The sequence below is a fragment of the Eschrichtius robustus genome, chromosome 11 (genome assembly GCF_028021215.1).
Source record: "Eschrichtius robustus isolate mEscRob2 chromosome 11, mEscRob2.pri, whole genome shotgun sequence".
NCBI classification, from domain to species: Eukaryota; Metazoa; Chordata; class Mammalia; order Artiodactyla; family Eschrichtiidae; genus Eschrichtius; species Eschrichtius robustus.
In genome coordinates, this window is record NC_090834.1 from 60,006,530 (window position 1) to 60,128,437 (window position 121,908).

A 121,908-nucleotide genomic window follows, 5' to 3' on the forward strand; every position below is an offset into this window, starting at 1 on the left:
GAATCCTAGGTCAGAGTAGAAAGGACCAATGCCCACCATATACTGATAGGGAAGCTGAGGCCTAGGGAGGGGGCTGGGTCTGGAGACCCTCTACCAGCCTCACTAGACCGATACTGTAGCTCAGACTGGGTCAGAAGCCTCCTCTATGGCATTGTGCTGTGTTATCTCTGTGTCATCACCCTGTATGGTCACTGAATGTCATTGGAGATTTTGGATGGGCAGAGATTTCTTCTCACTCTGAGTACCCAGTACCCAGCACATGATGAGCGTGGCCAGTGAGTGAGTGATGGGAAGTGTCTGCCTGAGTCTACTGGACTCCAAGCACAGCCTCCCTGCAACCTCCCTGAAGAAAGAAAGGTAACGGCTCCTTTAAATTTCCAAGATCAGCAAAAAAAAGTTTGGAGAGCCTTTGCCACATTATTCTTAGCTCTGAGCCCAGCCCAGGCCCTGCTGACTGCAGCCCTTCCCCCACACTCCCAGGCTGCACTTTCTGGAAAAAGCACTCTTTTTGGAGGGAGGAAAGAGTCTGAAATGCAGAGAAACTCTCCAGCATTTCAGGTCTGGCTTCTCCAGTGCCTCTGCTCCCAGCAGGAGCGGTTCCTGCCCACCCCCACCCCCAACAGGGGCTCAGCTGGAAATCCCAGGTCCCAAGAGGTGTGGGCAGCAGGAAATAGAAAACCGTGGAATCCAACTGCATCACACCATACAGAGAGGAAAACTGAGGCCCAGAGAGGGGCAGGAACTTGCCCAAGGTCACACAGCAAGTCAGAGGTGGAGCTGGGCCAGAGCCCATGCCCTGGGCCCCAGCCCTCTTTCTCCCACACCATCTTCTAACTGGGCCTTCCAGGTAGGCAGGCCCAGTTCTGCCAGATATTGCAGAAACGGCTCTCTAGCCCCAGTGGCTAGATTCAGGCAGTCCTCACCCTACAGAATCCTAGGACAAAAACTAACATGTTAAGTGCCCAGCACGTTCATATTATTATATTTAATACTCTCAGGTTAAGTAAGAATGTCTCCATTTTAAACACAAGGAAACTGAGGTTCAGGGAGGCTAAGTTCAAGACCTTACAGCAAATTGCAGTCAGAACTGGGATTTGAACTGTTTGCCTGTGGAAGATGGGGAGTTGGGACAGGGACAGGACAAGGAAGTGACATTCATGGGGCCCTTTGCTGTGGCCAGGCACCCTAAACAATATCTCACTTTTAATTATTGGACGTTAATTGGAAGGAAGTGTCATCCCTTTCTTCTTTTAACAGAGGATAAAACTGTGGCCAAGAAAGGCTTGGATAGCCAGCCCATGGTGGGCCCTCTCCCTGGGAAACCAGGGCTGCCACTGGCAGTTCTTCTTTGAGATGCTGTCCAGGAGCCAAGAATGTGCTCGCAGCCCCAAGCATGAGTCAGGGAAACGCAGCTTCTGCAATCTCTGATTCTCTCTCGTGGAGTTTGGGGCCTTCTGACCCAAAGGGCTGTCCTGTGAGCTGCCACGTTGGAGGGTGGGAGGCTGGGAGGCTGGTGAGGGGTGGGCAGACGCATGACTCCTCCCTCCTCCTCCCAGAGCAAGCCCCACCCTCCTACCATCCTCCTGGTGCTGAGGCAACTCCAGGGCCTTCACCCACACGCCTGACACCCTGACAGGACACCCCAGAGACACACGTCCACTGACACATAACACTGCAGACACACGTGTCCACCCACCCACTGCGGCCCCTTCATGCAATCCACATATACACATGTCTGCATAACTCTCTAGCGATACAAATGCACCACATGTGGCACACATGCCTAATAGGTACCTGTACACAGGCTCAGGCTCAAGGGGAGGCGGGGAGGACAGCCCGCAGTCGGGATTCCACTCTCTTCACCCCTTATTAGCTGTGAAGCCTTGGGGAAGTCACTTCTCCTCTCTGGCCTTCGGTTTCCAGTTGTAAAATGAGAGGGTGAGACTTCTCCTTGCCACCCCGCTCCCTGCCGGTTGACGTTCTCCCCTGCCTTCACCCCCAAAACCTGCAGACATTTCTTGAGCATCTACCATGTGTGGGGAGTGAGCCAGGTGCAGAACACAGGGACAGGGCTCCTGACCCCAGCCCAGGGCTCAGTCCATTGCACCAGCTCAAAACCCTTCTGTGGCTCCCAACAGCCCCTCGAGAAAGTCCAAGCCCCTTGGTGGCCCTTTGCAGAAAGCCAGTTTGCAAGTGCAGGTCCTCGGTGCTCCTGGGCAGAGACTCTCTGCCTTCTTAGGGCCACAGCAAGGGAGGATGCTCTTAAGAAAGCTCAGCTCTGGGACTGGAGCTCCCTTCCTTCTGCCAGTCTCCCTGTCCCAGGCCTCCTTCGGCAACTCATGGAAATAGCTCCAGCTGCCTGGAGAGCCCTTGGGGTGGTCAGACGGCTTTTAAGTACCACCTTGCCTTTTCCCTTCCCCTGTTGCCTCTCTACCCACCCCCTTACCCAGCACCCAGCTCTTTTCTCCCCCAGGTGACGCTGACAGCTGTAATAATACTGATGCCCAGATCAGCCGCAGGGCTGCCCTCCCTATCTTAGGGTCTCTGACACTCAGAAAAGGGCCCCTGAGCTCTGACCACCCCACTCCCAGCCCTAATCCGCTTCAGCCCAGTGCAGCCACCCCAGTGTTATGGGATTCAAGAAGCCCTGGCATGGGGGTCAGGAGACCTGGGATCCTGGCCCAGCTCCGCTGTGTTTTAGCTGGTATAGCTCCCCACCTCTGTCAAATAGGAATGATGATCTGGAGGATGATGAGAAGCACAGATGAAACAATGGGTTGGAGAGCACTTTGCGAACTCTGCATGGCATTAGGATCTCTGCTGCACGCTGCCCGCCTCTTCATCACCTGGTCACATCCTTCCTAACCTTAAGAAGCCACTTCTGACCATTCCTGCTCTGATCACCATCCTGTCAGTTCCACTCACACCTGGCCTTGCACATACACAGGAGGGAAGCAAAGGGCTGGAGTGGGGCCTTTCAGAAGAGGCACAGGCCAAGGGTGGCATCCTGGCAAAGCGAAGAGAATCCAGCCCGGGAGTCAGGGAGGCTGGGTGCCACCATTCAGCGAATGACCTTGGAAAGTCACTGCACCTCTCTGGGCCTCTGTTTCCTCATCTGTGACGTGGAGAAATGAGGAGGATCTGGAAGGATCTGAGGGATTTCATTTTAAACGGGAAAGTTTAGTTTCGTCCCCACTGTTGGCAAGAGAAGAGATGGACACACCCTTTCTAGAAGGCAGTTTGCACTGGGAGCTTTAAAGATTGTACTGAGTATTTCCCGGCAACATTATTTGTAATTGCAAAACTTGGAAACAACCTAACTGTCCATCAGTAGGGGGGTGGGAATACCAGGAAGTTGGGAAAAACAAAAAACAAGGAAGTTCTTTATGTCTTGATATTGATTCCATCTCAGAGCTGAAGTGAAGGAGGGTGTTGCTTAGATCTGCACAGATTGTCCCAGCAGGTGGGTAGAAACTGGTAACATTCCTTGCTGGCAGGGGAAGGACTGGATGTGAGAGGGAGAGGGGGAGGAGTGAGACTTATCTTTCATCCCGTATGAATTTGGAGGCTATATGAATGCATTACCTATTCACACATTTTTAAATTTTTAAATTATTTGTTCTTTAAAAAAAATTTTTTTTAATGGTTCTGAAGAAACTAGGGACAGGACAGGAATAAAGACGCAGACGTAGAGAATGGACTTGAGGACATGGGGAGGGAGAAGGGTAAGCAGGGACAAAGTGAAAGAGTGACATGGACTTATATATACTACCAAATGTAAAATAGCTAGCTAGTGGGAAGCAGCCGCATAGCACAGGGAGATCAGCTCTGTGCTTTGTGACCACCTAGAGGGGTGGGATAGGGAGGGTGGGAGGGAGACGCAAGAGGGAGGAGATATGGGGATATATGTATATATATAGCTGATTCACTTTGTTATAAAGCAGAAACTGACACACCATTGTAAAGCAATTATACTCCAATAAGGATGTTAAAAAAATTAAAAAATAAAAATATGAGCATAGATACACGTACAAGGATGTTCATTATAGCCTCATTTGTAAGAGCCAAAAATTAGAGACAATGTCAGTAAGGCAAGGACAATTGGCAGCCACCATAAAGGTGGAAGCCATTTTAATCCTCGGAGAGCTTAATGGATTGGTGGATAAAAAATGCAGCAGCTTATAAAACAGCATGTTTACGAAAATTCCATGTGCAGAGGCACAGATGTGTGGAAGGATGTTTACATCTCACCAAAAAAGTCAATTCTTGTTACTAGGTGATTTCCACCTAATTTTTTTTTTAATAAATTTATTTATTTATGGCTGCATTGGGTCTTCATTGCTGCATGCAGGCTTTCTTTAGTTGCAGCGAGCGGGATCTACTCTTCGTTGCAGTGCGCGGGCTTCTCATTGTGGTGGCTTCTCTTGTTGCGGAGCACGGGCTCTAGGCGCGTGGGCTTCCGTAGTTGTGGTGCACGGGCTTAGTTGCTCCGCGGCATGTGGGATCTTCCCGGACCAGGGATCGAACCCGTGTTCCCTGCATTGGCACGCAGATTCTCAACCACTGCACCACCAGGGAAGTCCCTCCACCTAATTTTTAAACTATTTCGAGCTTTTTTTTCTCAATGAATGTGTATTCAAAAATATAGAGAGATATGCATAATATTCATAGAAAAAGGCCAGAAGTAAGTACTCTTAAATGGTTTAATACTGTCTTTGGAGATGGACATACACATTATCTCTTTTTTCAACTCTCTGCTTCTCTGAATTTTTTCAATAGCATATATTACTTTTATAATCAGTTTTTGACAATCAAAAAAGTAAATAGAAAAGCAATATCCAGTGAGGGATCAAGCCAGGCCTGAAGGCCATGTCTGAGTAGGTGCTGGGGAAGCACGGGCCGTGATGGGGCCTGGGGCTCAGGGCCCCTCACTGCAGCTCTGGGGAGCCTGGGAGGCTGGAGCTGGAGCCCGTCTGGCCAGGCCCGGCATTTTCCACCCCCATGGCCTCAGGCTAAAATGAGCTTGATTGTGGCAGGATTTCATGGGCAGCAGCCAGCGGGGACAAAAGAGTCCTGCCAAAGGTCACCATGTGAGGGGACAGGAGCATGTGTGGGCAGAGCTGCAGAAGATGGCCAGGCCAGTCTTGGTCTAGCAGGAACTTGGGAGCCCCTCCTGAAGGCAGTTTAGCAGGGAAATGACAAGGTCTCGTTGGAGTTTTTAAAGGAGTTCTGTGTCTGCTGAGTGGAGAGTGACAGAGGGAAGCCAGAGAGGAGAATGTCACAAGAACCCAGAGCAGGATGCTGGTGCCTGGACCCGGGCAGGGGCCATGGGGCTAAGAGGGTCCAGCAGTGGACTGGGGCTTGGAGGGCCAGGGAGAAGGAGGAAGGAGGACTCTCGGGGGTCTGGCCTGGGTAAACAGGTGGCAAACGGTCCCCTCTCTGAGATGGAGACTCTAGGGGGAAGGTAGTGAGCTCCGTTTTCTGTAGATAGGAGGCATCCAAGAGGCTGTAGCATCCGTGAGTCTGGCACTCAGGAGAGGCCAGGCTGGGATTTGGGACTGTGGCACAGGAGAGTAATGGATGCCATGGGATGGTCGGTGTGGGTCAGAGCAGGCACAGAGGCTGAGAAGAACAGAGGCTGGGGAGAAACAGGCCCATGCCAGGCGGAGGGGGGAATATCGTCTGCCACCTCCAGGAGGAAGAATCAAGGAGGAGCTGGCTGGGCCGCTAGTGGGGTGGGCGGGCAGAGGGAGGAAGGCCATGCTGGATGCGATGGAGCCACGATGCCCTCTGTCCCCTCCTCCCTCGCTGAGAATGCCGAGGGAGGACCAGGCTGCCGCGTGGTGATTCCGTGGCTGGTGGGGTGGGTCAGAGCCAGGATCCGTACACTCGGCCGGGCCCCATTGGCTGGCGGGCAGGAGCCAGCGCAGGGACAGGCCGAGCTGATGCAACGTGGGCCTATCGTTGCAGGCCCTGCTGAGGGGATGCAGCTGTGCTGGCCGCTGCCCAGAGGTTCCAGTGGGGAGGGGGGACCGGCTCTTAGGGCAGGCTGGAGCTGTCTGCTCTGGGTGTGCTCTGACTCAGGAGGGAAACACGCCTTTCATGGATGCACCCAGAGCCCTCGGCTCTGTGCATGTGTGTGAGGCGGGGGAGGGGCCGCAGTGGATGCTGAGGCCCAGCCGTCCTCCTCAGGCTCAGCATTCTCAAGGCCAGATGGGGAGACGGCAGCGGAGCAGCCTGGTGCCTGCAGAGCCCAGGGCGAGCGTCGGGTCCTGGGTACCAGCCTGTGCTCAGCCTCTGACTCTGTATGTGACTTCGGGCAAGTCCCTGATCCCTCTGAGCCTCAGTTTCCCCATCTCTTTCGCTAGGACAGAGAGTTGTGAAAAAGAACTCAAGGCTTGGGAGCTGGAGGGGGAAGGGGATTACCAGGGGCACAGCTGACCAGTCTGGGCACCCAAAGTAGACACAGGGGAAAGGGAACGAGCATTTATTGATGCCCGCTTTGTACAGGGAGCGCTTTCATTCTCTGTTAACTCCCATATCCCTGCTGTGAGGCAGGCATTTTAATTCCCAATTTGCAGATCAAGAAACTGAGCCTCAAAAAGCCCAGGAATGATAGAGCCTGGATTTGAAGCCAGGTTTCCCTGCTTGGGGTCCGGGGTTCTGTCCGCTGCAGCCAACTGGGGAGTCTCACACTAGCATCACTGATGCCCAGGACCCAGAGTTGTCCAAATCTTGGGCACTGCCTACAAGTCTCTTCTTCGTTAACCCTACCCAGGCCCCAGTGTCAGGGCCACAAAGAAGGGGGATCTGGACAAGTGGTGGCCAGGTCTGACAGAGTCCCAGGATCTAAAGGGGGCGATCTCAAGGGATCAGTGTAGGCTGAAGCTCAGAGACCTGCGGGCACTCCCTCAAGCTCCTGACACAGAGACCCAGCCCTGGAAGACCGGCAGGAGTGGGGCTGAGTGTGAGAAAGGGTCTCAGCTGCAGATCTAGACAAGCCTGGTCCCGGGAACAAGACAGGAAGCCCCGTCATGGGAGCAAGACTGAGTCCCTGAGGCTAGGAGCCACCCAGCAGCTCAGTGCAGCGTGTACAGTGAGCGATGGGTCAGTGACAGGCCACAGGCAGGGGCAGCACAGCGCAGAGATGAGGCTGCCTTGATACCAAAGTCCTGACAGGGGGCCCTCTCTGCCTTCATCCACACCCACAGCACTGGCCCGTCCCCGCATCCTGCTGGAGGTCTGTCCTGCCACCTGGAGTGGGACTGGGTCTCCCACAGTGTCCTGGGGGAGGGGTGCGGGGGACAAGCAGGCCCAGTGCCCACAGAGCTGGCTCTGCCACCACTGGGCATTTCCAGGGGGTTTTACCAAGGTCCTTCTCGAGACAGAAGGACTTGACAAAGGCATCATGTTGACATAGAATTCCAGACGCTGGCAGGCCACTCATTTTCACTCGAAACCAACTTTTCCTGAGCAACTGTTTTGAGCCAGGCCCTGTCCTGGGAACACAGAAACAAACCAGATCCACTCCCTGTCCTTAAGCAACGGAGCTCACACAGGGTGCTCAAGGCTGTGACAGAGGGGAGAAGGCAGAGGGCTGCCAGAGCCCATGCAGGGATGGGAGCAGGGAAGACTTCCTGGAGGAGGCTGCCTGGGGTGGAGAAGGAGCTCACCTCAAGCAGAGAAGGCTTGGGGAGCGTGAGAAAAGGGAGGTGGCCTCCTCGGGTGCACAATCAATGGGAACACCAAAACCCACAGTAATAAAGATAAGTAATATTTTCATGCTATATTTTAAAAAATGAAAATCAATGCTAAAAAAATAGATGATGAACAAAATATCAACGTTTTAAGTAAAGACAGGATCAGGGCCAACTTCCTGGGCATGCAACCTGTGCAGTCTGACAGGGTGCCACACTTGGTTGCATGTTCTGCTGTTGCCATCTTGAAATTTGGAGTAATTTTTGAAGGAGGGGCCTCACACATCACGTAGCCAGTCCTGGACAAGAACATTAAAATAGTACTGTGTCAAGCCATGTTGGAGCCTGAGCCAAAAGAGAAAAAAAAGTGTTTATTTAAAACTGATATTTTGTTCATCATGGATTTTTTTGGCATTAACTTTGATTTTTAAAAAATACTGCATGGAAAGGTTATTTCTTTTGATTACTGAGGTTTGGGGTGCCCCTTGTAATTTGCACCCAGGGTGAATGTCTCACTCTCCTCACCCTAGTCCCAGCCCTGAGAGAAGGCGAGGTGTGGAAGGGCATCCCAGGCAGACGGACAGAAGGGCTGTCCAGCAGCTGGAAGCCTGCGGGGCCTGGGGAAGTCTCGGGGGACAGGGCAGCCTCAGGCACTTCCCAGATCCCATGAGCCCTTGCCGGAGATGCACCTGGATATCTTCCCACTCTCAGGTCACTGAGTGCCTCAGTGCCCCATCTGCAAAGTGAGAACAATGGTTCCTTTCAACAGCCTGTCTTCCAGGTTGAGAGACAAAAGAAAAATAAAAGGTGCTGAGTTTGAAACCGGAGAGGCCTGTACGCTAGGAAGTCTGTGCACCAGTTCTGTGTTAGGTGCCGCTGTAGCTCCCACAGGCATGCAGAGGTCGGCTCCTCCAGCCTCCATGTCTCTCTCCTTCCGACCTCCAAGCTCCGAAGACCCCTTCTGCCCTCTCATAGCCTGGGAGGCTCCCCCAGCCAGCCACAGCTTCTCCCTTCCCTTGCCTTCAGTGCGCACAGGAGGGAGAGATCATACTAAGCCCTTTATTTATTCTATTTATTCCTTCTTTTATGCAACCAACATTCATCAAGGACTCACTATGTACCAGGCGCTATTCTGGGTGCAAAGAACACAGGAGGGAACAAACAGGGCCTTCGCTCTCAAGGAGCCTCACATGCGTCTGGAGGAGACAGGCTATACACTAAGAAACAGATCTGATAATTCCAGGTAATGGTAAGCGCTACGAAGAAACAAAAGCCGGTGGTTGGAGGTGGGGGGATGAGTACCTTACAGGGGGTATAACCTGAGAACTGAATGATGAGAGGCTGTACTGTTTTCCTATTGCTGCTGCAACAAATTACCATAAACTTAGTGGCTTAAAACAATAAAAGTTTATCCTCCTATAGTTCTGGATGTCAGAAGACTAGAATGGGTCAGCAGGGCTGCGTTCCTTCTGGAAGCTCTGGGGCAAGTCTGTTTCCTTGCCCTTTCCGGGTTCTAGGGGGCTGCCTGCACTCCTTGACTCATGACCCATTCCTCCATCCTCAATGCCAGCAGTGTAGCATCTTCATAGCTGCCCCTCTCTCTGACCTCTGCTTCTGTCATCACATCTCTTTCTCTGACCCCCCTCCCCTCCTCCCTCATATAAGGAACCTTGTTGTTACATAGGGCCACCAGGTAATCTCTCTATCTCAAGATCCATAATGTAAGCACATCTGTAGGAGACTTCCCTGGTGGTCCAGTGGCTAAGACTCCTCACTCCCAATGCACGGGGCCCAGGTTCGATCCCTGGTCAGGGAACTAGATCCCACGTGCCATGACTAAGAGTTCACATGCCGCAACTAAAGATCCCTCACCCTCATGCCGCAACTAAAAAAAAAAAAAAAAAAAAAAATCCCACACACCACAGCTAAAGATCCTGCACACGGCAATGAAAATCCCATGTGCTGTGACTAAGACCCGGCACAGCCAAATAAATAAATAAATATTTAATCACATCTGCAAAGTCCCCTTTACCATGTAAGCTAACATATGCAGGGATTAGGACCTGGATGTCTTTGGGAGCCACTCTTCTGCCTACCAATGAAGCCAACCCCCTGAAAACTTTAAAGTGGAGGAGAGCAACCCAAACAGAGGGAACTATATATGCAAGGGTCCCAAGGCTGGAAAAAACTAAGCATGTTCTCAGAATAGCAAAAGGCCACCCTTCTAGAGAGTAGTGCTCTAGTTAATTTGATTTTAATTCACTTCATCCATGGGGCCAATCTCACCCCTGTAGATGAATGTAGTGTGTTCCAGGAACCCTGAGCAGCCAGGACAGCCTTTAGAGAGCATTCTCTTGGCACGTAAGGTCATCTCCTCTCTCCCCCTGCTTCTAGCTGGCCAACCCTTCACATGCTTAGAACGAGAGCCCTGCGTGTTTGAGGAAGGTGCCAGCCCGGGTGCCCACCTGGATCTGGGGGCCAGATTGACTGTGGTCGAGGAGTGGCCCCAGCCCCTGGTACCTGCATATAATTCTGCTCTTTCTTCCCTGCTGAAGGCCAGGATTGTGTGGCTGAGGGAGGATGGGAGCAGGAAAGGCTGGACCTCGAGCAGTGGCAGCAAACTTCAATGGCCATATTGTTAGCTCTGGGCTGCAGTGGGGAGGGCGCCAAGGTCTGGCTGAATGAGGCATCTGTGCTTGCTAGGTCAGGATGCCCAGGTCAGGGGTTCTCCTGGGAGATGCCTCCCACCCCCACCTCTGCCCAGACCCTGCCATTTGGCTTCCTTAGCATCCCTTGTATTGATCCCTCAGGGACCACAGATATCACTGGCTGGCTAACTGTGCCATGGGCTGTTGGTTGGTGGCCTTTCCTGTTAGATTGTGAGCTCTCTGAGAAGGCCACCAAATCCCAGCATCCAGCCCAGGGCTTAGATCAGAGAAGTTGTTCCATAAATGTGTGTAATGAGTGGATGGATGAATGAATGAGACTGTTGCCATTCTTGCTTTGTCTGGTCACCCCTTCCCTGGACCACTGTGCCAGCCTCCTCACTAGCTTCCCTGCCTCTGGTCTTTCCTCCTCCACACCGTTGCCTGGGGATCATTCTAACACACCATCAGTTAAAACCCTCCTGGGGCTCCCTGAGACCTTTAGGATCCAATCAAGCCCCCACCAGCCTTGCCAGGTATTCACCCACCAATTCTCTCCCCTGCCTCTGTGCTAGTCCTTGGTAACACCTGACATTTCCCAGCCTGCATGCCCTTGTACTTGTGCAGAATGCCCTTCCTCCTCTTCTCCCCACCTGGGTGACTCCTACTCATGGTTCAGGCCACAAGCTCCTCCAGGAAGCCTGCCTGACTACCCCCAGCCTTCTCTGGGTTCCCACGGAATCCCCACCCACTCTACTCTGTGCTTCCCAGCACCTCAGCACCAATTATAATTGTCAGTTAACACCTGTGTCTCCCTAACCAGACCATGAACTCCTCAAGAGAAGGCACTGAGTCTGACCCATGTTTTCATCACAGCCGGGGCCCTGGACTTGGTCAGGCACTGAGCAATTGCTCAGCAGAGGTGTAAGCCCCGCCCCAAGACAGTGCGCTCCCCGTGAGGCCTGACTAGTGGGCGCCTCTGCCCTCTGGTGGTCATTTTGGGTCACTGCACTTTTCTGGGTCCTAGTCATGGGCTTCACTATGGTAATGGACCCTTGAACCTTGGTTCTCAGAATGTGGCCCCAGGACCAAAAGCATCAGCATCACCTTGGAACTTGTTAGAAATGAAATTCTTGGGCTCCACCCAGACCTATGAGTCAGAAACTCTGGGGATGGAGCCCAGCAATCTGTTTTAACAAGCCCTCCAGGTGATTCTGATGCAGGCTGAAGTTTGAGTGTCCTTCTCCTAGAAGCCCCAGGTAATGGAGGAGACACCAGGATGCACCTAGTAGAGTTGCCAGCTAACGTACAGGACTCCCAGTTAAAGCTGAATTTCGGATGAACAACGAATAATTTTTTAGTATAAATATATTTGGTGCAATATTTGCAATTTTTATCTTGAAATTCTTAATAATTTTTGGACATGGAACACGGTAGTTTTCACTTTGCACAGGTAGTTAGTCCTAGGAAGGACTCAGAGCTTAAAGGTGGGAGGGGTCAGGGCACAGCAGCTGAGCTGTGCCTCTAAGTTTTCCAGCTCCCCCATCTTTCACACCCCCCATTGCTTCCTTCCCAGAAGGAGTCAAACCTTCATCCCTTCTCCCCAGATTCCGTTACCTGTCTCCTCACTGTCTTGCTGCTTCGTTCTCACCCCTTCTGTACCCGCTTCCGCAGAGTGAAATGAAGTCCCCAAAATGTCTGCCCTTGTCACCCTCCACTCAAAGCTTTCTTCTGGGTGTCTCCTTACCACTGCTTTTACGATAACAGCCACCTGCCATCCGGAGCACTGAGTTAGGCTCTTGATTTCATCAGCTCCTGTGTTCTGCGCAGTAATCCTGCCTCTGGCATATGCCCCAGGGTGGGGTGCTATGAGCAGGACCTGACCGCAGCCTTGGATGGAGGGCTGAGTATCAGCTCCAGCTGATGCCCAAAGAAGAGATGCTGTCTGGGATGCAACAGAGGAGCAGGAGGAGGAGAGGCTCCAGAATGATTTATTAAGCACCTACTATGTGCCCGGCACTGTTCTGAGTGGTGGGAACACATGATGCAAGAAGCAGGTGTAAACCCTGCCTTCAGTGGAATGACTTAGTGGGTCCTGCCCACGTTGATCTCAGGTTTATGCCCTAGACTAGTGCCCTAATCAAACAGGGGAGGATGCTGACTTTTTTTATTTTTAATTTTTCAAAGGCAAGCAGGAGGATGTTTTATTCTTTCTTGCAGATTTGATTCAAAATTACATTAGAGGGAGTGGGCCGAGGACACAGATTGAACAAGATTGACCTGACCTGACTAATGTTGAAGCTGAAGGATGGGTACATAGGAGGTTCATTATACTAATCTCTCTAATTTCATATATGTTTGAAATCATCCACATATTTCTTTTTTAAAAATACAGTTCAAAGTAATATCAAACTTCCAAAATCTTTCTAGTCTAGAATGAGACCCTTCTTTCAGGCTGGGCTTACCTCAGAAACCAGAAACCTGGAGAGCGTGCCAACAAGTTCCTTCTCTCCCTCTATGACCATCTCTGGCTGCTACTTGCGGCCGCTTCAGGGTGGAGTGCAGAGTGGGAGAGAGGGCAGAAAAAGCCCTCCTTGCCTGACACAGTTGTAATCTGGCTGGGGACCCTCTGGACATGGTTGATGTCTAAAGTTGATCTTTAACTCATGAGATCTCCTCACCTCCCCCAAAGGGGTCCTCAGGCAGCTGGCCACGGCCTTAGACAGGCAGGCCCTCATCTGGCCAACAGGCAAGTCAGGCATCCTTTGTGTAGTCTAGCCGGCAGCGAGCCCTTCCCAGGGTAGCCCTGGCCTCCCGCACCCCATTCCGCCTCCCCACACAAACCGTGCTGTTAGACTCTGCAATGTGTGAGAGGAGTTCCGGTCCCTGTGTCCCCCAGATTCTAGGTGCACATATCATGCTCTCCCAACAGTTCTCTGGCAGTCCTTCTCACTTACAGGAGGGAGGGGTAGCAGAGCAGACTGACAATTCTCCCTTAAAAAAACTGATTTAACACGGATGGGTGATGGGTGGAGGCCGGTAGGACAGGTCTGGGAACACACCTCCTGCTTGGTCCTACAGGATGGTCTGGTCCTACAGGATGGTCTGACCCTCCATTTAGGACGGGGTGGGGGAGGGGTGCTGGGGCCCTCTTGTCTGAAGCTTCTGGAGCCTCTGCAGAGACGCCAGCCAGCAGCACGAGCCTGGTTCCCACCCCACCCTTATTACAGGACAGGAGAACCCTAGACACAGTGAGTCGCAAGAGGCTCCTTCATCGCCTGGATCTGCCTGGCAAAAATCTGCTCCTCTGCAAGGCTCCACTCATGCTCTGCCCCCTCCAGGACGGACTTCCTCCGTGCCCCATGGGCCCCGTTGAGACTCTCCTCCTCCCTGGTGCTCCCACCACGCCTTGTTCACTCCTCCATTAGAACAGTTATTTTATTTTTGATAACTGTCTTGTGTCCTGTGTCCCTATCAGATTGTGATTTCCCTGGGGAGTCCCTGGATGTCTTCTGGTTTATCACTGGGGCTCTGGCATCCAGCACAAAGGCTCCCTGGCACAGAGGAGTGGTAACGCAACAACAGCTTTATGGGTGTTACCCATGTGTCAAGCTTCGCGGGGCATTATCTCATTAACCCCTGCCCCAGCCTAATGTGGTAGGTACTATTATCCCTGTTTTACAGATGAGAAAACCGAGGCTCAACAGGTGAAATCACTGGCCAAGTTCACTTGGGGAGAATGTAGGAGAGCCAGAATTTTACTGAATTTCACTCAGTCCTTCTGAGTGCAGAGCCCCTTGTGCTATTCTAAGTCAGGGCCCAGCCACGCTTGATGGGTGCCTGGGGGGCGACAGGAGTGGGTGGGCACCCTCGGGTCAGCCTGATTGCCTCAGACCACAGCAGGCTGGGACTCTGTGCTTTCTTGGTGGGAGGTGGGCGGGAGGGGGGGTGGTTTACAGGATATACAGAGAGTCAGGGGATTAAATAAAAGGTCAAGACAGGTATGGAGGCTGCTGACTTCTGAGGCCAGTGCAAGGTCAAGTCAGGATGGAATTTGGACTGTTACTTCCTGCCAGTATGGGCAAGCCCCATCTCCTTAATCCCTTAACCAAGGGGTCCCCAATCCCCGGGCCGTGGACCGGTACCGGTTCGTGAGCAGAAGGTGAGTGGCAGGCAAGGGAGCGAAGCTTCATCTGTATTTACAGCCACTCCCCATAGCTCGCATTACTGCCTGAGCCCCGCCTCCTGTCAGATCAGCCGCAGCATTAGATTCTCATAGCAGCACAAACCCGACTGTGAACTGCGCATGCGAGGGATCTAGGTTGCATGCTCCTTATGAGAATCTAATGCCTGATCATCCTGAAACCTTCCCCTCTTCCTTGGAAAGAATTGTCTTCCGTGAAACCGGTCCCTGGTACCAAAAAGGTTGAGGACTGCTGCCTTAACCCCTGCCCCAGCCCCTCACCAGACCTCAGGGCCTCCCACCTAAGGCCCCAGCTCAGGAAGCTCCCAGGGCTCAGGGATGGGGAGGGAACAAATGCCTGGAAGTGGGTAGGTTGTAATGGTTCAGGGTCTGGGTATCCACAGGGCCAGCAATGGGTCCTGGCTGGACCAGAGCTCTAGGGTCACCACCTGTCCGGGTTTGCCCATGACCGAGGGATGTAGGACTCCTAGTGCTAAAAGAGGGACAGTCCAGGGCAAACCGGGGCAGTTGTCCCCCTGCAACATCTCTGACCCCAAGATAGCTCCTCCTGCTCATTAGATGATTCTGGGCCCTGGATAAAGGACGCTGGGAAACCCAGAAGGCGTTAGTGCACACAGGGAGGTCAGCCTGGGTGTGGCCCCAGGGGCTGGTGGAGAGAGCAGGGCCAGGAGTCGGAGTGCCCAGGGCTTGAGCCCACTTCAGCCTTGCACTGGCCACTTGCCGAAAATCCTTGAGCCCCCCTTCCTCTTCTCTAAAATGAGGCGGGTAACGTCCACTCGACAGGGCCATTGTCAGGATGAACACGAGATAACGCAGCCAACAGGAGGTATCATTGCAGGATTAAGCTCAACTGCAAATAACAGAACCATTCTGGCTTCAACAAGAGAGTTTGTTTCTCTCTCACATAAAAGTCTGGAAATAGATGGTTCAAGGGTGGTATGGAGGCTCTGCTTTGTTAAGTCCTCGGGTGTTCAGGCTCCTTCCAGCTCATGGCTCCTCCAACCCTAGGGCGTGACCTATGTCTTCAAAGACCAAGATGGTGGCTAGAGCCCCAACCATCACATCTATGGGAGCTGTAGGCACAGAGAAGGCATTTAAAGCCTTGCAATTGGATGAGCCTGACAAGCAAATGGTTCTGCTGGAGAAGAGAAGCCCAAAGACTGAGCTCCAGGGCTCTCACAACAGGAGAAGAGAAGGAACAAGCAACAGCTCCTGAGTTTCTGGACTTCTCCCAGCCTCCAGACTTCTAAACCCAACTGTATGCCTGACATCTCCACTTGGATGTCTAAGAGACACCTGAGAATTAGCATGTCCAAACTCAAATTCTGTTCCGTTTCCCAAATCTGCTCCTGCTGTCACCTTCCTCAATGGCAGATCATGGCAGCACCATCCTTCTAGGTGTTCAGGCCAAAAACTTGGGGCCATACTTGACTCCTTTCTTTCTCTCACAACCTATGTTCAGTTCATCAGAAAATCCTGTGGTTCTACCTCCCAAGGACACTCCAGCATCTGATTACTTCACCATGCCTGCTGTTGCCCTGGTCTGAGACACCATCACCTCTCATCTGATGCCTCATTCTGCTCTCCCTGCTTCTACCTTCTCCCCCTTGGTCTGACTCATAAGGCAAATGACTTAGAAGTCTGCAGTGACTTTCCATTTCAATTGGAGTAAAAGTCAAATTCCTCACCATGGGCTCTAGGCCCTTCATGACCTGATCTCAGTGACCTTGTACACCATCCTTTACGTCCTTCCGCCCTGTCACTCCCTCCACTCCAGCCATGTTGGCCTCCTGGCATGAACAGACCAGGCACATCCCACCTCAGGGCCTTTGCACCTGTCATCTGCTTCAGGTTTTTACTTAAATGTCACCTTCCCTGACTACTCTGTTTAAAATGGTAACCCCCTCACCGATACTCCCTACTTTCCTCTGTCTATGCTGTTCTTTCTTTTGTCCAAAGTGCGTGTCCTATCTAATATATACCATTCTCTCTTTTTTTTCTTATTGTCTACCTTCCTCTACCGGAAAGTAAATTTCATGAAGGCAGAGATTTTTGCTGCTGTGTTAGAATGTTACAACCATGCTGAGCACAAAGTAAACACTCAATACAAATGTATTTAAAGAGTGAAGAAAGGGATGGAGCAATGAATAAGTGAAGGAATTGCTCTCCCTGCCCAGGAGGGTTGGGCTGCCCAGAGAGGGCAGTAAAACAGGGGCAATGATGACCACCATTGTGTCGCGATGTACCCGGCCCTGTGCCAGCTGCCAGGTGTGGCCTGGTGGAAGCAGACACCTAAGCTGACATTCACAGAAGCGGCTGGTAAATGAGAGGATGGAGGGAAGCCCTGGGGCCTGTGGGAGCCCAGAGGCGCTTCCATGAGGTGGTGACACCTGAGCCCTGTCTGAAGCCACACCTTGCCAATCTCCGCCCCTCTACAGGCTAAGTCCAACTTGACTTTGAGGCAGCAGTGAGATTGAAGAGCACAGATGTGGAGGGAGAACTACCTGGGTCTGCATATTGGTTTACCAGCTGGATGACTTTGAGCAAATCACATCCTCTCTCCACGTCTCAGTTTCCTCATATGTAAAACGTGGCAGCTGCTGGCCTAGAGCTTGTTCTAAACTCCTTCCAACTTTAGGCATCAGTCAAGCCTTGGAGGTGTATCGCTCAGCCCCCCCTTCAAGAGAGAGCTTGCAGGGCGGGGTGTTCTTAGCAACAGCCTCCCGCTGCAGCCCGTTTGGGATCTACGGCAGTGGTCGGGATGAGGTCACGTCCTTCCTGGGCTGCTCCAGCCAATGACTCGGAGCAGCGGGAGAACGAGGGCCTGGCCATTTCTGCCCAATGGGCGTTTCCTCTAATAGGCAGTTTGTACTCTGGGCTCCCCACCGGGCTTGTGGGATTCTCTCAGAGCTGCCCTGTATTCGCTGAGGCTTTTCCTACTTAATTCTTCCTTCCCTCTCTCCATTCACAGACGGCAGACCTACCTCACAGTCTGAGGGAGGCTCCCTAGAGGAGGAGACACTGGAGCTGGGTCTTCCAGTTTGGCCAAGGAAAAAGGCATTCCATGTAGAGGGTCTAGCAGGGGCCAGGAATGGGGAGCCATGGAAGAGTTTTGTTGTTTTTTTTTTTAATCTTCATTTTTGTGTGTGTGTGATTTTTTTTTAACATCTTTATTGGAGTATAATTGCTTTACAAGGGTGTGTTAGTTTCTGCTGTATAACAAAGTGAATCAGCTATACATATACATATATCCCCATACCTCCTCCCTCTTGCGTCTCCCTCCCACCCTCCCTATCCCACCCCTCTAGGTGGTTACAAAGCACCGAGCTGATCTCCCTGTGCTATGCAGCTGCTTCCCTCCAGCCAACTACATTACATTCGGTAGTGTATATATGTCGATGCTATTCTCACTTCGCCCTCCCACCCCATGTCCTCAAGTCCATTTTCTATGTCTCCCTCTTTATTCCTGCCCTGCAACTAGGTTCATCAGTACCATTTTTTTTTTTCTTTCATACAGAGTGAAGTAAGTCAGGAAGAGAAAAAAACAATAGTTTTTTAAAGAGTAAATGCTTGGACCAATACCTAGTACACAATACACACTCCAGAGCAGAACCTTTTGGAGGAGGTGACGGTCTTCGAGGTCCAAACTCTCTTCATAATGACACTAAGGTGTCCTTTGTCTTTTTCACTGGGGTGACATTTCACAGATGATGCAAATACAATGGTGGTAAAACTGCTGGCACCTCAGGACAAATCTGAGCAGCGGCTCCAAACTGTACTAGAAGTCATCGTATCCTCTGCCACCATGCCCTCACAGTAAATCACTGCCAGTATCACTCGAGAAAGTCATTGATGGGAATTCCCTGGCCGTCCAGTGGTTAAGACTCTGTGCTTTCACAGCCAAGGGCCTGGGTTCGATCCCTGGCCGGGGAACTAAGATCCTGCATGCCGTGCAGTGCGGCCAAAAAAAAAAAAGAAAAAAGAAAAAAGGAAAGTCATTGATGAAGCAATGAAACATTTAATTCACTCTATATTGATATTTAAATGCACATCTTTTTAATATTCTGTGTGACAAAATGGTAAGTACCATAAAGCACTTCTGCTGCAGACTCAAGCACAGTGGTTGTCTCCAGGAAAAGCATTTGTGCAATTATTTGAATTGTGAGCTAAACTAGCCACTTTTTTTATGGAACACCACTTTTACTTGAAAGAAATATTGACAGATATTATGGTTATGCAGACTTGAGTATCTGGCAGACATTTTTCTCAAAAATGAATAAAATCAGTCTGCCATTTCAAGGTAAACTGACAGTATTTGTTGCTAATGATAAAACTCAAGCTTTCTGGGACTTCCCTGGTGGTGCAGTGGTTAAAAATCTGCCTGCCAATGCAGGGGACACGCATTTGAGCCCTGGTCCGGGAAGATCACACATGCTGCGGAGCAACTAATCCCGTGCACCACAACTACTGAGCCTGTGCTCTAGAGCTCGTGAGTCACAACTACTGAGCCTGCATGCCACTACTACTGAAGCCTGCATGCCTAGAGCCCGTGCTCCACAGCAAGAGAAGCCACCACAATAAGAAGCCCGCGCACCGCAACGAAGAATAGGCCCCGCTCGATGCAAATAGAGAAAGCCCGCGTGCAGCAGTGAAGACCCAATGTAGCCAAAAAATTAATTAACTAAGTAATTAATTTAAAAAAAACTCAAGCTTTCAAATGAAAATTAGAATTTTGGAAAACTTGTGTTCACCACTGTGAGCTTTACAGCTTCCAAAAACTTAAAAGACTTTTCTGATGAGATTGGTGGTTATATTAACAAATTTGATTTTTAATATTATATACTGAAATTTATCAATATTTGAAAGATCTGCATGACTCGGTGAACCACTTTTTCTCCCAAATGGCCAGTGCATGCTTTTACAAAATCATCCATGGTAAAAGATACAAAGTGCAAAAGAGACCAATGGATTTTAATGTAACTAAGTAAGAAAATCTCATTGATATGGTTTCAGATTTTTTTATTTTATTTGGTTGCACTGGGTCTTATTTGTGGCAGGTGGACTCCTTAGTTGCAGCACGTGGGCTCCTTAGTTGTGGCAGGCAGGCTCCTTAATTGTGGCTCCAGGGCTCCTTAGTTGTGGCAATGCAAACTCTTAGTTGCGGCATGCCTGTGGGATCTAGTTTCCTGACCAGGGATCGAACCCGGGCCCCCTGCATTGGGAGCACAGTGTCTTATCCACTGCGCCACCAGGGAAGTCCCATGGTTTCAGATTCTAATAGTAACTAAACTTCAAGAAATATTTCAAGATTAAGTTAGTATAAAATAATAGCCACAATTATTTGAAAAGGCCCATAAAATACTCCTCCCTTTTCTAACTCATATCAGTATAAGCCTGTATTTTCTTTGTAAACTTTAACCAAAACAATATATTGCATCTGACTGAATTCAGAAGCAGGTATGAGAATCCAACTGTCATTTATTAGGCCAGCCATTAACATTTTTTGTAAACATATAAAAAAAAGCCTGTAATTTTTTTTTTAAAGAATGCTTTATTTTTTTCTTAATTAATTAATTAATTAATTTTGGCTGCTTGGGACTTCGTTGCTGCGCACGGGCTTTCTCTACTTGCAGTTAGTGGGGGCTACTCTTCGTTGTGGTGCGCGGGCTTCTCATTGCAGTGGCTTCTCTTGTTGCAGAGCACAGGCTCTAGGCTCACAGGCTTCAGAAGTTATGGCACATAGGCTCAGTAGTTGTGGCTTGCAGGCTCTAGAGCGCAGGATCAGTAGTTGCAGTGCACGGACTTAGTTGCTCTGCAGCATGTGGGATCTTCCCGGACCAGGGCTCAAACCCATGTTCCCTGCATTGGTAGGCGGATTCTTAACCACTGCGCCACCAGGGAAGCCCACCTGTAATTTGTTGTTTTGGAAAATGTAGGTGTTTTTCATTAAGATACATTAACATTTACTAAGATTGTTATAACTATTTTAAATTAATTACTTAAATATTTTAAATGTCTCAGTTTAAATTTATAATACTGTAAATACCGATACAAGCCATATAAATAGGAGTTCTTTGGGGTCCTCAATAATTTTTAGGGGGTGAAAAACAGTCCTGAGACCAAAAAGTTTGAGAACCAGTGCTCTAGTGTTAGCAATTAGGATTATTATTCTGCACCAATCAGGATCATACAGCAGGGGGCAGCAGAGGCACCCAGATGAAGGCATCCCCTTTGCCTTTCTTTAGTGAAAGGTACTGGGCGCCTGCCTGTTGGGTATCCCTCATACCCTGTACTGGAGACACAAAAGTAAATCTGACAAGGAGTTCATGGTCCAGCAGGTAGCAGACCCTGGCAATTGATGGTGGTGGAGCCAGCCCAGACACCCCCTCTCGTGAGCATCAGGAGGTGCTGGTAAAGGTAAGCTTGGCGTTACTGGGATCACGAAAATTCCCATCTGCTGGTGGCAAGGCCTGGTGGGAGCGAGGAAGCCCACAGACATTGGGGTCCAAGAAGCCCTGAAGCTCCCTGCCCTTTCAAGACTGGAGCCTGAGCAGGGATCCAGGAGAATGGGAAGGGGGGCCCGGTATCATTGACACAGGCATTCCCCGAAGCCGCCCCCAACCCCTCCACCAGGGGAAAGGAGCTGCCACAGATTTCCATCTCAGTCGGACTTTTTCCCTCCCCTTTCACTTTCCACAGCAAGGCTCCCAGCTTCAGGCCTCTGCCTCGGCTGCTCCACCTGGCCCTCCCCTGGCCTCCTGCTTCGCTGAGACCCCAGGCCTGATCTTCCTCACCTGCCCCACCCCCACTAGGGTCCCCCCCAGCCCCTGAAGTGGAGGTGCTGCCTCTCTAGCCTTACCTGTTATCTCGTCCGTGCTCACGGTTTTAAGTGCTCTCTAAAAGCCTCTACCTCCGCCTCCTCCTCCAGCTGCCACCCAAGCATGCACCCTTTGCAGCTACCCTGGGGAGGACACCCACACCAGCTCCAAGTGCACCCCTCCTCCTGCCTCCACCTCCCCCGGGCCACCCTCAGTCCCAGCCACTGACCCCAGGATGCTTCTGTCCTGGCCGTGCTCACCTCTCCTTGCTGCTCACTCTTCGCTCAGTGTCTGATTCCCCCCTCTCTCCGCCTTCTCTGACCAGTCCTTCTCTGGCTCTTTCTGGGCCCCATCCCCTGCCCACCCCTCTCCCTGTGGATTTCCCACTCCCTCCCTGGGGCCGCTGACCCTCTCATCCCAAAGCCTGTCTCAGGCCGTGGCCTCGGGCCTGGTCCCTCTCCTGAGCTCCGCACCCAACTCACTCTCTCTCCCCCTTACCCCACAGAGACACCATCAGCGGCCTGCCTCTCCCCCCACTCCAAAATGTTCCTGACCTCCCACCCCTGCCCCACGGCCAGGGCCCAGTTCAGACCCTCATCTCTCCTTGTCACCTGGACTCTTAAAACAGGTGCCAGCCGGCCTCCGTGCCTCAGTCTCTTCTCCGGACGGTGATCAGGCTGAGCTCTGAAGAGCAAACCTGGCCTTGTTACCGCCGCTTAGACCCTCCCAGGGGTCCCCTCTGCCCTCAGCAAAGAAGCCAAACTCAATGACAAAGACATGTGACACGTCCCCCTGCCACCTCTCCAGCCACGGATGCTCCTGGCCCTTCTGCCTCGGTGCCGCGGAATTGAGTTTGGTGTCGGCACACGCACCATGCTACCTTAGGCCTGGTGACGGAGCACTGCCTCTCCTTCCGTCCCCGCCACCGTCAAGGGGCCACGCTTCTCATCTCCATTTTACTCACGGAGAAGCCGAGGCATAGAGGGGAGGTGCCTGGGCCAGGATGCTCGTCTGGCTCCCAAGCCCTCTGCATCAGGCCCCAAGTGTCCGATATCCAACTTCACCTTCAGTGCTGGCAGTTGACTTTCTCCCCCCACCCCCCATACATTCCCCACTGAACACACACTTGGATCCAATCCCACCATCCTTTCAGCCCAGCCAGGGCCTGGATGCTAGGCCCTGCCCATGTGCTTTGGTCCTCTTTGGGGCCCCTCCTTGACCTCCTTTGGCAATTAATCGGGCCATAAAGTTTCCCCGGGTGTTCCGGGGTAGGGGTGGCCCCAGCCCCTACAGTCCCACTATACATCAATTGATGCCACAGGGCTACTGGGGGCACCGGAAGGCCAGGGAAGGGGAGAGGTGGGCAGGGCTGGGGGCCAGCAGGAGGCCCTCTGGGTGTTCATGGGCTGGGAGGAGCAAGGCTGGATCTAAGCCAAGCTGCCTCCTCCCCTTCACCCCTCCCCCTTTGTTAACGCTCTGGTACCCTCTGGATATAAAGGCCAAACTCAAAGCCCCACCTAACATGGCCTGTGCAGTTCCCTCCAGCTCCATCCTGTTTATCAGACACTCACAGTGGGGCTTATCATGTACCAACACTGCCCTAAGCTTTTATAGAAATTAACTCATTTTATCCTTATAAATAGACTACAAAGTAGGTACTAGTATTATTCTCACTTTACAGATGGGGAGACCGAGGCACAGAGCAATGACAGAGTTAGTGATGGCAGAGCCAGGATTCAAGCCCAGGCCATGTGGGTCCAGAGTCTGTGCTCTAACTGCTCCCAGTGCGACCTCCATTTCTTCCTTCCTGTGTCATTCCCATTCCCCCAAACACACCGAACTTCTCACCCATCACCTGCCAGTTCCCACTTTCATGCCTTTGTGCTCAGCGTTCCCTCTGCCTCAAGTGCCACCTTCCCAGTGAAGCCGGCTCGACCCTGCCCCACCCTCCCCCTGCGGAATCAGGCAGCCTCCTCTGTGTTCGCGGCGCATTCTGTGTACACCGCCACTGCAGAGAGCCCTGGGACTGGGCTCCTTGATGTCAAGGGCGGCTCCTCCCTGATTGTCCCATCCCTGGATGCCCAATATTTGGTCTGGGACTTCATCCAGCCTAAGAATTCTTGATAAATGTGGGATGAGCGGGGCGGGGTGGTGGGATGGGGACAGAGAGAAACAAGACTGCATTCCTTTCTCTCTAGAAGCTCACACTCCAGTGGGAACACCAACCCAGAAAGAGCCCAACATCTAAGCAGATCAGAGCCCTAAGAGAGGCACAAAGAGCCGCGTCACCAGCTCCGTGGGACGATGCCGTGCTCCCCACTGGGGGAGTCAGGCAGGCTTCTCAGAGAGGTCAATTTGTGTACTGGGCCTTGAGGATGGAGAGAAGTCCAGTGGCCGAGTGGGGCGCATGCAGGCAGGAGAGCTGGGGAAAGGAATCCGGGCTGGCAGAGGCAGAGGCAGGAAAGCAGGATGTATTGTGAGGGCCAACAAGTTCAGCTGAGCCTATCAACCCCACACCAGACAGTGAGCTGCAGGAGGGCCGCATCTGCCTGCACCAAGCACAGTGCCTACACGTGGTGGGTGCATTGTAAGGATTTGTTGGAAGCAGATCTCACAGGGTGTGAAGCCTTACGCAATTCGGTGGCCCTATTTAAGAAAAAAAAATGTGAAATTGTTAACGTAAATGTAGGCATGAAAGTGAATGTTCATTTGTACTGAGATTGGGAAGGAGCTTGCAACAGAGCTGAAGCTGCAGAAGAAAGTAAGGTCAGAAGAATGTCAGGAGGGCGAAGGTTCTTGGAGCCCAGCACCAGGCTGACAAGGCTAGCATTTCCTGTCAGCCCCGAGGCCCAGGTTCAGAGCCGGCCTCTGAGCCCTCAATCACCCTCAGACAAGCTACCGTGACCATGCCTCTGTCACACTTTGTGAGCCTCTCTGGCCACAAAAAGGCCTGATTCTCCAGCGTCAGGAGACTTTCTCCCCCGGAAGGGTAGTCAGAGGGCAAATGTGGGCGTCTGAGAACTGTGTGCTGGTCACCTCCTGGTAACCTTGGGCACCTCTCTCCAGGGCCTCATGGGTCATGGAGGGTCTGTTCTGAAAGCTTCCTTTTCATGCAGGCATTCTGCTCATCTGACCCGCTTTGGGGGCTCTGTGAGAGCCTCATTCATCTCCCAGTGCTGAGGTCTCACAAGGGCACCAGGCTCTCTGCTGGTGATGGGTGCGGGATGCATAGCCACAGAGGTGCTCCTGGCCCAGTGAGTCCAACAAAACACGAAATGCCTGATTACAGAGCCTTCAAGACGAGAGATGCCAGACCAAAGACAGACTTTCTGGGGGAGTCCGGGAAGGCTTCTCAGAGAAGGAGACACTTGATTTGAGAGATGGAACATTCATTCAACAATTATTTACTGAGCACCTACTACGTGCCAGACTGTGCTAGGCTCTGAGGATACAGCAAAGAGGAGGACAGACGGGCATTTGCCCCAAAGTTTCTTCCCTTCAGGCCAGCAGGGAAATAGGAATTAACTCAGGAGAAAAGGGGAACATGGTCCCCCAGACAAGCTAGAGCAACCACATGGAGGGGAGAGACTGTATCCTGCTTATGGGTGGAGTTGAGAGAAGTTTGATGTGAGGGGAAAGGGAAGCAATTGGGAGACGAAGCGCGTGGGGTTGGCAGAGAGCAGCAATGGAGGGGCTGGAATACCAGGCTAGGAACCTAGGACTTGATCACGCTGGCAACTGGGAGCCACAGAAGGTTCTGAGCAGAGGAAGAAGTCACAAGGCTTCTTAGCAAAATAGCTTGCAAGCCCTCCAGCTTGCACAGCCACCAGTGCAAGCTTCCTGGGCCAATCTCCCCACCCCCACCCCTGGGCTTGGCCAGGAGAGGGCATCCCTCCCCTCCCCCCACCCAGCTTGGACTTCAGCCTCCAGCTCACCCTCTTCCTTGTTCTCCCAACCAGACTCTAAGGCTGGTGCACTCTAAAGAGGGGATGGGGGGAATTCCCTGGTGGCGCAGTGGTTAAGAATCCGCCTGCCAATGCAGGGGACACGGGTTCGAGCCCTGGTCCGGGAAGATCCCACATGCCGCAGAGCAACTAAGCCCGTGCGCCACAACTGCTGAGCCCTCGTGCCACAACTACTGAAGCCCATGCGCCTAGAGCCCTGCTCCACAGCAAGAGAAGCCACCACAATGAGAAGCCTGCACACCGCAACGAAGAGTAGCCCCCGCTCGCCACAACTAGAGAAAGTCCGCGCGCAGCAACGAAGACCCAATGCAGCCAAAAATAAATAAAAAAATTTATTTAAAAAATAAAAATAAAAAATAAAGAGGGGATGGGCAGAGCTCTGGGTCCAGGCCTCATGGAGGACTCCAACCCTTCACACCATTTGCCCCACACTATTTGCCTCTTGTGGGCTTTAAATGTTTTCATGCTACCTGGTTTCCCTACAAAGTGCTATCCTTCCCATAACAACGCCTAGCTTAAAAACTTCCCAGGGCGCCTCTCTGATAACCAGTGAGTCAAGACTCAGGGGCTTCCAGGCTGTGGCCTCAGCAAAACCCTACTGGGTTCAGGGTCATGAGCAAGACCCCAACAGAGTTCTTGGCCTTTAGAAAAAAGTCTGAACTCTCTCCTGTTTGGCTCCGCCTGCCTCTTCCCATCTGTTCTGCTGTCCCTTCTCTGGGAGCTCCAGCTACCCTGAACTTGTTGGGGATTCTTCAACAGGGCAGTGCTCTCCCCCACCTCCAGGGTTTTGCCCAGGCTGGCCTTTGCCCAGACAGAGCACTGTCCATTCCCTGAGGTTCCCTCCTAAGCTAACTAACCCCTACTTCTGGCCTGAGTCCGCCCTGAGGGAAGACTCTCCTAATCCCCCCCAGAATAGGCCAGGGGTCCCCAGAGGTGTTCTTTCAGACTCCATGCTTTTGCACATGCTATTTCCTCTGCCAGGAAGACCCTTCCCTCCACCCTCTGAAGCCTGGTGCCTGCCCAGTTCCTGCCAAGTAGCAACATCTTTATTTCCCTTTTACAGACGAGGAAACAGAGGCTCAGAGGGGTTGAGTAACCTGTTCAAAGCCACATAGCTTTGCCCTAGAATGTTAGTGGTTGTTTTCTTGGCCACGCTGCATGGCATGTGGGATCTTAGTTCCCCGACCAGGGATGGAACCTGCACCCCCCTGCACTGGAAGCACGGAGTCTTTTTTAATTAATTAATTAATTTGTTTTTGGCTGTGTTGGGTCTTCGTTGCTGCGTGCGGGCTTTCTCTAGCTGCGGCGAGCGGGGGCTACTCCTCGTTGCGGTGCACGGGTTTCTCATGGCAGTGGCTTCTCTTGTTGTGGAGCACGGGCTCTAGGCGTGTGGGCTTCAGTAGTTGTGGCTCGCGGGCTCTAGAGTGCAGGCTCAGTTGTGGCACACGGGCTTAGTTGCTCTGTGGCATGTAAGGTCTTCCCGGACTAGGGCTCGAACCTGTGTCCCCTGCATTGGCAGGCGGATTCTTAACCACTGTGCCACCAAGGAAGCCCCCGGAAGCATGGAGTCTTAACCACTGGACCGCCAGGGAAGTCCCCTGACCTATAGATAGTGATAGTGATGAGTAGATGGAATCCTGTGCCAGCTATATGGTCTTGGGAACATCATTTGGCCTCTCTCTGCTTTGGTGGCCTCATCAGTGAAATGGAGTACCTACTGCATAAGGTTCGTGGTGAGGCTTACAGATAACCTGTCCTCTGCGGCCTCCATTCTTTCGCTCCCCAGACCAATTAGTGGCTTTCACATGGCCCCTGCAGGACATTCAACACTCATTCATTCATACATCAAAACCCTCCAAGACCAGCTCTGTGCCCCGCCCTGTGCTGGGTGCTTGGGACTCAGAGATAAATCAGACACAGCTCCAACCCCAAGGCTCGGGAGGGGCGGGGGGGGGAGGGGAGGGGCAGGAGCTCGGAGCAGAACTCAGTACTCTTGGTGTGTGTGTGTGTGTGTGTGTGTGTGTGTGTGTGTGGTCCTCACACACCTCTGCTCTTAACTTCTTATTTTTAAAACTGACAACGACGCACCTCCCCGCGGATGGGCGCTGGGAAAGGCGAAATGTTGAAGGAAGATCCGCTCTTTATCTTCAGAAACTTGTTTTTCACTGCTTCCTGAAACCCGAATATTTCACTGCATCCAAGCTCGCCTCCTCGCGCTGAGCCCTATTAGCTGGGAAGGAGAAGGGTACTGTGAGGGTGTGTCCCACCAGTCCTGAGGGCTCCACTATCCCTGGGGACTCCACTACCCCCGGATAACTCACCTAGCCTACCTCCTAATCCTTTTCCCACCCCGACCCCTGTTCCTACCCCATGACTCCCCCACCCCAGGTCCCAGACAAACCAGCCCTCCCCACCTCTCCCTCCATCCGGGTCCCCAGGTTACCCTCTCCTCTCGCTCAGCTCTTTAAACTATCCTCCCCCTCCATTGTCCTCTCTCGGGCGGCACTTCTCCACTTCTGCCCCGCCCTCTCCGAGGTAGAGTCCACGTTCCGCAGACCTCCGCTCTTTTCCCACTCTCCGATTGGCTCCCGCTGCCCGACGGCGCGGGACCGGGGGGAGGGGATCTGGAGCTCGCCCCGCCCCTTGCCGGTGGCCGGGGTGGGGCGGGGCCTCAGGCTGACCCCGCCCCCACTCGGGCGGGGCCGCGCTGGCAGGCGCTCCGGCGCTGAGTGACGCTACCTAGGCTCTGCTCGGCTCCGGCTCGACTGCAGCTCCTGTGGGGGTGGGCGGCGGGGGTGGCAGCGGCTGCGGCGCGGGACTGAGCGAGCGGCTAGCGAGCCGGGGGAAGAGGAGGAAGTATAGCCGCGGCCCGGAGCTCTGGAGTCAGCTGCCGCGCCGGGGACCGCCCCATTTTGCAGAGCGAGCCGAATCCGAACCTAAGAAGACTTCCCCGCCGGGCTCCGCGCCTCCTCGCCGGCGCCCTGCCCTGCCCCGCCTGTCCCAGCCCCGGGTTCCGCCGGGACGCTCCCTGCCCCGCGGCCCGGGGCGTGTGGCCGGGACGCCCCGAGCCCCCGACCCTGATCCAGTGCACCGGAGAGGGACGCTCCTGGCCCACCATACGGCTCTAGGGTTAAGGGCTCATTCCCAGCCTTTCTATAGTGTGTGTTGGAGCCCCCAGCCCTCCGACCGCGGTTAAGGCGGGGTGCCCCCAGCCCCCTGACTGAGTGCAAAGCAGCCCGGACGCCTCCAGACTCTGGTTCCCCGAAACCCGAACCTTCAGCTGCCTCCGATCCGGTGCTTCGGACTTGGGACCGTGCGAACATTAAGGAAACCCCGGCCCGAGTTCAGCGCCCCGTGAGGGGTCCAAGGCGGGCTGGATACTCGGACTGAACCAGACCGGGCTGGTGCTTCGAGTCGAAGCTGCCACCTTCCTGCCGCCCCAGGAGAGGGGCTGAGCGCTTGCCCCCAAGAGAGCACAAGAGAGAGCCGAGAAGTGCAGGTGAGAGAGCCCCGGATGCCGGGCGGCCTCCGACCCCATCCCGGCAGCGCTGGGGCCACCTGCGGGTGTGCACTGGGTACTAGCTGAGGCTGGAACTGGCTAGGAGGGGGCGCGGGAAAGGGAGGAGGAAAAGGGAGAAAACGGGCACTTATTGAGCGCCCATTGTGTGCCGTTCCGCGCCCCACCCTTGCGCAAATGGCTCACTACTCCGTGTGATAGAAGGTGTTGTGTGCTGTTAAGAGCGCTTACAGATGGGGAAACTGAGGTTCAACGGGGTTGATTGACCCTGCTCCTTTTACTCTGGTGCTGAGACTGGGGAGGAGTGTTATGCTGGAGGGAAAGGAGCAGAGAATGGAGAGAAAAAGAAAGGAAGTGCAGAGCCGCATGGCAGGAGGTGGGGCGGGGGGGTCGAGGTGGGGGCCACTGGGGCATCGGAGAGCTGATCCTGAGGCTGGGACGTGGCTTCTCCTAGCCTCTTTCCCTCCCACTCCATTGCCATGTCACCTCCCAGGAAAGGTGACCCAGAGTTGAGGGAAGAAGTGGGAAGCTTCCCAGTTCCACATCTTCCCTCCCTGACAGAGCAGCTGCCCCTGTACCCTGTGTGCCAGACTCCAGTGTCTCTAAGACGCTCCGGAGGTCCTGACACGCTGCTTATCTGATGGGAGAACACACTGTAGAGGTCTCTAAGTCACAGCCCATCAGAACTGCAGGAGATGCGGCCCCTCAGCACTCACCCAGCTCACATCCTTCACATTAGTAAGGGGGACTCTGAGGCCTGGGGACAGGGGGTGCCAATTGCTGAGGTCCTAAAGCAAGTGAGTAGTTGAGCCAGAAGTACACTTGAGAAAACCTTCCCAAACATCCTTCAAGGTGTCCACTCCCCTTCCCAAGTTAGCATCTTCTGGGTGACTGGCTGGGGTTTTCCCACCCCTGATGTGAGGTCTGGGTGACCCCGTATCAGGCTGTTGTGAGAATCTGTGTGCAAGGTGCTGGGACCTGAGGCAGATCAGCAGCTCCATAGCCTTTGGCCCCAACCTCAGGTCTGACCTCAGCCTCTCCTGGGCAAGGGAACCTGCAAGACACCTCTGGTCCAGGAGGGGCGCAGGTTGCACAAGGTCTCAGGGCTGGGGGCACAGTCTGAGGGTCTGGATTCCCAGGCAGGGTCTCCTTCTGCTGCCCCCCTGGGGCTGTGCAGGGAGAGGCGTGTTGTGAAAGAGTGCTTGGCATGGACTCTGTGGGCTCTTGTTCTGGGTGGGGAGGGGGAGGGGATGTGGCCTAGGTAGGAACCCCGGTGGCCTTGGCCGGGACTGGTTAACCCCTGCTGTGCCCAGCTTCCTGGAGTCAAGGGGAAACCACCTTGGAAAGCCCCTGGGAGGTGGGGGAGGGTGGAGAGGTCGGCTGGAGGCTGGAAGCTCAGTCCTGGGGGTGGAGTGTTTGGGGGAACTGGAAGAGAAAGTGACTGAGGGGCTTGGGATTCTCCAGCCTCACCTCCACCATCGTGGGGATTCAGATTCTCATAATAATCCCTGCATCTAAACAAAGCTGCTCTTTGATGAGATAATTTCACACCTGTGATCTCATTTCACGGTGGGGTGGAAAGGACCTGGGACTTGGAGTGAGGCAGAACGGGGCTGGGGAGCCACCTGGGACCTCTTGGATGCATCCAGGGCTCCAAGCCTCACCTGTAAAATGGGGTCAAGGCAGGCTGTTTGTTACCTGCTCAGATAATGGAGCCATCACATCCGGCACACTGTCAAGTGCTAGAGAATTTTTGGTGTTTGCCAAGACTGGGCTTGTTCCTAATGGCTACCTTGTGCAGGAAGCTGAGGGGCAGAGAGGTGAAACCTCCTGCACAGGGCCTTGGAGTTTGCTTCAGGAACTGAGTGCTGACTGCGTACCAGGTGCCCTGGAAGCTACCCAGATGGAAAAGGCGTTGTGGTGACTAGCTCCCAATGGGGAGGGCTAAGCGGCACGGGCAGACGGCAGTGAGTCAGACAGACCAGGCGGCGTGAATCTGCTCTGATTCCTCCCACCAGCCGTGTGGTGTTGGGCAAGTCACTTCACTCCTTTGAGCCCCAGCTGCTTCTCTATAAATTAGAATTCCTCCTTTACAAGGTTGCTGTGAGCTTTAAATGAGATATAAATATACAGCACGTGGCCAGATAATTTATTTCCTTCCCTATAAGAAAAGGAAGCTTGGATTTTGACCAGGAAATCTAGAGAAATTCTCAGACTTGCCTTGGATTGGAATGGAGGCTACTGTTGCAGATTCACAGACCTGAGTTTGCTCAGCTGTATGGGTCAGGCTCCCCTATGCTACCTCCCTGGGCCCACAGCCCTCTGGAATCTGCGTGGGGACCCTGGCAAGGGGCTCTGGGTTCTGACCCCTCATCCCAGGGCTGCTGGCTTTCTTTGGGATTGTGGGGAGAGGGTGTTCATTCCCTCTGGCCTCCCTAGGCACAAGGGTGCGGTGAATAATTTATGGCTCCCCTCGCTGCGAGGTGGGCTCAGGGAAATTGATTGCTGTGTGCTCAGCTGAGCTTCTGAACCCCACCAGAGGAGGCAGGTGGTTCCCGTCAGTGCTAGACAAAGTCTCAGATACGGGGGAAAGGGGCGACAGGAAGAAAGTGACCTAATATCAAGCCCAGCTCTCTTACTGGGGTGCAAGGTGGACCCGCAGGAAACAGTGGAAACCAAGCTATAGATGAACCAGGCTCAAGCTGTGGGCCTCCGATTCCAAATGGGTCAGGAGGGGTGGCAGGGAGAGGCTCTTGGGGACTGGAGTAACCCAGAAGGCTTTATCAAGGAGAAGGGGGTCTGGGCTAAGGCTAGAGGCAACTTGCCTTAGAGAGTAGGGGTCCCGACATCAGTTCAAGGTTGAATTCTGGCTGTGCCACTCACTCACTGTGAGACTGTGAGCAAGATACCTGACCCAGCCAAGCCTCTGCTCCCTCCTCTGTAAAATGAGGGTAGTTACGGGTGACTGTGAGGTCATATATGTAAAGCAGATGGCACGAAAGGTACTTAATGAAAGGGTGCTTCACTGTGAACGAGAACCGTGAGGTGGGCTAATGGTGGGGAAGATGGGATGGTGTAATAAGCAGGGAGGTGGGGAGAACTCTGGGGTGATGACGGTGGATCTGTGGGGTCAGAGAGGGGTGTGGAGAAGAGGGGTGGGTGAGTGACCAGACGGTGGAGGGCCTTGAATGCCAGACAGAATTCATATTGCAGAAAGCATCATGGGGCCCCAATTGAGAACCCTCTGTGACTCCTTCTTACCAGTAAGATGGAGACCAGGCCTCTTTGTTGTGCATTTAAGGCCTTGCCCACTGCAGCCACTGCATGGACCCCTGGTCATTGCTCACCACTGTCTCCTAAACACATCATGTGTGGCCCCTTTGTTTATGGGGTTCCTCCGGTCATCCATACCATCCTCGGCTCTGCTCACTTCCACACTTCCACATCAGTCAAGGCCCAATTCAGGTCATAAATCCCCCCAGAAACATTCCTGGATTACCCAACCCTCTGGTCACACCCCCTCTGAATCTTTAACACTTCACAGTACTAGTAATAAACAATACCTACCATTGCATCACATTTTACAGTTTGTAAAATGCATCTACATGCTCATTTATTTTTTTATTTTTTTATTTTTTATAAATTTATTTATTCATTTTGGCTGCGTTGGGTCTTCGTTGCCGCACGCGGGCTTTCTCTAGTTGCAGCGAGCAGGGGCTACTCTTTGTTGCGGGGCTTCTCACTGCGGTGGCTTCTCTTGTTGCGGAGCACAGGCTCTAGGTGCACAGGCTTCAGTAGTTGTGGCACGCAGGCTCAGTAGTTGTGGCTCACAGGCTCTAGAGCGCAGGCCCAGTAGTTGAGGCGCACGGGCTTAGTTGCTCCGTGGCATGTGGGATCTTCCCGGACGAGGGCTTGAACCTGTTTCCCCGGCATCGGCAGGCGGATTCTTAATCACTACGCCACCAGGGAAGCCCCTACATGCTCATTTAATAATATTGTGACGGTGATATGAGCAATCGCTAATGCTCTTGAGAACTTATCTGAGCCAGACACTGTGTTAAGTGTTTTACAGATCCTCTCATTCACAACTCTGGGTGGTAGCTACTGTTATGCCCTGGAAGACGGGGCTCAGAAAGGTACATTGTCTTGCCCAAGGTCACACAGCTAGACAGTGGGGAGTGAGGAGTCAAGAGTGTGCTCTCCTCTGTGACTGAACAGACAGCTCAATAGCTCTTAGATGTCCCACCTCTTCAACTCTACCCAGGTACCTCGAGAGCATGCTGCGCAGGTAAAAAGCCTGGAAATGAGCCTTCTTCTCAGGGCTAGGGAAGGGCAGTGCTGGGTTGAGAAGGGGGCCTTGGGCTCTGCACTGGCTGGCTGTGACTTGGGGTGAATCAGACCCATGCGGTGGTCCTGTTTCCCCAGGTCTGTGGTGAGGGGGATGGTGTCTGAGCTTCCAGAGCTCCAGCCTTCTGCAGTGTCCTTCGTGACCCTGGAAGGTAGGGGAGGAGACCACAGCCTCAGGGCCAGAGGATGTGGTGTGACGGGCAGCTGTGATTTTTGGCCCGGCCACTGTCTGGGCCAGCAGGCTCTGTAGTTAGCTGCTGCCTCCCCCGAAGGAGGGTGGCGGCCAGGGCTGCTGGCAGCATGGTCATTAGCTGGGCAGAGAAGACCCTGTGATTGGGAGCCGGCTGGGCCAGGCCAGGTTGGCAGGGCTGGAGGCAGGCTGGACCTGGCCACAGTGGGGTCATTGGCAGGGCAGCTGGCTGGGCAGCTGCTTCTCCTCCCTTTGCAGCCTCCAGGGCAGTACCCGCAGGGCACCAGAGCTTTGTAGGCCAAGGCTTGCCCTTCTTCCTGTGGCGGTCATGGGAGTGCAGCAGTGAGGAATCTAGCCAGGCCTGAAGATGCCTCCTTCCAGAAGCTTCCAGGACTCCTCCCCTACAGATCCACAGCCCTCACTCGCCTACTGTGGTCTGTGGGTTGGACTTGTGTAGATGTGCTTCCTTTGCCAGCCAGTCAGAAATAGATTCTCTGCCACCCCAATTCTCCCCTCCGCCCCACAGAGTGCCTAGCAGGGTGCCTGGCACAAAGTGGCTGCCCCCACCCCTACCCAGGAGAGGCAATGCGAGCTGCCCCTTGGGCAAGTCGCTCAACCTTTGTACCTCTGTCTCCTTCTCTATAAAGTGGCACTGGCAACCACAGCGTTGTGAGGGTTAAATGAGACAACGGGCGGCAGGTGCCAGGCCTGACACATAGGCAGGTACTCTGTCAGCGTGAGTCCCCTTGCCGGTCCCTTCAGTAGCTTCGTGATCAAGTGACTCAGTAAGAAGCTGATGGAGGAGCCCATCCAGTGAGGCCGGGAGGGAGGATGTGCCAGGCAGCAAGGAGGGCTTCCCAGAGGAGGACACTTCGCCGCCTGGGGAGGATTCTGTCAGACGGGATTGGGAGAGCTGCCATTCCCACCACCTTCCCAGTGAGCAGGCCCCAAGCTAAGTTCAAGGCAGGGAGCAGGACCGGGATGTCCAGGGACCTGGTTCTTCTCAGGCCTTAGCGGCAGGAATGACCCAGTTGGGAGGAGCCGTCTGGGGTCCAGGTAGCAGATGCTGTGATTTGCTTGAAGATTACTTCAAGGGAAGCAGTGTTCATTTGGTCTCCCTCTCCCCCTGCATACACACATGATTACGTATTACAAAACGTAACATGATGGGAGATTTTGGTCTGCAGGGGAAATAGACATTCAACAAGTAAACACAGATACAAAACTTCCAAATTGTGAAGAGAGCTCCCAAGGCGGGGGCCGGTCCCATCGACGTCTGTAGATGGTGGTAGAGGGCAATGCTCAGATCACAGCCCGAGTGCACACTTACTAGCCATGTGACTTGGGCAAGTGATTTAACCTCTCTGGGCCTCAGTTTCCCCATCTGTAAAATGGGGACAGTTATAGTTGTGGTGAGGATTAAATTCATTATACATGTAAAACACTCAGAAAAATACCCAGCGCATAATAAGCACTCAATGCATATTAGCTGTTGTTGCCTGTATCTCCTAGCAGAGTCTGAAAGAACAGGTGCTCGGGAAGGGCATATGGAATGAATCCCAGGCACAGGGCAGCTGCTCTGTGTAATGAATGAATGAGCGACCTCATCAGGAGGGGAGAACGCAGAAGTAGTGACGACACTGAATGTGACAGAATGTGGCAGAGAAGGCCAGGGGCTGGGTTTGTCCAGTGCTGGGCGGGGAGGGAGTCAGGAAAGGCTTCCTGGAGGTGGTGCTCCTGGAGCTAAGTTGGAAAGTATCATTTAACACGCATCTGCGCACACGCACCCGGGCACCGCTGTGAGGTCAGCACGAGGCATGAGGTCAGAGAGGAGTGGCTCCTGTCCAGGGTGGCCAGCTAAGAGGAGCGTCTGGGCAGACCCCAGGTCTGCTGGACTCCACAGGCCTCCCTCTTCCCACCACCCCACGCTGTCTTGCCATCTGTGATATTCTGCTGGAGGGCACAAGGAAGGCAGGTGGGAGGAAGTGTGGGCCGAGGTCTGAGAGTCCCAGCTCTTCCCAGGCCTAGAACCAAATCTCCTACAGAAAAGAATAAACAGGCCTCACTCAGAGTTCTTTTATCTTCTTGCTCCCAAACACGCCCGGCGGAGGTGGTCTTCCAGCATTAATCCTACAGCTGTTTAGCTTTTGAATGAGTGAACTCTACTAAAGAAAAAATAAAAAGGCCGTGAAGAATTCGCCTCACCCTCCCACCCAGGAGGCTCAAAGGGAAAGTTTTCTTCCACTGACAAGGGAGCCAGGACCCCCCAAGTATCTTAAAGGAGTTCACCTCTGAAGTCAGGGTCCCCTCATGTTGCCTACACTCGTGGCTGGTGGTGGGGCCCCGAGAACACGACCTCGGCCCTTACGTTTTGCCTGTTTTTTGCCCCTCTCGTAAATGGGTCAGAGTAACAAAGCCCTTCTTTCCTTCAAGAGGTGTAGGGTGGGAGAGGTTGTAGTGGGCATCTGGGCCCACGGCTCTCAAATTTGCTGCACACATTAGAATCATCTAGGGAACTTTTAAAAGTTCGGGCAAGACCCAGGCATCAATAGTTTTTAAAGCTTTGCAGGTGATGTCAAAGCACAGCCAAGACTGAGAACCACCTGGCCACCTCCTGCAGCATGCCTCCTACAGCATCCCCAGACTATACCTGCACATCCCCAGGACAGGGAGCTCATTGCTTCCAGGCTGCTCCCTCCTCTGCGGTATTGCTCTCCCTGGAGAAACAGTGAAGTGGAAAGACTTTGCAATCCGATAAACCTGGGTTCCAACACCCCTCTGCTCCCTGCTTGGGTGTCTTCTCTGAGCCTCGGTGTCCTTGTCTGAAAACAGGAATAACAGTAATCTCTCTCTGAAATAACAATAATCTCTCATAGAGACCAAATGGGGCCGTGCGCAGAAAGCACCGGTGCAGTGCCGGACACGTCGGCAGTGTGCAGTAGAAGGTCACAGACAGTGGCAGAGCCTGCTGGACTCAGACCCTGGACCCCCCTGCAGTGCTCTCTCTAGTGCCCCAACCACCTGAGGCTGGTGGGGGAAGGATCAACACCCAGTCTTGGGGCCCTTCCCATCCCCCTTCTCTCTAAGAGATAAGGCAGCAAGCATTTTGTCTTGCTTGGTTTTGTTTAAATGGCCAAAGAGTCAGGCTCTCCTTAACAATGAAGCCTTGTCTGGATCTGCTTGTTTTTCCAGCCCAGACACCCAATTGCGCCACCCACTTGGGGCCCCCATCCCACCTGGGAGAACTGAAGAACGCCAGAGGTTTTTTTTCATCTTGGGGGAGGGTACTGGGGAGACACTGGAGACCTCTGTGTGGCCCTCACCAATAATTGACCCCATTTAAGTCAGCTGCCTCTGTTGAAAGCCAATCCAATAAAATTATTTCAAGGTAGCTACCAGGATGGGTTTTGGAGGCAGAGAAAGTTGAATTTGAGTCCTGGCTTTGTCACTTACTGGAAATATGACCCTGGGAGAGTCATTTCAGCTTTTGGAGCGCCCGTTTCCTTTTCTGTAAAATGCACAAATAGGGCATACCTCCTTGGCCTCCTTGGGTTTTTTTTTTTTTTTTTAATTTATTTTATTTAATTTTTTTCTTTGGCTGCGTTGGGTCTTCGTTGCTGCACAGGGGCTTTCTCTAGTTGCGGTGAGCAGGGGCTACTCTTCGTTGCGCTGCATGGGCTTCTCATTGCGGTGGCTTCCCTTGTTGCGGAGCGCGGGCTCTAGGCACGCGGGCTTTAGTAGTTGTGGCGCACGGGCTCAGTAGTTGTGGCTCACGGGATCTAGAGCGCAGGCTCAGTAGTTGTGGCGCACGGGCTTAGTTGCTCCGCGGCATGTGGGATCCTCCCGGACCAGGGCTCGAACCCGTGTCCCCTGCATTGGCAGGCGGATTTTTAACCACTGCACCACCAGGAAAGTCCCCCTTGGGGGGGTTTTAAGAAGTGAATGAAGTGCTTGGTGTGTAGTGCACAGTGCCTACCATACAGTGAGTGCGCACACTGGCCGTGGCTGTCCTCACTGAACTCTGCCTCCTGCCCCTCCCTTCATGGCCTGCTGGGCCAGGCCAGGCCAGGCTGAGACAGTGGAGGCCTGCACGCTTAGTAACGGGCACCCCTGCAAACCGCGATTCTGTAATCATTTGTTCCATGCACATTTAGAGGAGGCTCTGAGGGTGAGAAGGAGACTGTAGAAAGGGGCCACTGGCGATAGTACCTGGTCTCCTCTGCTCTGGCCCCACCAGAGAGGGTATATCGGCCCAGCGTGAGCTGCTCCGACAGCGGGGTGGAGCAAACCAACAAAGGGAGTGCAGCACCTGGGGGCAGTTACCGCCCAGGGCTGCAGTTGCCCTGGAGGAAGGTGTCAGCTGTGTGGACAGAGGCTGCGGCCAAGGGACCCTGTTAACCCAGGAGACCTGGCAGGGGAATAAAACCTCCACTCTCTTTCTTCCTTCCTCCAGTCTCCCGCTGGGGCTTCCCTCTGGGTGAACCTTCTGGAAGCCAACGACACATTAACCCAAGGCAGTCCGTTGAGATCAGCCTCTGGGGCCCCACGTAGAGAGGACTGGGCCCAGAGAGGCAAACGGAAGGCTTTCCTGTCAGTCAAAAGCCATGCGGTCCACTGGACTCACCCTCCTTGGGATGCAGTTTAAGGCTCATCTGTTGGTACTTGAGCTTATCCCTTGTAAAAGAGGTCTCAGCCCTCACCCCAGAGATGAACCAAAGCATCCCAACTGCCACATCCTCTCAGGGAGAGGAGTTCTGGGGGCACCCATCTTTCCGTTTCTGCCTCACCAGAGGTGCCTTAGCACCCCTTTGAGATTGGTGCCCAGGCCCCTGGCCACCACGCCCACCACTTGGCCCAGCTCTGCCGTCGCTGGTCCTCAGAGGACCTGGCTGTGAGTTTTTTCCAGCCTGTGTCTCTGTCCCTCTTTGCCTGGAAGCATGGAGTAGCAGTTAGAACACAGGCTCTGAAACCAGACTTTTTTCCTGAAATCCTGATTCTGCCTAATATGGCTGGGGAACTAAACAATGTGGCCCTTAATCTCTCTGTGCCTGGGTTTCCTCATCTTTGGAATGGGAATAACAGAGAGTACCTCATAGGGGTGTTGTGAAGACTGATGAATGAATGAACGGAAAGTGCTTAGGACGGTGCCTGGCGAGCAGGAAGTGCCTGGTAAATGACAGCCTTTACCATGATCGCAAATAATACAGTGGGAGCCCAGAACCCACGGTGTGGCCAGACCTTTGATGAGAGGATGGGGACCGTCACCGCCTTCAGTCTAGACTCTGCCCCAGTGATGAGGCTGTGACAGTCCCCCACCGCCTGGCCCCATTATGGACACTCAGCTGTCAGCCATCCACCCCCTCCCCCCAGTCCTCTCCCGCAAACCATGTCCTGTGAGAAGTGGCCTCGCATTCTGTCAAGCTTCAGTGTCCCCATCTGTGAAAGAAAGCAGTTGGACAAGATGTCCCCAAGTTCTGCTGCCCAGTCTGTGCCGGGAGCTGGGGGGAAGAGGACTCGGGTGTCGCTGCCCTGGAGGAGCCCTGAGGCCAGGGGGGCGGGCAGGGAGTGGCTGGGGCACAGGCCAGGTCTCTTCCTCACAGGGCAGGCCAGGCAGCTCCGAGCAGGAGACAAACGAAAACAGAGGAGGTCAGATGAGAATGAGAGAAATCAGGGGGGACTACATGGAGAAGGGGGCATTTGAAATGAGTCTTGAAGGTAGGCTGGGAACTCTACTGGCTCAGATTGGATGGGAAAGGCATCCTAGGATGGGGAAAGGGTGAGTATAAAGCATGGAGGTGTGGCCCTAGGGGGCGCAGCAAGCCGAGCAGCAGCTGCACTCAAAGGTAGAGTGATGTGCTGGCGAAACACTTGGACTCTGGAATCAGGCAGATGTGGGTTTGAATCCTGGCTCGGTTTCTTATTGAATTATTTCTTATTCTTTGACTGTGGGCAAGTGGCTTGGCTGCTCTGACCCTCCGTTTCCCCAGGAGTGGAACAGGACTAAGCCCTCCAGGGCCGGGACGGTGACTCACAAAGCGCTGAGCGTGGCTGGAGGAGCCAGGCCTCCCCTCCACCCTGTTGCTGCAAGGCAGGCAGGGACCCCAGGGGCCCTCCTTGGCCCATGCCTCCTCCCGCAAATCAGGTGCAGGTAGCTTCCAGGGTGGCCTTGCTGGGGATAGCCTTATCTCCGGAGTGGGGCAAAGGCTACGGGGAGGCTGGTGTCGGGTGAGCTCAGGTGCACAGTCAGACAGAAGATGTCAGGCCACATCGCATGGAAAGCATCGGTGAGGCCCCTGGGGCGTGGCCTCTTGGGGGCAGCAGGCCTGGGACGCAGAGCCCTTTCCTTATAGCTGGCCACCACTGAGCACTCCCTCTTCTCCCTGGCGGGAATGCTCGTGGCATCTCCGACAGCTCAGCCCTGGGTGTCTGAGGAGGAGCGGTGAGATGCCCATAGTGGGTGTGGTAGCGCTTTGATCTCAGAGGCCTTCCTGAGAAGGGAGGTGTGTGGGCTTCCGAGTCAGTCCTGGCTTTAAAGCCCAGCTCTACCTCTTTAGAGCAGAGCTTTGAAGACACTGCGCAAGTCACTTAAACTTTCTGAGCCTCAGTTGCCCACCTAGAAAATAAGGACAGCCACACTTACCTTCCAGGTCTGTTTTGAAGCTAAAAGGACATAATGGATGAGATAGCATCTTGTATTTTACAAGCGACTCCATAACCACCTTCATCCTGCTCCCTTTCTCTGTGCACTGTTCATTTCTAATGCTGCCTAAGGAAGTTCTTTCTTGTGTCTAATTTAAATCCACTATGCTGCAATTGGGACCTTCTTCCTCTTGTTGAGGACTCTGCAGAAGCAGACTGAGCCCTTTCTCTATACAAATGTGCCCCATCAGTACCTGCAGTGAGTGAGGCAGGCAACAACAGAGCAACTGAGTGTTGGTTTTCCACTTGTGTCTTGGGGGCCCCGCTGTCAATGGCCAAGGCCTCCTGACCAGCATGACGTGGGAGTGGGTGCCTCATCTTGACTCTTTTCACTGTTCTTCCTCTCTGAGTCTTATCCATGCCCTAAAACTGGGACCCTGGGGCAGTGGAGAGAGCCCTGCGCTCGGCCTGGAAGGCCTGGGTCCCAGCACCCACTTGACTCCTGACTTGCTGTGTGGCCTGAAGCCAGTTAGCAACCTCTCTGGGCCACAGTAGGCCTGTGAGGATGTCTGTCCCCTGGGGCCCAGGTGTCTCCAGTAAAGATGAGTGCAGTTCATCTGAAGCCCCTTTTCCTCCATCTCACTTACCTGGGCCCCAGCCACCCTGGGAAGCCAGCAGATTAGGGTCCTGCTGGTGCCGGCGGTGGTAGGAGCTGAGTCCACCTCTCAGGCCGGGGCTCCCAAGGGCAGGTGGCGAGTTTAAGGTTAGATAGATGGGGGATTCCTGGTGGGTGGGGTAGCACCTGCCTCCTCAGCCAGGGATTTTTTTTTTTAATTTTTAATTAATTAATTAATTAATTAATTTTTGGCTGTGTTGGGTCTTCGTTTCTGTGCGAGGGCTTTCTCTAGTTGTGGCAAGCGGGGGCCACTCTTCATCGCGGTGTGCAGGCCTCTCACTATCGCGGCCTCTCTTGTTGCAGAGCACAGGCTCCAGACGCGCAGGCTCAGTAGTTGTGGCTCACGGGCCCAGTTGCTCCACGGCATGTGGGCTCTGCCCAGACCAGGGCTCGAACCCGTGTCCCCTGCATTGGTAGGCAGACTCTCAACCACTGCGCCACCAGGGAAGCCCCAGCCAGGGATTTTGAGAGCCTGGATTTCCTCCGGCTCACCCAGTTAAACTCGTCCAACCAAACGTCAGTCATGTTTGTTGAGTCCCTCCTTGGAGTAGATACTTTCCCATGTGAAGTCTCCTTTAATGCCCCACTTTGTGGGTGGGAATCCCAAGGCTCAGAGAGATGAGGCGACCAGCATGTAAGTAGGGCGAAGGAGCCTGGGCTCTTGATTCTCCACAGCCCCCAGGGCCCCCGGGCCCAGCCATGCCCTCCGGGTCCTCAGCAGGGTGGAACACAAGGTGGTCAGGAGTGAGGCCGTTTCTGGTCTAGGAGGGGGCCCCATGGGCTGCGGGGGGTTAGCTGGGGCTCCTGGGACTGCCCTTTCCCTGGAAGAAGTTGGCCAAGGAGGTGCAGGGATCAGGAACCCAGGAGTTCTGGGCTGCGGCCAGTTCTGAATGCCCCTGTGAACTTTAGTGTTTGCTTTTGTGGAGGATCAAGACTGATTTCTTGTTGGCTCTGGACACATGATAGTTTACCTTTTATAAAGCACTTTGATATTCATGATGTCACCGAATCCTCCCGGCAATCTGTGAGAGGCGGTGTGGGACTTGTTTGGGAGGACCGGAGAGGGTGAGCTTTGGAGTCAGACAAACCTAGGTTTAAATTCCAGCTCCCATCAACTCTCTGCCTTCAGGCAGGTGAGTAACCAGCTGAGCCTCAGTTTGCTTATCTGTGAAAGGGACAATCGTTCCCTGCAACAAATAGTTAGCTGTCTTGCTGGTTGTGCACATTAGATAAGGTCTGTAACCAGTGGTCCAGTGCCTGGTGCAATGTAGTAGTTTTTGTGATTTTTTATTTTTATTTTTTATCATCCACCCCACTTTATGGATGGGAATGTAGAAGCTCAGAGGGGGGAGGTGACTTGCCTGAGGTCACGTGGTGATTTAGCTTCATCCTCCAGACTTCCTGTCTGTGGCCTTTTTTCTCCAACACCTCCTTCTCTGTCCTCAAGTGACCCAACACCTCATTGATCTATCCAGGTCTTTAATGTGTGACACTGAGGAGGCCTTGTGTCCCCTCCCCCCAGTGCCTAACAGCACTTGCCTGGCACACAGTAGGTACTTTAAAAATGTTTGTCCTGTGCCTGAATATGTTGATGAGTTGGTATAAAAATGTAAGAAGTATTTTTTCAGGCAGCTAAGGCTTGTGTCCCTGAGGCTTCCTCTTGCTCCCTGTTCCCTTTAAAAACAACCCTTTACTAGTTTTGGTTGGAAACCTTTGTGAAAAGGAGTGATCGCTTCCTTTCCCTGCACGAGGCCCACATGGTTAAAGTCCCGGGATGGGCCCTGTGAACACTGACTGAGCTGCTGGGAGAGCCGAGACCAGCTGGTCCCTGCACCCCGTGGCCCTGGGCTGCTCGCCTGTTCAGCAGCAGCTTCTGCCTTTGTAGGTTCCTGACTCTTCTCCCCCTGCACCTTCATTCTGCTGCCCACAGACCTGCCTCCAGCAGCCCGGCACCTCTTTTTCCTCCCCTCTTGCTCTTGTGTGTGTTTCCTAATTTGCTGCTTCTACCAGCTGGGGACTGAGAAATGGGACAATGGAGCTTATTAGAATTGGTTCATTGATTCATTCATTCATAACTATTCAACCAGCCATTGTTGACCCTGCATCTTGCTAGGGATTCCATCTATCCATCCATCCATCCATCCATCCATCCATCCATCCATCCATCCTGATTGAGGACCTCTGCAGTGGCTTGTGATCAATCAAGACGTGACCACACCCTCCTGGCAGCACACACGGGGAAATCATGATGTACATAGCAAAGGCCAGTACAGGACTTTACAGTTTATAATCTGCCTCTGCCTGCAGTACCACACTGCATTTTCACAACAGCCCTGAGAACAGCATTATCCCTGTTTTGCAGACAATGAAAGCAGAGCTCAACAGGAGAAGGTCCCTTGCCTAATCGCCAGCAGTGAACACAGAATTGCAATGGGAACTCAGGTCTCCAGGCTGGCCTGTTACCTCTTCCCTCCTCTGGGCTCCGTTTGCAAGCCATGTGATGCCCCGTTCATTTACTGCTTCTGTCACAAAGGAGTGTTGTTGGTGGCTTGGGTGGGATCTTCTGCCTCTGGAATGGTCAGCGCGGGGGAGTATGGGCTTGCCTCAAACACCCTTTAGTGCGCATACTTGTCCTGCGGCGGACGTGGGCACACCATCTAGTCCCCACTGCCTGGACTAGGGCTCTGGGGAGCCCTAGTTCCCTGGGATGGTTAGGGGTCCCAGGACGCATACAGATTTGGGAAATGCGAGGTCACATAAGTCAGAATGGGTCTTCTCCCTTTAACGTGTTGATATGAATGAGGGATCCCTGACAGGTGGCACGGGTGCCACCAGCCTTTCCCAAGCTTGTCTGAACATGCAGCTCCTTTGTCACAGAGCAGGGTCTGGGGCGGATAGCCTAGAGAAGACACTGGGCAGAGCTGATCAGCGAACCCTCACTTTCCCATTTTGCACAGAAGCCTCCAGCTAGAGCTTGTTTCTTGCCCAGGGCAGCTTGCCTTTTGAGAGAGGATCCCAGGGAGCACCATTTTGCCCCAGGAAAGAATTGGTAATAATGGTGGAGTTTCAGGCAGCAAGGGGAAGTGGAAAGTGGAGATATTTTGATTCTTTCACCCCCCAAACGCACATATCTCAGACATCTACTGTGTGCCAGGCACAGAGCCAGCGTTTGGAAATGCCAAGACGCGTCTGACTAAGAACCTTCCATTTCATTTCCCCGTGCACACTAAGGGTTTTTAAAGAAAGACAAATGCTAGCCTTAAAAGGAAGAAGTGATTTTTTTTCATTGTTCTGGGTCTTCATGGCAGGTGGGTGGGTGACGCAGTTACTTGATTCAGTGGCTCTTTAGTCCCGGGTCCTGAGGGGTGTAAGGGAGATTGTTCCAGGAACAGTTACCCTGGGCAGGGAGTGCAGATATTGTCAGGAGTGTGGGGAAGCTCAGAAGAGGGAGGAAGGGAAAGAGGGAGGAGGGAGGGAGGGAAGCGGGGGGAGGGAGCACTTCCGGCTCCATCAGCCTGAGCTGGGGGGTGAGGGAGCTGGGGTGAGGCTCTACACAGAAGAACAGAGGTTACCTGGGGGTTGGAGGGGTGGGCAGGCTCTGGCCAGCCGGGGAGGACACTCTTGGAAAAGCAGCAGCCTGGAGCAAAGGTACAAAGGTGTCAACAGGTGGGTTGCACCTTCAGGGCACTGTGAGGAACCTGGGGTGATGGGGGCAAGAGGGAGGAAAGGGGGGACATTTGAGATGGGGCTGGAGAAGCTGGCTGGGGCAGCTCACGAGGGTCCGAACACCAGCTGAGTGGATGCCTGCATGACTGGGAACACCTTGAGGGCCAGGCCATTCAGCCTAGTGTGCCCAGCACCTGGCTGCTGCCTGGTAGGTTTATGGACTGACTGGACTCTTCCGCTCTGGGATCTTGAACAAGTCCTTCCCTGCTCTGGACCTTGAGTTCCTCATGCTCATTGTCAGGCAAGGTCACCTAGCGTGTCCCTTCCAGCTCTGAAGGGCTCTCAGGAATTCTTGGCATGTATGCAGGGGAGGACCAGACTGTTTCTTCCCCAGCCTCGAGGTCTCCTGGGCTGCCCTAGCTGGGCAGGGGCCAGAGGCTCCCTGGTTGGGGGTCAGACGTTTGCTGGGGCGGAGGTCAGGCTGGCTCTGCTGGAGGAATTCGCTCCTCATTCTCTCTTTCTTTCAGCAGTTAGCCTGCTGAGCTCAGGATGAAGTGCCCTGATGTGCTCACTGATGGCTCTTCTAAGGCCCCAGACTGGGTTGGGGGTGGGGGGGAGTTGAGCCAGGCTGGGGCTGAGGGTTGTGTGCATGAAGCAGCTTGGTGTAGGGTAGGAAGTTCTGCTTCTTCCTTCTGTGTGAAAATGGGTAAGTTACTTGAACTCTGAGCCTCAGTTTCCTCATCTGTAAAATGGGAACAATATTAACTCCCACACTGGGCTTTTGTGCCAATTCAATGAGATAAAATTTGTGAAAGCATATAGTAAGCCAACCCCCGCCCTAGTCCTCTAGCCCTCTGGCCCACTCACCCCTTTCCCGGAAGTGCTCCCTGGTGGCCACTCACTAATCTCCACGCGGACTTCTGTTGGGTACATTTTATCCAGGCCAAAGCGATAGGAGCCCATGAATTATGTACATGTTGCACATGCAGGCCAGGCCTGCGTGTTTGCATTCCTGTGTCTGTGTGCCTTCCAACTGGAGGAGAAATGGCGCTGCCCCTCTGGTCTCCTGAGCCCTGGGACCAGACACCACCCCTCCCCAGCTGTACCCCGGAGGCCTGCAGAGAGTTGGGTCTGGCTTCTGGGGAAGGGTGAGGGGCATATGTCAGGAACTCCCCCTCCCCAACTTGTCTGTTCTGCTCACAGGCTGGGTCCAACAGGGCTTGTCTTATACAGGGGACTCTGACCTGTATCCCTGGGGGCAGAACAAGACTGTCACCCTCCATCCCTCCACTTCCCAGGAGGCATCAGTGGGAGCGACTCAGATCTCTGGTGTGGATGCTGCTTTATTTCAGCAGGGCCTGGGGTACCCCCTCTGGGAGGCCCGCAGCCTGTCACACAGAGTGTTTGGTCAAAGCCACCCTGCCCAGGATGGGGTGCAGGGCTGGGCTGTACCCAGCCTCCTTTCCCCAAGAGTTCTGAGGGTCCCTCTCAATGCCCTTGTTCCTGAGTGTCTCCCAGATGGTCTGGCCCCACCAGGACTGGGGGTTGGAGGCAGACTGAGATCGGCTGGCCCCGGAGGTACCACGGATGCTCCCTTGGCTTCCGCTGGCATGGAGTTGGGGGCGAGGGAGGGGGCAGGCAAGGAGCAGGATACTAGTAGAGTAGCAGCGCAAACTTAAACAGTTTATTGAAGAGCCCAGTGAACATAAACATCTATCCCCCTCTCCGACCTTAAAAAACCCTGACACACCTGGATTCCTGTCCCAGCTCCACCCCGTGCCTGTGCAACCTTGGATTTGTGACATGACCAGTCTGAGACTCAGCCTAGGCTGAAGTTCACAAGGTTGGTGCGAGGTCAAATCAAACCACCCAGTGGGTAGGACACCTACTAGGGTGCCGGGCATGTAATAGGCCACCTATTTGCAGAAAGGATTTAATTCCAGCCCAGAGCAAAGCAGTCGGGTTTTTAGATTACTTGACCTGTGATTTCTGTAAGCAGGAAAGAGGAAATTTCACTTAAGGCTCCATGAAGTGGTCAGTGCAGCTTAGATACATTCTCACACTCATGAGCCCAGCACAGGAGGCTCTAGTTCGCCGGGGCATTCGGGAACTCGTCTCTGGGACCAGGCAGCCCAGCAGCCCTGGGTGTGAGTCCTGATACTGCGTGCTCGCCAGTGGCCTAGGGCGAGTCCCTGGTCTCCTTGTTCCTATAAAAGGACACCGAACTCTCAGGGTTGTGAGATTCGGATGAGAAATTACCTGTAAACTCTATTGGAAAACAAAAAGCACTACTGATACATAGTGGGTGCTTGGGGGAGGGTGGCCTGGGGTGCAGGCCAGTGGCTCAGGAAGCCGAGACTTTGTTTGTTCCCCGTTCTGGTGACTAGCAGGCTCTGTGACAGCCAGCTCAGTGGAGCCTCATTTGCTTTGCTTAATGGGACAGCTGGTTAATTAACCTCTGAATATTCCTGACAAGTGCCCCTGTGAACTTCCCGACACGTGTCAGGGTCAGCCCTCTCCAGACCTTGTCACCCTTGTGCTCAGCTGGCCAGCCTTGGGCATGAGGCTGTGACCCACCGCCCCATCCCCTGATTCTCAGCTCATCCCTCAGATGACCCCGTGGAGCAGTTGCTGTGCTGGGGACCGAAGGAGCAGGAGACAGCTCTGCCCCAGGAGCCCGGTTCTGGGTGGGCAGAAAGGATCCAGAGAAGGATCAGTGACAGGCATCTGTGACAGGCATCAGGGGATGGGGGACAGTCAGTGGGAACAATTCTTCCTGGCTGTGCTACCAATTCCCTGTGACCTTGAGCACCTGACCTTTCTCTCTCTGGGCCTCAGTTTTGCATCTAAAAGAGGATGTTGGGAGAGGTGATCCCAGGAAGCTGTGGGCTAACATGAAGCAGTGTGAGGCGAGGAATGATCTCTGAAGCCAGCCAGGCCTGGAGTTCTCACTCTGGCTCCTCCATGTCCCAGCCTTGACCTTGGACAGGTCACCCAGCCTCTCCAAGCCTGTCTGACAGGGGTATGCTGGCCCTGCTAGCACAGGGCAGACACTGATAGTGGATGCCCTGCCCAGCACTGTCTGGTGATGGTGGGCCTCAGGGCAGCTTCAGCCTGTCCCCTCCTCCTTTCCCAGTTTCTCCTGCAGTACCCAGAAGTTCCCCAAGAACTCTTGCCCCCAGCAGATCTGGGCGGCCGGGGAGCATTGTTGACCTCAGTGCTGAGTCCACCAGGGCTGTATGTGTCACTCGTGCCAGGCGCCCCAGGGTGAGGATGGAGCTGAGGATCCTCTGCCTCTTAAACGGAAGGGGAGGTGCACACACTAGAGCCAGCCTCCAATCTTCTTCGGCATCTTGGAAACTTGATCCTTTAGAACCACAGAATCTTTCCCAAATCTTGGAAGCATTGGATTATGGAACCTCGGAATCTTGGCTCTTTGAAATCAAGACTTTGAGAATCAGAAGTGACCTTCGGAGTCATCTGATCCAGATCTCCAACCAGCCTTATGTAGCTCCTCTGCAGACCCCTTGGACACCCCAGGGTCGGGGGCTTACTCTGCAGCCCCGTCGTGCTGGCCTCAGGCTTCAGTCAGGTCACAAGGCCGCCCTCCGCCTCCTTGTGGTCATGATTGACCCCCAGGCCCGTGCCTCCGGGGCTGGTAGCTCGGACAGGCAGCTGGGAGGGAGCTAGGGCTCTGCTCAGCTAAGAATAGAAGGCTTTGTGCCATTTAAGTAGCAACATGATCATATCAGGCCTCCTAGCCAGGCCTCAGGGAGCTTATAAGGCAGGATCTGGGGTCACCGTGGGTCCTCCTGGGTGGTGGAGGGAGAGGGTGGGTGAAGGGTGCTGGGACAGCCGCCGGGCTTCCCTAGGACTTGTCTCCCGTTTCCACATGATGATGATTTGACTTTTTCCATCAAGTAAAGCTCATTGCTCCTCCCTTCTCCTTCCTGGGGCTGGCTGGAGAGCATCACTCAGCGTTCCCCAGGAGTGCTGGGGAAAATCTCTTCTGGGAAGAATTCAAACAAACAAACCAGCCTTTGAGAGGAACGAACAGATCAATGAAAATGGCTTCGTCTTCAAAGAGAGAGCCAAGGATGGTGGCCATTTATTAAGCACCTACTGCATGCCAGACCTTGGGCTCAGCATTTTGTGCCCTTGCCTCCTCTAACCCTCACAGGGGAGGTATCCGTATCCCCAAAATGCAGACGAGGACACTGAGGCCCAGCTTGTGCTTGGCAGAGCTGGGATTGAAACCAAGGACTGTCCTACCTTGTTCTTTCTGGGGACAAAGGACTCCTGAGTCAGGGGAGAGGTGAGAGTGGGATTCTTGGCGAGAGCCCTGGGCACGGAGGATGCTGTCTCTCAGTGCAGTTGTGTTGCTACGGTACTGGATTGGAGGTTAGATTGTGATCCTGTCACAAACATAGTAGGTGCAGGCCCCTGTTTGTAGAGTTGGAATGAAACCAAATCCCTTGGGTCTCAGATTCCCACTCTGTGAAGTGAGCAGAGGCTGCCTGGGGCGGGATCATGAGGCTGCAGCTTCTGATTCCTGGGCTTTTGACCAAGAGTGTCCTGGTCCCCCTCTCGGCAGGTCACTGGTGCCTCCCACCTCCCCTCCCCCTCAGAGGTTATTCCCAGTGTGCGAATTGGAAGGAATTCCGGGTCACCTTCTGATTGTACAGACAGGAGGACTGAGGCCCCAGGAGGACAGGGACTGGCCCAAGGTCATGAAGTAAGTGAGCCTGAGAGCACATAGTAGGTGTTCAAGAAATCCCTTCTTCAATCCAGGCCAATGCTTGCTCCCCTGTGGGGTGCTGCTTCTGTGTGGAGATCTGGGGGGCCTGGGGTGGGCCGGGGGATGGAGTCAGCTGGATCCTGGCAGGCAGGGAGGCAAGGGCCAAAGGCCCGAGCCTCTGTCTGTAGTGCCCCAGACTCATCTATGCTTGTGCCAACCCTGCCCAACTTAAATGTCCCCTCTTCTGTGAAGCCTGCCTGGACTCTCCCCCACAAAATGTCTCCTAATCTCCCTCTCTACTCCAAGAGTGAGAATCTTTTTTTAACTGTGGGGTTTTTTTTAAAAAAAAACCCACATAACTTAAAATTTACCATCTTAATCATTTTTAAGAGCATAGTTGATAGTCTTGACTATATTCACATTGTTGCACCACAGGTCTCAAGAACATTTTCATCTCAAACACCTGAAGCTCTGTACCCACTAAACAACAACTCCCCATCCTCCCACCAGACCTTGGCAACCGCCACTCTACTTTCTGTTTCTATGAATTTGACTCCTCTAAATACTTCATGTAAGTGGAATCATGCGGTGTTTGTCTCTTTGTGATTGGCTTATTTCACTTGGCATCATGTCCTCATGGTTCATCATGTTGTAGCACCTGATAAGAGTTCCTTCCTTTTCAAGGCCAAATAACATTCCATCATATGTATATACCACATTTTGTTTATCCATTTGTTCGTCAGTAGGTACTTAGGTTGCTTCTGTCTCTTGCTGTTGTGGAAAGAGCAGAAGTTTTGAAGTTGAGTGGGCCTGGGTCAGATCCTGGTTTCCAGCATCACTTGAGTGGTAGGTCTGGGCCCTTTGTCACTTGCTGTTGTGCCTAATGAGGTTGCTGCAAGGATGCACGGAAAGATGCCCCGCACACGGCGAGCTCCCGGTGAGTGGTAGGGGGATTCATTCTTGTTATCCACTTTCCTCCTAGGGTCAGATCCCTTTTGGGGTTTATAGGACCCACATACTGAAGCTCACCTTGACCCCCATCCACCAGGGCAGCTCAGCATCTGGTGAGTCTTAGAACAGTGTCACTGGAGAGCACCTGGGACCAGAGAGGGTCGGGGACTCACCCAAGTTCACACAGCCAGGCCTTGGCCATGCTGGGATGAGACCAAGGTCTCCAGCCTCCCAGCCTGGGAACCTTCCCGCTGCAGCCTCCAGGATCCACAGGCCTTGTTCTTAGGAGGGACTGGCTCTCCAGGGGATAACTCTGCAGCATGCAGGGCTGAGGGAGGCAGGGAGCAGGGAGACGAGCATCTCAGGCTTATCTGTGAAAGGCAGAGGTGGGTGGCATCTGCCAGGCTCCTCTGATCACCGCCTTCTCCAGGTGACAAGGGGCTCCTGTCAGACTCATTTACATAGTTCGGGCTCATCTAAGGTCCTTGCCTTGCACCTGGGAGCTCACTCTGCTTTCGTTCACACTCATTCAGCTGTTCCTTTGCTTATCCCTTCCCTGGTCGTTTATTCAGCAACCACTCCCTGAGGCCTGCTGTGGGCCTGGAGACCAGTCAGACCTTAGAGGCATTTAGTATGGCATGGCAGTGAATAGTGTGGACTCTGGGGCTAAACTGCCTTGGCTCAAATCCTGGTTCTGCTGGTTACCAGCTCTGTGACCTTGGGCAAGTTGCTTAACCTCTCTGTGGCTCAGATTCTTCTTCTTTAAAGATGGGATAATGATGTTCTGGTTACTGCTGTTACATAACAAACCACCCCGAAACTTAGTGACTTTATGCAAGAACAATCACTTTAACCCCCTGGTTTCTATAGGTCAGGATTTAAGATGGGCTCAGCTGAGCAGTTCTGGCTCATGGTTACTCACGTGGTCTCAGGGCTTTGTTTCTCTCTGCGAGCTCATCTGCGCTTCCCCACAGTATGCATCACATTTGATGACCTGGCCTTGGAAGTCTCGTAGTGTCACTTTAGCTATTAGTCCCAAGCCTTCCCAGATTCAAGTGTGGGGGGTGATAACATAGACCCCACCTCTCCATGGCAAGAGGGACAGAGTTATAAGGAGAGCGTGTGGGATGGGAGATATTGCTGCAGATGTCTTTGGAAATACAATCTGCCGGAGTTGTAAGAGTTAGATGAATCAAAACACAGGAAATATCTAGAACAATGCCTAGGCATTGTAAATAAATGATAGCTATATATAGTCAAGGGTGATTTTGACCGTATGCAATTTACTTGTGGTGTGCTGACTTTAGGACCTGATTCCCACTATAGAAGTCAGTTCATTAACCAGCAGCATTTCCCATTTGGGTACTGAGGGATCTATAGGAGGTCAACATTCCACGCAGAGGGAACCAACTGTGTAAAGGTTTGGAGCTGGAGAGTGGAGTCCCTGAGGCAGGGACTTAGCTCCGGTTGGCTGGGGCTCCCCTGTGTGGGAGGCCAGGAAGGTGAATTGAGGCCTAGTTGAGAAAAGCTTTGTGTATGGGGTATGTTTGCTCCTATAGGTCCCAGGGAGCCCTTGGCTGAAGTATGCGGGGCTGGAGTGCCCTACTGGAGGAGCCACTTCTGAGGTGGAATCAGCAGGGCTGGGGCAGGGGTGGGAGAGAGGACAGGAATGATGGGGCTCATACCCAGGTGTTCGCCTGGGGCGTTTGCCTCAGCTTTGCATGTGCTGCGCGCATCCCCCTGGCTTGCTTTCCCACCCCTGCCAGTATATCGGATACTTTGCCATTTTTTTCTCTGCTTTGATTAGCTCTCCTGCAGAGGGAGGTAGAAGGTTACCACCCTCTGGGGGGGCGGTGACTGCCTTGGCAGCCAGCCCTGGGGCAGCCGGCAGGGCCAGAGAACACCCAGTGGCCACCTCCTCTGTCCCCACCCCATGTGGAGAACAGCCCCTGCACCCCTCGTGGTCTCCCCTTCCAACAGCCCTCCTCCTCTGCAACCTTGCAAGGTCCAGATGGAACTGACCCCAAGGGTCGTGGTATCCAGCCCCCCTCACATCACAGGTGGGGAAACTGAGACCCAGTGACTTGCTCCACATCCCGCAGCAAGTTAATCAAGGAGCCCGCCTCGGGGCCCTTCGTGTGGCTGCAGCCACTTGTGGTGGTGCTCAGGACTCCTCCCCACCAGGCCCTCCGCCCACCGCTCCCAGCCCCCCTCTAAGGCCACTGCTCCCTCCTGAGAGAGGTCATGGCTGGGAATATGATTTCAAGGAAAGAAAAGAAAGTCTTAGCAGTTGTGTAGCCCTGGGAAAGTCACCTTGTCTCTCTGAGCCACAGTTTTCTCATCTGTAAAAGGAGCGTGAGAACACCGACCCCAGCAGGGTCGTCCTGAGGATCAGATGAACCCACGAGTGCTGACTTGTTAGCTCTCTGATGCTGGTGCCCAACCTGGAAAGGGAATTGCCAAGGGTTACTCGGAAGGGACATTTGAGCTGTGATTTGGAGGCAGGGCAGGACTAGGGCTGGGAAAGGAGGGGATCTTCATCCTAAAAGCTCTGAGCTGTGACTGGGCTGGTGCAGCCCTTCCCTTGTATAATATATGAGAAGGGGTCCAAGGGAAAGATGGGGGTGGGATCCAGGGAGCATCCCCCGTGCGGGCAGCCTCCTCCCCTAGCGCTGAGAGGAAGGGCGTGATGAGGGAGGGCTTCCTGGAGGAAGAGTTTGTGGAAACAGAGGGGAGGAAGGGCTGAGGCAGATAGAGGTCCTCCGGGGTCCGGCACTCCCCAGACCCTTGCACTGCATCCATGAGATCCAGCCCTGGCCAAGCCAACCTTGACTCCTGGAGCCCATGATGCCCAGGGAGGCTGGTGCCCCGAAGGAGGCGTGCTACTTCCAGGAAGCTGTGTCTGTGTGGGCCTGTCTGCACATCTGCATGTACTCCATGAGCCCATGTGCTTGCACCGAGTAAGCATGAGTATTTGCCTGGGTCTGTCTGGGAATGTGCGCTTGGTGTATTTTTGTATGTCTACGTATATGCATTTGCAGGCCCTGTGCGACATCTTGTAAAGGCAGACAGGTTAGAATGCCTCTAAAAGGGGAGTAAGTGCTCATGTGTTTTAGCAGAACAAAGAGATAGCCCTTGCTCCAGGGAGCCTGTGGGCTGTGGGGAGATCCAGACCTCACTGATGGGGCAAATTCAGCAGAAAGACAATTCCCAGATTTGGGAAACCTCTCCTGGGGCCCCTCTGCGCTGAGCTCGGCCTGGGTGCTGGGACCCAGAGTCAGACCAGGCCCTGGCCCTGCACTTCTGGAAGCAGCCTGTGGCCATCACATGTGCAGCCAGTCACCAGCGTGGCTGCTGAACTAGGGCTGTACAGGGCACACGGAAACAGAAGAAGGCCGGCTTGAGTCTGCCAGGAGAGTCAAGGAGGGCTTCCTGCAAGAGGAGCCTGAGCAGAGGGAGTCGTGAGGGATGTTTGGTGGGAGATGAGGGGACGGGGGCGGGGAGAGCAGAGCAGGGCTTGGTGTCGGGTGGGATTTGGGGGTGTGAAGAGGGGGGAGGTAGGGAGGGTAAGTCTGGTCTTCCAGGCCTGGAAGACTGCGAGGATGGAGGCGCCTTGAGTTGGGAGAAAGGGGGAGGAGCAGGTTCAGGGGCATGTGACGAGTTCCCATTTGGCCACTGTGGGTGTGAGGTCCCTGTGGGGGGGATGATCAGAGGGCCATTGGATACTTGGGCCTTGCGCTTGGTCCGGGCAGGGACGGGGTGTCTGAAGCCACGGGAGTGGTGGTATCGCCCTAGAAGAGTGTGCAGGGCAGGGCAGGAGGGAGGGGCTGGGCCGGGCAGAGAGGGAAGCCAGCTAAGGCGCAGGGGGGCAGCCGGAGGGGGAGGAGAGAAACCGGAGCAACTGGTGTCCTGGAAGCCAGGGAAGGAGGACGTTTCCAGAAGGAGGGCGAGGGCCAATGTGTCAGGGAGGACTGAACCGTCCAGGCGGCTTCCTCACGTGGAGGGCATAGTTGAACTTGGTGGGAGCAGAGGGTGGTGGATTTAGAAACAGGTGGGAGGGGGGAAGTGGGGGCGTGGGTGTCGACAGGTCTTTCAGAAGTTTGGATGAGAAGGAAGGGACGAAGGGAGTGCTAGCTGGAAAGGGGTGGAGGGGAATGAACTGGGTGAGACTCCGCCTGTTTATTGCAGAAGGAGGAGGAGCCGGAGATGCGCACCTATAAACACCTGCTGTGGTCCTCTGCACCCCGGAGGGTTGGCTGCAGAGAGCAGGGGCAGAGGAGGTGGCCAGGTGGCAGCCCTCCGTGCCACCCTGAGTTCTGCCAGCTCCAGGGCCTCCATCCACACTGGGTGTGGGTGTGAGGATCGGGGGCCCCCACTTTTGACCTCCTAGGAGGCAGAAACCCCACAGACTCAGAGCATCCTCATAAACCAGGTTCCAGGTCAGTGGTTGAAGCTCAGGGCTGGCAGAGTTGGCCTCCTGTGGTTTTGTCTTCAGTGCTCACCAAGGTGACTTCATAGATGCTTCAAACCAGTAAAGCCTGGGAAGGTCAGGACATCAATTCACCTGCTCCCAAAGAGGCCATGACCATGCTCTGGGCCAGCTCCCAATTACTGGGAAGTTCTTCCTCTGGGTCTAGCCTAAGTCTTTCCTGCTGTGTGTTCCCTTCTGGTGAACTTGTTCAACCCTGTTCCGTGGAGCCAAGCTCATCAGCAGGCCGCTTTGAGTGGCGGCCAGTGTTTTTACAACTTGTTTTCGTGAAGTTGGTTTGAAGTCTCCCTGCATTCCCAGAATGTCAGACCCACCCTGATTCACAAGGATTGACCAAAACAGGATCTGAGCCAACGAGAGGAATCTAAGGACTTAGTCATCCCCCTTGGATCATCTACAGATTCTCCTGCTTTCCTTCCAATTAAAAAAAAAAGAAAGAAAAAGAAAGATTAGCTCAGATGGCCGGGAGGGGATGGCATTTGAGATGTAAACAGGCTCAGATGATACTGGCGGTGGACAAGAGGGGTCAGTGCTCAGGCTTTGTACGGGGCTGACCTCAATTCAAGCCTGTGTTCTGATGCCTGCCACGTGGGGGTCTTTGACAACTTTGAGTCTCTGAGCCTCAGTTTCCTCATCTCTGAAATGGGAAAACTAATGGCACTTACCTCATAACTGTCTGAGGTTGGGGGATCTAGAAGCAGACCCTGAAATAAGGATTCGTGTGAGAGTGACTTACTAAGAAGTTTTCCAGGGGGAAGAAAACTGCTAAGGGGATAGGGAAAGTAGAACCAGAAAGAGAAGGAGAAGCAAGAGTGTGACTTCAAGCCAAGCCCCTCGGAGGGGATACTTGGCTCAGTCCCCAGAGCTGGCTGCCAGGGGCAAGGGTGCTGCAGCACTTAGACCTCGCCCAGGGGGTCCCTGGTAAAGGGGCCCTGGGCGACAGCCATGCCCACAGGCGAAGGGATTCAGGTAGCCTGACGGCAGCTCACCCACACGCCCCTGCAGTTCTCGGCTTTTGGAAGGGACAGTGCAACCTGGAATGACTCAGAACGGAGAGGGGGGTCCCAGGGGACGTGGGTGGAGACAACAGAGGCAGAGTTCTCCAGGCGGAACCCGGCTCAGAGGAAGCACCGATTAAGTGTCAGCTCTGCCCACCTGTTAGAAAGGGGGTGCAGAATGGGTGCCCCAGGATCGTGTAGGCAGCAGCAGACAGGACCTTCTGAGAGCTGCCCTGAGCCCCCATTGTTCCCCCAGCCCCAGGCGCTGTCACTGTCTCTCAGCTCCCAGAGGCAGAATCCCTCAGAGCTCCCCAGCCAGCGGAACTGGCCCCAGCCCCCAGGGTTCTTCCTGGCTACTTGACGTCAGGCAGTCGATCCAGCCGTGCCAGAGCTGGTCTGATGCCCTGATATAGCCCCTTCCAGAGAAGTCTGCCTCTGTGCCACCACCCCCCCCCAGCCCTGCCTGCACTGCCTAGCGGGGATTAGTGACGGTCAGGAGGTGGCACAGGGCCATGGAAACACTGAGCGCCACGGAGGAAACTGAGGCCCAGGGGCCTATCCCCCACCTGAATTGAATTTGGCTTTTCTTCCCAGCCCACCCCGCCCCACTGTGTCTACTGAACTTTTTCTTTCTTTCTTTTTTTTAAATAAATTTATTTATTTATTTATTTATTTATTTATTTATTTATTTATTTTGGGCTGCGTTGGGTCTTCGTTGCTGCGCGCGGGCTTTCTCTAGTTGCGGCGAGCGGGGGCTACTCTTCGTTGCGGTGCCGGGCTTCTCATTGCGGTGGCTTATCTCGTTGCGGAGCACGGGCTCTAGGCACACGGGCTTCAGTAGTTGTGGAGTGCAGGCTCAGCTCTACGGGGCTTTTTCCATAGAAAGTGCTCAGGGATTGCTCATGGAGCTCGTGTTGGTCGGCGTGTCCCAGGAACAAATAAACAGAAGTTGTGCTTCCACGACTCTGACTATGATGACTTTAACTGGTGATGTCAGCCTGGGTCGGCCCTGATGGAACTTGTCCCAACCCCTCTCCTGCACCTGTGTTATCGCAAGGGATGTCACCCTAATCTGGCCTCTCCACCCTGACCTCTGGGAGTCTAGCCCCGCAGAGCATGACAGGCCTGGGTTCTAGTCCAGACTCTGTCACCTGCTTTGTAACCTTGGTCAAGTCACCTGCCTTCTCTGAGCCTCCGTGACCCGTGTTTCTGACCGAAGTTTTATATGCGCCCACCTAAAATCAGATGATTTCAATGTGGTGTTAATCCCAGCTTGACTCGTACCCAGAGAGGTAGAGTGATTTGCTTCTGTTCACATAGTGAAAGGGTGGAGGTGAGAGGGTCAGGACCCATTACCCCCACCCGCCTGTGACTGCTTATCTGAGCGCTTTACTCTTTACCAGCTCTGCTCTGGTCCCCACCAGCCTCAGTCTGATTCAGAACCTGAGCTAACCTCCCTGCAGTCAGGATGAACTGAGCCGGGTACCAGAGTGGTCAGTCACTACTGTTTAGTCATTAGCTCCTCTGCTCACCTACTGGGTAAGGGGTTGCATGCTCAGATGGGCAGGATCCTTCTTTCACCAGGCTTAATGTCTAGTCTGCTGCAAGGCTGCACCCTGTCCTGAAGCCTGGGGAATCTGCAGACCCTAGGGGTGAAGGTGGACATGAGGTAGGGGCCCCAGAGGAGGAGGTGGTCTGAAATGTCTAGGGCCCCGCTCCGCCCAGGAGCAGGCATGAGGGGCTGGCCAGGTGGTGGGTGCAGGGGAAACAGGTTTGCTCACTCCTGGGTATCTGTTGCTGCCTGGGCTAGGCTGGGAGGTGGCTTTGATCCACCACCAAGGCCCTCCTGCACCCTTCCCCAGGCAGGATGCCTCCTTTGTTCACACGCCCTCTCCGCGCATCTGTCTGTACCGTAGACTGTGGGCTCCTCCAGCAGGTCTGTCCACCCAGCCTCAGGCCTCCCCTGGCACACCGGAGAGCTCAGGAAATGTGTGTTGGTGATTGGATTTATGTTGTCTAGCCTGCCTGGGAGTCAGACAAAGTATGAATCCTGGCTCTGCCACTTGCTTAGTTGTGCCCTTGAGCATGGGACCCAAACTCCCTTGAGCCTCCGCTTTGGCATCTGTAGAATGTACTGTAGTGGGAGGCTAAGAGGGGTAAGTGAGAGGACAGACAGGGAATGTCAGCCTCGTACAAGGCTGTGGCCAGCCCTCCTTAAATGGTGGACGGTGTCTTAGTAGATGGACTCCACATGGGCCAGGCCGAGTAGGAAACACAAGAGATGCAGTGAGCCTCCATCACATGGTTCAGTACTTTACAGTTTCCAAAGCCCCATCAGGTCCTGCCCACTGGGTTATCCTGTTCATCCCATGAGGCATTCTGGGCCGGTTGCAGCATCCGCATCTGACAAGTGAAGACCCTGAGCCTAGAGATGACACCGGCCTGCCTTTCAGTGGCCAGGCCACACCCAGAACCCAGGTCTCCTGGCTCTCAGTCTCCAACACCTCTACCCTGACCCCTTCCAGAACCCAGGTTCTGGAAGCTCTTTGTGAAAGAGGCTGGGAAGGTGGCAGGCAGGGAATGTGGAGATTTTTTTTTTTATATATAAATTTATTTGTTTATTTTTGGCTGCTTTGGGTCTTCGTTGCTGTGCGCGGGCTTTCTCTAGTTGTGGTGTGCGGGGGCTACTCTTCGTTGTGTGTGGGCTTCAGTAGTTGCAGTGCGTGGACTCAGCAGTTACGGCGTGTGGGCTCAGCAGTTGTGGCTCGTGGGCTCTAGAGCGCAGGCTCTGTAGTAGTGGTGCACGGGCTTAGTTGCTCCGCGGCATGTGGGATCTTCCCGGACCAGGGCTTGAACCCGTGTCCCCTGCACTGGCAGGCAGATTCATAACCACTGTGCCACCAGGGAAGTCCAGAATGTGGAGATTTGTCAGCCCAGATGTCATGGGGCTGAGGGTGCATTCTGGTGGCTTTAGCCCAAAGGGGGTCACTGTGACCGGTAGGCCCAGAGTAAGGGGGCAGGAGGGGGTCATGGGTAGAGGTGGACGGAGTGAGGGTGCAGAGGAGGAGAAAACCAGTTGTGGGGGCCATGGGCCATTCGCTCAGTCTGAGCCAATGGGGGCTACCAGCCCGGTGGACCACAGGCTGCTGGGCCCTCCCATCCGGGTCCCTTTGCTGATGGTGCTGGAATGTAAGGGACTTTAAGGAGCACCAGGTCTGTGGGAGATGGCAGTCAAGTCATGGCCACTGCCCTTGAAGGATATTCAAATCAGCTCTGGAAATAAGTCCCACATCTAAGCATGAGGACTTTTCATGTGAGGAGCACTTTCTAAAAGGCAGACTCAGGAACACAGGGCTGGCTCGACACCCAGCTGATCCTCAGCGAGGAGAGGCGACCAGCGCGGGTGGCCTGGGCCCCACCAAAGGGAGCTGGAGGGCAGGGAGTCGGCAGACAGGCATGGCCCAAAATTTGCAGGGCCCAGGACAAAAATACAAACAGAGGCCCATGCAGTATATGTTTGTCAGATATTGGAAGGTTACAAAACAAACCAAGAAAGTATTAAATAAGATAGTTTCATTTTTCCACCTTGTAAAGTTATGGTTTTATATAACTGAAAGAGACAAAATATCAAGGAAGACAATTTAATTATTATTACACATCTGGGTGTTTTGTTGGTGGGCTGGTGGCATTTGGATGAGTAATAAGACATATTTCATAAAATATATTTTATTGTCTTCATTTTAGCAAGATCACTATAATTGTTATAATCAAGATTTTTCACATCATTTGAAAATTGTGTATGGATGGTAATAATCTAAAGGATCAAAAATAAAATGCAGTTGTATTTAGAGTGTATAGAATTTGAATATATTTCCATCAAAAATGTAAATTGAATGTAAAGAAAGGAAAATTTATATTTTCAAAAGTTGTTTTTATTCCTTGAAATTATCTAGGAAATTAAAACTATAGACATCATAATTAATGAATATCCAATTTTAAAATAGTTATAGTAATTCAAATTTTTGAAGATTTTATAAAAATTAAACTATTCATAGTTGTGATTAATGTCCATCTAGTTGCCAGTGTAAAGAATTAGTACCACATTTCATGGGACTTCCCTGGTGGTGCAGTGGTTAAGAATCCGCCTGCCAATGCAGGGGACACAGGTTCGAGCCCTGGTCCGGGAAGATCCCACATGCCACAGAGCAACTAAGCCCGTGTACCACAACTACTGAGCCTGCGCTCCAGAGCCCACGAGCCACAGCTACTGAGCCCGCATGCCACAGCTACTGAAGCTGGCACGCCTAGAGCCCGTGCTCCACAACAAGAGAAGCCACTGCAATGAGAAGCCCAGGCACCGCAACAAAGAGTAGCCCCGGTCGCCACAACTAGAGAAAGCCCACGCACAGCAACTAAGACCCAATGTAGCCAAAAAATAAATAAAATTAAAAAAAAAAAAAGAATTAGTATCTCATTTCATGTTACATTAATCCAAGTAATATGAATTGTTAAATACTGTAAGATGTTCCTCAGCTGCCATGTGCATTTATTGTGAATACCACACTAATTCATGAGTACTTTTAGAACCACAAATTGGAACAGGGAGAAAAGCCAAAAAAAAAAAAAAAAAAAGATGCTCAACATTACTGGGAAGCGGATACTTTGTTATGTAAGAAGTTGTTGCTCTCCGAAAGGATTTGACAAGTTTAATTTGTCTGCCCTGCTAAACATTCTTGCCACTTAGTGCCCTTCCTCCATCCCTCCCCTCCCCCCCCAGTAGCATCCTGTTTCCCTCCCTTTCCCACCCCCCACCCCACCATCGCCCCTGTCAGCCACTGTGCAACCCTCAGACCTTCATCTGGACACAATCACCTTTTGTTCTTCAAACCCAAGAAACGAAGAGTTTCTCAGGGGCCTGAGCTGTGTTAGGGGAGCAGATTAGGCTTGTGGGTCCCATGGATGTTGTGTGACAGAAGCTCCTGTATGTTCTGTAATATATTTATTTGTGAGCGTGTGTGTTTGTGATGTGTGGGGCTCAGGACAGTAGCCCTTCTTCCCTGCACCTAAGGGTGATTCAGGGGATGTCTTCTTGCCCATGAGATAGATGTCTATCCTGCAGCTAACGAGAGATAAATGACGGTGCTTACGCTAGAGCTGGAGCTTAAATCTAGGTATCGGCATACACTCATTCATCTCTTTCACATATGCTTTTGTTCATTTATTTAAAACCTATATTCACGTCCTCCAATCCTTTATTTCATTGTAGAATGCCAGGCTGTAGCATTCTTGTAGTGCAGCCCCGTGATCCTACAGATGAGGGAATTGAGGCTCAGAGAGGGGTATTGATGTACATAAGATCATATAGCAGAGAGCCCTCCGGCCGGGTTTCACAATGCAGATGATGGGTGTTGCTTTTGAGTTTCAGGTAAAATCTGAATAGGTGTCGCTATGTCCCAATCAGCTTCCCTTCCTTCACCAGCCTCTGTCACCGAGGCACCTGCCCTGGGGAGCTCCTGGGCGTGGGGGTCAGGGGTTCTGCCTGAAGAGCCACTTCCTGTTTGGGGCCAAGCACTTCCTTCAAGTGACTCATAGGCTCCCACTGGCCCCATGCTGGGAAGCCAAGGTGGGGATGGAGACGGGCCCCGGCCGCATCCCGCCCTGCCTGGTACCCAGGCTGGGTGACCCTGAGACGGAGCAGTGCCACAGACTGGATGTAGGAGCTGGGCCATGGAAGGAGGATGCTAGACTGTTCTCGCCCAGCCTGGCAGGCAGGGCTCTGAGAGTGCAGGGGAACTGGGGCCACGGTGGGCATGAGGGCAGCCTCTACATCCAGCCACTCCCACACACATCTGGTTTCCAGGGTAGCTGCTGCCCAGGTGGGGGCCGACAGCAGAGCTGGGTCCCCCTCAGGGGGAACTTGTGATGCTTTTTCTTCCTTGCAGGGCAGTGAGGTGTGATGGAAAGAGCAGTAGGCCGGGGGTCATGGACTTGAATTTCCGGCACCAACTTTCTGGTGACCTTGTCAGTTCCCAGCCGCTCTCCGGGCTTCAGTATCCATGTCTGTCTAATGGCGGAGGGCTTGCTGGCTGTGACGTGTGGCAAGTTGTTATTGCAGGATTTCCATTAAGAGATTTGTGTTTGAATTCTGGCTCTGCCACCTTGCTGAGTGTGTCCATCTCTCAGAGCCACCATTTAAAAATTTGAAATAATCGTCATCACTTTAAGCATTTTACATAATTTAATTCTCACTTCAACCCTATGGGGTAGGTTTTATTATTATGATTATTGTTTTATAAATAAGGAGATTGAGGCACAGAGAGGTTAAGGAACTTGCCCAAGGTCACACAGTAAGAGCCAAGATCCTAACTTAGGCAGTTTGACCCCAGTGTCCATGCCGTTAACAACTATGTTCTTGCTACTCAAACTGTGGTCCCTGGACCTGCAGCAAGGTATCACCCAGTAGCTTGTAAAAAAAATGTAGAATCTCAGACCCCAGCCTAGACCTACTGAGTTGGATTGCCTTTTAACAAGGTCTCTAGGTGATTTGTTTGAGAAGCCCTGCTCTATTTATATTCCCTCTGTCACTTAGGCCTTAGGATCGTTGTGGGAGATGAAGAAAATAAGTGTTTTATCAACTGTAAAGTGCGGTGCATTGAGGGCTCTGCGAGAAACCTGGGGACTGGAAGTGGAGGGAGGCAGGGCTGGGGGTGCCCCCGGAGCCCATCTCTCAGTAGCTGGATGTCATTTCCAAGCTTCTGTGCGTCCACCTCTGTCCCCCTCCCATCCAAGGCTGAGTCTTGTTTGTATTTCTTGCTGCTATGTGGCTCCAGGGCCCGATCAGATTGGAGAAAGTTCTCATGTCGGAATGGGATTGGGCTGGACACCAGGCCTGAGCCACCCCTGCCCTGGGTCCCACCCTGGCTCTGACTCTGACTCTCTGGGTGACATAGGCCCTGCCAGCCTCAGTGTCCCCTAGTGGGCAATGTGGCGACATCCTCTGAAGCCTGCAGTGCTGACCCAGCACCCCCTTCCCTCTCCCCCTCTCCCCTTCTCCCCAAGGCCTGTCAGTACCATCTCTCCTCCCAGTTCCTGGGCAGGAGGGCTGCCCTGCCAGCTGTAGGAGCTGGTGATGGGGGAGGCGGGGCATGAGTCAGAAGTCAGCCACATAATTGCGGTGCCCCAGGTCCCTCCTCCAGCCCACCCAGCCCTCCCTCAGCGGCTGCTTTAGAACAGCTGGTTTGGCGTCTGCCCCCAAAGAAGCAGGTCCCTGGGCAGCACGAATGGGCCTCTGCCTCCCAGGAGCCAGGCATAGCCCCAGGTTTCACCCCAGGGTGGCTGGGCCTTGGATCATGTTTCTGTGGGTCCTGGTGGGGCAGGAGTGGTTCAGGCAGCAGGTGGTGCTGGGTTTGGGTTTGGGGCTGGTTGGGGGCAGCATGTGTGGAGGTGCTTGTGTGGGGTCTCACAGCACATGACTGGATCACGTATGTCTCCTTGGCTCTCCCACCGGCTTGGCGGCTTCCCCAGGGCAGGGACTAGATGTGACCCATCCCTGGTCCCCATACCAAGCGCGGGGTGGGCACAGGGCGGGGGCTCACTCAGGGCCGGGTGGGAGGGGATAAGGCAGGATGGACTGATGTGTAATCTGACTGGGTTTGTCCCCTCAGCTCTCCCACTGACGTGACATCACCACCTCGGTGGACAGGACCCCCCAGGAGCCCGGCTCACAGCCACTGGTGCCTTCTTCCAGGTAAAGGAAAAAGCAAGGAAGGAGGTGTGGGGGAAGGAGTTAGAGGGAAGCTGCAGAGAGCAGCCCACTGGGTTCTAGAATGATGTTCGCTCTCTCACGGGAGCTGTACTCTACAGTTCATGGGAACAGGCAGAGGAAACAAGGATTATTTTTCCATTTTACAAGCAAGAAAAAAACAAAAACAAAAACAGAAACTGTGAGTAGAGTTGTCTCTTGCTTTCTCCAGTGGACTAGGTACTTATCTAAAGCACCTCACACATATTAGCTCATTCAATCCTCACAACAGCCCATGAGGTTGGTGCTATTATTATCCCCACTTTATAGATAAGGAGACTGAGGTCTAGAGGCATTAAGGAACCTGCTCAGTTAGTAAGTGGTAGAACTAGGTTTCAAACTTGGCAGGCTGGCTCTGGGTGCACATTCCTAACCCCTATGATTTACTGCCTCTGTAGAGCCAGGCATTAAACTAAGTTTCCTTGAACTTCAGTTTGGAGGTTCAATGGGCTCCCATTTCCAGGGGAGATTTGTATTTTAAGAGAGAATCCCAGAGTAAGTGATGCTTCAGCCAAAGGAATGAATGGTAAATGGTGGAATTAGAGGCCTTGAATCATGGACTGACCATGAACCTTCAAGGTTTACTGGACCAGCCAACCCCTGGGGCTTTGTTCCTCAGCATTCAGGCAAGGTCGGTTTTTAGAAAGGAAACCTGGAAATCTGAAAGAGGGGAAGAGAAGCTCAGGTCCCAGGTTCTCAGACTTGCCTGAGCGGCAGGGCTGCTGCTCGTCACAGAGCACTGTGATGAAGAGAGATGCAAGTGGCAGTGAGAAAGTCAGTATTCTGTGCTAAATCTGAGGTCATCTTGTACTAGACCTGGAACAGATATCAGAGCTTTCAAAAAATTGTGGGAGAAAATACTTGAGAGTTTTTTTAGTAATTTAATTTTTCCTGTAAATAGGGAAAAGGCTAATAATTATTCAGAGGCAGAGTTGGGAACAGGCTCCGAAATGGCCCTGCAATTGGGTGGTTTAAGAGGCCCTGATGGGTTCTTTCTTTCCTTCCTTTGCACATTTAACCAGCTTTTCTGACTGACATATAAATGGGCGCCTCCTTGGTGCTGGCCCAGGGCCCGTCCAGTGATTCCTCTAGCAGGGACGGGGCCTGGGGTATCGCGTGTTCCTATCACCTGCAGGGTCGCAGATACTGTGGCTCCTCAGAAAAGCTGGGCCAAATGGATCTGAAGTCTCCGCCTGGGGAAGCTCCCAGCCTGGTGGGCAAGGCAGCCACAGAAGCAGATAATTACTGTGCACAGAGGCCTATGATCATGTCTCAAGAGCTCTGCCTGGTGATTCGAGCACAAAGGGAAGAAGCAGTGGGCTTCTGCGGGGGGATCAGACCAAGCTTTGTCCAGGGTGCATTTGTCAAGATGGTTGGGATTTGGATTGGGGGGGTGGGGGGAGGGCTCTCGTGGCGGAGGGCCCAGCATGAGCAAAGGTACGGGGGAGGGGGGAGGCTGGGAGGTGCCGTGTGCTTGGAGCACAGCCGCGTGAGGAGGGGCAGGGGCAGGTGAGGTTAGACAGGTAGGTGTGAGGGGAAGGAAGCAGAGAGATTCCTAAAATGGCAGGACCTGCTTCTCCTCCCATCCCCAGGGCCTGCCTGGGAAGCCTGTTTGTATAACAACTCTGCTCTTTTACATAAATAAATAACATAAATCATTGCTGTCCGTTCCCTCAGGGGCTAAAAACTGGGCAGAGGCGAGTTTGCTCAGTGCGTGTCTCTGCCGGACTCAGCTTCCTCCTCTCCTCCTCCCCTTCAGGGCCCGCTCCTTCCAGAGACCCAGGGAGAGGCATCGGAAAAAGCCAGCCGGGTTCCTGTGACTGAATCACTGGGTGCCTGGGAGGGGCTGGGGCGTCCACCAGGGGTGAGAGGATGGTGAAAGTCTCTCCCCTGACCAGGCCCCTGGCCTGGCCCTTTGCTCACTCCAGGGAGAACCTGTCTGTGCTGGTGGGCGGAGGGGGGGCTGGGGGCAGGCCACTCCTCTTAGGAGGGCCTTCCTTCTGTCCCCGTTTAAAGAGGGAACCGCTCGGCCCTCCGGGGAGGGAGGGGCCTGTCAAGAGGCGTAGGCAAGCCCATGCAGGCCACTCTGCCGGCGAACCACCACTAGCCGCTGTGCAGAGGATTTCCGCAGGGAGGGGAGGCTGGATGGAATAGCTCCAGATCTTTCCTGGTGCTGACACTTGATGACTTTCATATTCTGAAATCCAGGGTTAGTTCTAAGATCCCTGTTGGACTGTGCCAGGATTCCATGATTGTAAGAGCCCTGGGGGAGGTGATTCTAAGACTCTGGTTTAGAGAGTGTGCAGGCTGTTCCTGGTGAGTGCTCAGCCCAAGCTCATAGCCCTGACCTGGGGAAAGAGAGATCCAAAGAGAGGTCCTCTCTGTGCCAAGAGAACCCAAGGGCCCTGGGCAGGGTCCTGAGCCTGATCCCCGTTCAGCCTATGGCCCCAAACATGCAGGTCTGTCCCCCAAGGGCCTTAACCAAGGGTGCAGCTCAGCAAACCTGTCCTGCCCTCCACCAGCCTCAACCTCCTCATCCATAAAATGGGAATCCGGTACTTACCCGTGGAGTTGGGGCCACGCGTCAAGGAGACGATGTGTGTGGAGGCTCCTTGTACACTGCAAAGCACTGTGAGTGTGGTTATAATTGTAGCTGCTGTTGCTGCGATGAGACTGTCTCCTTGAAAGGAAGGGCCACATCGGATTCTCGGTGAATCTCTCTCAGGTCCCAGCATTGCCTGGCACATAGCAGAGGCTTCTTAAACATACACTGAATGAGTAAACTGGGTATGGAACAGATAATACCAGAGGCCTCGGTTCCGAGGAAGCCAGCCCTTCCCGAAGGAGAAGCAGGAAGTGCTCCCTACAGGAGGGCAGCCCGGAGGGACAGAAGGGGACCCACAACTGGGGTGAAGCAAGCCTGCTGGGAATTTCCCCAGAGGAAGAGCAATCAGAAGTCTTCTGGGACAGAAGTGTTGGGTAAACAGGAGGCCCTGGCACCACGGTGGAAAGAGATTAACAATGACCGTAATTATGGCATGATTGATTCTTTGACAGCGCCTGTTGAGCACCAGCCTAAACCACTGAGTAGCTTTTCCCCCAAAGAATGAGTGGCCATGACGGGGCCACTGGCCCACCAGGCCTCCTTCGGGGCACCTCCTCCCCCAGCCTCTCCCCACCGGCAGCTGCCTCAGTGACAGACTTCCTTCCTCCCTACGTCTGCCTATCTTCTCTGCTGATTTCATTAGAATCTAGGGCTTTCTCTGAGGCCCAGAGAAGTGGAGTGACTTGCTCAGGGCCACACAGTGAGATGTAGCAGCCCACATCTCTCGGTTTAAGCCATCTGATGAGGCCCGTGCAGCGGGGAATGTAGTGACTCTTGGAGCGTTCCTCAAAAGCTAAGCCCCGGAGGCTGTGCTGGAGAGCAGTAGGGTGGGGCCTGGGATCGGATGGTCTGGGAGCGGGAGGTCCCAGAATCAGCTCTGTCCCCGCATCTCCAGCCCCAGCTCTGGGGCCAGGGATTTGTTTTGTGGATTTGGGTTTGGTCGATTATTTGGAGAAACAGCCCAGCTGGCAACCTGCCCGGGGGTGCCCTGCTGCCCTTGGGTCCCCAGCGGGCTGGGAGGCTACTGTTGGAGGAGGCACCACGGACACAACCAGATGGAACCCACACAGGGCTTAACTTGCTGCCGGAGCCCTCGGCCCTGGGAGAGGCCCTGCTCACCCTCCCTGCCACCACGCTTTCCCTGTGCTGTCCCCTTCCCTAGAGCCCCCTTCTCTCTCCCCCTTGTGCTACAAATCCTCCCTTATTTCTGAGTTCTGTTGACATCCACGCTCTCCAGGAAGCCGCCCTGCAGCGTGGCTCGAGGAAGCACAGGAGTTTGGGTCCAGAAGAGACCCTGACCCAGGCAGGGCTGAGTTCCTGGAGGAGCTGCTGCGCTGAGGTGAGCAGGAGTTTTCCAGCCTCAAGGTGGTCAGAGGAGCCCAGAGCTGAGGTGGTTTCACAGGCGCACCTGCATTGGGAACAGAGGATGGGCATGCAGCGAGGAAGGACCACAGGGAGGCCCTGGTCTTGCTCCAAGGCCATGTTCCCTGAGCACTGTGGGAAGGAGTCCCCACAGCCCTGTGCCTTTTACTGCTTGGGTTTCACTCTAAGTCAAGTTTGGGGTCATCACTGTGAGTTATCCAGGCCGTGACTACCTATACCTTAGTCCCTGTCAAAGATGGTAGAGGCACCTGGACAGGGGCAGAGCCCTGGCCTGGGGCTCAGGATGACCAGGCCTCTAACCTCGTCGCAGGCCTTCCTGCAGCTTTCAACCTCGTCTTGACTGCTCTCCAGTCGGCGGCGGGCTCCTGACTTCCAGCCATTGGTCCTGGGAATGGAGGGGGCTCTTCCCCGCCAGACCAGGCAAGGACTGTGGGATTTGTCCTTCCATCCTCCTTGAGCAATCCCACCTCTGCTTATCTCCCGAGGATGGGGAGAGAGCAGGTGGATAAAGGGTTTTTAGAAGCTGAGCACCGAAAAGGCCCTTGGAGATCATCCGATGTTGTTCACACCGTCCCATGATACAGACGGGAAAGCTGAGACCAGAGGCTTGTGGAGGTCACCCAGCCTGCTGGTGGCTGAGCTCAGCCTCAGCCCACCAGCCCCGGGTCCGGGCTGGGGTTGAGGCTCAGTGAGGGCGGCCATGGCCAAGGAGACGGGTCCGGGGCTGGGGGGGGGCGGGGGCCGGGAAGGATGAGGGCGTGGTTCCACCTCCACATGTGCGCCCTGCCCTCTTCCCTGGGCCCCGGGAAGGCTGCCGGAGGAGGTCAGGTCTCCGTCTCCCCTAGCCCTGCACCCACTGTATGTGGGAGGGTCCTTTTTCCTGCCCAGAGTTCTTGGTCGCACTCCATGCCCCTGCTGCCCTGGTGCCAACCAAAATATTGAACTTGGCCCTTGAAGGTGCAGTTTTCAGTGACACATGCTACAGCTGTCATAGACACGGAAGGCGGTAGAAACGTGGGCAGATGGACCCTCCACCTAGGGCTGGGGCCGTGGAAAGACTAGGCTTTAGAGTTGGCAGCCCTGGTTTCAAATCCTCTCTTCTCCATGGTTAGCTGTCTGGCCTCGGGTGAATCGTGTAATCTCTCAGGCCTAGATCTATTGATCCAGCTGTCTATTGATCAATTGATATAGATATTTAAATTAAATACATATGTATTTAATTAATAGATGATTTTTTTGGTGACAGTTTTAGAAAAATTGATCGGAAAATACAGAGTTCCTACATACTCTCCTTCCCCTACCCCACGGTTTTCCCTGTTACTAACGTCTTATCTTAGGGGGTACGCTTGCTGTAATTGATGAGCCAGTGTTACTACAATATTATTAACTGAAGTCCATAGTCTCCATGAGGGTTCACTCTTTGTGTTATATGTTCTGTGGGGTTTGACAAATGTATAATGACATGTATCCATCATTACAGTATCATACAGAATAGTTTCACTGCCCTAAAAATCCCCTGTGCTCCCCACCTCCAACCCCTGGCCACCACTGATCTTTTTACCACTTCTTGGTTTTACCTTTTCCAGAATGTCATACGGTTAAATCATACAGTATGCAGCCTTTTCTCATTGGCTTCTGTCACTTAGCAATATGCTTTTGAGGTCCCTTCATGTATTTTTATGGCTTGATAGCTCATTTCTTTTTACTACTGAGTAATATTCCATTGTCTGGATGGACCGCAGTTTGTTCCTCCATCCACCTGGGGCCCATATTTCTAACCTGTAAAAGAAGACTGTCAAGCTCTGCTTTGGACAGCTGTCATCAGGCGATGACACAGGTGCACTGCTCAGCATGGTGCCCCACAAGCTCCCACACCACCTTCTGTAACTAGCTTCCTTCACTTAGCATAATGTTTTCAAGAGTCGTTCACGTTGTAGCATGTGTCAGTGTTTTACTCCTTTTGATTGCAGCCTTGGGTCCTTTTTGTGTCGTTCCATCTAGTGCCCATTCCTCAGAGAGGTAAAAGATAAATCTCCAAGCTCACACACAGCAAGTCAGTTGAAGGAGACCAGGCTGCAATCCAGGCACTGACACCTGGCCTGAGACTCTTTCCACTCTCAGGAAAGAGAGCAGGCCTGGGGCCTGAGGCAGCGGGGTCTGGGGGCAGTGAGGGCCGGGCAACCTGCCAGTCAGGGGAGGGATGAGGAGCCAGGAAGTGGGTGAGGTGTGTTCCCAGGGTGTAAGGATGGGCGAGGCCCCTGGAGGTGTATGCCCACCCCCAGCATCCTTCGCCCGCTCCATAGCGGACTCTCACTCCGTAGCGGACTCTCACTCCGTCTCCCTCCTGACTCCCTCCTGAAGCCCCTTCCCTGTGCAAACAGGAGGCTGTGGCGGTTGGGGGCAGGGACCAGGAATTGAGCCAGAAAATGAGACTTTGGGCTGAGGAGGGCCCTCAGACATCGGGCTAAGAGGTGAGGGCTTTCTCTTGTCCCAGAGCCAGCAGGGGCTCCAGGCTGGGGATTTCTTTGGAACTTGGCTGATATCAGCAGCTCTGGGAGGTGGCTTGGAGAAGTCAACTGATGCTAAGTGATGCCATTAGCCCTGGCAGGAGGGGGGCGGCTGGGGAGAATCTGGTCTCTGGGGGCTTGTCCTGACCGCTCAGGGTCTGGGCAGCAGGAACTTCCGGGCCTTCTCGGAAGTGTGGTCCAGGACGCCCCCAGGGCTGCCTCCCCTTGCTACCCCGTGCTGGCCACTGGGGAAGTGGGAATAACTCAGGCTGTCCCCTGCGGGAGCAGGCATGTCAGCGGTGCTCCCACAGGCTGCCCAGGAAGAAGGAGGGATGCCGGGAGCCCTCTAACCAAACCTGGGGCTCAGGGGAGGCTCCCGGAGGAGGTAGCATCTGAGCGGAGACTCGAAGGATCAGGAGGTGTTAGCCAGATGAAGGGACAGCAGGTTCTGGAGCGGTGAGGCTAGAGGAGCCAGATCCTGGTCATTTGTCTGCTAAAAACTCACTCTGACTGCAGGTGAGACCTTGGATTGGCAGGGCAAGGCCCACCGCAGGGGTTCCCCATCCAGGGGAGAGGTGAGACTGGGCCACTGCCCTGGCAGTGGCCAAGCGGGTTCTGAGAAAAGGGTCTTGAGGGATGTTAGAGGCAGGTTGGGGGTGATGAGGAGGTCACTGTGCCCATGCTGGGTCTGGGTGACCCCCCTGGAGACAGCAAGGAGCTGCTGTCTATCTTGATGGCCCCAGGAGAACATGCAGAGGAAAGAAAAGAGGTTTGCCTCTCAAACCCCTGTAGTTCTGAATAGTGTGAAAATTCATGGTGGGGATGTGGGGGGAGGGGAATAGTTCCAAGAGCCACAGTCAGCTGAGTCCCGCCCGAGGCCTGGTGCAGGCAGCTCTACTTCCCTCTTTTCCAGATTTGAAATGGAAATTCCATTCCTGGGTGGGTTGTAATGCTCATTCATGGGGGGTGGGGGAGCAGGGGACACATGGGAATCAGTCCCAGGGTCGGGGGGGTCCTGGGAAAGGAATGGGAGGGCAGGGCCCCTGCCTGCAGAATGCCCACCTGCCGTGCCTCAGTCACTGCAGCCATGTGCCCTCCTGGCACCGCCGCCCCTCCCCCAACCCCCAGTCATCTGACCTTTTTTGGAAGTCAAGACAAAAGCTGAAACCAAGGCTCAGCAAAGAGCCCTGAGTGGCTCTGGCTACAGGGCAAGTCATTGGCCAAGGCAGGGTGAATCGAGGGCCCTTTCTACATATTAGCTGCTTCCTCCCTTCCGGGGGAAGTAGGGGCAGGTGTTGTGGCCCACCTGACAGCAGAGACCCTCATCTCGGGGTGCACAGGGTGAGACGTGGTCCCTGGCTGTGGACTCGGGCCTTCTACCTCCTCTGGAAGGCTGTGAATGTGGGAGTACATATGTGAGCACACACTCCTTCCATTTTTTTTTTTTTTTTAATTTTAATTTTTTTTTTTTTGGCCACGCTGTTCAGCTTGTGGGATCTTAGTTCCCAGCTTAGCGATCGAACCCAGGCCCTTGGCCGTGAAAGCGCCAAGTCCTAACCACTGGACCACCAGGGAATTCCCCACACACTCCTCCTAGAGAGGAGTAAAGCTGAGAGGATCCCCTGCCTGCTGACCCCACCCCGACCTCCCCAACCGCATGGGTGCTAAGCTGACTGCCGCAGCATCCCCAGCCTATACCGTCCCCCAGCCCTGGGCTCGGTTCGGCTCCGAGGGCCCCCAGCAGCCGCACCGTGTCCACATGCCCCCGCAGGCAGCCACGGGCACAGAGGCTGCACCAGACGATTCCCAGCAATTAGGAGGCTCCAGGTCGGTCAGTGTGCCCAGCAAGCTCCTAGTGCGTCTCTGCACTCGGACAGGAGGCTGTAATCCCTGTGCTGAGGTTAGCACTTGGAGAGTGGGGGGGAGATAGGGGGTGTTGGGCAGAGGCCCTGAGCAAGGCCCAGACGTGGAAGTAGTTGGTGGGCCTGAAGCCCGGTGCGCCTATGGTGTGGCCTCTGGGGCGTTAGAGACGGGAGCTTATCCTACAGGCCTCAGCTCAGCACTGCCTCTGGGAAGCATGCCCTGACCCTCCCTGTACCTGTTAAGTGCCCACAGCACCCTTTCCCTTCTCAACCATATGCTGCACTTACAGTACCGGTTCAGGAGCCATGGTGGCCCCGTGGTTGCAGGGTCAGCAAACTTTCCCTATAAAAGGCTGGGCAGTAAGTATTTTAGGCTTTGTGAGCCATATGGTCTCTGTCATAACTCTGCAGTTATACTTAAAGCAGCCATAGACAATACATAAATGAGTGAGTGGGCCTGCGTCCAATAAACCTTCATTTACAGACTCTGAAATTTGACTCTTGTATAATTTTCACGGATCAAAACATATTTTTGTTTTGGTTTTTCCCCCCAACTACTTAAAAAATGTAAAAACCATTCTTAGCTTGTGGGCTATATAAAAACACGTGGCTGGAGTTCTCAGAGCTCCTGGTACAAGCTTCTTCCCTTGGGTGGATTCTTGGCTTTTCTCCCAGCATGGCCCCCAAACACCAGTCTTCACTTCCACCCCAAGCAAAGAAACCGAGACTGACTCCTGCCTCCAGGCCAGAGGAAACGTCTGCTTCTCTGAACTTGCCGAAGGAAGAAAAAGAACAGCAAGAAGCAATTGAATATATTGATGAAGTACAAAATGAAACAGACAGACTTAACGAACAAGCCAGTGAGGAGATTTTGAAAGTAGAACAGAAATATAACAAACTCCGCCAACCATTTTTTCAGTAGAGGTCGGAACTGATTGCCAAAATCCCAAATTTTGGGGTAACAGCATTTGTTAACCATCCACAAGTGTCTGTACTCCTTGGGGAGGAGAATGAAGAGGTGCTGCGTTATTTGACAAGAGTCGAAGTGACAGAATTTGAAGATAATAAATCAGGTTACAGAATAGATTTTTATTTTGATGAGAACCCTTCGAAAATAAAGTTCTCTCCAAAGAATTTCATCTGAATGAGAGTGGTGATCCATCTTCAAAGTCCACTGAAATCAAAAGGAAATCCGGAAAGGATTTGACAAATCGTTCAAGTCAAACGTAGAATAAAGCCAGCAGGAAGAGACAGCATGAGGAACCAGAAAGCTTCTTCACCTGGTTTACCGACCATTCTGATGCAGGTGCAGATGAGTTAGGAGAGGCCATCAAAGATGATATTTGGCCAAATCCATTACAGTACTACTTGATTCTGGACATGGATGATGAGGAAGGGGAAGGAGAAGAAGATGATGATGATGATGAAGAGGAAGAAGGATTGGAAGATGTTGATGAAGAAGGGGATGAAGATGAAGGTGAAGAAGATGAAGATGATGATGAGGGGGAGGAAGGAGAGGAAGATGAAGGAGAAGATGACTAATGGAACACTGATGGATTCCAACCTTCCTTTTTTAATTTCCTCCAGTCCCTGGAAGCAAGTTGCAGTCTTTTTTTTTTCTTTTTTCTCCTCCTCTTGTGCTCAGGCGCCCTGTTTTTGAGGTCTCTTTTCTCCTTTATACCATGGCTCACAACTTATTTTGGGGAGAAATACCTTGAGCAGAATTCAGTGGGAAAAGAATCTCTACCCCTTTCTGTTCCAAATTCATTTTTATCCCTTCCTGTCTCAGAAAAACTTTATAGAATCAACACCACCTTGCTCTGTGGGAAAAAAGAAAAACCTCCTGCTCCCTTAGCTCTGCTGGAAGCTGGAGGGTGCTAGGCCCCTGTGTAGTAGTGCATAGAATTCTAGCTTTTTTCCTCCTTTCTCTGTATATTGGGCTCAGAGGTTACACTGTGTCTCTATGTGAATATGGACAGTTAGCATTTACCAGCATGTATCTGTCTACTTTCTCTTGTTCAAAAAAAGAAAAAAAAAACTTAAAAAAATGAGGTTATAGAAGGTCAGCAAAGGGTGGGTTTGAGATGTTTGGGTGGGTTAAGTGGGCATTTTGACAACATGGCTTCTCCTTTGGCATGTTTAATTGTGATGTTTAACGGACATCCTTGCAGTTTAAGATGACACTTTTAAAATAAAATTCTCTCCTAATGATGACTTGAGCGCTGCCACTCGATGGGAGAAGCCGCAGAACCTGTAGGATCTTATTTGCAATTGACATTCTCTATTGTAATTTTGTTCCTGTTTATTTTTAAATTCTTTTTGTTTCACTGGAAAGGGAAGATGATGCTCAGTTTTAAACCTTAAAATTATACAAGTTGCTTTGTTACAATAAAACTAAATGTACACACACACACACACACACACACACACACACACAAAATATGTGGCTGGTTGGATTTGGCTATGAGTTATAGTTTGCCAACCCCTGGGTTAGAACAAGGAGCCAGACTGCCAGGCTCTGCTGTGTGACCTTTGACAACTGGCTAAACATTTCTGTGCTTCAGAATTCTCATCTGTAAAATGGGGATGATAATGATAACACTTGGAGAAAGTAAAATTGTACAACAGCTTTGGAAAACAGCTTTTGGCAGTTCTTCAAAAAGTTAAACATAGAGTTACCATATGACCCAGCAATCCCATCCCAAAGTATGTACTCAAGAGAAATGAAAATATACATTCACACAAAAACTTGTTCATAGCAGAGTTATTCATAACAACCAAAAAGTGGTAACAACCCAAGTGTCTACCAACTGATGAGTGGATGAAATGGTATATCTATACAATCAAATAATTTTCCGTCATAATAAGAAATGCAGTACTGATTCATGCTATAACATGGATGAACCTTGAAAACATTAAGTGAAAAAAGCAAGACGCACAAGACCATATATCGTATGATTCCATTTATGTGAAATGTCCAGAATGGGCAAATCCGTGGAGACAGAAAGTAGATTAGGTTGCTTGGGGCTGGGGGGTGGGAGTCGGGGAGTGACTGCTAATAGGTATGGGGATTTTTGTTGGATGATTAGGTCATGGGTGGGTGGCAGGGGACTGTCCCAGGGGACTTGCAAGGATGGGCCTCTGACTCCGAGAGAGACAAGGACCCACGGCAGGGCTCTGAGCAGAGGCTGACCCTCCCTGACCTAGACTGCAGTGACACCTGCTGTGCTGGGGCCAAGTCCCCACCCCTCCCCTGCCTCACAGTACTTTGTTTCCTCCCCCAGGACCAGCCGGGGGCCTCCATGGGCGCCTGAGAGCAGGGTGCCAGGGCCGCGGGCGCGAGCATGGTGAGACACCAGCCCCTGCAGTACTATGAGCCGCAGCTCTGCCTCTCCTGCCTCACGGGCATCTACGGCTGCCGCTGGAAGCGCTACCAGCGCTCTCACGATGACACCACACCGGTGAGCTGTGCTGGGATGGGGCCAGAGGACCCAGGGAGCCCCAGGGCCTGGGGGAGGGGTCTCAGCTCTGACACCCTGATGTGTGGCTCTGGACAGGCCAATGCCCTTTCTGGGCTTCAGTTTCTTCTTCTGTGAAATGGGCCTATGGAAATTCCCAAATCTACCTGACTAGGTGGGCAAGGAACAAGGCTGTAGCCAGTTGTTGACTCCCCTCTGACAGTGTGGGGTGCGGGCTGCTCTTGAGGTCTGGGCAGGGAGGGCTGCTCCCAGAGGGTGGGGTCCCCCAAGGTGAGCAGAAGTTCTCAGCTTCCTGGCAGATCCTGATGGGCAGGTAAGCAGACGGGTGGCTCTTCAAGGGGAGGGTGAAGGGCTGGGCCAGGCCATCCTGGAGCCTGGGAGCTGGCAGGGCCATGGCCTGGCACCAGGGCCCAGTCACCTGAGCCACAGCCTGCCAGGGCTGGCAGCAGGTGCCCAGCCGGATAAAGAAGGCCTCCCTTAGTGTTCGGCTCCCCAAGCCTAACCAACCCCACGCCACACGTCCGTCCCTAGAGCACCATCAGCCAGTGGATCCAGTTTCTTCTCTGAAGGAACCCAATTCCTTCAGGAGGGAACGGAGAGAGAGATACATGGTGTTTATCTGAAAGCTTTGCTGCCTGGAAAACAACTTTCTCCTCCCTCCTGCTTGTCTGAACAAAGAGGCCAGCCTCCAAATTCAGCCAGCCCCAAAACAGGCTGGAGTGGCCAGGGCCGGAGGTCAGAGGCCAAGCATCACCAGACTATCTGGATGTGGAGGTTGGGGAAGCCTGTCCACCTCCCTGCCCTCCTTCTCTGCCTGTGCTGGTAGGGACAGAGGGACAGAGCACTCGACTGAGTCAGGAGCCTGTTCTCATGACCCCCAGATGGTAAGAAGCAGGTACCACCTGTGGGTACCTGGCCTGATTCATCGCCGTGTACCCACTCTAGCACACAGGAGGCAACATGCCCAACTGAGGCAAGGGAGAGGAGGGGCCTGCCCAGGGCAGCCTGCCCGTCCTGTGTGCTGTGCTCTGAGCTCCATTCTCCCCTGAGACAGTGGAAGGAAGGCAGCAGGGCCTCCATGTGTCAGGAGGGCAGGAGCTCGCAGTCCGCTGGCACCCAGGTGTCTGTCTGTGTGCTGGGCGCTGAGCTGAGCGCTGACACGCGGCCACCCCTGTTGCTCCCAAGCCCATGAGCTGGATGTCATCGCCACCGCTCCACGTGCGGAAACAGAAGCCAAGGACGTCCGTGACCAGGACGAGGTCACGCAGCTAGAGAGAGGCAGGGCTCGGATCTGGCCCTGCATGGTGTCCAGCACTCTTGGTGGGGGTGGGATGGGAAGACAGCCGAGGCTGAGGAAGGGAGGAGAAGGATGGCTAAGCTCCCAAGCAGGAAGCCCTTGGCCGTCGGAAGAGACACTGGAGGAAGGCGGCTCTCTCCCAGGGCACCTCACACCTGCTGGTGGGCCCGGGGCCAGCCAGTCCCAGGCTGTGGAGTCAGGAAGTGATGGGTCTTGGCTGTGGCCCGCCCAGGTCCCAGGCTGGAGGAAGTGGTAGGCTGAGGCCGGTTTTGAGTTGACTGGGGGCCCAAGTGGCGTAGGCTCTGCAAATGCCAAGGCCTGAGGTGCCAGGTATGGGGCAGTGGCCGGAGGCTGCAGGCCACAAGCCTGGGCGAGGCTGGGAGAGGGGAGAGGGTTTTGCAGCAACTCTGGGTGGCAGGGCCTCTGCAGAAAGGGCTGAGCTCACCTCAGGCAACCCGCACCTCCCAGCTGAGGATGAGTGGGCCCGGCCCTTAACTCAGCTCCACTCCTGCTTCCCCTCCCACTTCCTGGGTTCCAGCCTCTGCCGGCTCACCCTTCTCTCCCTGGCTCTCCTCCCTTCTCTTTTCTCTCCCCAGTCCCTCCCCAGACAGCTGGGCCAGAACCATAATGGGGGCTGGGCTCCTGGCCTGACACAGTGAAGGCAACAGCAATCTGGTGTCTCAAAGTCAGGGCTGGTGCAGAGAAGCTGCTCTGTAAATTTTGCTGAACAAATAGAGGCCCAGAGTGAGCTCTGGGAGTGCAGCTTGGGGAGTGAAAGGAGAGCCCCTCGGGCCTGGAAGGTGGAGGAGAGGCTTCGGCCAGGGGGAGCGGGCCCAGCTTTGGGCCTATGCCTTTCCTCATCCCCACCTTCCCCTCCTCCTTTGGGCATCCCCTTACCCCTCCACCCCCCCCACCGCCCCCACCAGGCACTGCCTCCCCTCAAGACCTCTTGGGGGAACCTCTTGTGTCTCCCAAGTCAGGGAAGCCTAGGGTCAAGTTCTTCAGTGAAGCTGAACCTCTCTGGGCCTCTTGTGTGCAGTGAGGTGGCACACAGGTGGTGAGTCACAGAAGCACTCATCCTCAGGCTGGGAATGAAGTGTGAGAGTGACAGTTAATGTTTATTGAGCACCTATTGTATGCAGGGAGCTTATGGCTTACAGGCATTGCCCTGTTGATTGTTCTAACACCCTTTTGGGACATGTTTAATTGTTATGCCCTGTTTATGGATGGGGAAATCAAGGCTTGAAGCCCCGTCTGTGATAGATTTGCAGCAAGAGCGTCAGGAAGTTGGAGGCTGCCGGGAAGACAGGCGGGTTTTAAGTCTGGGTGTGTTTATTTATTTTTTTATTTTAAATTAATTAATTAATTTTTTTGGCGGCGTTGGGTCTTCGTTGCTGCGCGCAGGCCTTCTCTCATTGCGGCGAGCCAGGGCTACTCTTCATTGCGGTGTGCGGGCTTCTCGTTGCGGTGGCTTCTCTTGTTGCGGAACATGGGCTCTAGGTGCGTGGGCTTCAGTAGTTGTGGCACGTGGGCTCAGTAGTTGTGGCTTGGGGGCTCTAGAGCACAGGCTCAATAGTTGTGGTGCACAGGCTTAGTTGCTCCGTGGCATGTTGGATCTTCCCAGGCCAGGGCTCAAACCCGTGTCCCCAGCATTGGCAGGTGGATTCTTAACCACTGAGCCACCAGGGAAGCCCCAAGTCTGGGTGTGCTTAAAGGAGAGCTTACAAGGAGAAGAAAGGCGGGACAGGGAGGAGGACTTGGGAAGTTGCCTGACAGAGAGAAAGAGCAGGGACCAGGAGCATTTGGGACAAGTTGGGGAATGGCTTGAATGCCAGGCTACGCACCCTCAGTGCTTCCCTGCTTAAGAGTTGGCCCCGCGGTACTGGACGGGGATCCTGGGGAGGGAAGAGGGGTGCAGGGAGCCTGGGAAGGAGCCCCCGCCCCGCCGCTCTCCATCCAGGCTGGCCTCCTTCCTTCCTGCCCCTCCCCGCCCCTCACATTCCCACCTCCTCCAACCCTCTGCTCACACTGTCCCCTCCCCCCAGGACACACACTTGACAAATAAGGAAACAGGAAAATGAGGACCAGAGAGATGAAATGACATCCTCTCCTGCCCCCCAACACCGAGGGAGTGGAGGAGCCTGGCAGCAGAAGGCTGGCTCACTCGACAGCTAGGAAGGGAAGCAAAAGCTTTTTCTAACTGGGGATAATTAATTGGTTGTTGTCTGTGATTCATTACTCTAATATTGCCAATTAAGGATGGGGTAGGACAGAAGGCAGCTCTCAGGCCATCCCCACAGGGGCCCCTGAAGACTCTGCATCTGTGGGAGGCAGCACAGTGTCAAAACCAGCTTCTCTGTAGCAAGAGGGACATAGGTCGGATGCCTGGTGGAACTTCCAGCCCGAGACATTGAAGGAGACAGTCAACTCTCTTGCACTTCTATAGTATGTTTGCCTTTTGAAGGGTGTTTTAAGCTTCTTTTGACCCCCTCTATCTTACGGATGGGGCTTCAGGAAGAGGAAGTGATTTATTCAAGCCGAGGAGTTGAAGGCACGGCTTGCACCGCGCCTGCTTGCACCCCGAGTCCCGTGCCCTCTCCCCCGTTCCACACCAAACAGTCTTGTCTGGGATGCGTTGGTTACTTACTCAATCAACAAACCTGTCCTGATACCTGCCCTGAGTCCAGGGGTCACAGGTATATCAAACCTGGTTCCTCCCTCCCTTGAAGGGCTCCTAAGTGGGTGGGGAGCAGATCAGAACTGACGTCCAGACCACCCAGGGTGATCACTGCCGGGGCCCAGGGACACCGCAGGCAGGAAAGCTTGCCTGAGCTGGTGTCAGAGAGAGTTAGCCCATCATGTCATGCCAGAGTGGGGAAGGCAGGGGAGCTGCGTGTTACAAGAGTGTCTTGTGTTTGGGAACTGAAAGCGATTTGGCCCAGTGCAGCTCTGGTGTTAGGAGGGAGAGCGTGTGGCCAAGGGGACCTGAGCCAGAGGCTGTGCTGGGGAGCCTGCACTCCATCCTGGGAGGTGGGAGCCCAGTCGGACTTGGTCTGTGCAAGGACCACTCTGGTTCAATCACGGAGAATGCGCTGAGGGGCCTTGAGTGGAGGCGGGGACGGCAGGGAGCTAGACAGGAAAGGCTGAGGCCTCAACTAGGGGGAGGGGTCTGCAAAGAAGTAGCAAAGGGAGGGATTCTAGAGGCACCTAGACGGTGCATTCAGCAGACTGGCTGCGGAAGAGAATTTTGATGATGCCTCCCGTCATCCCATGATTTCCACCTGGCTGGATGAGGCCATTCCTGGAGTCGGGAAACCATGCTGTGCCCAGGGGGTGTGTGAGAGGCGGCGCGGTCTCAGGAGTGTCCAGGAATAGCGCAGTGGGGGCAGGTGGAACACAGACAAAATAAGCCCCCCCTCCACCCCACCATTGCCTACATCTGTCGATGGGAGCCCCTCCCACCATGGCAGGAAGACACCTGCTGCTGGGAAATCCATCAGCATTCCTTCACCCTTCACCCTCCACACAGCCATCCCAGGATAACCTACCTCACCAGTTCACAGCACTGCCCTTCGCTCCGCTGTCCCCTCTGCCTGGAATGCCTTCTCTCTGGTCTCTGCCTCTCAAGGCTCATCGCAGATCTCTATTCCTCTAAGAAGTGTCCCCTTCAAACAAAAGAGTCAGGCCTCCTTCCCTGCCTCTCCCCTTCCCCTGGGCTCCCGCAGCACCTCGGGCCTGGGCTGCCCATGTGGGTCGTGACTTCCTGTTTCTCCCGCTGGACCGTGAGTGTGCTGAAGGCAGGGCCTGGCTCAGAGGAGGACCTCAGGCAAGGAGTGGGAGGATGACTGAGCCGGTGACTTGAGGAGCAAGTGAGGAAGCCAGTGAGGGTGGGGAGGCTGGACCCCCGATGAGCTCCCGGGTGAGCACCCCAAGGAGCATTGGGTGGTCTGGAGAGTAGGGGCGCATGCTGCATTCCAGTGCCCCTGGCTGTGGCTGACAGGGAGGGGTGCTGACTCAGCCAAGGGACCTCCCGGGCCACCCTTGGAGAATCAGGCTCTGCCAGTGGGAGGAGGAGGGCGTGAGTTTCCCAGCTGGCTCCCCACGTTCTTGTCCTATCAACACCACGTGGGCCTGTGACAGGGCTATGGGGCAGGGAAGAGTGGCTCTCGCTCAGGAATCAAGGTGGGCTCCCTGGAGGAAGCAGCCTTTGGAATAGGCTCCAGGGTGTGACTGGAGTCAGCCAGATGCACCTGGCCATTCCTGGCTAAGGGAGCTGCGGCCTGAACTCTACCCTGCCTCCTCCAGTGACTTAGTGTGTGGCCTTAGACAAGGCCGGACCCTTTCTGGGCCTCAGCTTGCTGTGGGTGAGGTGGAGGTACAAACCCACGCCCCAAGGGTCCAGTTAGATAACAGATACCAGCGTGTCTCACGTCCTGAACAGGACAGACCACTGTTCCAACTTGGGGAAAACGTGTCCTCCCTACACATTTTCAAAGGGATGGCTGTTCCCTTCTCCGGTGCTTTGGGGGAAAGGGACCCAGCAGGTCAGAGAGGAGCCCTCTGAGCTTCAATTCTCCCACTTCTAAACTGGCGATGATAAGAGCCATTTTATCCTATAAACCTTGCAGGTTTGCCACGAGGATAAGAAAATGGGAGATGATATTACTGCATCCATGAGAGAGAGGAGAGGCTGGCAGAAGTTGTTGCAGCGCAGGGAGCTACGGATTTATTGCTGTAATAAAGCCAGGCCGTCGCTGGCTTTCGGGAACCCCCGCACCCCACCTCCTCCTCTCTGAACGGCACTGAGGGGGCCGGGCGTGGTCATGCCACACTCCAGGGGAGACGAATAAGCTCTTGTTCATGACCTCTGTGACCACCTTGAGTGTCTGCTTAGGGAGCATGTATGGGGCAGGAGGTGATGGGCGTCAGCAAGAGGCTGTGGCCACTCCCCACCCTGTGGCCTCGGCCGGGCCCCCTGCAGGGCGCTGGGATAATCCCTCCTAAGGGCCCCCAGCTCTTCTGCTTATGTCTCCCCAGGGGCAGATGCAAGCCACAGGATGGTCGTGGAAGGACGGGGTGCTCCAGGCTGAGCCTGGCTTCATCCTCCTGCCTAGTGAGCCACTCTGAGTGCACCCTGGCAGAAGCAAGGGCAGACAGAGGCCTAATTGCCCAGCTCCCTGTAGCCCAGAAAAATAAATCCAGCCTCTTAGGCTGTCAGGAGCTGGCTGGGGGGTGGGGATTTTAATCCTTTTCCCTGCTCGGCCCTAATGCTGAGATCCATCTCAAACCTCCCTAGGCTGCCCCCTCCCCCAAATCTCCTGGGTCAGAGCCAGAGTAATCCTGCCAGGGCTGCCCAGCTCTCTCTTCTGGGAGCTCCACACACCGTTCCCAGCTGACATTCACCAGTCTCCCCGTTAGGAACTTGGCAAGGATGAAACAGGCGGATGATTGGAGGAGCCGGTGTGCCCGAGGTGCAGCCTGCAGGTGGACAGACTAAGCGGGGAGGCACCCCTCAATCGCTCTCCAGTCTCTGCAAGGCTGTGTGGTGCTGAGGGCACAGCTGGACTCTGGGGCCTCAAAGCAGAGCCGGGACCCCAGGAGTGGCACAGGGAGCTGAGCTCAGCCACGTGGAAGGAGCTGTGCCAGGCGGAGCCAGCACGCGGGGAAGGGCTGCCTTGGGACAGACTAGAAAACCTAGAAACAACCCACACACATCTGAGAGTGTGCTGTGTGTTAGACAATCATGGAAATCATTGCAAATATCACAAACCGTACAGGGACAGCTGAAGTATCCATCTGGTAAAAGTAAAATTAGATCTCTGTCTCTTAACTCAAATCATAAGAAATTCCAGATGGATAAAATGTATTTTTTTCTTTTTTTAAGCTCCTTTTTTTCTGTTTAGGAAGCACACATTTGTTGAGAAAATTCAAACAACTCGGAAAGATGTAAAGTAAAAGAAATTCTAATCTTCATGCTTTAGAGGAAAGGCTTTAAAACCTCTCTCCATGCACGTATACACACATATAGAGCTACAGATAGATAGGTGGATTACAGATTCAAGTGTAAACAAAGAGAAATTATCAGTGTAAAATATGAGTTAAATATATTATCGTGGGCCACCTTCCTTAAACACGATACCAAAGGCAGAAACCCATAAAGGAAAAGAGGGGTAGATTTGACTGAGTAAAAATTTAAATATTTTAAACAAAAAGCATGAAAAACAAAATTAAAGTCAACTGATAAAATAAGAAAAAATAGACAATCTATACGAAAGTTACTACTCTTACATAGAGAAAGCTGTTATAAACCCACAAGAAGCCAGTTGTCCCAAACAAAAGCTGCCAGGCTCTGTGCATTTGCACCTTCCGCTCCCTCCCTCTGCCCTTACCTTGTCAGGTAAGCCCATTCCAGCAAGCCCATTCCTTTCAGCTTTGCTGCAAGCATCTCCTCCTCCAGGAAGCCCTCCAGACCATCCCTTCCCCCATAACTGGCAGCGTGCTCCTTGGTAGCCCTTGCTTGCCCCATTCGCCACACTCGTTTCTAGGACTGGCGTTGCCTGCTGGCTGGTCAGTCTTCTGTGCAGGTTGCTCAGAGGAGAGTCCAAGCCTGATCTGTCTCCCAATGTCCAGGGCTCAGCACATGTGTAGAATGACTGGAAGAGAGTGGTGGCGCGGATGTGGAGGGGAGATGCTGGAATTTAGTTTGGTGTGGGGTATGAAGTAGGGGTCTAATTATATATTTTTTTACCAAATGGATGTCCAGATGTCCCAGTACCATCTGTTGAATTCTCCATCCTTTCTGTACTAATTTACCTGGTATTAATCCTGTGTCCATCCTTCCAGGCCATTCCCTGTCTTTGGGTCTCAGTTTCTCCAGTTCTTAATTGGACCTTTAGAGGATGAGGCAAGATGATCTCTGAAATCTTTTCTAACTCTGAAATTCCAAGGTTCCTGCCCTGGCACTGCCTGTGACTTGCTGTGTGACCTTGGGCAAGGCCTTGCCTCTCTGAGCCAGTTTCCTCCTTGGTCAGACAAGGATAATTACATGTCCTGCTTCTTGTTGCTTTGGGATAGTTGAAGAAGCTGGACGCACCCAGAGCTGGGTGTGAATTCTGGCTCCATCATTATGTTTGCCCTTTGTGACCTTGGGCAGCTCACTTCCCCTCTCTGAGCCCTGGTTTCCTCCGACTATTCCGTCTGCTTTGCAGAGCTGTGGAGAGGGCAAGATGCGAAGGAGCAGGTAGAGGGCTCTTAGGACTGCCCCACCCCCAACTCTGCTAAGTGCTCACATAGGGCTCTGTCCTCCGTGGCCAGCGATGTGGGATCTTCTTCCTTCAGCCGTGCTGGCTCCTAGGACTGCAGCCTGCAGAGCTGGGCCTGACCTCTGCATCCCCCTGACCCTGGCACCGACCCTGGGCTGGGAGGAGGTGATCTCCTTGGCTGTCTTCATCAGCTGGGGAAATGTGATGTAGAGCTGGGGGCGGGGAAGACTTGATCACTGTCTTCACGTAATTAAAGGGCTGTCAGACACGAAATGATAATTACAGGAACGATCATGGATTTGGCAACGTACAGCTTACATCTGTAATCCCATTTGAGCCTGGCAGTCCTCCTGTGAGGTAGAGGTGATGTCATCCTCATGAACAGAGGAGGAAGCTGAGGCTTGAGGTCCTGAGTGATTGGCCCACAGCCAGGCGGCTAGTGGTAGAGGGCAGGGAATGAAAATCCAGCTCTTGATTGTATTCCCCCACGCCCTGGTCATTTGACCCCAGTGTTCTTGCCCTTTTGCTGGACTTGTTCTCTGTGGTGTCAGAGAACCAGCTGCACGGTGGCAGCCGAGGAGGCAGAAATCAGCTGCACCTCAGGCAGGGATGGAGGCAAGGGCAACAACTTCTGACACCCTGCCGTTGCCAGATACTTCTGTCCAACACTGTCGTCCCTATTTTACAGAGCAGGAAGCCGGCGCTCAGGGAGGATAAAGCAATGTCTTCTCCAAGGTCACCCATTTAGTAGGTGGCCAGTCACACCCAGTGTTCCTGGACTCCCAAACACAGCCTGCCTCTATCCGGCTGCTGTCTCAGAGGGAAGAATTTTCAGCCCAGAGGAGGGCCTGGCAGCACCCACAGGGAGAGTGCCCATCTCTGTGGGAGCAGAAGCAGGGCAAGGTCCTGTCCTGGAGGCCGCGGAGGCGGTCTCGGCCCCGGAGGACAGGCAGGGGACAGGAGTCCAGCGAGACAGCTCTGCCTCCGCCGGTGAACCTGAGGTCATGCTGGCACCAAGGGCGGGGAGGCGGCTCGCGCTCAGGGGCCGTCCTGACGCAGATTTCAGTCTCCAGGGTCAATTCTGGGGACCCAGGGGAGGTGCTCCAGACCCCGGGGGGACCCCAGCAACGTGAGCAGTGTCTGTGTGTGTTCTGGCCCAGGGCCACGGTCTGGGGTGGGCAGGGGCCCACAGCGGGCAGCACGCGGCAGCAGCGGGGCCTGTGCCCACGCGTCCTGTGCGGGGCTGGGGTTTGTGGCTGCAGCGCTCTGTGACCCTGTGAGCCCCAGCTGCTAATAGGCTCTCTGTCCACACACACATTCTCCTCTAAATGCAGAAGGCTGGGGGTGCGACAGAGACAAGAGGGGTGAGGAGAAGACGTGACAGCCAACGGGAGACAGTGAGCAGGAGAAACTGGCATACGGTTGCCCGGTGTGGGATGGAGGGTCTCGTCTTCCTGGAGGGTGGGGGCAAGAGTGGAGGAGACGGGATGGGGCCGGGCCTCTGGGATTCTCCGCCACAGTCACCCCTGTAACAGGGATGGAGCCCCCTGCCCCACCCGCAGCCAGGGCCCGTCCCCTTCCCCAGCTGCTCTCAGCCCTTCTTCCTTGCGCCTTGACCGTCATCCTGCTCCCAGGCAGCTGCAAGACTGGAAGGAAGGGGCTGTGGTGTCACAATGGGAGCTCCTTCCCTTGGCTCCCTGGGGACCCCAGGCTTCACCTGAGGATAAATCTGGGGTTGGATGATGTCCTTGTCCACTGGTGGCCCTGAGACCTCCCTGCATCCCCACCGCGTCCACACCTTCTTCTGTTCCTCACACCATGTCTGAGCACCGCCTTGTGATCCGAGGGATGTGGGCCCAGGGTGCACAGAGATACCTCAGCCATCCCTGCCCTGAAGGAGTCCATAGCCCAGTGAACTGTCCCTTAGTGTGCACCTACTGTGTGCCGCTTGATGTATATCACCTCACTGAACATCAACCCTCCACAGTAGGGGGTGTTATTCCCATTTTATAGGTGAGGAAACTGAGGCTCAGAGAGGTTAAGTAACTCACCCAAGTGGCAGAGCCAGGTCTGTCTCCCTCTCGAGCCTGGGCTCTTTCCACCGCCACAATTTGGAATGTGATTGACAGTCAAGTTGATGGGTACCAAGAGTCTGTGCAGAAGCAGTTAAGAAAGGGAGGTCCTGGGACTTCCCTGGTGGTCCAGTGGTTAAGACTTCTGCTTCCCTGCCGTACATCCACTGCAGGGGGCGTGGGTTCGATCCCTGGTAGGGGAACTAAGATCCCACATGCCACGCGGCATGGCCAAAAAGAAAAAAGAAAAGGAGGTCTTGGGAGCAGGAGGGATGGGAGAGCTTCCTGAAGGAGAAGAAGGCTTGGCCTAGGGTGTGGACTCCAGCAAGAGAGGATAAAGGACTCTCAGGGGGCCAAGCTGGGTCTGGGATTAACATGCCTGGGTCCCAGAGGGCAAGGGTGGGTTTTGGGAGAGCTGTGAGGGGCTGGTTCCCGAGGGGGCGGCAGAGGATTGCCTCCTGCCGGGCCACCTGCATTCAACCCCACCTCCACTGCTCCCCGACTTGGTCACCTTGTATACACTGCTCAATCTCTGACTCACCTCCAATCATCCATATTGAGCCTCTGTGCAAATTAGCAAAGAGTGCCCCTTCCCCAGGGATCTTGACTGTTATCTGCTAGAAAACTGTCATGACAAATAAGGACATCAATGGTGACCATGATGTGAGTGGCACTTCTTAGTGTTGGCACTTCTTGCTCAGCCATATGTGGTGGCCCTTCTCTGAGTCTTGGTGTCTTTGTTTGCTCTGAGTTGGGGATAAATACCCAGGCATTGTACAGACTGGGAGGTGATGGAGGGCCAATGGCTCCCCCATCCCTGCCAGCGTGGCCGTGGCCTCACAGCCTGCCTCTCTGGAGCAGGGCCGGGCTGGCCTGTTGGGGGGCGGAGCTGGCTCAGGCCCCTCTCCTGTAACACGCCCTGACAAGGACCATTAGTGCCATTTGGAGCCTCTTTGTCAGTGCAGCTGCTCCCCAGGCCACTTCCTCCCCCAGTTCCTGGCCTTTCCTCCCCTTTCTTCCAGCCCCTGCCATTCAGTTTTTTCCTCTGATTGTTCTTAGAGTGACCTGCCCCCTCCATCCCTACTGTGGATGGGGCCTCTTCATCCCCATGTACAGGCTCCCTGTGGCCATGGGACCTCTGGCTTTCAGCTCCCGGGACTTTCATCCCTGGGTGGCCCCCAGCCCCAGCTCATGCCTGGTTCCAATAATGGGGGTCCTAGTTCTTTGTTGCGGTTCCCAGGGGTAGGGAGGGGCGGTAGCCCCTCATTCTTGCCCCGTCCTCCCTGCCCCACTCTCGGGATCCAGCCAAGTGAGGACCATGGCCCTTAGTGCACAGGACCCCTGTGTGCTGCGGGCCCTCCTGACACCTGCGGTCTTTCTGGCCACCTGTCAGAATTGCCCCTGGGTCCTGCATCACACATCACCATAGGACATTCCCCACCCCCTGGCACCTGTGGCGTGTTCTCTACCTGCCACTGTCCCTGCAGCTATTTCCCTGGTCCCACGGGACTCCATGCTGCTGGCCTGGGACAGGACCCATCATAGGCGGAGGCTTACCCCTCCCACGGGCCCTTCTCAGAACCTTGTCCTGTGGCCAGAGGCCTCGCACCTGCTGAGGCAGAGTGAGCTCTGTGGACAGATGGCCACTCACCGCTGCTGGCTCGGGGTTCACAAAAGACCAAGGGCTCCTCTGTGGGGGTAGGGTGGTAAGCCCCCGGTGAAATCTCTCCTGGGTGGGCATACTCATGCCAGAGTAGGAGAGAGGATCTTTGCTCACCTGCCATCCCACTATCGAATCTTTCCTAAGTTGCCACCTACCCTGGGAATGTGAAGACCACCCAGATCTTCAAGGTGCCTACAGTGTAGCAGGGGGGACCGACATACAGAAGGACAGTTCTAGAACTGCAGGGTCTGTGCCTTAACCGACATGGGTGCAACAGTTATGGAAGCTCTGAGGAGACGGGATTCGCCCTGCTGGGACAGGGCAGGCCTCCGGGAGGAGGAGGGTTGCCCTATGGACCAGAGAGCGGTTGCTTTCTAGATGGAGCCATCAAGAGGTTAAACTGGGATTAGAACCGTAGCTCCAAGCTGGCTGTCCGGCGCAGGAAGGATCAAAGAAGCCCGGAAAGCTGCGGGGAGCCCGGCAAGGGGCCCGGGAAGTGGCTGGGTGAGAGATGCTGAGCTCCTCCAAGCCCTCCAGCCCCTCAAGGTGGAGGGTGGTCTTGGTTGTCTCCTGCACTGACTTCCCCTCAAGGGCTGTTGTTTGTACTGATGATCTCAGCAGTTTCCCAGAGAGCAGGATGTTCCAAGCTTGTTGTGCTTCTGAGATAAGGGGACGGATGAAAGCAGAGATGAGCCCAAGGGCCCAGCGGAAGTGCCTGCAGACCTCTCGGGAAGCAGCAGAGGTGGCGTCAGCACCCCCCTGCCCACCCCCCCGCCAGGAGAGAGAGGCCACCCCTGCTGGGGGTTGTAGAACACCGCATTCCTTCAACTCGAGAGGCTGGGGCACTGCTCTGTAATCCTCTTCTAACTTGCTGTGTGACTTGGGCAAGTCACTTCACCTCTCTGGGCCTCTGTGTAGCAGGGGGCAGAGGTGAGGAAGAACACCTACTTTGCAGGCATGTGTGAGGAGGGAAGGAGGTGAGGAATGTGACCCCTCAGACTGCGGCTCACCCTCCCAGTGTGAAGGCTTAGGCAGATATGGCCTTTGCTCCTGGAGACTGGTGCACACCGGAAGGGCCTCAGGCTGCAGCACAAAGGGCCCAGCTCTGGCTCCCCACTGTTTTGTGACTTCGGGCTCAGTGATGTTGGATAGGTCACTTCCCTCTCTGAGCCTCAGGTCCCCACCCGTGTGAAGAGGGCAGTAATCCCTGCCTGGCAGTTGGGCTGCAAAGGGGGAGGGGTGGGAAGATTCTGGGTGCAGGTGGCCTGAGGGGCCATCCCTGCCCCGCTTGACCCCTTTCCTCGTTTGGCCCCTCCAGTGGGAGCGCCTCTGGTTCCTGCTCCTCACCTTCACCTTCGGCCTCACGCTCACCTGGCTGTACTTCTGGTGGGAAGTCCACAACGACTACGATGAATTCAACTGGTGAGTGGGTATCAGGGGGCGGGGGCCTGGGGCCTGGTCATCCAGCGGCTGAGACGGGGTGGGGGGAGGGCTTGGGTTTGAGTCACTCTCCCAGGTTGGTCCTCAGGGCTCTGCCACCAAATCTCTGTATAGCCTTGGGGGCACAGTCCTCTGGAGAGAACAGAGGCTTAGCGAGGAGCTGAGACCAGCTGGGGAGAACAGGGAACTCCTTCCTCATGCTGCTCTCATGAAAATCGGAATGTAAGGTGGGGGCAGGGCTCAGCTGGGGGCTGGGACCTCTGGACCCCTTTGTAGACAAGGACTCCAAGGCCCAAAGAGACCAAGGCCTCAGCAGAGAAGGTGGCCCCAGACCCCAGGCCTCCTAGCTCCCTGAGCAGGGCCTTGGGCAGGGCTGGTAGGTGGTTCTAGGAAAGCTCAGGGTCCTTTGTGGACAGCAGCCTCGGGTCCAAGGGCAGAGCCGAGGCTGGTACCTGGGTGCACAAGGGCACCTGTTTCTTCCTCACCCCCAACCCCGCTCCCCCATTGTCTGCCTTTGTTAAACAGTGAAAGGCACAGAGGAGGGGACGTTCCCTCGGTTCTAGTGGGAACTCCCCCATTGACAGGTGTGGAAACTGAGGCCCACGTTCACACAACCAGTTGGGGGGCAGAGCTGGGGCTTGGGAGCCAGTGTCCCTCTCCATCCAGTGCTGCCTTTTCCTTTTGGTTAGAAGTTCAGGGACTTCCCTGGTGGCGCAGTGGTTAAGAATCCGCCTGCCAATGCAGGGGACACGGGTTCGAGCCCTGGTCCGGGAAGATTCCCACGTGCCGCGGAGCAACTAAGCCCATGCGCCACAACTACTGAGCCTGCGCTCTAGAACCCGCGAGCCACGACCACTGAGCCCGCGTCCCACAACTACTGAAGCCCACACGCCTAGAGCCTGTGCTCCGCAACAAGAGAAGCCACCGCAATGAGAAGCCCGTGCACCACAATGAAGCATAGCCCCCTCTCGCGACAACTAGAGAAAGCCCACGCGCAGCAACGAAGACCCAATGCAGCCATAAATAAATAAATAAATAAATTTAAAATAAATAAATTAAAAAAAAAAGAAGTTCAGCTCAGTGTGACCATGGGCACATAAGTGTGAGTCCTCAATAACTGACCTCATCAGGTCTTCCTGAGGATGAAATAAGATGATGGACACGAGAGGGCTCCAAGCTCACCTAAACCCGAGGGCTGCTTCCTGGGAGGCCGAATCTCCAGCTGCCATTATGTTAGAATTTAGGATTTCTGGACTCTGGGCTTCTGATGGGCTGTGGTTCTAGGATTTTGTGATGATCCTAAGATTCGGTTCATGGAGCCTGAGCATCCACTCCCCTCTGCATGGCACTAGGCTGTGCTTCTGTTATTAATGAGCGCAATAAAGGACCGGCTGCCGTCCCGCCGCAGCCCAGCAAGATGAGCTGGAGCCCCAGCCGAGTCCCAGAGGTGGCCCCTGGCCTTTATTAAATGCCATAAATCAATTATTCATCCTTCAGGTATCCAAAGCACAGGCACTGCTGTGGGCAAATGGGAACATTCTCTGCTGGCCCTCGACTGTAGACCTTGGACAGTTCTGCTGAACTGCAGGTCTTTTGCCCAGGTGATGGTCTACCCACAACATGTACAGAAGGAGAAGCTAAGGCCCAGAGAGGGGTAGGACTCACCCAGGGCCACACAACCAGTTGGTGCCAAATGCACATACTGGGGACAGTCGAGGAGACTGAGGCTCAGAGAGGTTAAATAGCCTTTCCAAAGTCACACAGCAAGATGCAGTCAGATCTGGGACAGGGACTTGAACCTCCCTGACTGTATCATGCTGTCCACGGAGCTACCCAACTCTGCCCAGAGAGTGAGCTCCCTGTCACTGGGCAGCTCAAGCAGAGGATGGAGGCCTGCCCTGTCGAGGAGGCTGCGGAGGGAAGGGCTGCCTGGGGCTTAGGGATGGCCTGAGGACCTGCAGCCCCCTCACCCTGTCACCTCAGTTTCCTGGAGTCTGTGCTGGGATTCAGGAGCCCCTGGCCTGGTCCTCAGGGTCTAGAGAGTCTCCGGGGATAGCTCATGAAGCAAGAGAAGGTGAGTGAGACCGAGGTGGTCAGGGCTAGACAGGGAAAGCCAGGAAGGGACCATCTGGGCTGTTGCCATCCGGGGCGGGGGGCTCCCTGCCAAAAGGGAGAGACAAGTGGAGCCAGAACACTTTGCAGGAGTAGTCACCAGGGCCGGGGCCTACCCTCCTTTGGGCCTCAGTTTCCCCAACAGATTTTCCACTGGGATCTGAGGGTGAGGGCCAGGGGAGGGCAGATGCCCCATAGTGTCCTCCTGGTGTCCCCTCCCAGCCCCCTGCCCAGGCCCAAGACGGCAGCAGGCCTGAAGCTGCCTGGCGCCGGCTCAGTTTCTCTGACGACCGTGTGCAAGTTGCTGCCTTCTCTGAGCCTCACTTTGCCCAGTTGTACAGGGAGGATATGGGTGGTTCAGTCTTCCTGGAGAGCAACTAAGCAGCATCTATCAGGAGCCTTAAAAAGTTCATTCCCTGTGGCCCTGTAATCCTATTTGTAGGAGTCTATCCCGAGGAAATAATTAATAATACAGAAAGGTATGTGCAAAAAAAAAAACTGTTAATTTATGATAGTGAATAATTGGAAACTATTAATTGTCGTTAGTAGGAAGTTGGCTTCATATGGTACATTAATTCAATAGAAGACCACGTGACTATTAAAAAAATCACATTTCCTCAGGATTTTAGTGACTTCAGTAAATGCTGTGTTAATAAGAAGCAGAGAATTGAGTACTTACCATGTTCCTCACCTCACTTCATCCTCAGGAAACACTATGAAGGGCACTTTGTTATCCCCATCCTGTAGGTGAGGAAACTAAGGCTCAGGGAAGTCAGGTATTACATTTTATCAATCCTAAGACCTCATCTTTTCACGTGTTAACATTGAAATTGAGATGAATGTCACAATCAATGGCATCTTAGATTCAGGGGAGCCTGTCACCTCCACAGAGTCCTGCAAGCCAGGGGATTTGAATCTGCGTGTGCCTCCCTCTAAAGCCTGAACTCTGACTGCTGTGCTGTACGCAGTGGGGTCCCGGCTTTGCTGTTTACACAAATATATAAGCAGGGTTGGGGGGGGGGCTTCCCTGGTGGCACAGTGGTTAAGAATCTGCCTGCCAATGCAGGGGACACGGGTTCAAGCCCTGGTCCGGGAAGATCCCACATGCCGCGGAGCAACTAAGCCCGTGTGCCACAACTACTGTGCCTGCGCTCTAGAGCCCGCAAGCCACAACTACTGAGCCTGCGTGCTACAACTACTGAAGCCCGAGCGCCTAGAGCCCGTGCTCTGCAACAAGAGAAGCCACCACAATGAGAAGCTGCACACCGCAACGAAGAGTAGCCCCCGCTTGCCGCAACTAGAGAAAGCCTGTGCGCAGCAACGAAGACCCAATGCAGCCATAAATAAATAAATAAATAAACAAACAATAAATTTATAAAATAGCAGCCTTCTTAAAAAAAAAAAAATATATATATATATATATAAGCAGAGGGGGGAACCCACTGGAAGGAGTCAGCAAAGTTTTGGTGATGGTTACTTCTGTGCAGTAGAATTAAGGGGAATTGTCTTCTTGTTCATGCTTCTTGGCATGCCCAGGTGTCCCCCGTGAGCCTTCCAGAGGCTGACCTATGACCAGGGAGACAATGACCTCCTCACTGAGCGGGCAGGGCCAGGTCACTGAGCGGGCCGCGTGAGAGCTGAGAGCTGGCTGGCCCGAGGGAGCGTCCTGGCTCCCTGGTGGAGGTGTGACCCTTGCCCCTTCTCCTCCTGGCAGGTACCTCTACAACCGCACGGGCTCCTGGAGCGACTGGTCCGTGCCCATCCTCATGACCACAGCAGCTGCCTTCACTTACGTCGCAGGCCTCCAGGTACGTGGGGCTGTCTCAGAGGGCAGGTGGCCCTGTGCCCAGGGGAAGGGAGACCTGGCCTGTGCTGGGCTGACGGAGGGGCCCGCCCTGGTCTGAGGAGGGCAGCTGGCTTTTCTCCTGGCTGCTGGGGCTTGGTTCCTTCAAGGTGGGGGGTCCTCTCGCTTTGCCCCATCCTGGCATGTTTTCCCCCGACCCCGCGGAGCATCCCACCGTTAGGCCCCACTGCAGACTTCCTCTTCCAGGAACTTCTGCTTTGGTTCCTGCTCCCAATACGCTACTCCCTCAGACTCAGGTTAGTCCCCAGGCTGGACTGGGGCATCCTGGGAGACAAGGCTGAAGTCTGCTTCAGAATCCTGGAGCCTGAAACTCCCAAAACATTAATTGGGCAGTCCCAGTGAAGCAGGGCCCAGTGACCTCTTGAGGGAAAAATCCTAGAGGAGGAGGAGCCTGGAGGCCTGGAATAATCTGGGAGGAGGCCAGGCTTGGGCTGGGCTGGGCTGGGCAGGGCTGGGCATTCCCATCGCCTTCAGGGAGGTTTGCTGACTGGCTGAGCCGGGCCCAGAGAACAGTGGGGAGCAGGGCGTCTGGGGAACTGGCAGAAACCTCCAGGTCACACCTGGTGCCTGACTCTAGCCCTGTGGGCCCCCTGTTCAGGTCCTGGCACTATGTCACATTGCCGTGGGGCAGCAGATGAACCTGCACTGGCTGCACAAGGTAAGGGCTGCCTCCGTGGGGGCTTCGGGAGGAGCGGGGAGGCCGGAGGCCGCAGCAGCGGAGGAGGAACCTGGACACATCTTCCCTCTCCTGCATCGTGATTATAATTGTTCTAGTAGCTAACACTGAGAACTCACTGTGTGCCCAGCACTGTTCTCACGGTCTAGACTGTATTAACTCATTTAACCCTCACAGCAGCCCTGCGACGTTAGGTACTGTTACGATCCCATTTTGCAGTTGGGAAAACTGAGGTACAAAGAGGTTAAGTAACTCACCCAAGGTCTCCCACTTAATAAGTGGAGGGTCCAGGATCTTAGCTCTGTAGCCATGCACTTAACCAGCATAGGTCACAGCTCCGGCCCTCTGGCTGGCTCTGCCTTCAGTCTCACCCTCTCCTCCTTTTTAGTGAGCTCCTTTTAAAACTCTGATCCAGTGATATTTTTCCCAATTTAAAGCCCTTCCCACCACTTCCATTGCTCCCAGGGTGATCCAAACTCCCCCACCCGGCATTAAGGCTCTGCGTGACTTGGCCCCAGCTGAGGTCTCCCAACTGCTCTCATGGGACTGTCACCCTCAGCTTCTGCCACATGAGACATCTCAGGCCCTCCCAGCATGTCTGCCTCTTCTCTGCTTTACCCCTTCACTCCTCCCTTTCTCTCTCTTCTGGACCCTTCCTTGGTTCTCCTCCCCACCGACACAAGACTTCTCAGGCTCCCCCAGCCCCCTCAGGCTCCCTTGCCACAGTCCTGACATCTCATTGTCCATTTCCATCTGGCTCCCTGACCCCAGCCCTGCCTGGTCTGGGAGCTCCGTGCAGACCAGAACTGACTGTCCACCTCCGTGTCCCTGGTGCCCCACGCAGGACTGGGCCCAAAGCAAAGAGGCTTCATACATTCCAGATCCTTGGCTCTCTTGCTTACTGTTCATGGCACGCATGGTGCTGAATACATGTGGCTGATGCCTGCTCTTTCTGAGGGCCTAGCGGGCGCAGGGGTGGCGGTGGCACAGAGCTGACCAAGAGAAAGCCTCTCCCTCCCAGGAACACCTGGGCCTTGGAGGAAAGGACGGGCCACCTCTTTTCCTAGAGCCTGACTCAGAGTGAGCATGCCATTTAGGAAGGGGCAGAAATGTCCAGAAATAACCACGAGCCCATGAGATGGGTCCAGAGTGACTCTGAGGGGAGGCGCTCACTTCCAGCTAGAAAGATACGAAGCAGGAACCGGAAGAAGGATGTGGTGAGCTCTAGTTGGGCTTTGTGGAGCGGGAGGGGCCTGTGGGCATCCAGGGGGCCTCTGAGATCTGGCACTGAGGAGTTAGACCCGGGGGACTGAAATCTTGGAGGGATGAAGAGCAGTGAGCCACGGGACTTCCCTGGTGGCGCAGTGGGTGAGAATCCTGCCAATGCAGGGGACACGGGTTCGATCCCTGGTCCGGGAAGATCCCACATGCTGCGGAGCAACTAAGCCCTTGCTCCACAACCACTGAGCCTGTGCTCTAGAGCCCGCGAGCCACAACTACCGAGCCCGCGTGCCACAACTGCTGAAGCCCACGCACCTAGAGCCCGTGCTCCGCAACAAAGAGTAGCCCCCATTCGCCAGAGAAAGCCCGCATGCAGCAACAAAGACCCAGCACAGCCAAAACAAAAAAAGCAGTGAGCCACCTCTGGTCCCCTCCCACCTTCCTCCTGCTTGTCACTCTTTCCTAAGATCTCCTCTGGGCTTCTGAAGTCCCCTCTGTGAGGGATTTTCTTCTCCCACCTACAAAGCTGACACTTTGAAAGAACTGCACCCGCTGGCACCCCAGGTGGGGCTGGCGCACACCGCAGCCACCTCCTCCGGGGCACGCCTGGCTCTCAGCAGGCCAGAGCGCACCTGCTTGATCCCAGTGGAGAGGCGTCCGGAGGCCCGAGCCAGCCAGGGCAGCAGATCAGTGCACGGAGTCTTCTCCTGGGGGAAGGGGGCTCAGGTCGCTTCATCTGCACTGGTGCCAGCTCCCAGGGTGCCGGTCCTGCCTCCCTCTCCCCTCTGATCCCCCCCAAGAGATGTCAGCACGAGGAAGGTCCTTCCAGGAGGAGCTGATCCATGGCTGGACCCACTGCACCTGGAGGGAGGGAGTTCCCTGGGGCTCAGTATTCAAACAGGGGCTGGAAATTCTACCCTTCTGTTTCCAAGATTCTGTCATTTGATTCTAAGATTTTAAGGAATTCTTATTCTTTTTGGTTTTGTTTTAACCAACTTTTGACCATTAATACATTGACATGGTTCAAAATTACAAAGGTACAAAGAAGTACAAAATGTAAATCTCCCTATTATCTTTCCAGAGATATTTTAAGTACATACAAATGTGTGTGTATGTGTGCATATATATATATATATATATATGCACACATACACACACATTTCCTTTTTCTTTAAACACAAGTAGTAGCCTATTATACCCTCTATTTTGCACCTTAAGAAAAAAAATTTGGGGTAGTATTTTTTTTTATTGAAGTATAGTTGAGATACAATATTATAGAAGTTACAGGTATACAATATAGTGATTCACAATTTTTTTAAATTATTTTATTTTTATATTTATTTTTGGCTGCATTGGGTCTTCGTTGCTGTGTGAGGGCTTTCTCTAGTTGCCGGGAGCGGGGGCTACTCTTCGTTGCGGTGCACAGGCTTCTCATTGCAGTGTCTTCTCTTGTTGCGGAGCACCGGCTGTAGAGCGCAGGCTCAGTAGTTGTGGCGCGTGGGCTTAGTTGCCCCGCGGCATGTGGGATCTTCCCGGACCGGGGCTGGAATGCGTGTCCCCTGCATTGGCAGGCGGATTCTTCACCACTGCGCCACCAGGGAAGCCCCTGATTCACAATTTTTGAAGGTTATACTCCATTTATAGTTATTATAAAATATTGGCTACATTCCCTGTGTTGTACAATATATCATCATAGCTTATTTTATACATCATAGTTTGTACCTCTTAATCCCCTACCCCCATCATGCCCCTCCCCGCTCTCTCTCCCCACAGAAAATTCTTGGAGCTCCCTCCCCTTCAGTACAATAAGAGCATGCCCATCGGTGTCCATCCCTTGCTCCTGTCCCACCATCTAATCCCTAGCTCCCGAGGTATCTAGCCAGTCCCCTGTTGATGGGCTTGATCAACATCCCAGTTAACTTTCAGTTCACTGGCTGCACAATGTGGCAGTGACCTGTGTGGGGAATTGCTGGGTAAAGAGTGTGTGCTTTTGTAATTTGGATAGTTCCTGCCAAACTGCCTCCTTGCCAGGTGCCACCAATTCATGCTCCCTCAGTAATGTATGATTGTGCCTATAAAATCACCCTTGCACATGAAGTGTTCAGGGATTTCCTGACTTTGCCAGTCCCAATGGGTGAAAATGGTACCTCAGTGTAGGTTTTTTTTTAATTAATTGTTATTGGAGTGTAGTTGATTTACAGTGTTGTGTTAGTTCCTGCCGTACAGCAGAGTGATTCAGTCATACATATACATATATCCACTCTTTTAGATTCTTTTCCCATATAGGTCATTACAGAGTATTGAGTAGCGTTCCCTGTACTATACAGTAGCTTCTTATTAGTTATCTATTTCATATATGGTAGTGCGTATATGCCAATCCCAATCTCCCAATTTATCCCTCCCTGCCTTACCCCCTTGGTAACCATAAGTTTGTTTTCTACATCTGTGACGCTATTTTTGTTTTGTAAATAAGTTCATTTGTGCCATTTTTTTAGATTCCACACATAAGCGGCATCATATGTCTGGCTTTCTCTTTCTGACTTACTTCACTCAGAGTGACAATCTCCAGGTCCATCTGTGTCGCTGCAAATGGCATTATTTCATTCTTTTTAATGGCTAAGTAATATTCCATTGTATATATGTACCACATCTTCTTTATCCATTCATCGTCAATGGACGTTTAGATTGCTTCCATGTCTTGGCTATTGTAAATAGTGCTGCAGTGAACACTGGGGTGCATGTATCTTTTCAAATTATGGTTTTCTCCAGATATATGCCCAGGAGTGGGATTGCTGGATCATATGGTGACTCTAATTTTAGTTGTTTTTTTTGTTTTTTTTTTTTTTAATTGTATTTTTCTTTTTTTTTTTTTAATATTTATTTATTTATTATTTATTTTTGGCTGCGTTGGGTCTTCATTTCTGTGCAAGGGCTTTCTCTAGTTGTGGCGAGCGGGGGCCACTCTTCGTCGCTGTGCGCGGGCCTCTCACTATCGTGGCCTCTCTTGTTGCGGAGCACAGGCTCCAGACGCGCAGGCTCAGCAGTTGTGGCTCACGGGCCCAGTTGCTCCACGGCATGTGGGATCCTCCCAGACCAGGGCTCGAACCCGTGTCCCCTGCATTGGCAGGCAGATTCTCAACCACTGCGCCACCAGGGAAGCCCCTAATTTTAGTTTTTTAAGAAATGTCCATACTGTGTAGTTTTGGGGGTTTTTTTTGTTTTTTTTTAAATTTATTTATTTTTGGCTGCGTTGGGTCTCCGTTGCTGCACACCGGCTTTCTCTAGTTGTGGCGAGCGGGGGCTACTCTTCGTTGCGGTGTGCGGGCTTCTCATTGCGGTGGCTTCTCTTGTTGCAGAACACGGGCTCCAGGCACACGGGCTTCAGTAGTTGCAGCACGCAGGCTCAGTAGTTGTAGCTCACGGGCTCTAGAGCGCAGGCTCAGTAGTTGTGGTGCACAGGCTTAGTTGCTCTGCAGCATGTGGGATCTTCCCGGACCAGGGATGGAACCCGTGTCCCCTGCAGCAGCAGGCGGATTCCTAACCATTGTGCCACCAGGGAAGTCCCAAACATTCATTCATTCATTCATCTGGCTGCGCCGGGTCTTAGTTGCAGCATGCGGGATCTAGTCCCCTGACCAGGGATCAAATCTGGGCCCCCTGCATTGGGAGCGCAGAGTCTTAACCACTGGACCACCAGGGAATCCCTCCATACTGTGTAGTTTTAATTTGCATTTCCCTTATGATGAGTTAGGTTCAGCATCTTTCATCTGCTTAAGTCATTGACATTTCCTTTTCTATAAACTGTCTCTTCACATCTTTTGCCCTTTTTGCTGTGAGATTTGCTTTTTGCTCATTAATTTGCAGAAGCTCTTTATAGATTTGGAAAATGAGGCCTTTGGCTGATGAACTGCAAATCATCCTTCCTAGTTGTCATTCATCTTTTGACTTTGCTTGTTGTATTTTTGCCACAGGAATTTTTTTATCCTTAAGGATTTTTTATGCTTAGGGATTCTGTCATCTCTTTTTTGGCTCCTGGGTTTCGTGTCAGAAAAGTCTTTCCCACTCCAAGATGATAAAAAATTTCTCTGTGGTATCATTTGGTAATTATGTTTCTACTTTTTTTAACATTTAAATTTGTTGTCCTTTTGGAAGTTATTTTAGGGTACAGTGTGATCTTACTTTGTGCTTTTTAGATGGCTTCTCAGTGTTCCCAGCTCTCTGTTGAGTAATCCATCCTTTCCACTCTAATTTGAGATGCCACTTTTATCATATACTAAATATTTTTATGTATTTAGATCCGTTTCTAAGCTTTTTATTTACTTTCATTTATCTCTCTGGTCCTATACCAGTACCATACTTAATGCTATATAGTTTATGCTATGTTTTCATCACAATCTTTATTCTGAGAGTCTCCAGTTCCCCCCGAGTCCTGAGGAGGGGAGGGCTGGAGGACAGAGGGCCTCTGGGCAGTGCAGGGAGGGAGCTATTTGCGGCAGGCTGGGTACTGTGAGTGGATCTGGATGTCTACTTGGGGCCCTTCCCCCTCCTCCCCGGTCCTCCCAAAGCTCCTATTTCCCAGAAACCCCTCCCAGGTGAGCCTCCAGGAGAAGTCCAGGGGTCCAGGACGTGAAGAAGAAGGTGGAAGGGTACTTGGGGGCTTTGAAGTAAATAGGAGGTGGTCTCCCTGAGATACCCCCCCTCCTACCCCACCTACCACCCCAGCATCAGTTCAGGTGCCACAGCTGTGAGGGGCTTTGATCACAGCTCCCACCTCCCTAGGCCGTCCCCATCAGCACCCCCAGTGAATCCAGACTTCCTTCCAAACAACCGGCCCAGGCTCCACAGTTCTTCCTGGTGTCTAGCCTCTATCCCTCTAGCTGCGGTTTAGGAAGGCACATTCATCCTGCGTGTCAGGTACGGTGCCACAACCATCATTTATTGGGTTACATGTCAGGCACTTTCCACACTGTATTTCATTTACTCCTTGAAATAATCCTGTTTATTTGATATTATGTCCACTTTTAAAAATTAAAAATTATGCCACTAACATTTAGTAAGCACTTATTATTTTGGTGCCAGCCATGGTGCTGAGCATTTCTCTTGCATTTTCTCATTTATCTTTCCAAATCCCTTTCAGGTAGGCGCTCACTCTCCCCATTTCACAGCTCAGGAAACATGCTTTGAGAAGTTAACCACCCCCATTAGGCACAGTCACCGAGGGATGTGACATAAGTGGGTCCCTGAACCCTGGGCCAATCTGCCACTTGGACCACAGAACCCAAACTCCAGCTACCCCTGCAAGAGGCCAACCTGTTGGCAGAGCTGGTTTCCAGCTCCTCCGGGTCCCAGCACCCAGGCAAGGCTCACTGAATGAACGGACGTAGCTCCTGTATCCTCCACCCCTCCCACCGTCGTTACAAACCACAGTGCCTCCAGCACAGAAAACCAGAGACCGCTTTCTCAGAGGCTTCCCCTGAGCCTTCTGGGTGGGATGTATCCTTTCCAGTCAGACTTGAGGAAGGGTGGTAGAGTTGTTGGGAGTCAGGGCTGTTATCGTGGCTTAAGGACACGGCGTGTGTGGGGAAATCCCACAGAACTTGACCACTGCAGTAATGCTGTGGAGCATAAGGTTGCCACTAGAGCCACTGCAGAATTCAGAGAGGATAAAATTTTTAATTGCATTAGGATCCTTGGAAATCAGTTTTATTACAAGTATTTCCACTAGCAGTTAAATACTGTAATAAAATGCTCAGAGGTGACCCTTCAGAGATGCTTGCTATGGCCTGGAGGGCAGCAGGGGGCAGGGAGCCTGCGTGTTGGGGTGGGCGGGTTGGGAGGATGCGCAGGGATGGTTAGGACACCCGTGGGCTCCCTCCACTGCACTGTGACATCCCAGAAAGAGCACGACCTCCGAGACGGGCAGAATGGGGTTTGCTTCTGAATCTGCCCCCCTTCAAAGCTACATGACCAAGCAAACCCTTAGGCTCTCTGAGCCCCATTTTCCTATGTGTAAAATGAAGATGATAACATCTCAGCTGGGATTTTACGAGGATAAACATGAGGAGCAAGCGGAGTGCCTCCCGCAGAGCCAGGCACACTCGGGCCCTCCATGCACCTTCATGTCTCTCATTCCCGTGTCCTCTGGACCGGCATGTCACAGTCCATAAGGGCTCCTATCCATTTCAGCCTTATTACTGCTTCTTATTGGAACATTTGTTTCCAGGCTGATGGGCTGGAACGACAAACCTCCAAAGGCAAACTTAATCCCAGACGGGGATGAATCTTCCCTGCCTGGCAGGGAACGAAGATGGATCAGCCTCTGTCTCTGCCCTGACGAGCTAGAAACTCAATTTAGAGCTTGTTTGGTCGTTAGAGGGCTCTCACAATGCTGCTGTCTCCAGGAAAGGCACTGTTAGAAGAAAAAGAAGGCGAGAGCCCTGCTGGCAAAGAGAGCAGCTGGGAGCAGGCAGTAGGAAGTCAGGAGGGCCGGATGTGGCGGTCTTGGCAGGCGCCTATGGAGAGAGGGGCTGCGGGGGGCTGCGAAAGGCTTCGGGGTAGAGGTGTGACCTGAGTTTTATGAGGCAGGCCTGGCGGTGTGGAGAGGTTGGGCAGAGTGAGATCCAGGGCCCAAGGCAGGGACCCTGGGGGGCTGAGTAACCAGAAACCAGGCATTACTTAGTTTGGGGGAGCATCTTGTGTTACATGACATATTTCAGATCCCATCTGTCCCCAAAGCTTTCCGTCCCATGAAGGATCCATCTGGTGTTCCATCAGAGCTGAGCTCCTCACTTCCTCTGGGAGGGCAGCTCCTGTAACACATGAGAGGCTGGAAGCTAGGAGGCTGAGGCTGAGAGCAGGCCTTGGCAACGGGGCGTGTGGGGCAGACCCCTGCCTCACCTCTGCCCGCTCCAGCCTGAAGGCCGGGCTGGGTGTCAGCCTCCTGCAGAGGGCCTGGCTCCTCAGCCTGCTGCCCTGCAACCTGGGCAGGTCCCCCTTTGCCCCATCTCCTGGGGAGCCTTGGTTTCCTCACCTGTCACGCTGGATGAAAGGTGGCTGGGCGAGGCCCGGGACGGGACCTACTGGGCTCAGGGAGGCCCCCCATTTGCCGAGTGTATTCCCTCCTCACACCCTGAGCCCTGGGGCCATGACCCCACCTTACCCCAGCTCCAGCCCACCCGTCTTCTCTCCACCCTCCCTTCTGTTTCTCCTGCGGTCCCTTCTTCACTGGGTCCACCTGCCTTCTCCTGCCTCTGCTTCTCTCACTGTCCTCTGCACGGCTGCCTCTGGCTTTCTTTCAGTGCCTGCCTCTGCCCTGCTTTGTCGGTCTCTCTTGTACTCTCTACTCTCCCCTTTCCACCTCTCAGCCTCTCGCTCTGTCTCTCTACCTCTGCTCTCCCTCTCAGGCACACTGGGGACCCTTGGGCCGATGGGGCTCTGATGCTGCCCTGACCCTCTGGTGGCTCTTCCCCTTCCAGATAGGGCTGGTGGTCATCCTGGTGGCTACAGTGGTGGCCATGTCAGCTGTGGCCCAGCTGTGGGAGGACGAGTGGGAGGTGCTGCTGATCTCCCTGCAGGTGAGTGGGGGTGGGGACGGGGTGGCTGCTTCCCCAGGACCCTCAAAACAAGACAGTGCCTTACGGTCACTCCCATTTCTCTAGATCAAGGTCCAGAGGAAGTAGGGAGGGGTCCACATCACATAGCAACTCAGAGGCAGGGAGGGTGCTACAATCCGGGGTACCTGGACTCCCAGTTTCCTCCACTGAAAAATGGAGACACTTGCCTGCCCCATGGATAGAGACAGGCCGTAAGGACGTTGGTAACCAGAGGGTCTGGGCACAGCTGGGAACCAGCAGTCTCTCTTGCCCCTTCCTGCACACAAGGGCACAGCGCCATTCCTGCACATGGGGGCCCTGGTTGCCGTCACTGCACTCTCCTGGATCGTGGCAGGACAGTTTGCCCGCGCAGAGCGATCCTGTAAGTATGACTGGGCAGGACCTACCCTCCGTGCGCTCCAAGTACCAAGGCCAGCTTGTCCTGCCCCCGCCTGGACATTACCTAGGTAGCCTGGGGATACGATGCGGCCCTTGCTGTCAGTGTGGGGAGTCCCGGCTCAGAGTGGCCTGCAGGTTCCACAGAGGTTGCAGCCTCGGCCTTGCATGTTTCTTCCTCTGTGTCTCTACATGTGTGTGTGAGTTAGAGGCCAGGTTCACCTTCCTAGCAAGAATGGGGGATCCTCTTGGTGCAGGGTCCCCTCAAAGCATCTGGGTCCTGACAAGTGGAGGGAGGAGGGATCCAGCATGCCCTCCCAAGCTGCCCAGGGCTCATGGTTGGGCCCATGTCTGCAGCCTCCCAGATGGCCATTCTCAGTACCTTCTTCACCGTGGTGTTTGCCCTCTACCTGGCCCCTCTCACCATCTCCTCTCCCTGCATCATGGAGAAAAAGGACCTGGGTCCCAAACCTGCCCTCATCGGCCACCGCGGGGCCCCCATGGTGAGTGCCACTTGTGGGCCCTAAAGACTGGGGTGAGGGGTGGGTGGAGCTGCCACTCCAGTGGGGAGACAGGCAAAAACCTATCTCCTTGTAGGGAGGAGCTTGCAGGGAAATGTATATAATACATGTAATGTAATAATAGCCACAATTTTTAGCCCTTTTTGGTGGTTGTGGTGTTGGGGGGTGGGCGTGGGAGGGGTTTAATGGAAAGGATTGGTGAAAAGGCTGGAGAGTTTCAATGGGATCAAGTCCTGAAGAGCCTGAAGGCATCTTGCTTGAAAGATTTCACTTTCATCCTGAGGGCCCTGGAAAGATGCAGGAGGGTTTTAGGCCAGGGCCAGATACTGCCAGGTTGTAGGTTAGGAAGGCCCAGGAGAGAGAGAGATGCTGGGTGTGGGGAGGGGAGCAGGGCCCGGGGGCTGGGACAAAGCAGCAGAAAAACCCTCCAGGCTGTGCAGGCAAGAGAGCTGGGTGCAGCTCTGAGCCCACTGCTAAAGGAAAACATTTGCACCGGGGTGAGATGGAGAGTGGAAGGAGTCAAAGTCAGCACCTGCTCCTTCTCTGCCACCCCTGTGACCCCGCAGTAGGCCCTCCCCTCGAGGGAGTATGCTCCAGAGCCAGGCGTCCAGACCCCCTGGCAGCTGTGGGAGTCAGGGCCTATTCTATCTTCTCTGTGCCTAGTTTCCTCATCTTGTCCCCTGGGATGATGGGAGTGTCTGCACCGTATGGCCACAGGAAGCAAGAGTTAGCATGTGTGATGTGCCCAGGTATGAGCCTGGCTCACAGAAAGTAAGAGTTAAGCTTTACTGTTACCTCGGGCAAGCCCTCCTGCTTCTCTAGACTGGGTTTCCTGACCTACGGAAGCCTTGAACTTTGGTTCTCAACAGATGCAGTACCACTCATCACCACCAGGGGGCACTTGAGGGCTCTATGAGAGCTTTTTCTTGGTTTTGGCAGTAATTGGGAGTTCCATGGTATCGCTGAATTTCAGGGTAGTCTAGGGGGCCTCACGAAGTAAGCATTTAAAGGAGGCGTCACGTCGGACAGGGCTGCAAATCACCATTATTGTGCCCATTTCCTAGATAAGGCTCAGAGACCTGCGCCCCTGAGCTGGACGCTGGTGCCCTCCCATCACACCCCATGCTGCTCCCGGCACCTCTAGGAGGCAACCAGCTAGAAAGGGCATGGTTTTGGAGTCAGAGGATCTGGATTTGGGGTCCAGTTTTGCCACATGCTGCCCGTGTGTCTGGGGGGTTGCTGGTCCCCTCCAAGCCTCCCTGCTGCTGGCTTTTGTGAGGATAAATTAGGAGGAAAGCCTTCCAGGAGGCAGGGCACCAGATTATAGCTGCTTTTCTTTCCATGACCCGTATTACCCACCCCCACCTGCTCTGGAGGCCACAGGACAAGAGGGTGGGGTGTGCTGAGGCAGGAAGCGGGGGCAAAGGGAAGGAGTGAGGTGGCCCCATGTGGATTGTTGTTTTAGCAGAAAGATTTCAAACATTCACAGAAGGGGAATGAATAGTATAATGAATCCAATACCACCTTCACCATTTATCAACATTTTGCCATTCTTGTTTCATCTATCGCCCTGCTTTGTCTTTCCCCCTGCTTTAACATTTTAAAGCAAATCCCAGGTATTGTATCATTTTATCCATGCTGACTTCAGGATGTATCTTTAATGCATAAAGACTTTAAAATCAGAACCACACCACACTGCCACTATTACACCTAACCAAATTAATAACCATTCCTTAATACTATCTAATACTGAATCAGTGTTCAGCTTTACTTTGTCTCAAAAATATCTTTTTATAGTTGAGTTGTGAAAAATCAGAATCCAAACAGGGTCCACGTGGTACAGCTGACTGGGATGTCTTCTAAGTATCTTTTAGTCTATAATAATCTCCCTCCCTTTTTTTCCCCATATGCTGTTTATTTGTTGAAGAAACTGAGTCATTTGTCCTGTAGAATTTCTCCCATTGTGCATCTGGCTGATTGCATCCTGGTGGTGGTCCTTGAGGGGCTGGTGTGGGTGTCTGACACAAGTCCTCCCTGTGTCACTGTGAATGCATAAGTACCAGTGTCTACACCTGTATATGTCTGCCTGTGGGAGGTTTTGACTCTGGGTCCACACATCTGTGTGTGGTAAGCCCAAGTGCTCATCCCCGTCTTGGAGACGGTATCTGTGTGCCCTGGGCGGGGGTGTCCTTCCTATGTGGGTGGCCTGTGCGTGTGTGCATACTTTTATATTTGGTCAGACTGACTCCAAAGTTGGGCCTCTTAACCACAGTGGTCCACCACCATGAGTCTGTGACAACCACACCCACACATGCACACTTCTGACAATATAGCCCCATCTGCCTTTAGGCCTGAGGCAGTAGCAACCCTCTTTCTCAAGAAGGCCAGCACCTAACGCAGGGAGATCTGAGTTTAAAAAGCCTCCGGAAAAGAGATTTTGCCCCTCCCAAACACTTCCTCCTTCCCCCAAGGGTCTTCATACCCCCTGCTACGCTCTTTGTGTCTACCCACAGTCTACCTTCTGCCACGTGGGAGCGGGTGTTGGTACCTCTCTGGTGGTCACTTGTGGGACGCCTGGCCACAGGGCATTTAGAGGTGATTGAGCAGGAACCCCACCAAGTCCACACCTGGATGCCTCTGTGGGGTCTCACCCAGCCCACTTGACGGGGAGACAAGGCAGCATATCCCCCAAGGCTGCTCTGCCCTGCAGAAAGGGGAAGAAAGGAACTCACATTTCAGAGACTGCTGACGTCTGTTACTTCATCTATGAGCTTGGTAATATTAGTCCATTTTATAGCTAAAGAAACCGAGGTCCAGAAGGTGAGGTGTGATGGCCCAGGTTGGTGACTGGGAAGGGGGATTGCTCTTTCTCAGCTTCAAAGCCCTTGCCATGCCAGGCCGCTTCCCAGAGGAGGGGAGTGTGTTACGTGCTGGGGAACAGCATGGCCGGAGGAAGAGAAGATGGGAATGAGCATGTCTCGGTGAGAATGGGATGAGCCATGGGAGCCCTTTCCACCCATCCCTCACTGCCAGAAGTCTTCCCTGTCTTGCATCCCGCACTGCACATGGTCCTAGCCCAATCCTTGGTATGGTGCTGACCCCCAGTGGCAGCAAAGGGTATGACAGGATCATCAGACCAAACAACTAGGAAGACTCGAAACCCCAAATCCCCCAACTGGAAGGACACTCAGAGAACAGTGTACCTATACCGCCAAAGACCAAATGGGGAAACTGAGGCCCATAGGATAAAGAGATGCACCAAAGGTCACAAAGCTAGTTAATGGCAGAGTCAGGACTAGAACTAGGATTTTCTGATGTATATGCTATAGAGTAACAGTTGTCATTTATTAAGTAAGCACTTACTGTATATCAGGCAACGTGCTAGGGGCTTTTAATCCTTAAAACAGTCTAGGAGATGGTCTTGTCATGCCTGTATAGATGAAGAAACCAGTCACCCCACTGAAACTCTGCCATGCTATCTACCCTGTCCTCTCCCTTGGGGATCTCCACCTGGACTCAAGGTATAACCAGGAGGAAACTTGGCATTCAGCCCAGCCCAAGACTGCAGAGGCAGAAGACTGTAAAAAAGGCCTCCACCCCCCACATTTAGATACATCAACACTAACCATCCCTGCTTCTCTCTCCCCCCGCCCCACCAAAAAAATCTATGAGGTAGGCATGATTTAACAGATGAGGAAACAGCTTCAGAGAAGCTGCGTGGATGCCCAGGGCTCCACAGCTACTGCTTAGAGGAGTGGGAATTAGAACCAGGTCTACCCCAGCCTCCCAATGTGGAAGATTTTCTGTGGGTTGGGGAGTGGCGCTTGAGCTAAAGCTTGGCTCTCCCTCACCACCACCTTCCTCCCCAGCTGGCCCCAGAGCACACGCTGATGTCCTTCAGGAAGGCCCTAGAGCAGAAGCTGTATGGACTCCAGGCTGACGTCACCATCAGGTAAGCGTGGGGCTTGGGAGGACAGCACCTCTTCTCCTCCTCCATGCAACCACACCCGGGTCTCTGCTGGAGACCTGTTTGGTCCCAGAGTCTTAGAGATGGGAGAGCAGAGGCTTGGACTGTCCACTGCAGGGCAGGCACCATGTTTATGCAAATAGATTTTGTGCCATACTCCAGGATATAAAACAGAGGAAAAAACAGACACTTGATTCAAGCAGGGTGGAGGTAGGGACCTGGAGTCCTGCCACAGATCCACTTAATGGAAAGACTAGATCTATATGGCTCAGCAAGATGGAGCGCAAACACTCTGATGAGTGAAATCAGCAAGGTGCAGAGCGATACGTTCACGGTGATGTCAATTATATTTTTAAAGACCACATAAAAGTGATCTATACAATTTCTACATGTAGATATATAAGTATGTGTTTGTATAAAGGGCAAGAAGTGTCCATACTGATCTGATAACATCATGTCTGAGAAGGGGAGGGGGGCAGGGTACTGAACAGGGGTACCACAGTGTGAGGATACTGTTCCCATTGTAGACATTATAGAATTGTGTATTTATCAAAACTTTCTAGCAGATGGTAGAAAAATGCCTTGAGGAGGGGGAGCACAGGTGCCTTTTACTGTTTCATGCTAAGGCACCTTATGGGGCTACTGGCAGCCCCAGCAGTGGGGTAGACCAGGATGATGGCGAGGTGGAACTTGTCAAAGGGGCCTGCATTTGCACTCTTCTCATTATGGCATCACAGGGACTGGGCTCTAAGCCAAGTTCCACCACTTACTGGCTGGTAGGCCTTGAGTTTGATACTTCTGTCTCCAGCCTCAGTTTCCCCATTATCAAATGAGATAGCCTCTACCTCCCAGGGTTGCTGAGAGAACACGTTCAGCCCTCCCTCCTCAGCAGTGCCCACCCCCATCTGACCCTCAGAGAGAGCCGAGAGATTTGCCTACCGCCCACTGACTTCCCTATGCAGATGGGGAACCTGAGGCCCAAAGAGGTGCAGAGCGGGCCTGGGTCCCTAGGTGGGCTGGTGTAAGTGGGTGGGGAGGAGCGTGTGGGAGGAGCGGGTGAGGGACCTGGGTGGGCACTGACTCCGTGGCCCCACCCTCCCACAGCCTGGATGGCGTGCCCTTCCTCATGCACGATGCCACCCTGCGCCGCACCACCAACGTGGAGGAGGAATTGCCGGAGCTCGCCCGCAGGCCCGCCTCCATGCTCAACTGGACCCTGCTGCAGAGGCTCAATGCTGGCCAGTGGTTCCTGAAGGTCTGGCAGCACCTGTCCCAGTCCTAGGCATGGAAAGCATGGTCAGGGACTCCATGGAGAGGGCCAGGGGCAGCCCTCAGCTCAGGTGACCTTCACACGCCGAGCTTCCTTGACTCACAGCCAGGCTGGTTGGCGGCCTCCTTGGGCTCCTGCCACTGCAGCCCAGATATCATGGCTGTCACTACTTGTTCTGGTTCTGCCTCCCCTACCAGAAGAAGTTGATTTTGATTATAATAGTTAATAGTTAAAATCGGTAACACTGTAAAACTCTAGAGGAAGTTGGTTCGCTGGTCTGAAACACTACTGAGAGAAAAATGGACTGGCGTCTGAGATACGTTCCAATCAAATCATTCTTTTGGCAAGCAGACTGGGATAGAGAGGTTATGGTTGGGTTCTCCTAGAGGTCCCACAGGGCCCCAGCCTTCAATGTGCCTGACTTGCACACACCAGCCGACACTGGCAGCTCAGTCGTCTCCAAGTTCCATAGCCAGGAAGGCATGTGGAGGCTCCATAGGACTGGTGAGACAACCACGTGTGTCCCTGTCTCTGCCAGACGGACCCCTTCTGGACGGCCAGCTCCCTGTCACCGTCCGACCACAGGGAGGCCCAAAACCAGTCCATCTGCAGCCTAATGGAACTCTTGGAGCTGGCCAAGGGCAATGCCACGCTGCTGCTCAACCTGCGTGACCCGCCGCGGGAGCACCCCTACCGCGGCAGCTTCCTCAACGTCACGCTGGAGGCCCTGCTGCACTCGGGCTTCCCCCAGCACCAGGTGAGGCCCTGCAGCCCAGTCGCACCCAGCTCTGTCCCCAAGGCGCTGAGCTCCGCCCAGCCCTGCCCCACCCGCAGGGAGACCAGGCCTGCCTGGAGTCCCGCTCAAGCGGTAAACTCACTGTGTCCCCTCTCCAGACCTCAGGGTTCCACATTTGTGAAATGAGGGTAGCATGCCCCACGCCTCCCTGACAGGGTCATCATGGGGCCAAGAGGGAAACAAGAAAGTTGTTTAAAATGTACAAAGGAAAAAAAATAAAACGTACAAAGGGCAGGAGCAGGGCCAGATTCTTCGGAACATGGTACTTCCATGAAGTGTTACCTACATGATACCTGGGGATCAGAAAAATACAATACCAACTACGACAGCACACTAGACGCTGGTGGCCACATGCACAGTAGTTGACATTTGGGGCGTTATTGGTCTTGTCCTGACTAGGGTCTGGAGGGGAAACTTCCTGAGGTGTTGCCAAAGCAATTCCCAGCCTTGGCCGGAGGTGATTACTACCTGAAAGCTTTCACTGCGTGCCAGGTCCCGCCTCTTTTAACCCCTCCAGGTGCTCCACGAGGGATAGACACCCTAACCCCATTTTACAGAAGGGAAATCAGAGGCTGCTCCTCTCCCGCCTGCAGGTCCTGTGGCTGCCTGACAGGCAGAGGCCCTTCGTGCAGAAGGTGGCTCCCGGCTTCCAGCAGACATCGGGCTCGAAGGAGGCAGCTGCCAGCCTGCGGAGAGGCCACATCCAGCGGCTGAACCTGCGCTACACTCAGGTGTCCCGCCAGGAGCTCAGGTGCCCACCCCATCCTGCCAGGCTCACCCAGAGGACTGGACACAGAGGCTCAGGGTTCAAAGAGGAGAGGTTGAGAACATCAGGCAGACCTGGGTTTGTATGTGAGCTTGGCCCTCTGAGAGCGGAGTTTCCTTCCTCCAGGGACAGTTTTGAGGACGGCGTGAGGTTGTGAAGGGCCATGCTTTACAGGCTTCCCACACTGGCCAAAGGGCCGACCAGCCTCTGTCCCTGCCCCACAGGGACTATGCATCCTGGAACCTGAGCGTGAACCTCTACACGGTCAATGCCCCGTGGCTCTTCTCCCTGCTGTGGTGCGCGGGGGTCCCGTCTGTCACCTCTGACAACTCCCACACCTTATCCCAGGTGCCCTCCCCCCTCTGGATCATGGTGAGTTGGGGATTGTTGGGGGTCCAGAGAGCTGCCTATGGCTTCCAGGGCTGGGGGGCAGGCTCCACACCCGGGGTCTCTCTGGTGAGGTCTCAGGGGTGGGGGGAGCACCTGAGGGGACAGGCTTGAGGCATGAAGAGGACTCTCCTGACCTCTGGGGCCTGCACCAAGGTCTGGGGGGTAGGAGGAACCTTGGCCTGAGCCACATGGGGAAAAGCACCAAAGGCTCTAGACAGATAAACAACTACTTGGGTTTTTGGGGGGTTTGGAGATTATTATATTTTGTTTTAAAGGAAGGGAGGTCATTGGGAAAAGAGGGCAACGGGGCAAAAATAGGGAACATTAAAATCTGCTCAGAGATTACAGCCAATAAAACCAGTTTTCAGTTGGTTGACCGATTGAGCACCTGAAGACAGGCCTGCGTTCCAGTCCCAATTCCGCCAACCAGGGGGCTTGCGGAGCCCTTGACCTCCCTCCTGTGCTCCCACTGCCACTTCCCTGAGGTCATGAAAGGCAGATGGAGGGTCTCATTATGGCTAAGATGATGCTGTGTCAGTGAATCAGATCTAGGTTTTGGGTGGTTATCTCCATCCACCCACCCATTGTCTTTTAAAACCTCTGAAGGCTCAGCTCGGAATGAGATGAAATAACAGACTGGCAGCAGTAGCTATGAGCACAGTCTGATTTTCAGGCCACAGGAACTGACCAACAGCAAAAAGTGCCTCTGGCCCACCCCTGCCCCTCCTCCCCAGCTTACCTGAGGTCAAGGGGGTGCGAGGCCTGGCTGCTCTGCAGGCTTTGTCCTGCTGGGCCCCCCTCTGTGGTCCCCTGGAGGGCAAGCTCCCACGCTCCACACCCTACAATGACATGTACTCTTACATGCACACGGATGCCACATGCCTCTTCACATACCCACCTGCGTACCTGCTTGTCACGTCACACCCTCTCATTCATCTATTTGTCTTTCATATTTTGGTTCTTGCATGAAGCCCCTTTAAGCACATACATCCTCTAGGTTTAAAACACACCACCTCAACAGTGAACACTGCACAGATCTCTTTTATCCTACACACATACACACACACACACACCCCCACCCCCAAACCCCAGGCCCACTCCTACAAAATATAACCTCAAGCCCCCAAGCCCCCTCCAGGTCCTCCTCTGCCCCTCCCTGATGGTGACGTGTGATCCTCCTGCCCATGGGCCCTTGGTCTGGAGCCCTGGTCTGGACCAGCCGTGACTGGAAGCTGGTCGTGGGCCATCTGTCCACAGCCCCCGGACGAGTACTGTCTCATGTGGGTCACCGCCGACCTGATCTCCTTCATCCTGATCGTTGGCATCTTCGTGCTCCAGAAGTGAGTAGGCCCTGACCACCTTCCGTGGCCTTCCCTGCCCGAGACAGGCCAGCTCCCACCCCAGCCAGGTGAACGTCCTCCTGAGCCCTCGGCCGGGAGATGTCCTGACCAGACCACCCTGTTCTGGGGAGAAGGAGGCCTCCCTGTGGCCCCCAGCCCGTCCCCCTCAGCCAGAGCCCAGTGGCTTCTGGAATGGGCACCCAGCCGGGAGCCCAGAGCCAAGCTGGGCCAGGATTTGCTGTGTAGACTCTTTGGTGGGTTTTAGCTCCAGGGGGGCTCCTCTCTAGGCTTGTCTCCCCGCCTGTCAACCAGGGCACAGGTTTCCACAGCACTCGTGCCGGGCTCAGACCTCCCCACCCACCCTTCAGGACGACAGCTGGGGGTGGCGGTCGCAGCGGGAGTGGGTTGGTCCTGGGGAGGTTTTAGGGCCAGGCGGGGCCCCAACCCAGCCGTGAAGCAGCAGGCTGCGGTTTTACTCTTGACTGACGTTCTCTCTCTGTCCCATACTGCTCTGATCCGGCGCATGTTCCTCCTCTCTCTCTCTCCCCCTCCCCACTTTCTGCTGCACTCTGGCATCTCACAGCTATCACTTGATCAGGTAATTCTGGTGTGGTCCTCTTCCTCCTGTTCCTCTTTCTCCCTCCTCCTCACCGCCCCCTCTCCACTTCCCTCTGAAAGCCTGCCTCTTGAGGAGCCCTAGGCCCAGGTCACCCTCCCAGACACCTCCCCTGCCTGAAGCCTCCTCCCCGTCCTTGCTCCCCTGCTCTCCCCTGCAGTCCTCCCTTCTCTCTCCCCATCTTGCCGTGTGTGTCCCTCTGCTCTCTCCCTCCCGCAGACAGGGAACCAGCATTTCCTTGCAGGTTGCTGACCTGGCCTCTCTCAGCACCAGAGCGTCTCCCTCTGGGGAGGGGCTCTGCCTGGGCCACCCCCCACAGCCTGGCACTTTGGGCAAGGCCTTCCCCGGTGCCCGGCGCACAGCCTACCAAGTTCTGTTTCTCCCTGCCACCTGTGGCCCTCCCACTCCCAGTTTGCCTTTCCCATCGCTCACTCTGTTTATCTTCCTCTCCACCTCTCTTCTCTCTTTCTTTCACTTTCTGTCTCTGACTCCCACCCCACTGCTCTCCCCCCATGAGCACAGCCTCCCGCACTTTCCCTTGGGAAATACCCCCAGTGGTTGAGCTTCCTGTCCTAGATGTACCTCGCTGCAGAGACACGGGCCTGACACTTTCCTCCTGGGCTTAACGTTCATTTCCAAGATGAGACCTTGGTCTTGGAGATGCAGGTTCCCCTTGGTCAGGTGCCTTGGGCCCTCCTAGGTCAGGCACCTTCACTGACCAGCTTCTAGGAGGAGGAACTCTGTGCTCAGACTGTGGGACTGAGCCCAGCAAAGGGCCATTTGCCTGGTCCCTCCACCATCCTCTCAGTCGGCAGATGTCCACATGTGCTGGCTGGTGCTGTGCTGGGCCTTCTTCCCCAGGGTGCTCCACAGACACGCTGGGCCACTCAAGATACAGCCAGGGCGGCATCATCGTCTTCCTGGGGGTCAGGCAAGGCCTGATGGAGGACAGGACCCTGGGGGAGAAGTTCATTTCCCTGTGGGCCTCATTCTTCCATTCATTCACTCAACAATACTTACAGCACCCACCACACAGCAGGCATTGGGGTTGATGCCAGGCACGCAGCGATAAATAAGAGACCCTACTGCTGTTCTCAAGGATGCGTAGGGCGGCCAGCCCAGCCAGAGGTTGCCTTCCCCTCTGCCTCCTGCTTTCCCCTTGTCTGTCTGCTCTGTTCATCCACCTGTCTGCCTGTCCATCTGTCTGTCCATTTCTGCTGTGCTGATCCCATCTGGAAACAGCTGACTTCTCGTGGAGTCTGGGCTCCCTCCACCCACTCCAGCAGGGCGTTGGGCCCTGGGGGGTTGGGTTTTTGTTTCCAAGCTGATCCCCACTTCCCTGAGTGGGGTTGGGGGTCCGGTGAGTCCTTCTGTCTAGGTTGCAGGAAGAATCTAAGTTCAGAGGCCAGGGATTTGGGGCTAGTTCAGAGGAACTGTAACAGCAAAAACTGTGCCCTGGGCTGGATGAAGGAACCCAAGTCCTCCCAGATCTGCCTGGTCCCTGCACACCCTATGCAGCCCCACCTCTCAGCCCATTCAGTTTTGCTCCCACCTTGCCCCAGCCATCAAAGGGGTAACGCTCCGGCCTGTCCCTCTCCACCAGGGAATATGCACCCCACTCTTCCAGGGCTGTTGGAACAGAGCAGCAGCAGGCCCCACCCCAAGTCACTCCAGCACCCTTGCCTTGTGACCCCATAAGACAAGCTCCCCGCTGTCTCCCCTCCCCTCCCTGCTTTCCTTCACTTCCTCTCTGGGGTTCCTCACTGGCTTCACTCAGCCTGGTCCTGATGGTGGAGCTGTAGGCGACGTCAGCTGGGACTCCCTTAGATTGGTTTGTACCCCAGGGTGGGTCATCAGTCATGCCTGCTAAGCCCCCACCCCCAAATTTGTCCAGGTGTATAACTGGGGGCACCTGACACATAACTAACCAACCCCTAACCGTCCTCCTGGGCAAGGGGAGCAGATCTAGGGGTCTGGAGGTAAGAGGGCTGGAGAGCCCTGGCTGAGAGTCAGCAGACTCTGATTCAGGCCCCAGCTCTGCCCTACTCTGGGCCTCAGTTTCCCCATCTGTACAGTCGGACAAGAGTCCTGCTGGTCTCTCAGGCCAAATCCAGAGAGTCTGTGGAAGTGGGCAGGATCCCTTCTCCAAGGAAAGGTGGGGAAGGACCTGATGCCCACGGGGCCATCTCTGCAGGTGGCGCCTGGGTGGCATACGGAGCTACAACCCCGAGCAGATCATGCTGAGTGCCGCGGTGCACCGGACCAGCCGGGACGTCAGCATCATGAAGGAGAAGCTCATCTTTTCAGGTGTGCAGCTCCGCAGACAGGTTGAGTCAGGCCCTGGGCTCTGCCCTCTGCACCTCACACATGCAGACGGGTGTGTGTGCACACATTTCACACACAGCACATACAGGTAGGGACACGGCACAGACATCAATATACCCACCTAGCTTCACGCTCACACTGGTACAGGGGCACACGTACACATACACACACAGAAATGCACACCCCTCCACATGCAGCCATCAACTCCAGGTCCTGTGGCTCAGTGTCAGCCCCATGGGTAGTGGGCAAGGGTGACATGCAGGGGTGGGGGGAGGGCTGGAGGCCCATCCTGCCATGCTGGTTCATACACAGACCCCACAAATGTTGATTTCACCCCTGCTTGCTGCCTGTTGACATTCCCAGATTGATGGAGGAGGCAGCTGTATAAACACATACATGGAAAATTAGGTGTCACTGAGCTGTAATAGATGGGGGTGCTGAGCCAGAGTGGGGTGCAAGGAGGAGAGAGGGGTTCAGAGTTCCCTGGGGCAGTGAGGAAGGTTTTGGGGCCCACTTTGTGAGGAGGTGACGTAGCTGAAATGGGAAGGAAGGGTAGGAGGGTGATGGGTTTGAGGTGAGGGCTGGGCGAGCAGAGGGAAGGAAGGGCATTCAAGGCAGGAACAGCATGTGTTCAGAGGTAGTGAGGGAACACTCCTTGCCGGGCACCAAGAACTAAACATCATTCCACGCGGCTTGAAGGGAGGGCCTCTGGCTGACTCACCCCAAGATGGCACTGGGGAGGCACTTCGGCCTCAAGTGTGTGGTCAGGAGCTTGGGCTTTGTTCTGAAATAAGAGGAAGGTCACAGACAGATTTGTCTTTGTTACAGTAGGGCTATAACAAAGTACCACAAACTGGGTGGCTTAAAAACAGAAATGTATTGTCTCACAGTTCTGAAAGCTAAGAGTCCATCATCAAGGTGTCAGCAGGGCTGTGAGGGAAAGATCTGGTCCTGGCCTCTCCCGTTGCCTTGTAGATGCATCTCTGTGTCCGAAGTTCCCCTCTTTACAAGGACACCAGTCATTCTGGATTAGGGCCCACTCTAATGACCTCATATTAACTAATTACATCTGCAATGACCTTATTTCCAAAGAGGGTCAGTGCTGGGGTTAGGACTTCAATATACGAATTTGGAGGGAACACAATTCAATCCCTCTTTTTTTTTCTTTTTTTGTCGGCGCCACAGGGCTTGTGGGATGGGATCTTAGTTCCCTGACCAGGGATCGAACCCGTGCCCCCCTGCAGTGGAAGTGCAGAGTCCTAACCACTGAACTGCCAGGGAATTCCCCACAATTCAGTCTCTAATGAGTGTGGAGGGTGGGTTAGAAGGGGAAGCTGGAGGCAAGGAAACCAATAATTCAGATGGGAATTGTGGGCATGGAAACAGGAGAGGAGAGATTTGAGAGATATTTAGAAGCCGGACGGACCTGGATTCAAATCCCAGCTTATCCCCCGAGCTGTGTGAACAAGAGCATATTACCTAACCTCCCTCACCATCAGACTCCTCCTCTGTAAAATGGGCTAGCTCCCCCTCACAGAGTACTTGTGAGGGTTGGTGCCACGCCTGGCCCAGACGGGTGCTTGGTAAATGCTGCCCGAGTGAACCAGAGCCCAGTGGGGGGTGCTTGTGGGTTTAGTGGGGCCGGCTCCAGCGACTGTGTGAACATCCACTCATCTATTCACTCCTTCGTTTATCCCTTCCTTCAACAGATGCATGCCAGGCCCTGTTTTAGGTGCTGAGGATACACAGATTCTTGCCTTTGGGGTACTTAATTCCTCCTACCCTGGCTCAAAAACCCTCCTTCTCCTGGGAGCCTTCCCTGAGGACCGAAGCTGGGTTGGAGGGCCTCCCACAGCTCTCTGGCGACACTGGGGAGCTCCTGGAAGGAGGAGCCCGTCCAGGGCACCTGGTGTCCCCAGGCTCCTGCACTGTGCCTGGCCCAGGGAAGTCAGGAGGGGCGGGTAGCATGAATGGCAGGCAGGAGGCCAGCACTTGGGCCTGTCAGGTCCTGCACCTCCCCAACCCCCGCCTCTCTGCAGTGCCAAAGGCCATTCATTCATCTAGCACCTTCTCATCACTGGCCCTGAGGAGTCGCCGCAGGCCTCACCCCCTGCCCACTCCTGGTTGAGAGGTCCTCTCCAGGGACCCTCAGCCCCACCAAGGTGCTCTGAGTCCCCTTGGGGTGTGCTTAGCTCCCCTCAGCAGACCTTTTCTAAGCCTCTGCTGTGTGTCCAGGACTGTACCAGCCACTGGGGACACTGATGCCCAGACCTCATCCCTGTCCTTTAAGTACTCCAGCCGATGGGGGCCATAGACGGTGACAATACAGGTGGGGCAGGGGGGAACAGGGTGGTCATGAGGAGGCCCCATCCCAGCCTGGGGGCAAAAACAGAAATGAGAAGAATTTAGCCAGATTTTAAGAAAAGGAAGTGTTATCGGGAGGTCACTCCCAGGAGACAGGCCAATATGTGCAAAGCCCTGAGGAGAGTAAACACATGCGTGCCAAGCTTAAGAGGGTGCAGATAGTTTTCTGTGGCTGGAAGGTGGAATTCCAAGGAGAGGAGACTGAAGTGCAACCAGAGTGTTTGCAGAGACTGAGAAGGGCCTTGAATGCCAAGCTCGAGAGCACACCTGAAACCCGAGGTTTCATTCCTCCTAGTGGCTGACCAGGAGTGGCTCCAGGCCACCCCTTCCCACCACATCTGCCAGCCATCTGTCCACCCCTCTCCTTCCTGCACTCACATTCTGCCTCCCTCTGGCCCAACAGAGATCAGCGACGGCATGGAGGTCTCCGATGAGCTCTCTGTATGTTCAGAAAACAGTTATGACACATATGCCAACAGCACCACCTCCCCTATGGGCCCCCAAGGGAGCGGCAGCCGCGCCACGACCCTCACAGACTGGAGTGGGCGTTAGCTGAAGACCCGTCTGTCCAGCCTGTACCTCATGTGGAGACAGGGGAAGCCCACAGAGCTGGCAGAAGCGTGCTCTGGGAGCTGGCGCCACAGTCTCCTTGTTGGCTCCAGCCCCTTGTCAGCCATGGCCTCTCTTGGAGGGGGCTCCCCTTGCCAGCCTCTCAGATGCCCCTGCGGGCCTGGGGCTCCTTTTTCTGGGAAGTCTGGGGCTCGGGGCTCGGGGCCTGGTCCACTCCCGGAGGCCCTCCCTTGCATCCTGACCTGGAAGCTTTGAAGGGTCACTGGGCCATGCCATGCCCCCTGCGGCAGTGGAGGATGTGGAGCCTGCGTGTGCCTACGTGTGTCTGTCCTCCTGTCTGTGCTGTGAGGAAACCACCTTCTCCGTGGTTCTCCTGCCTCAAGGGCCTGCGCTAGGCCTCTGCCCCAGCACCTCTGCTCTTCCATCAGTCTCAAAGCACAAGGAAGCTTGGCCCAGGAGCAACGCCTGCTACAGTGGTGGAGACACTCCTCCCCTGCCAGCCTCCTGCTGCCGCTGGCCCTGCCCCGGGAGAGAGTCTGAGCCATATCCCCTAGGAGCAGCTGGAGATGGCAAGAGCAGGCTCGGGGCTGCTGGATCCACACCCAGGAGATGCACAGACTGACATGGCTGCTGGATCCACGCCCAGGAGATGCACAGACTGACGGGGCTGCTGGATCCACACCCAGGAGATGCACAGACTGACATGGCTGCTGGATCCACGCCCAGGAGATGCACAGACTGACATGGCTGCTGGATCCACGCCCAGGAGATGCACAGACTGACATGACCTCAGGTTCCCACGTCAGTGGCCAAGGGCAGGGACCACCTGGGAAAAGTGTTCAGGCATGGTCAGGGGTGGGTATATGGCCAAGGAGGCCTTCAGCGGAGGGAGCCTGAGGGGCCTTGGCCAAGATGATTAAAGCTGCCATCTTGACACGTGTCATCTCTGAATTGTCAGTGGGAGGGTGGGGACAGAGCTTGCTGGGTTTGGATTCGGGTCCCATGACTGAGGAAGAACCATTCTCAGAAATGAATGGGAGAGTGGCAGGGTGGTGGAGCCCCTCCCCTGCATCACATGGCACTGGGGCTTCCTTAACAGCACTGGGCTTGGGGGCAAGTGTCCTCATACTGTGGTGGAGGAGACAGTCTTGGAGAGGTAAAGTGACCATCCAGAGCCACACAGCTTAGAACTGGCAGAGCCAGAATCCCACTCAGGCTCTGTGTGCCTTCCGTAACCAGCCGGGAATGGTAAGGCAGAAGGGGAGGACTCCCTGGTCTGACGTAGGACTGGTCAGTGGGACGAGCAGGTCCCTTCGTGGCCACATGGAGGCTTTCTGAGATCCCTGGCCTATGGAGGGACAGGCCCTCAGCCAGGAGATGCCTCTCCCCCATGGTGGAGGTTCAGCTTTGAAGAGGCCCATTCCCATTCCTGGCACAGTGGGGCACCTGGGCTGAAAGCCAAAATACAGCCCCTGGGACCACAGATGCCCCTGTCTTTCAGTCCTTGGACCTCTGCCCTCTGCCCTCCATGAGAAGGGGTCTGTAAATCCCATCTTTGTCATAAAAGTCTGCATGGTCTTGGGTGTGTCCTAGGGGAAAGGAGGGGGCTGAACCCCAGTTTCATCCTACATTAAATAAACATGGTGCTTCCTGGGAGCCAAGGGATGTGTCTCTTCTCCAAACAGGGGCCTTCTGGATAGAGTTCTTGGGGTCTGGAGCCTTCATGGAGGAAAGGAAAAGAAACCCCTCCTAATGCTGGAACCCAGACTGGGCCCCCCACATTAACCTCTAGGACTGCCCCTCTGGGAACTATCAGGGGACTCGCCCTCCTTTCCCCCTTTCAAACACTTGCCAAGTGCTCCCTTCCTGGGGCAGAGGTCAGCTCCCGGCTCTCCCTGGGCATGAGGAAATGTATGTGAAACCTGACTGTCTGGGTCAGCAGTGGGGCACGCTGCCCTACCCAAATGCCCCAGTAACCTCCTCTCCAGTGTCTGGCAGGCCTGCCCAGGAAAACAGAACCAATCTTTCATGCTAGCCCCTCCCTGTTCAGTCAGTGCCCCTGGGTCCACTGGCTGCATGTCCCGGGCTCCTGGCCACACTTGGGCAACTTGAGTCATCCTAGAGTCTTTCAGAAGCAGGGAGAAGGGGCTGGGAGTTCTAAGTGGAGCAGCCTGTCAGCATCCCATGCTCACCAGGGCCCTACACTGCACCCCTCCAGTCCCCAGTGCAGAGGCAGTCCAGCGGTCTCCCCTCACCCCAAACAATGGAAGGAGGATGGAGGCCATCCCCCAGCTAGGCCGATAGCTGAGCCCTTCACCCTCAGCTGAGCCCACAGCCTGTGGTCAACCCTGGCTCCTGTCCCTTGACCTGAGGGGTTACTGAGAAGGCCACCTTCCTAATGCCCTCCTCGTGACCTCTCCCTGTCTACTGAGGACAGCCTGACTGCCCTTAACAGGGAAACCGGAGACAGGGCCTCTCCCTTACTGCCATCTCTACAGACCTACTCCTTGCTTCCTCCCTAGGACCTTAGCGGGTGAGGCCTCTCCAGGCTGAGGGCCCTCCCTGAACCCTCAGCCCCTCTGTTCCAGGTATTTAGGTGCCCAAATCTCTCACATCCTTTAACATACAGCAATATATACAATCCATTTTTAGGGGGAAGCAGGATACACCATTCCCTGGAACAGTCCCCAGAACAGACCCTCCCCCAGGCCTTAGGACACATGCTTGGCCGTCATCACAGTGACCCCTCCCATCACGACTTTTCCACAAACTCGGGCTGCCTAAGCCTTGCCGGGGGCAGGGACAGGGCGGTTCCTACAGGATCCCAGCCTCACCGACTCCACAGGACAGATGGCTTTCACTTACAAATCCCTCTTGAGTTCACAGCACCTCAGTAAGATAGGCAGAGCAGGAACGATGACTAGACTATTGCTCCTGCCAAGATGAAGAGCTGGGGCTAAGGGGTGGTTAGTGATCTGCCTGGAGCGGCACAGAATCCCGGCAGTGCCAATACCAGCAGCTCCCAGGTGCCCTGTGCCCATCCGGGCTCTCATCAAGGCAACCTCCTCCCAAACTGCTGCTCTCTTCCGTGAAAGCAAATTTCCTCATCTGCCCCACAGACACCAGGCCCTATGGCCCTTCGCAGAGGCAGCAAATGAACAGACACCAGCCTATGGCGCTGCCTCCCTCTGGCTCCAGGCCAGCCCAGAGCTGCCTCGTTCTCTCCCCACCCCCACCAGGCTGGCCCAGTACCACCACGCCCACTTCACTGTGCCCCCTCCAAGGTGGGTACATTGTCGAGTGAAAACCACCTCAACCATACCATACCACAGACCCAGGACCACACGCTGTCCACACACACAGTCCACAAGACCCAGCCCCCTGTTGTGCGCAGACAGACCCCTGTCACACACAGAAATGATCATATAGAGATGCTGACACAAAGACAGGGACACACAACGCATATAACCAGATACACAAAGTCGCACATGACATGTCTGCTGTCAAGCACGCACACAGATACAGCACAGAGTCACAAAGAGGCAGGAGGGATACCTAGACCTCCAAGCTGTGCAGTTACATTCTGAGTCACACCTACAGCTACTCAATCACACCCACCCCAATGCCACAGTCACCACGTCCCCATGCACTCCACACTCACATACAGGTACCCTGGAATGCCTGCATGCACACACACACACCCTCACATCCATGTGTCACTCAGGGGCACAACCAGCACCAGGTCACCCCCAATCCAGCCACACGGATCGCAGAGTTGCTCACACAGTCAATCCCACGCCTACTCCCGGGTCCTCCCTTCTCCCCCTCCCAGGGCTGATCCAAGAGTAGAACAAAAGCCCTGTGTCCCCTCCTCCCCTTCCCCCTGAACTCTCCTCTCCCCCTCCCCCCCCCCCACCCCCGCCAGCGTCCATCCCCTTTGTCCTCCTGCAGTTGAGCCTGAGCGGGAGTCCAGGCAGAGCGGCAGGGACATTGCGCCCAGGCTGCCAGGGGTGCAGGGCGGCAGGACAAACAGGAGTGGTCAGTGCAGGAGCAGCCGCTGCAGAGAGCCTGGGAGAGGTCATGGCCAGGTAAGTGCCAGGTACCTCTGGGGACTTAGGATGCAGGACTCCCCTGGCTGTGTCATGTCTACAAGTCTGAGTGTGTGTTTGTGGGTGTAGGTGTGACTGTGAAAAAGAAACAGGGTGGTATGT

The 121,908-nt window shown here is 54.0% G+C and overlaps 1 protein-coding gene and 1 pseudogene across 5 annotated transcripts; both read left to right on the plus strand.

The window, feature by feature from the left end:
• Positions 1 to 3,379: 3,379 nt before the first annotated feature.
• Positions 3,380 to 118,205, plus strand: GDPD5 (glycerophosphodiester phosphodiesterase domain containing 5). Of its 5 annotated transcripts, XM_068555260.1 has the most exons (19): positions 3,400 to 3,463; positions 8,805 to 8,940; positions 20,885 to 20,963; positions 63,205 to 63,287; positions 74,983 to 75,159; positions 88,790 to 88,893; positions 92,738 to 92,831; positions 93,486 to 93,545; positions 102,260 to 102,358; positions 102,665 to 102,758; positions 103,130 to 103,275; positions 107,163 to 107,245; positions 108,365 to 108,515; positions 109,069 to 109,287; positions 109,920 to 110,077; positions 110,317 to 110,464; positions 111,740 to 111,822; positions 114,633 to 114,745; positions 117,531 to 118,205. In XM_068555260.1, the coding sequence occupies exons 5-19, from the start codon at positions 75,043 to 75,045 to the stop codon at positions 117,677 to 117,679; spliced, it is 1,818 nt and encodes a 605-aa protein (XP_068411361.1). In that variant the 5' UTR covers positions 3,400 to 3,463; positions 8,805 to 8,940; positions 20,885 to 20,963; positions 63,205 to 63,287; positions 74,983 to 75,042; the 3' UTR covers positions 117,680 to 118,205. The 5 variants fall into 5 exon arrangements, with proteins under 5 accessions (XP_068411364.1, XP_068411361.1, XP_068411362.1 ...); XM_068555263.1 differs by lacking the exon at positions 8,805 to 8,940 and having other exon boundaries at positions 3,380 to 3,463; positions 20,882 to 20,963; XM_068555261.1 differs by lacking the exon at positions 20,885 to 20,963.
• On the plus strand, positions 72,375 to 73,286 carry LOC137772367 (protein SET-like; annotated as a pseudogene).
• Positions 118,206 to 121,908: the final 3,703 nt, after the last annotated feature.

Bases quoted from the DNA above. Each gene is read 5' to 3' on its own strand.
- GDPD5 (XM_068555263.1), top strand. From the start codon at position 75,043: ATGGTGAGACACCAGCCCCTGCAGTACTATGAGCCGCAGCTCTGCCTC. The intron at 75,160-88,789 runs GTGAGCTGTGCT...TGGCCCCTCCAG, and splicing joins CTCACGATGACACCACACCG to TGGGAGCGCCTCTGGTTCCT. The intron at 110,078-110,316 runs GTGCCCACCCCA...CCTGCCCCACAG, and splicing joins GTGTCCCGCCAGGAGCTCAG to GGACTATGCATCCTGGAACC.